The sequence below is a fragment of the Malania oleifera genome, chromosome 12 (genome assembly GCF_029873635.1).
Source record: "Malania oleifera isolate guangnan ecotype guangnan chromosome 12, ASM2987363v1, whole genome shotgun sequence".
NCBI classification, from domain to species: domain Eukaryota; kingdom Viridiplantae; phylum Streptophyta; class Magnoliopsida; order Santalales; family Ximeniaceae; genus Malania; species Malania oleifera.
Window position 1 is genome coordinate 14,523,314 of NC_080428.1, and position 144,179 is coordinate 14,667,492.

At 36.0% G+C, this 144,179-nt stretch overlaps 1 protein-coding gene across 3 annotated transcripts; it reads left to right on the forward strand.

Annotated features, from left to right (window-relative positions):
- Positions 1-4,308: 4,308 nt before the first annotated feature.
- LOC131145098 (uncharacterized) lies at positions 4,309-83,692 on the forward strand. Of its 3 annotated transcripts, none has more exons than XM_058094176.1 (14): positions 4,309-4,560; positions 11,372-11,489; positions 11,602-11,811; positions 12,192-12,242; positions 40,467-40,597; positions 40,740-40,856; positions 41,032-41,151; positions 49,696-49,775; positions 51,858-52,039; positions 79,614-79,667; positions 82,615-82,724; positions 82,928-83,041; positions 83,144-83,269; positions 83,357-83,692. In XM_058094176.1, the coding sequence occupies exons 3-14, from the start codon at positions 11,635-11,637 to the stop codon at positions 83,382-83,384; spliced, it is 1,290 nt and encodes a 429-aa protein (XP_057950159.1). In that variant the 5' UTR covers positions 4,309-4,560; positions 11,372-11,489; positions 11,602-11,634; the 3' UTR covers positions 83,385-83,692. The 3 variants fall into 3 exon arrangements, with proteins under 3 accessions (XP_057950159.1, XP_057950160.1, XP_057950162.1); XM_058094177.1 differs by having other exon boundaries at positions 11,372-11,432; positions 11,604-11,811; XM_058094179.1 differs by lacking the exons at positions 4,309-4,560; positions 11,372-11,489; positions 11,602-11,811; positions 12,192-12,242 and adding an exon at positions 37,264-37,414.
- Positions 83,693-144,179: the final 60,487 nt, after the last annotated feature.

The window sequence follows — 144,179 nt, forward strand, 5'->3', positions numbered from 1 at the left end:
TCGCGCAATTGTTAGTATACCCTTTGAAACTTTCCATTTGTTGCCAATGAATTTCTTCGTGTATCCCTCATCTGCCTACTGACCAACTGAGATCAAATTCTTTCTCAGGTATGGAATGAATCTGATATCCTTTAGCTTCCATACTAACCCGTTTATATTGATATTCACAACTCCCTTGCTAGTTACGTTGCAAGGTTGATCATTGCTAAGGTACACCTTACAAAATTACCTGGGGTGTGCTCCTCTAGGCAATCTCTACAACAAGTGGCATAAAATGAGGTTCCGGAGTCTAGGGCCCAAGACTCCTGCTTGCTTTCCAAAGAGTAGATCAATAAATCATCATTTTTGGATGCAATATTTGCTTCTGTCTTTGCCCTTGTCTCGTATTATTTCTTCTGACTCCTGCACTAGTTCTTGTAATGACCAGTTTTTCCACAGTTCCAGCACTCAATAACTTCTGTGTCTTAAGTACCTCTGGGATTTTTGGATTTAGACCGCCTGGGCTTAGATCTGCCATGATTGTTTGATCGTCCATGCCTGTTTCCTCTGCCTCGACTCTCTATGTTCAAGATTGAACTCAAAGTGGAGCCATGGTTCGACTGCATTCTGATTTCCTCCATTAAAATCATGCTCATGACCTCATCATATACAAGTTTCAATTTTCCTGCAGAGCTACTGATGGCAGTAACGACACCATTCCAACTTTCGGGCAATCGACTGAGAATCAGTAGGGTCTGAATCTCATTATCAAATGTTATCTCGAGTGAGGCGAGTTGATTCGACAACTCGTTGAAATTATTTAAATGCCTGTTGAAACTTTCACCTGCAGACATGCTTATCGTAAATAGTCTTTTCATGAGATGTACCTTGTTTTCGGCTGAAGGCTGCTCATACATATTAGAGAGCGCATCCATCAAAGACTTGGTAGGTGTTATGTGCTTGATATTGAACTCCAAAGATTTCGACAACGCCATTTTGATAGCTTCGAGGGATTTTTGATCAAGCAACTCCCACTCGTCTTCGTTCATGGATGCTGGCTTACCCTTCAATGGTAAATGTAATTTCTTCCCAAACAAATAATCTTCTATCTACATCTTCTAGAAATCGAAATTGTTGCCATTGAACATTTCGATTTTTATGCTCTTTCATTTGATATCTTGATTTGCTGATCTAGAGATGGAATTAGATCAAATGGATAGCACGGTTGGATCCAGAATGATCAAAAACCCTAAAAAAGGTTCAGGTCGCTCGAAAAACAAACCCAAAACGACTCCGAAAAGTTTAGTCAAAGTTTTAGGTCAAACCTGGTTAATGCTGACATGGCACCTGATGACGTGGCAAGGCTGATGTGGCACTTGATGACGTGTCTATGGGGTCCACCTACTGATGTGGCAGTGGGGACCACCTCCTGACATGGCAACTGACGTGTCATCGTGTCTGATGTGGCACTCCGTTAATGTGGCTGCTAGCGTGGCAGTGGGGCTTGGCTGACTTAGCAGCACTGACGTGGTCGGGTTCTAAGATTGTGGGTCGGATCTGGGTCAGGGACCTGTTCTCGGGTTGACCCGGTCTGAGGGTGTATTCGGGTCAGGTCGGGTTATCCCCGGGTCGGGTCGAGGCTGTCTGGGTGAGGAAGACACGTGCAGCGCATGCGGCGCGTGAGAAGCTGGTCACCGGCGCATGGCAAAGCATCTTGCTCCGCGCGAGGCGTGTGAGGGCACGTGAGGTTTCGTTTGGACTTCGTTTGAGCTTCGGCTTGCACCGTTCTCTTCATCTCGGTGAGCTGAATGTGATGGTGGCCTCAAATCTCAGTTTCGAGCCACTAAATAGAGCTCTGATTTCGGGATCACTTCCGATCTGGCTTTCCTGCTCCAACCGGGCTCTGATACCACTTGTTAAGAACCTGTGAGCAACCAGAAAGATGTAACACCAAAAATTTAACGTGGTTTGGTCAATATCGACCTACGTCCACGAAACACACACTACAAATTCACTATTCACCGAAAAATTACAATTCTCACTCTCTTTCCCTCTCTTCCTCCTCTTTTTCTCCTCTCTACTCTCTGAGCTTCTCACTTGTGTATAGTACATTCCTCAGCTCTCTATTTATAGGGCTGATATTTAAATCAATATTTAATTTCAATTAAATATAATCAATCACAAATGGGAGGTTTACAATCATAAGATAAATGAAGATTAATTGCAAACCGCGTTACAACTCTTCACGCATCTCCGGCTTCTGGCTCTCCTGTCTCTAGTTACAACACAAATTTCCTTTAGAACTCCCTCATTTTCAAATTCACTCTCTTTAAATACCGGTAACGCAAATCCAACCTCTTTTTCTTAAACTTTGGTTTCCCAAACCGGTAATACAAGCTTGGTATTTTTCAAACCGATAATTTTTCTTCTTTCATGAATCATTATTATATTACTAAGGCCAACCCCTTTCTAGGACAATACTCCAGGCTTCTCGAATCGATGTTGAAGTGCTCAAATAGCAATTCTATCACTAAATGACCAAAAGAGGTATTTTTTTGTTCTCTTATCTTCTTTTTCTTTCTATTTGACGGCAACACATACATAATAGTAGTAGCCGTTCTGTGAACAAATGTCGTTAAAGATGTTGAGAGGCTGATCATCACTGAAATGATTGGTTAATCACCTTCCACATGCATAAGTGTACTCCCGAACTCTAAATGTGGTTTTTTGCAGGCTTTTTGCTGAATTTTTCTTTAGATTGGATTGGCGACCCCCAATTATTACAACCTATTGATTGTAACATTTACATATCGGAGTTTGAGCATTTCAGTTTCAGGTGAGCTTATGAATTGTGACTGCTTGAGAATTCCAAAGACGGGTCTGCGAGCCACATGATGTTTTGGTCTCTCTCAGACTTGGTTGACAGTGCCAAGTTGAGCAAAGGCCTTTTTGTATTATGTGGGGATACTTTGGCAATGGGAGGGATCTCTATCAATGGGGAGGTGGGCTCCATAACGGTATATTATGGTGGAAGGGAATTGAAAAAATAATTATTTATTCTAATTTTAATGTATATAATACATGTAAACATGAATATAATATGGTATATATATTTTTATATTTTTAAATAATATTAATTAAATTAATTTTATAATTTTAGTGGAGAAAAATTATATTATACTCTATATATTATATTGAATATTTTAAAAATATTTCTAATTATTTATGCTAATTTTAATATATATAAACAGAAATGTAATACGATATACATACTTTTATATTTTTGAACAGTATAAATGAAAAATAATTATACACTTTTAGTAGATGTAAATATAAACAAATAATAAAGAAACTAGAAACTAATAATTTCAATTAATTTTATTATATAAAAGTATTGAAAAAGAAAGTAATGAAAAGTTGTTGAGTTGAGATTATTTTTCAAAAAATTATTTAGTACTAAAATTTATTAATGCTGAAATTTTTAAATTTTGTCTAATAAAAAGGGAAAATATAATTTTAAAAAAAGATTAATGAATCAATATAGATAGAGGAATTTAGTGAGACCCGTGTGGATTAAAGAAAAAAGGAAATAGTTCAAAAAAATAAATTAAAAAAGTATTTAAAAAAATAGTGGAACCTATATGGGCTCTGAGAGAGAAAGGAGGGAAAAAGAAATATGTGGGGCCTGGGGCCTACATTTTGCAAAAGGAATTTTTTTAAAAAATAGTGCGGCTTACATGGATCCCTATGAAATAAAAGACCGATGTTAAAAAAAAAAAAAAAAAAACCAACATCACATATTAGCGCTGGATTGAAAAATCTGGATTCAAAAATCATTTTTTGTAAATAATGGAGCCTACGTAGGCTCTTCTGATGTAAATAATAGATGTAGAAAAAAAGATTAATACCACGTGCCAGCATTGGATTGAAATTATGGATTTAGAAATTATGTGTGTATATATATATTATTGTAAAATATATATATTATACATGTAGATGACTATCTTGAGAATATATTATAACTTTTGGTATGCTCACATAATGATTCATTATGTAATTAATTTTTGGTATGTTAATACAATCTTTGTTTATATAAGGACATATTTTACAATCAAAATTGAGAAAAAAAGATGATTAGCAACATCTAATTCTTGAAGAATTAGATTGGTGAATTTTTATAGATATAAATTTATTTACTTTAAATTTTTTTTTTTATAATTCTCTCTTTATTTCATTTACAACACACACATATATATATATATATATATATATATATATATATATTTTTTTTTTGTGTTTTTGAAAAGTTGTGCTTGAGCTTCATCCAGCGGGACTAGGATGGTCGCGGGCTGAGAACAGGTGGCGCGAGGGAGGCAAATGCTATTTTGGGATCGCAATCTCTCCGGCAACGATGCTTTACCCTTTAAAAGCCTTCCTGTTACGCAACTCCACGTACATACTTCCTCCACGCTCTCATGCCCTTCTCTTTACTCTTCCCCTTTCTTCTCCGATCTCCATTTCCATATCCGCCCCTCGGTTTCATGTCCTTTTTACTTCCTGGAGGACCCTGCACCTCTTCCGGTACTCCCACCCCTCTCTCTCTCTCTCTCTCTCTCTCTCACGTTGTTGAATGATTTAGAGTTGATTCATGCTGAGGGTGACGTTGAATGTATCTGTTTTTTTCTCTTTTAAATTCCGGTAGTTGAAATTCAGAGTACTTTGAACTTGGGTTGATTTATTTATTTATTTATTTTTTCGTAAATTCAAATGTTTGTGGGGGGTTTTTTTTTTAAAGAATTTTATGCGTGGATTTTTAAGTGCTGTTGTTAAGTTGTTTGCATTGAGTCGCACAATTTACTATTTGCACGAGGGAATTTGATGCATGTTAAGTGATGTTTAACAAATGTTTATGTACAACTGTCATTGCATCTTAGAAATATTTCTGTTTTTGCTGCAAGTTTGTATTTCAATAGGGGTTCTTTTGGCTGTCTCACGGAAATGGACCGGGAGGATTTGATTTATGAATTTTTTTAGCAACAACAAACAATTATCTTTTAATAAATGCATGGTTTTAACAACACATAATAAGGTTTCCTTTGCAACGAGCCATTCCATTGAGGATTTTAGATGAACTTCCCAGGCCTCAGCAGCATCAGTTGTTGATTCTCTCAAAGTAGTACGAAAAGCAAACTGAGTCATTTTGAAGACCAAGTTTCATTTATAAATGACTTCAATGATTTTTAAATTCTTCTTAGTTGCTTCTTTTTTTGTAGATGGATTTTTTTTATATTATTTATTAGCCACGGCCATAAATTTAATAGATTTGTGAGGTTGCACACTGCGATGTTACTTACTAATGTGCTTGCGGATGGTTTTTAATTTGTTGTTGCAATTCTTATTGTCAATGTGCCACTCTACTATTTTTATGATTGATGTCCTCCAATAAAGCTGGCTTGTAGCATTATCAATTCTTAGAAATCATTGTAGAAATATTATTCTTTCATCTTAATTATAGTCACTGAAGAAAATTGATTTTTTAATTTTATGATTTTATGATTATTGTTGGTTATTTTAACATTGCATCTGCCCCTGGTTTTAGGTTTTCTTTTAGGGGAGTTGGGGAGGTAGTGTAAGGTTTAGTTTCAAGAAAATTTTCTATCATAATATAGATTTGTGAACAATAATGTTTCTATTGTTAACTTAAACTTCAAGTCTAAAAACTGAAGCTGTTGATAATTTTTCTTTGCAGAATCTATTGATGATTTTGTTCTTGTATTATCATTAAATAAGGGGGATTTAAGGTTTCTAAAAAAATGACTAATTTCTGCGTTACTGTTAGAGATAATTAGAATCTAAAGCTTCTCTTGTTTACATACATACATACATGTATGAATGTATGTATGCATGTGTGTGTATATGTTTATTTATATGTATGTATGCATGCATATATATATTTTTTCAAAGCCTTTATGGGTTCAAGGCCTCAACTCCATGAAAATAGTTGTGATGTCTATACCATAGGAGAAGCTATGTCATAAAATAATGAGCTCATGTTTAGAGTGGGTGAGGTTTAAAGGTTTGGGGCACAAATGGAGACATTGGATGTACATGCTTGTATTTATGCCCACATGCATGTTCACACATAGGATGGATTGGAAATTCCTAGAAAGCTTTAAATGGTGTATTTATTATCAAAATTATTATTGGAGAGGAATAGTTAAAATTTGTATGAAGACTTTTAGTAGTTACAATTTATTTTTTAGAACTTTGTATGCTTTTGCCAGTAGGCATGGCTTCCCAATTTTCTTTGAACTTGTTTGCCAGACGAAATGAATGATGTATATATAATTCATTGTAATTTGAAGTTATTTTTAATTTTTATGTTGACAAACTTGAGATTTGTCCTAAGAAAAAATGCGAACCTTATAGGTTTGGACAGATGAATGAGTAATGACAGTTTTAGAGTGTAAGCATAGCTTAATAGATGTACTAAGGGATTTGAAAGGAAAAGTTTGGAATTTTTAAAAAATTTTTCATTAAAAAAATCTTCAATGTTCCCTATGTCATTATGTCTCATGTGCTAATTCAAATCCTCTTCTCAAGAGCTAATGTTGCGGAACATTTTCCAAACCTTTCCATTTCTGGCCTTCATCTAGTTATAGTTTTCCTGTCTTTCTACTATACATGCACTACAATAGCATTTCTAAACATGAAAGGCCTTGGATTTGAAATTGCGTGGGGAATTGAGCAAAACTCCACACAGTTTCCAAATTCAAGGTGTCCCAATTCTGTGTTTTCTAATGCAACACAAGTATACCATTAACTTCCACTAAAACTTGCCGATGGGCCTTGGCTTAAGTGATTAAGGGGTTGGGCGGATTTAGGGTGTTTTAGAGTTCAAATCTTGTCTATAGTCTGTAAAAAATCATAGAAAAATCTTTTGAAACAAAATTTAATAAGATTATTGTAAATCTTATTATCTATATGTGCACTTTATCCTGAAGACTTCTATCAATAATAACCAATTTGTATGTTAATAGTTTTACTCATCTATCACCTAGGTTTTTTTTTTGTTTGTTCTTTTGGGGCTATTTTCCAACCTCTTTTTCATTCTTTCTCATTTGATTTTTGTAAAGATGCTAGATTACAGTTTGTCAACCATCACTATTCTCGTAGAGTTCCTACGTTTCTGTTGGCTTACCTAGAAACCTCAAGGAGGGTGGGGAAAGATGAATTGGGTTGACACCAATTCCAATTAAAAGAAAATTCGTCTCTACTCTCAAATATATCACATAAATTCAATTAAATAAAGCATGCAATGTATACGCGCTAGAAAATAAAAGTGCAAGGGTCAGAAGAACACGACCACTTATAATGGTTCAGCCCCAAAAACTGGTGCCTACATCCACTTCATAAAAGCAGTTCTTGAGATTTTCACGATTCTGTTTCTTCTGTATGATCCAAACTAAGCTACAGCCACATTAGTTAAAGTCTCAAGGCACACCAAGGAACAAAATGTACTTAAGTATAGGTGCAAAGTGAAGGTGTGGGCTACACATTTAGTAAAATTGTATGTAAAATCCCTGTAATATAGTTTGAGGGGGAGTTCACATTACAGAGTGTTAGTATCAGAAATGGAAAGAAAAAAAAACAGCAAAAAATTCAGAAAATGCACCAGAGTTTCTAAAAGAAAAAGAACAGTAAAGAGGGGAAAAAATATCAAGGGGGTTGGGGTCACAGCAGCTCTGTTTGTGAGCAGTAGAGCAGACTCACCCTTTTTTCGCCATAGCCATATTCACAATGAAACAAATTGGAAGGCTTAGATTAAAGAGGGAAAAGAAAAAAAAACTAAGGACAAGTGAAAAATAAAATGAGGTGCGCCTTGAAGTGCTTTGTGCATCACTGTACCTCATGCATGTCATCTGGGCCCATGCTCTCTGGGGCACAAGAGCCACTACCTTGCTGCACCTTGCACCTTTAATGACTATTGCTACGGCCTACAGCAAAGGTACCACTGAGGCAGCACTCTCTCATAAGGTTCCTAACATTGCACGATACACCAACTACCTGCACCCACTTCTCTCACACCCAATTATGGGATATGTTCAAATCACTAAGGTCCTAACTCCTAAACAATCTCTCAAAATCTAGGTTACAGTGAGAAAGCTCAAATGCATAAACAATTGATCAAGCTCAATGCCATTGAATTGCTCTGTATGCACAGCTGACTTGCCATCTCTATCCAATTTGAAACATGTGAGCACGTGCGTGCGTGTATAGTATCTATTAGGACTTTAACAAACTGAGAAAGTATAAAGATGTTCCAGTATTCTGATTAAAGTTCAACTTCCGAAAATATGTTAAGTTAAATAAAAAATTTAGGCCAAATAAAAAATGTTTCCAAACAGAGAAGGAGTATTAATGGCATTTAAATCTTCTTCTTGCTTTGGGCTAGGATAAGCCAATTAATAATTATCTCAATTATTAAATCATTAATAGTAAGGTCATTGGCCAATCAAAATGAGTCAACCCAAGGATCAAACAAACGTCACAGCGTCTGTTGGTCAATTGACCATATAATTGCAAAACAGAGCTTGGCCAAGATCATTTCTTTTAATGATCCCAAAGATAAAGTTCGTTAAAAGGTACCAATGGGGTGCCACCCATTTACAAAACATGGCCAGGAAAATCACCTGTAATAAAAGGTGTAAAAATGTCAAGAATTGTATGTGTTCATCATGTTGAAGCCACTATAACAACTAGTTAAAGTCGTCTTTGATAACAACATGCAGGTTACTCTGTTTCTTTCTATATATGATAACAAAAACCGATAAGGGAAATAAGTGTTAAATCTTTCCTTCTTTCCTTACTATAAGTGAATGCCTTTCCTTGTAAAATTTATTAGGTTAGGTTGCCTAATCATGTTAGATTTAAACAACCAATCATATATCTGCATTTTGAATGTTTTTGAAGTAAAAATTATCAGTTTAAGTCAGGCTTTCCTAACTCAAAATCATTCAAAATCCAAGAATATGATTGGTTGTCTAAAATGTGACGTGGTTAGGCAGTTAGGTTAATGATTTCTCATTTCTTTGACCAAGATCCTTTTAACTTCAGATTGCTTAATAGATATTAACTTCATTAAATGCAAAACTTTTCAAGGCTACTGACTTCCAACTCTAATAAATGTAGCTAAGCTATATTTAAGAATAAGTTACATACTAATAAGTTTAACTAAAATGTAATACAGCCACCACATGAATGGCATTCTTTATTCAATTATTATTATCTTTTTCCAATAATGAAATTCCTTACAAATAGCAAACGAAAATAATATTTGAAAATCCATAACAATTTAATATTTTAGCAATGAAATATTTTGAAGATAATAATTTTTATTTTTATTTTTGGTAAACAAAGAGTAGAACCCTGAAAACTCAACATTACTTTCCAACAAAATACACTGAATCACTGCAAGCAACATATTTCTCCATAACACCTTCCTTGCCTTCCCTTACCAAAACCCCTTACACAGATTAGATACAAACTCTCTAGAGATGGAGGACTAACCCACTGTTCCCCAGAAACATCAAACAACTTATTCCAAATTCGCCAAGAGAAAGAGTAGATTATAAGGTTAAGTTTGGTTCATGGAATGTCTATTCCTAGCAATAGAATTGTAATAATTGCAGAATTTGATAGTTTACGCAAAAAATGTGTTATTACCACAAAACAAATAACAATGCAAAAAATTATATGAATCGACAACGAGGAACAAGCAAGGAATAAATATTGCAGAATTTCACCATGGATTGTCTATCCCTTTCTTATTCCACATAAACTTTTGCATGAGTGACTTCTTTTTAAATTATTACATCCCTATAAAATTTGTATTACATTCTCATCATATTCCATCATATTCCTAGGTATTCCGTGGACTAAATGTTACCTAATTTTAATTATGAACACTTATGTTTTTGTGTCATCAAAACCATACAAAACTTTGGGGTTAGTGGTTTCAAATTGATATGCACAACCTATCATCTCGTAGTTCTTTTCATGCACTTACATGTTGTGTAGGAGCGCTTGTTCTTGCATTTATCAACACTTTGTTGCATCATTTTATTAGAACGCGCAAGCTAATCCTTTTGTTTTTCAATGTATTGTATTTTCTTTCCAAATTCCAACACAATGTGCTACAAAGAATGGTACTGAATAAGATAAATACTATTTGCTTTGCCTATTGACCTAATGAAATCCCCAGGATTCAATGTTTTGGACCCGTTTTATAAAAGGACGGGTCCCTGTATGACATGCGCCTCAAATGCAGTGTAAATGGAGTCAAAATGGAAGTATAAGAAGAAAAGAAAACAGACCATATGGTTAGCCTTGAACCAAGCATGTGTCATGAACAAAAAGATCAAAGTGTAATACAGCAAATTTTTTTTTGGGCAAAATCTCAAAGACATCAGGCAGTGATGGGAAGAAAACAATTAAAAAAGTAACAATAATCCAAAGATATGTTGATCTCATGAACTATATATGATGCCAAAGATTTCAAACTCATCAACTGTTGTCATGAACTAAATATATATGTATTAAGCGGATGAAAACAAGTGATTAGTGGTGAATTTTTATTATCGAATGGGTAAAATCCAAACAAGCAAAATAATTTTGAATGAAAGGTCTAAATTGACCAAAGAGGTATGATTTGGCTTCAGTTGTTATTATTTTAGGAGCTCAAATAATAATGAGTACAGATTTTGGTTTGGTCATGTGGAAAAAACAAGAAGCTAAAAAAAAATATGAATTTTTTTTTAGAGTATCACAGTTGTCTGGTGCACACGACACAGTACAGTTTCTTGTGGTAGTATGAAGGCCAATTGCTTGTGTGTTGTGACACTATGCTGCAGTACAAGGGTTAGCTAGCAAATTAGTTACTTTTATTTGTATTGAGGCAGACTGACTAGTATCACTTCTTTATTTAAATCTGTGCGACTTGTTATATTTCTCCATGTAAATTCTTCTTTTTATGCTCACTTGAACATGGTTATTCTGTGTGTGTGTGTGTGTGTGTGTGTTTCATTTAATGATAGCTCTAGTTTAGTTTGTGTTGTTGCTTATTAATCTTGGAAATTGAAATATACTTGAGTTTTTAGGGTCATGTCATAAAAACTTTTTTTCAAACGTGATTAGGAACTACTGAGAATGATGTCTGCTGGTGCTTAGCAGAAAGCAAAAAATAATTAAATAAAGGATTTAAAAATGATCTATTGGCATTATACTGTGTTCTATTCATTTTCCTTTAACTACAGCTGTGCTTAATTCTTTATATTTCATTGTTTTTCCTGTATCTTATATGTTCTGTTATGTTTCTTTGTGACTGTGTTAGGTCGGAAGCAATCTTAGAGACCTTTTGTCTGTTGAGTTCCTAACATGAAACTGTAACTCTGGTGAGGCACTTATACATTTGATCGGATTATTTTGAAGTTGGCATTTCAGGATCTGAGGTTTTCAAGTCTTCTCATGGTTTTCTTTTGCTTGCTGCATCGATGTATACTTATGCTATACCGTAAACTGAATCTATTCTTTATTTCTTTACTTTTTTAAATTTCTATTTAGAGACCAAAAGAAACATCCAGCAATCCTACTAGAATGGCTGTCAGCTTCAAATATTGGGATGATTGTGTTGATCCACCAGACATGGATGCCATGTGGATGAATGCTGAAGTGAGCACTGAATGGAATGATGCTGGAGAGAATAGAGGACAGAAAGTTCACCTCTCTCGGGATCCAGATGGACAGCCTTTTCTCACACAAACCGAGATGAGGGTAATGCAAGATGGATACCAATCATCCATTTGGGTTATTTAAGTTACACTTATGAAATTGCACTATTTAACTTCTTTGTGAGTGTTCCTTTATTGGTTGGAAATGGGTTTGAACTTAGAAGTTTCACATTGTGAAAATTCATGATTATGGTTCCTTCGAAGTGATAGTTCTTTTGAAGTTCATGGTTCTTAAACAAGTTTTTATTAGTTGAGCATTCATTTTCTTTATGATGTGATCATACCTTGATATAAAAAAAAGTGAAATGACAAAAAATTTAAAACTTCTTTAGTTGGATATATATATATATATATATATTTAGATACTATCTGCTTCTGAATTCCTAATTTCATTGTACATTGTGTCATATAATATTTTTTCAGGCTGTGGCTGGGATTATTGTCTCAAGGCATTTTGATTCACAGATAGATCCGGTATGTATAGAATATGTGACTTTTTTGTACTTTGTTACGTAGCTTTTGCTTTTTTGGAGCTTAGTATAAGAATCTTAAGTGACCTTCCTCCTAAGGAAGTGAGACGAAAAAACAAATGTAGTTGAGAGAAAATTGAAAGAAATGCTTTGTAGTCTCTCTGCATATCAATTAAAGATGCTCCTTCAAAAGCATCCAAGGCAGAGCACTGCAATGAGGCTACAAACAGTGTCTGACATTATGAAAGATCTGAGGGAATCACTTGGCTCTTGAAGATCCTTCCATTCCAATCCATAATTTTTTTTTTAAAGAATCTTGTCTACTTCCTTCAAGAGCCCCAAAATTTGAAAAAAGAAGCCTCTGCATAGGGAGGAAAACTATCATGCAAATATGTGAAATAAATTGTTCCAGATGTTCCAAGAACTGCACAATGCAAAAAATAAAAAAAAAATAAAAAAATAAAAAAATAGAGCATTTGTAGCACCATTATAATAACAAAAAACACTAATGCCTAATGTGGAGATTGGCTGTGGAGAAAGAGGGAAGGAGAAGAAAGAAGAGAGGGATAGGGGAAACACACAATTCAGTTTCATTAATCTGAAGCCCCCCCAAACCCTATTACCATGATTATTTGCAAGAAAATAAGAAATTCGAAAATTACGGTTAAACCCTTACATTTAAAATCCCTAAGACTACATAATTAAAACGATCCCAGGGATAATCACAAAAGGTAAAATACCTTATCATATATCTACTAAACTGGCTCAATTATGGTTCTTGCCTCGGGAGGCTTCCAGATAAGCTTAAACCTATCTAACCAAGTTGTGGTTGTCTGTTGCACATTAACTGTCCTCCATTGAGAACTTGACCTGTTGGGGTGGGAAAATGACCAAGAATACAGTCACCACAATAATAGTCAACAGGCTGCATAAAGGGCTTCAACTTTGCATTGGAAGATCACGAGAAGGCATTAGTTAGTACTTCTTGTTGTTGTTGGGGAGAGGATAAGAATTTTCCCGAGCATTGTGGAAGACATCTGTCGTACAACCATGGGCGCCCTAAAAGAAAGTGATAAATCTTGAGAGGAAAAATGTCTCACAGCATAGTTTCCACCAGCGACCCAATCTTGAAACTTGAAAGTGAGCAAGCAACAATCATCCATCTTCAGAGTGGTATTGTTGACCCAAGTTATCTTGTAAGGGTGATGATGGGGCTCAACCTTCAAATGCAGCTTCTTTTGAAACTGCATTAGTGCAGCTACTAGCATCAATAATTAAATAACCCAACTACTTCTGACAGATTAGCTGAATCTGCAAAAATATTGATGAAGCACTAGACGGGTACTATAGGCAGAATGATACCATTCATCTTCACTAATGACACTAGTCTCAGTTTCAGCAATAATAGTATCATCTTCCACCTTCTTGTTGGCAAGTGCTATTACAAATTAAAGATGCCAGATATCCAACTCCAGCTCAGCATGCCCATTCTGCAACTCCAGCTCAGCTCCCTAGCTCCCACCAGAAATCTGAAGAAAGAGCACCCACGTGAATGGCTCCAACAGATAGTTGTTTCTTTTTTTATTTCTGTTTTGGGCAGTTATTTTCCCTGCTCTGCTCAAGATTCCCTTTTTTCTGTTATCTTTTCCTTCTCCCTATTTATCTTCCCCCGAGTGTACAGTTCTATAAGTGAAAAAATAAGGAAGACAGAATTCTTCTTTCCCATCTTCATCTCTCTCTGTTCTGTGCTGAATTTTTCTTCTTGCAGAGTAGTTCATTTCAATTTGTTTCATGGTATCAGAGCCAAGTTAGTCTCAATGGCTCGAACTGACTCTACCAATTCCAATCAAGACACCAATCAAAACCAAAACCAAAACACCAATTCAACAGCCTCAAACCATCACTCAATCCATCTTTATCCATCACAGCCCAGCAGCCCATACTTCATCAGCACCAACGACCACTCTGGAGCTTTACTCGTCACGCAAGTATTGGATTCCAGCAATTATCATCCCTGGGCAAGATCAATGAAGTGTGCCTTGCGTATTAAGAACAAGCTGGGTTTCATCGATGGCAGCATTCGTGAGCCAATTGATCCTGACAGTCCCTTGATGGATCATTGGCTTCGTTGCAATGACATTGTTATTACTTGGCTGCAAAACTCCATGTCGGTTGACAACAAATGCAGCACCCTGTATGCAGAAACGGCACACCAGCTGTGGGTTGAGCTCGAGCATCGTCTTGCACAGAAAAATGCCCCAAGGATTTATGAAATCAAACAAGGAATTGCTGCCCTGATGCAGCAACAAGATTCGGTGAGTTGTTACTTCTCCAAGCTGAAAACACTTCTTGATGAACTGATGAACTATGAATCCATCCCTAGCTGTAGTTGTGGTGGCTTGAAAACAGTGATCGAAAATCAACAAAGGGACTGGGTAATGAAATTCCTAATGGGACTCAATGACTCCTACAAAGGTTTGAAGGCACGGATATTGCTCATTAAACCTTTCCCCAATTTGAATGAGGTTTATTCAATCATCCAACAGGAAGAGAAGCGTAGAGAGATATCTTCTGACCCTTCTCCCACGGAACCTCTTGCTCTCCTGGTCAAGGATAACACCAGACAGCTCACACCTTAAAACAGCTCTCAGAGACGTGACAAATACTATTGTTCTCATTGCAAAATTCATGGTCACTCTTTGGAGAGGTGTTTCAAGGCCAATCCTAGCAAACTAGTGTGCAATCACTGCCATATTCCTGGACATACTATAGAAAAATGTTACAAACTTCATGGCTATCCTCCAGGGCACAGACTTCATGGTAGAACTCCACCTATTGGCTCGTATGCTCATCAGGTTTCAGCATCTCCTCTACCTGTTCCAGAACAAGGAACTCATGGAGGTCAAAGCACTATAACTCAAGAGCAATACCAGGAACTAATGGCCATGCTCAGGCAGACCAGTCAAGCCTCGGTGCATTCTGTTCAAACTGCCATAGCTTCTCCTCCTGATGCACACATTCCTCAGTTCTCTGGTATACCTCTCTGTCTCTCAGCTTACACAAGCAAACCCAAAGACATTTCAGCTGTTCCCTCGATAATTGACACGGGTGCAACAGATCATATGGTCTATGCGACCTGTTTCTTCACTTCCATAACAGCTGAAGTCTCCTACTCTGTAACCTTGCCTAATGGAGAAGCTGTCGCTGTGACCCACATTGGCACAGTGAGACCAACAAAAGACCTTATTCTTCACAATGTCCTGTGTGTTCCATCCTTTTCTTTCAATCTCATCTCTGCCAGAAAATTGGCTCACACCTTGAAGTGTTGTCTTATTTTCTTATCTAAAAATTGTTTTATTCAGACCTTTTGACTTGGCGCACGATTGGAATGGGTGAGGTGAAGAATGGGTTATACCATTTGCTGCAGAATGAAGTTCCTCTAGCATCTTTGACTCAAGCTCTATCCAAAGCCACCAACATATCACCACAAACAGCTGCAATTACCAACAGCCAGAACATGGACCTTTGGCACTACTGCCTAGGACACCCTTCATCAGTAAAATTAGATTTTGTCAATCTTGAACCTATATGCAAAACTTCACTAACTACTAAGCCTTGTTTTGTTTGTCCCTTAGCCAAGCTTCACAAGCTTCCTTTTCCTTGTAGTCAACACAAATCTGAACATTGTTTTGAACTCATTCATTGTGATCTCTGGGGGCCATGTAATGAAGCTTCTTATGATGGTTTCCGATATTTTCTTACCATTGTCGATGACTTCAGTAGGTGCACTTGAATGTATCTTTTGAAATTTAAATCTGATGCAAGTTCTACCTTAAAAGGATTTTGTGCCCTGATAGAAACTCAATTTGCAACCAAAATCAAAACCATTCGGAGTGACAATGGAGGGGAATTTGATCTGAAACAATTTTATCATGAGAAGGGAATCATTCACCAAAGAACTTGTGTGGAGACCCCTGAACAAAACGCTAGAGTTGAAAGAAAACACCAGCACATCTTAAATGTTGTAAGAGCCTTGAGATTCCAAAGTGGGCTTGCTGTCAGATATTGGAGTGACTGTGTGCTGACAGCAGTCTACCTCATTAACCGAACTCCATCTGCCATCTTAAAATCCAAAAGTCCTTTTGAGCTCCTTTTTAAAGCCAAGCCTGCATATGCCCACATCAGACTCTTCGGTTGCTTAGCTTTTGCCTCAACTCTCTCAAATAATAGGCACAAATTTGACGCAAGAGCAAGAAAGTGTATTTTCTTGGGATACTCCTTTGGGGTGAAAGGATACAAACTAATGGACTTGCAAACTAAAAAAATATTTATCTCAAGGAATGTCGTTTTTCATGAAGACATTTTCCCCTTGCAATCTGAAGAAGCCACCGCTGTCCTAACTACTCAGCTTCCTTTTCCTCAGCCTACCATCATGGATTTTTCCTATGAAGACTCTTATACACCAGCTAATGCCATTGAACATGACAGCCCACAAAACACACCAAGTCAGCCTTCAACATCACCTCAATCTCCTGGTGAAACCCTAGACCACATTATAAACAGTCCTCATCTCCCAAGGAGATCTACTAGAACCAAGAAGCCACCACCTCACCTTGAACACTTTATCTGTCAGCAAGCTAGCTCTACTGGCTTTCTCACCCATTCACAGGAGTCCAACAAGAAACGAGGTCCTGCAGCTCCAGGTAGTCCTTTTCCACTTTGTGCCTCTTTATCCTATCATAACATTACACCTAAACACAAGGCCTTTGTCACCACAATCACTAAAAACACTGAACCCTATTTATATCATGATGCTGTTAAGGATCCTAATTGGGAGAAAGCTATGGTGACTGAAATTGCAGCTCTTGAACAGAATAAAACCTGGACTATCACAGAGCTTCCTCCTAGTAAGAAAGCCATCGGATGCAAATGGGTTTACAAGATAAAATACAATGCCAATGGGACCATTGAACGATACAAGGCCAGATTGGTCTGCAAAGGATACACATAGGAAGAGGGCATAGACTATCATGAAACTTTCTCCCCAGTAGCTAAGATGGTATCTGTCAGAGCTTTACTAGCATTGGCAGCAGTCAAAGGTCTGCATCTACATCAATTCGATGTCAACAATGCCTTCCTTCATGGGGATCTTGATGAAGAAGTGTACATGAAGCTGCCACCTGGCTATTGCACAGCAGATGAAACAAAGGTTTGCAGGCTGCTTAGAAGTTTGTATGGCCTTAAACAAGCCTCGAGGCAATGGTATGCTAAACTCTCCTCCTTCATCATCCAGCATGGCTACACCCAATCTAAAGGAGATTACAGCTTGTTTACCCGAATGCATAATGGTTCCTTCACAGCCATCCTAGTTTATGTTGATGACATAATTATGGCCAGCAATGACATGAGATCTATTGAAAAACTTAAGGGAGCTTTGGATGAAAAGTTTAAAATCAAAGATCTCGGGCAACTCAAATACTTTCTTGGCATTGAAGTTGCACGATCAGCAAAGGGAATCCATCTTTGTCAACGAAAGTATGCATTGGACATTCTATCAGATACGGGAACCATTGGGTCTACACTTGCTAAAATTCCCTTGGATCAAAATCTCAAGTTGTCGAGAGATGAAGGAGAACCTATTGGAGATCCCACCATTTACAGAAGACTCATTGGCCGCTTGATGTACCTGACCATCACTCGACCAGACCTCTCTTATTCTGTTCAACTCCTCAGCCAGTTCATGGGAACTCCACGAGTCCCTCATTTAAATGCAGCACACAAGGTTCTTAGATATATAAAGATGGCGCCAGGTCAAGGACTTTTTTATCCTTCAGATTCCAGTTTACAGTTAAAGGCAAATAGTGACAGTGATTGGGGTTCATGTCCTGATAGCCGAAAATCCATAACCGGCTACTGTGTTTTCCTTGGTTCCTCTCTGATCTCTTGGCTATCCAAAAAACAAAACACCGTCTCCAGGTCTTCTGCAGAGGCAGAGTACAGAGCCATGGCAATGGTTTGCTGCGAATTGACTTGGATCCGTTACCTCTTGAATGATCTCCAAGTGACTCATCCCCAACCTGCCACACTTTTCTGTGACAACCAAGTTGCCTTACACATTGCTGCAAACCCAGTTTTCCATGAACGCACAAAGCACATTGAGCTAGATTGTCATCTCATTCGTGAAAAAATTCAAGACGGTAGTCTCATTACTCACCATGTCAACAACCACTAGCAAATGGCAGATATGTTCACCAAACCTATAGCCTCTTCTCTCTTTTATTCTCACTTGTCCAAGATGGGAGTAGAAAACATCTACTCTCCATCTTGCGGGGGGCTATTACAAATTAAAGATGCCAGATATCCAACTCCAGCTCAGCATGCCCATTCTGCAACTCCAGCTCAGCTCCCTCGCTCCCACCAGAAATCTGAAGAAAGAGCACCCATGTGAATGGCTCCAACAGATAGTTGTTTCTTTTTTTATTTCTGTTTTGGGCAGTTATTTTCCCTACTCTGTTCGAGGTTCCCTTTTTCTGTTATCTTTTCCTTCTCCCTATTTATCTTCCCCCGAGTGTACAGTTCTATAAGTGAAAAAATAAGGAAGACAAAATTCTTCTTTCCCATCTTCATCTCTCTCTGTTCTGTGCTGAATTTTTCTTCTTGTAGAGTAGTTCCTTTCAATTTGTTTCAAGTGCAATGACATTGATAGTGCACTGAGTGGTACAGGACTGTAGGCCTGGCACTAGAAGCAACAAGTTCCAGTCTGAACTTTAGAACCCATATGAGTAGGATCCGGATCCTTTAAAGGAGCTGGGAAAACACCCTTAACTGGTTGGTCAACTGGTTTGTGAAGTACAAGAGGCATTATCAAACCGAGGCAGAGCTTTGGAAACATGAAACCGCATATTCTCTTCTACCTGAGTTGCAATCTGAGTTGCATCACCAACTGTACGGAGGCAACATGCTTCAAGGTTGGATGCAATCCTAGGCCTCAACCCTTGGTGGTCTAGTTGAAGACAGTCATGTGATTTTCTTGTTTCACAATAAAAAAAAAGTTGTAGGTGAATGTGTTGCTGATGGTTTGGAGGAACAAATTGATCCAGCATAATGAGCTTCATCTCATCCCATGTTTGAATGGCCACGTGCTTGAGCCACCAAATGCCAGTGTTGCCTTAAGAGTCTAGATACAGTTTCTCAGGTTTCCCTAAGGTTATACATGTCGACTCAGCCCATGCCAATGAAAGTAATTTTCTAATGTTTATATCCAATCTTCAAACTCATTGGGAGGACTATCACCATGAAAATCAAAGACTTCTAATCTAGCACCTTGAAAACTAGACTGGTCTTCTCTACGCATAATTACAAGGGTGGCAGTTATGGTAACATTTCCCCGACAAGATGGAGAGTAAACTGGTGCTTTCCCAGAAAGCTGAGAGTATACTTGCATCAAAGCCTTAGGCTCACGTCCCTATTTTTGGCACGTGACCGGCCATGACTCCATCTAAAATCCAATTGGAGTCACTAGGCCTAGGCAAATATTTGTTTTACTAATCGTCATTTGGAAACAAGTTAAAAACCAATTAGAAGTGAACATTTATTGAAAACACAAGACTTTTATATATATATATATATATATATATATATATATCATAAAAAAACAAAAAAACGTTTTTCATTCAGTGACAAGCTCTTTAAATTGAGCTGTCCTTTACATTTTTCACACTCCCTAGTCTACATGCATAACCGCCAAAAACCAAACAGATGCCAAGTATCCTTATTGTCTTCTTGCCAACCTGTAATACATGTCAAAATGGGAGTATCTTGGAGAACTAAGCAGGTGGAGCTCTCCTTTAGTTTGAACCTGAAATTATTAAGGAATAGGGTGAGCAACCACAAACTCAGTAGGCATTCTTAATTCCCCCATTATTCAAATAACGATTCCAATATTTAACATATGATTTCTTGCACACATTCATTATCATAAGGTGCATGAATACACTCTTTATTTAAAGTAGTATGCATGAACACACTCTTAATTCAAAACAATCTGTTCATCTAAAGTTATTATTGCAAAACATCCAAACAGCATGCATTTACACAATATTTTTTTTTCCCACATAGCACTGTTGTCCCAATTAAGTGCACAGTTTATCTCAAACAAGTGCCAAATTCCAGCTTGGTCAACCACCGCTTAACGCGGAAATACCTCTCCAGAGGTTTAGGGCCTTTAACCCAAGGGAGACACAATCCCTACTTGCAAATTCCACAATATCACAGCCACAACAGCACATGGTGCCATCTATTTCACACAATAGCAATTCAACATATGCACACACAGGCTTTGCCAAAGCAAGTAAAACCATCATCCTTACAAGATGAATATCTATCACATGAAAATTTCCCAACTAAACAAGATATGCAACCATGATAACCAAATAAACATATATGTATTATGCAGCCATATAAAGTAATTAGAGATAACAAGCTTAAATCTTATTAGGATTCAACTTTATACAAGTTTCTACCCTTGTTTCCTTTAAATGCCCAAAATCCTAGGTGAGTGAATAAATGAAAATTTAGAATACCTACCTGATTTTGAGCTTCTTCTAACCCAGTTTAAGTCTCCCTCTGAATTTCCTATATTTTCTCTGAATTTCCCTGATTTTCTGCAGAGTTATCTTTCTCTCTCTCTCTCTCTCTAGAACTAGGGTTTACAACAAGAGTTGTGATATTCTATTCTGTGTTCAGGCTGCTTTGTAGGGCTGGAAAGGTCAAGACAACAGCTGGACGCATGGTAGGACCGTAGCAGCTGGTGGCAACAGGGGTCCTGCAGTGTTGACATCTGTGTGCTAGGTGTCGGCTGCTGGGTTTTCAGAGCTGCTAGGTGGCTGCTGCTGGTTTGCAGTGCTGCCAGGTGTCACACCTGGTTTCAGCATGTCCCATCTTTTCTTTTTCTTTTATTTTTTCTCTCTCCCTGCCCCAACTCTTATGCTATTTATGTTTTAGCATGACCCTTGTAATTTACTTTCATTTAAGCCCGTCCTACCACTAATAAGTCAAATGGAATTTCCAGTCTCAGTTAATACAACTCTAAATGAATTACATGACTAGTATGAACTTGTTTATTGCAAAACAAAGCAAGTCATGCTAATTTATCAAAGTATTTTAAATTTACCATGGCCTAAAGGGTATGGTTATCACACCTCTCTCACCCTTAAGAAATTTCATCCGACCTTGGTTGCAAACAAATGAGGATATCTTTCAGCCATGTTGATTTCTGATTTCCAGGTTGCTTCTTTGATGCCATGGTGTTGCCTTAGTACCTTGACCAAAGGAATTACCTTTTCCCTTAAGACCCTTTCCTTCTTTTCAAGAATCTAGATATGATTTTATTGATAGCTGACATCCTCCCTCATCAAAATATTGGACCATTCAAGAATATGACTCGAATTTGGTTCATAGTGTTAGGGTGTGGCTTGTATTGGTGTTGGCAGCCGCACTACCCAGCCGCAATTGTTGACGCTGGAAACCAACGGCCACCAAACAGCTGCCTACCATGTTGACTTTGCAGCTGCCTTGTATGACTTTCCCCCTTCCTGTGTATGTATATATATGAGATGTATGTGTGTGGCAAGGTGGTGAGTTGTCTGGCTGTGTGTGTGTGCAGCAGAGAGCTGTGAGGTGTGTGTGCTGAGAGAGGGAGTTGCAGAGTGCGGTGTGCTGTGTGAGGCAAAGTGTGTTGTAGAGAGAGAGAAAGAGAGAGTAGAGTTGAGGGCAGTAGCCTCCTCCTCTTTGTAATTCTCCCCTTTTATAGTGATTGTGTACTCTACCGTGGACATAGGTCAGAGTGGACCGAACCACGTAAATCTGGTCTTGTATTTTTGGTTGCGTAATTTTGCTTGTGCGATTGTTGCTCGTAGATCACTTCCCAACAAATGGTATTAGAGAGAGGTTGGAGCAAAATCGCTGGATTGGAGCAAAATTCCTAGATTTGAGCCTTTGCCTAGTAGCTCGAAACTTGGTTTTGAGACCACCAAACATTCCTCTTGTCGAGACGAAGCCAACGGTGGTAACCGGAGCTTGAACGGAGCTCAGCAGACCCCGTACGCGCCGCTGACGAAGAGACGACGCTGCCACGCACCCCGACGCGGCCTTATGCGCCCACCGGTGATCGGAAGGTGTCCTCACGCATGCCCACGCGCCGGAAAATGTCCGGCGAGTGTCTGGAGGTTGAAGACGCTGACATCAACGCCATGTCAGCAGCTCCACGACTACATCAGTGTTGAGTCAGTTGCACAGTCCGTAGCCACGTCAGCGGGGGACCTACGCCATCTTAGCAGTCGAGACCGTGCCACGTCAGCAACGGGGACCCATGGTGGGTGCTGAGTCAGCAGACACGTCAGTAGATCCATGGCCACATCAGCGCTGAGTCAGCTATACAGTCAGCAGCCACGTCAGTGGGGGACCTACGCCATCAGCAGCCGGGATCGTGCCACGTCAGCTGCCACGTTATTAGTTGGGACCCACGGTGGGCCTGGTGCCACGTCAACAAGTGGGCCCCATAGGAAGTGGGCCCTGGTGCCACATTAGTAGGGGGACCCCAGGACACGTTAGCAGGTGAGCCCCGTGACACCACATCAGCAGATAGCGTTAGTAACAGCGTCAGCGGCCGTTAATGCCGCGAGGGATATTCCGATAAGGGAAGGAATATTCCGTTAAAGTTAACGGAGAGTTGATTGTTTTTGACTGGTTTGACCTGAAGTTTGAATGGGCTTTTCACAGCCATTTCGGGTTGGTTTTTCGAACTGCTTGAACCATTTCTAAGGTTTTTGGTTGTTCTGGAGCCATTGGCGGTGTCCATTTTGTGAGATTTGGAGCAAAATGGCAGGTGTTGGCACTTCAAAGTTTGAGGTGGAGAAGCTTGATGGGCGGAACAACTTCAGTTTGTGGTAGAGCACAGTGAAGGATATTTTGGTTCATCAAGGCTTGATCATGCCTTTGATCAGGAAGAAGCCAGATGATTTCAAAGATGATGATTGGACCGAATTGGAGATGAAGATGGTCAGCACAATCCGATTGTGTTTGGCAAATGAAGTTAAATATTCGGTGTTAGACGAAACCTCACCAATGGAGCTTTAGAAGAAATTGCAGCAAAGGTATATGTCGAAGTCCCTTACCAATAAGTTGTTTCTGAAGAAGAAACTTTATCAATTTCGAATGAACGAGGGAAGTAGTTTTTTTATCATATAAATGATTACAACAAGATTTTGACCCAGGTGTTGAGTCTCGGTATAAAAATTGATGAAGAGGATAAGGCGCTTCAACTTTTGTCGTCTCTACTAGCTTCATTAGATGGTCTGGTAACTGCATTGCTCGTGGGGAAGGATACCTTGAAGTTGGATGATGTGATGACATCACTTCAAGATTCTGAGACGTTAAGAATGTTGTGCCAGGCACCCCACTTGTGCCAAACACCAATACTACAACTATTGCTATTGAAAATAAAAGAAATTAAAGCAATGCAGAAACTAATAATAAAGCAATAAAAAGAACAAGATAAGAAATTTACGAGGTTCGGTATAGAATTACCTACGTCCTCGGGCGCCGATGATCAATCCACTACTTCTTGACAAAGTACAACTTTGAGGTGTTTTTACAAATGAAGAGTTGAGCTCTTTATATAGCTTCAACTTCAAGTCTAAAAAACACTTCTCTCCAATGTGGGACAAATCATATAAAAAATTTAAAACAACCTTTTATACTAAGGTGGAAGTATTCTACCAATGTGGGACAAAAACAACAAATCTCTACCTTGACGATAAATTCAACAAATTTTTCTGTCACCAACATTTTCTGGAGTTCCACATCATCAGCGCCTTCCAAAATTATTCAGACTTGCAGGATATTGATCAAGTCCAAACAATGTTTGAACTTGATTGTTGTCACAATCTTGGTCAACATATCTGCGGGATTTTCAGTTGTAGCAATCTTCTGAAGAAGTATCTTCCCTCCATCAAAAATATCCCGCAAAATGAAACCGAACGTCTATGTGCTTCGTTTGTGCATGGTAGATTTGGTTCTTTGCCAAGTGAATAGCACTCTGGCTATCACAGAATACAACCACGTGCTTCTAAACAACTCCCAAATTTTCAAGTAAACCTTGCAACCAAATAGCTTCCTTAACAGCCTCTGAAGCTGCCATGTACTCTGCTTCTGTTGTAGATAAAGCAATGGTAGACTGTAAGGTAGACCTCCAACTCACTGGACCATTAGCAAATGTAAAAACATATCCAGTAGTTGATCGACGTTTATCCAAATCACCTGCAAAATCCGAATCCACATATCCAACAACACGTTGATCAATAGTATTATTTTTCTCAAATACTATACCAATATCAATCGTATTCATAATATATCTCAAAATCCATTTCACAGCTTGCCAATGTCCTTTATCCGGATCATTCATATACCTGCTCACCATACTAACAACTTGTGAAATATCGTTTCTAGTACAAACCATTGCATACATCAGACTACCAACAGCACTTGCATAAGGAACCTGTGACATATACTTACGTTCCTCATCTGATTTAGGAGATAAAGCAGCACTAAGTTTGAAATGAGGAGTAAGAGGAGTGCTTATTGGTTTTGACTGCTCAGACATGCCAAAACTCTGTACTACCTTCTTCAAATACTGTTTTTGAGACAAACTAACTCTTCCTCTCATTCTCTCTCTGCGAATCTCCATGCCAAGTATCTTCTTTGCTTCACCAAGATCTTTCATCTCAAACTCTTGATTTAACTGACTTTTCAACTTGTTGATTTCTTCCCTATTCTTTGAAGCTATCAACATATCATCAACATACAAGAGTAAATATATAAAAGATCCATTTTGTAGTCTGCGAAAATAAACATAATGATCCTGTTTATTTCTGATGTACTTCTGACCCATCATAAACTGATGAAATCGTTTGTACCACTGTCTTGGAGACTGTTTTAAACCATACAATGATTTACCGAGTTTACATACCCAATTTTCTTTTCCAGCAACCTGAAATCCATCTGGCTGAGTCATATAGATTTCCTCTTCCAAATCACCATGTAAAAATGTAGTTTTTACATCGAGTTGAACTAGTTCAAGATCAAATTGTGCTACCAAAGCCAACAAAATTCTAATGGAAGAATGTTTAACAACTGGAGAAAATACCTCATTATAATCAATGCCTTCCTTCTGTGCGTAGCCCTTAGCTACCAATCTAGCTTTGAAGCGAACATTATTTGCATCTGGAAATCCTTCTTTCTTTACATAAACCCATTTACAACCAATTGCTTTCTTACCCTTGGGCAGCTGGGCTAGCTCCTAAGTCTGATTCTGATGAAGAGACTGCATTTCTTCATCCATTGCTTTTTTCCACTTGTCTGATTCAGAGTTCCTCATTGCTTCTTTGAAAGTGTAAGGAACATTATCATCCACAACTGGAAGTGCATAGGCCACCATATTAGTATACCGAGCAGGTTTTCGAATTTCTCGTCTTGGCCTTTGAGAAACAATTGATTCTTGTTGCTGTGAAGATTCTCGAATTGAAATCTCCTCTTCTTGTACACTGTTCTCCACCGTAACTGGAGAGTTACCTTGTGTAGTCTCATTCCTCACTGGGTTTCCTAAAATTGTCTCAACCTCCACCTGTTGTTGAGTACCACTGGTATTCTCTTCAACTCGTGACTCCTTGTGTATTGTTTTCTTCATCATCGCAAGTTCATCAAAAGTTACATCTCTACTTAAAATCATTTTTTTCATCTCTAGACACCAAAGACGGTATCCTTTGACTCCTGCTCTTATCCCCAAGAATATTGCTTTCTTGGCTCTTGGATCCAACTTAGATTCTTTAACATGATAATAAGCCATAGTACCAAATACATGTAAAGAATCATAATCACTAACTAACTTTCCAGACCATACCTCATAGGGTGTTTTTCCCCCTATTGCAGATGATGGTAGACGATTGATGAGATGACACGCATACCTAACAGCCTCAGCCCAAAACCTTTTGTTTAACCCAGCATTAGACAACATACATCGAACTTTCTCCAGCAATGTCCGATTCATGCGCTCTGCAACCCCATTTTGCTATGGTGTATTTTGAACTGTGAAGTGTCGAGCAATACCTTCATCCTGACATACCTTCATAAACGGGTCACTCGTGTATTCACCACCATTATCTGATCTGAGCCGTTTAATCTTTTTGCCAGTTTGAGTTTCAACTAATTTTTTCCACTTAAGGAAAATATCACACACTTCATTTTTATGCTTCATAGAATACACCCAAACTCTTCTGGAAAAATCATCAACAAAAGTGACAAAATAATGCATACCACCCAACGAAGCCGTTTTTGTGGGCCCCCATACATCTGTATGGATGTAGTCTAAAATACCTTCAGTCTGGTGGATTGCTATGCCAAATTTCACTCTAGTTTGTTTTCCCAGAATGTAATGCTCACAAAATTCAAGTTTGCACACCTTTGCACCCTTTAACAAACCTCGCTTAGCCAATTGTTGCAAAGATTTTTCTCCTGCATGTGCTAATCGCATATGCCATAACCTGGTTGTATCTGAACCTTCATCTTTCTCAGAAACAACAACTGCTAAGCCAATAACTGTACTACCTTGTAAATAATACAAGTTATTTTTCCTTAATCCTTTCATCACCACCAGCGCACCTGATTTAATCTTTAAGGTTCCATCTTTCAAAGTGACAGTGAATCCTTTAGATTCCAAGGCACCCAATGAAATCAGATTCTTCTTTAGGCTTGGAACATACCTAACATCAGTCAAGGTCTTAATAGTTCCATCTTGAAATTTCAACTGTATTGATCCTATTCCAGTTGTTTTACAAGTATTATCATTTCCCATAAAAACAACCCCACCATCTAATTCTTCAAAATTAGAAAACCATTCCCTATTGGGACACATGTGATAGGAACAACCAGAATCCAAAATCCACTTACCAAAATAATGTGACGAAGATGTTCCAACAAGAGAAAAATCTGACTTACTTCCATCATCATTGGCTATATTGGCATTATAATGTGCTTTTCCCTTATTCTTCTGCTGTAATTTAGGGCAATCTTTCTTCCAATGCCCTTTCTCACGACAAAAGGCGCATTCATCTTTAGCAGGTCTCTCACGAGATTTACTCCTCCCATGAGATTTACTCTTCCTTCCAGGCATACGACTCTGAGAACGTCCCCTTATTGTTAGTGCTTCTGCTGTTTCCTTATGGACCCTCTGATCCTTCTTTCTGCATTCAGTACTAATCAATGCAGTACAAACAGCATCATAAGTAACTTTATCTTTCCCATACAATAAAGTGGTGGTCAAATGTTCATACTCATCAGGGAGAGAATTCAGTAACAATATGGCTTTATCCTCATCTTTCACCTTTTCATCCAAATTTAACAAATCGGCCAAAATTTTATTGAAAGCATTTATGTGGTCATTAATCGAAATACTTGGTTGATACTGGAAGCGAAACAATTTCTTTTTCAAATGGAGCCGATTTTCCAGACTCTTGGTCATAAATGTATCTTTCAATGTCTTACACAATTTCTTTGCAGATGTCTCCCTCATAACACAATATTTCTGATTTTTGGTGAGACACAGATGAATCGTACCACATGCCTGACGATTGATCTTTTCCCAATCTCTGTCACCCATATATACTGGTTTATCATCCAAAGCAATATCTAGTTCTTGTTGATACAAGATGTCCATCACCTCACATTGCCACATACCAAAATTATTGGTACCATCAAATTTCTCCACCTCAAACCGAGCATTAGCTATCGTCTTCGATGATGATGTTGAAGCTGAAGGGGTTGGAGTTCGTGTGGACAGAGTTTCTTTTACTGCTGCACTAGTTTCTGCCATCTTCTATATATTCAATAGCAACCAACAAAGCAAAAGGCCTAAGATGAATAGTACGTACCAACTGTGTCTACTCTGTTTTATCCTATGAAATTCCACTTTGACCAGGCTGACCTCCAGGGAGCGACTGAGCCGCAATGGTCTCTGAGCACTCGCTTAGATAAGGTCTTTCTTAGGCATCAAACGTGGAATCAAGGATCCTAACAGAGGAACACCTCCGTATCAACACTATTCAACCTAGCTCTGATACCAATTGTTGTGCCAGGCACCCCACTTGTGCCAAACACCAATACTACAACTATTGCTTTTGAAAATAAAAGAAATTAAAGCAATGCTTAAACTAATAATAAAGCAATAAAAAGAACAAGATAAGAAATTTACGAGGTTCGGTATAGAATTACCTACGTCCTCGGGCGCCGATGATCAATCCACTACTTCTTGACAAAGTACAACTTTGAGGTGTTTTTACAAATGAAGAGTTGAGCTCTTTATATAGCTTCAACTTCAAGTCTAAAAAACACTTCTCTCCAATGTGGGACAAATCATATAAAAAATTCAAAACAACCTTTTATACTAAGGTGGAAGTATTCTACCAATATGGGACAAAAACAACAAAGAAAGCCGATTGTGACGTCTCGTGAGCAAGCTTTGGTGGCTAATAGTGAGAGACAAGGAAGAAGCAAAGATCGAAAGCTCGGAGGTAAACAATGGCGTTCAAAATCAAGAGGACGAGATACGAGCGAGGTCGTATGTTACTGGTGTGATAAAAAGGGGCACTTGAAGAGGGATTGTGAAGATCGAAAACGATACGAAGAAGAAAAGAAGACACGGGACGGTGTCAATGTATCGGAACATGCCACATGGCATGGTAATGATGAGGTCCTTGTAAAGGCGAGCAGCTTACATCGACAAAATCAAAGAAATGTGCAGTGTCGATATTGCAAAAAGTACGGCCATATGAAGAGGGAGTGCCGGAAGTTGATGAGAAAGAACATGAATGTTCATGGCAGTCCAAACGATGATGGATGGATTTTGGACTCTGGGAGTTCAATTCATGTTTGTTTTAAGAAAGAATTTTTCCATTCTTTCAAAGAAGTTCGCGGTACGGTATCACTTGGTGATGGGTCTTCATGGCATGCCAGAGGTATTGGATCTGTGAAGCTGAAGCCGCCTGTTGGAGCAGTCTGTATTTTGGATGATGTAAACTTCGTTCCAAGGATGCGAAGAAATTTGATCTCCCTTAGTCGGTTGGATTCTAAGGGTTGTCAAATCTCTATCGCAGGTGAAGCTATGGAGGTGACCCAATGTGACTCAATGGTGTTTACTGGGAAGGAGTCTTGTGGGCTGTATCAGTTGATGGGAACCACATTGGTTGGTGGTTTGACCTTAGATGATGATAGCGGCACGTCGTCAGAAATGAACAGATGAGTTCGGTTTGCTGATGAAGAAGGCGGTACTCTTTGTATGGTTCAGACGTTTGAATCAAGCTATGATGATTTGCCTTGATCAAGTTCGTATCAAGGTGGAGCTGTGGACTTGGGAGTTGATACTCGCCAAGGTGTAGATTGTTAGGTTGTGGCTCATATTGGTGTCGGCAGCTGGACCACCTAGCCGCAATTGTTGACGCTAGAAACTGACAGCCACCAAACAGCTGCCTACCATGTTGACTTTGCAGCTGCCTTGTATGACTTTCCCCCTTCCTGTGTATGTATATATATGAGATGTATGTGTGTGGCAAGGTGGTGAGTTGTGTGGCTGTGTGTGTGTGCAGCAGAGACCTGTGAGGTGTGTGTGCAGAGAGAGGGAGTTGCAGAGTGCGGTGTGCTGTGTGAGGCAGAGTGTGTTGTAGAGAGAGAGAGAGAGAGAGAGAGAGAGAGTAGAGTTGAGGGTAGTAGCCTCCTCGTAATTCTTCCCTTTTATAGTGATTGTGTGCTCTCCCGTGGATGTGGGTCAGAATGGACCAAACCACGTAAATCTGGTCTCGTATTTTTGGTTGCGTAATTTTTCTTGTGCGATTGTTGCTCGTAGATCACTTCCCAACACATAGTTTGGAAGCATCAAGACATGGACAATATCGTGGATATGAGCTAATTTAGAAGGCTACCTCAATTTATATGCTGCTTTCCCAACTCGTTTGAAAATTTGAAATGGCCCAACATAACAAGGTTGTGGTTTCCCCTTCTTCCCAAATCTAAATATCCCCTTTCGAGGTGACACCCTTAGAAATATGAAATGTCTGACTTCAAATCCCAGTGGCCGTCTTCTTTTATCAGCATAACTCTTTTGTCTGCTTTGGGTTGTGAGGAGATGATTTCTTACTTGCTTAACCCTCTCAGTAGCTTCTTGAATTAAATTTGGACCAAACATTTGATTTTCCCCTATCTCTACCCAACACACTAGTGATCTACAAGGTCTCCCATTTAGAGCTTTATAAGGTGCCATATTTATACTCGATTGGAAACTGTTGTTGTAGGCAAATTCCACTAAGGGTAGATGCTCACTCCAAATCCCTTTGAAGTCTGGAATGCAAGCTGTTGATTAAGGTGTAATCCCAAGAAGGGGGGGGGGGGGTGAATTGGGTATTTTAAAAAATTCTTTGAACCTATTTACCACTTAATCCCTATTTGTATTTTTAACAAATCAATTGCTGGGATTTATGATTGAATTAAATTTACTTTTTTTAATGAGTTACTTTTACCCAATTAATTGCATGTAAAGTAATTCAACATCCACATGCAATGCAAATAATATAATGTAATGCGGAAAGTAAAAAGTTAAGGGAAGAGAGAAGACAAACGCAATTTTTATGAGGTTCAGCCAACTCGGCGTACGTCCTCGCCTTGAGCAACCCACTCAGGGATTTCACTAAAATCCCTGCACCTTAAATTGGGACGGAGCTTCCCTTACAATCCGTTGCTTATAAGAGGTACAACTCCCTCTTACTCCGCTGCTTACAAGAGGTATAACTTCCTCCTAATCCGCTGCTTACAAGAGGTACAACTTCCTCTTCACACCTGGTTCACAAACCGAACCGTGAATACAATGAATTCTGTAAAACACTCAAAATTACTTTCAACAAAAGCTCGTGAGTACAATTCAAATTCCTAATACATTAACATATGATGAAACTTGAAGCCCAGAATGTATGAAACGATACAATCTTTTATGAATGATATGCTTTAACACACAAATTCCTTTTCATTAAAAATTCCCAAGTAAAGATATATTTGAAACACTTTGGAGTATATTAGGGTTCTAGTTCACTTTGTAAAGATGCACAAATATATCTAATGTGAACTTATTAAAAGCTTTATCTTGAATATTATATTAATAAAAATCAAAAAGCTTTCTTTCAAATATTTAATCACAACCCGATCTTTGTAATGTGCAAATATATACACGATATGTAATTCAAAGATCAAAATCCCAATGTCGCATCTTTTAGTAAAATATCCCTCAATAATAAATCGTTATGAACACTAGGGATATTCAAATAAGTAGATTTGTTATGTTGAAAATATCAACTCTTTGAATGGAAAAATTCACTTGAACCTAAAATATGTAATAAATAGCTAAAACTCTTTTCAAGTGGTAATCTTATCAAATGATTTACTATATGCACACTCAAGATCAACTTCTTAACTAATATTCAAAAGTAGATTTTTCAATGATAAGCTCTATAAAAAATAGATATTCTCTTGAATCAAACTATTCAACCAATAGCTAAAACCTTTCTCAAGTAATGATCTTGTCAAAAATAATATTTATATGTATATGCACACTCAAGATCAATCTATTTAATGATATTCAATAACAAGTGATGAGATGAGAAACTCTTGAAAATATTAACTTGAATTACCAAACCTCAATACCACGTTGAAATCAAGATATATAAGTGATATCCCTTTTGGTTTTCTGAGTTGATTTGCCCAAGGAAGATGAATATAGATTGGAGCGCAGGCAATCGTATAGCAATCAGCTCAAGTTTCTCTATTCTGTTTCAATAAGATGTGTTCTTCTCTTCTTGTGTGTCTTAGCTCACGTACTAGGGTTTAGATATTCAATATATATAGTGTCTTACCCTTAGAATTGATCTCAACTGTTGGATCAAAGAAATAGCTTGTGAGTCCTTTTAATAAAAATTATATTTTTAAGTTTTCCCGCGAGTTCAGGCAACCGAAGTGGGGTTTAGGCTCCTAAAGTGGCGAGTTCAAGCGCATGAAGTACAAGTTCAGGCAACCGAAGTGTCTCGGCCTGATTTTGTGTTTCACCATTAAATCTTCAGGCTACTGAACTTAATCTTCAGGCTCCTAAAGAAATTCTTCAAGCGGTTGAGGTTGACTTTAGGCTACCGAAGTGCCATTTTTCTGAATTTTTCTTTTTTAATTTAAAAATCTGCTTTGCTCTCTTTCTTGGCTCTTTTATAAAAACATTTTCCAAGGTTTTAACAATATTTCTAAGTCCATGAATGTCCCCTAATGATGTTCATGAAATGCATGAATCCTAAAGTCAGTCTAAGGTATATGTTGAGCCTCAAATTAAATCATACGAAAATGTAAATACATGAGTTCTAAGTACCCATTCCCATGACGTTCTTGAACTTTGCAGCTTGCATTTTGATTCTCGTATTCTTTGAGTTCCATGGATCTTGCCAAGATATGTATGCTTTACTTGATGGCTTCCATGACTCGTTATCCTTCTGTGCATGCTTAATATAGTTCCTGTTCACAAACTCAATGCACAGATCAAATACCAAGTGATTTGTCATTATCAAAACCGGATTGGACTTGTAGAGTCAACACAAGCCCTCGACATATCCTCTAAGATTTGAATTACCCTTTCGGATCGACCATCTGTTTCAGGATGATAGGTAGTGCTAAATTTAATTTTGTGCCCATGGCATTATGGAAACTTTGCCAAAATTGAGCGGTAAATCTTGGATCTCTATCTGATATGATTCTAACGGAATCCCATGTAGCCATACAATTTCTTTTATATACGAATGACTTAGCCTTCCGAGTGAATATAAAATCTTGATGGGTAAAAAATGAGCTGATTTTGTTAACCTATCCACAATAACCCACAAGGTATCATGACCAAGTGTAGTCCTTGGCAACCTTGAAACAAAATCCATTGTTACTTCATCTCGCTATTATTGTGCAACTAGTAATGGCTGTAATAAACCTGTAGGCTTTTGATGTTCAGCTTTTGCTTGCCTTTTCAGATCTTTATACATCTTAGTGCTATCGGTATGGATTCTGTATTTAGAACAATGTGCTTACCGCAAGAATTCCTTTTTCAAATCATGTGGAACACAAAGCCTACACAAATAACGAAATCCTCCATCAGAAGATTTTGCCCATCCTTCTAGGTGTATACCCTCTTCTATGCCTCTCAATATTTTTTGAAATTGAGGGTCTTGCTCTTATCCTCTAATAATTTGCTCCAATAGAGTTGTTTGTGCCCTTAAGTTATATATATAAACCTTATCTCCTTGAATGGTTGTTTGCAAGTTAAAAGAATGTATTATCTCCAGCATTTTCCACCTTTGAATTTTCAAGTTTGCCAATTTATGTCGGGACTTCCTGCTTAGTGCATCTGCCACAACATTTGCCTAACCTAGATGATAATCGAGTTTGAAGTCATAGTCTTCCAAATACTCCACCCACCGCCTTTGACTTAAAGTTCAATTCCTTTTGAGTAAAGAGATATTTAAGGCTTTTATGGTCTGAATACACTTCAAATTTGTTTTCATACAAGTATGAACTCCATAATTTTAATGCAAACACAAAAGTGGCTAATTCCAAGTCATGCATTGGATAATTGCGCTCATGTAGCTTTAATTGTTGTGATCCATACGCAACCATCTTTTTCTATTGCATCAACACACATCCCAGTCCATTCAAGGAAGCATCTGTATATTCTACATAGCAATCCTTGTTTGGAAGAGCTAGTATTGGGGTTGTTGTCAATCGATGCTTTAATTCTTGAAATGCTCTTTCACATTCTTCACTCCACACAAATTTAAGTCAACTTAATCAATGGCATAGCTATTTTGGAAAAATTTTGCACAAACTTGCAATAATACCCTGCCAAACCCAGGAAACTATGAATTTTTGGCCACATTTTTAGTGGTTTTCAACTCAGTACAACCTCAACTTTAGAAGGATCGATAAATAACCCATTCTTGGTTATGACATGACCTAAAAATGTCACACTAGTTGTCCAGAACTTGTATTTCTCATGTTTAGCATATAATTGATGCTCCCGTAATGTTTGTAAAGCCAATTGCAAGTGCTGTTCATGCTTTTCCTAAGTCTTTAAATATATCAAAATATCATCGATAAAAAACATAATAAATTGATCTAGGTATGGTTGAAAAAACCCCAAATGGTAACACAAGAAGCTCATAATGACCATACTGTGTACGAAATGCTGTCTTTGGGATATCTGATTCCTGAATTCTTAGTTGATGATAACCGGATCGTAAGTTAATCTTCGAAAAATATTAGGATCCTGCCAATTGATCAAATAGTTCATCAATTCTTGGAAGTGGATACCGATTCTTGATAGTAACCCAATTCAACTTCCTATAATCAATGCATAGCCTCAAGGACCCATCATGCTTCTTATGAATAAAACAAGTGCACCCTATGGTGATACACTAGGTCGAATAAATCCCTTGTCAAGGAGATCTTGTAGTTGCGCCTTAAGTTTCCTTAGTTTAGCTGGAGCCATTCTATATGGGACAGTCGATATAGGTTCCGTCCCCGACACTAAATCAATAGTAAACTCAATCTCTTGCTTTGGAGGCACTCCTAGTAAATCATCTGGAAAAATATTTGGAAATTCATCAACTATGGTCTTATGGGTAAAGAAGCTCGGGTTTCATTAACTTGTTTGCTTTCTTTCATTGTTGCTATAAACCCTAGACATTAGCCAAAATTCCATCCTTTCACAAGCGACCCAGATACCAAACATGAGAGCTTCTTTGTTTAGTCTCCATGGAAGGAAACTATTGATCCATTTGGGTCTCATAGTACTACTTTCTTTTGGAAACAATCAACAAGTGCATGATAAATGGATAACCCCTCCATTCCTAGGGGATTACATCATAATCCATAATATCCATGATTAATAAGTCAATTGGGAAGTCATGTTCATCAATATGTAAAATGCAATTTCTGCATATTTTGTTCACATTTATAGTTTTCCACACAGGTGAAGCAACACATAGGACACTACACAAATGTTCATATTCTAAACACAACATATTAGTAAAGGATGTAGCAATGTAGGAGTCGGTAGAACTAGAATCAAATAAAACTATTGCCCAAGTGTTGTGTAAAAGAATCATACCTTCCACCATAGCATTACTTGCCTCCTCATTTGGTTGCTCTCCATGATGCCCATGCTGGGACATTGCAATGGCATAAAATCTTTCTTGCACCTTTTTCTCTAACTCCTTCCCCTTTCCCTTATATGAAGCTTCAACCTTAGATGGATTTGTAGGACTAGGAACTTTCAGCTGGGTTGGTTTCACTGAATTTCGAGGAGAACTCAAACCTGGGGAAGGATATGGTTGATAAGGTCGAGGACTAGAAAACTGAGTTGCTGGTTGTTGTTGTCTTTGTGGTATCATAGGAGATTGAGAGGTAGGACACTCCCTCCTTATATTCTCCTCTTGTCCACACTCATAACACTTTATAACCCTAAGGAAAGGGCCACTGATTTGAGCATGTTGGCCTTACAAGGCTTAAAATCTTGTTTTGATGATAACAAATCAGAGGAACTTAACATATTTGGTAAAGTGATGATATTTCAGGACTCAAGAATGAGAATATAAGGTCAAGTGCTCACAAAGATCAATGAAAGCTTATATTCCAAAGAAAGATGATCAATGCAGCTTGAAGAGTCAAGGCATGGATTCAAAGATGATTTAATAAAGTTTGAAAATCATGAGAGCATGAATGAGAATTTGCTAAAGAATATTAAAGTTTGAAGATCATGAGAGCATGAAAGAGAACGTGCTAAAAGCTCAAAGTATGTTTAAAGCTCAAAGAAAGGACTCAAAGCAAGGACATCCATGAAGACTCCATGAGTTGAAGAATATAGAGTCTTAAGGAAGTTTTTATGTAAGTACTTCAAGTAAAGCTCAATATAAAATGAATTGAAGCTCTTTAGGATAAATTAAAATCTTAAGAAACCATTTTTCAAAGACCTTGAAATATATTTTCTAAAGTTAAAAATAATTAAGATCTCAAATGAAAAGAGTTTTCAAAATCAAAACCTTAAAAAACAATGTTTTTGAAAGCCCAAGCGCCTGCCCAAAAATCCTAGGCGATTGCCTATATTTGTTTTTTAAGAATTGGCAGACAAAAAGGTGCCAGGGGCCTGATAGGTGCCTGACAGGCGCTTGCCTGGTCATCCCAAGCGCTTGCCTGTGTTTTGATAGGCGACTGCCAGTGTTCTGACTTTTGAATTTGAACTAAGACAGGCGCCTGCCTTGTCGTGATAGGCGACTGCCACTTGAACAGTATTTTAAAATACCAACGGGAATTATTTTTAAATTGGTTTCTTGGGCTCCAATTCTTTTACAAACTTGATCAACACTCCAAGTAAATTTGGGGAGCAAGGATTTAACTTTTTAAATTCTATAAATAGCCCCCAAGACATGGATTTTAATCACTAAGAAATACTTACAGCAATCAAAGAAATCTCAAGTGCTCTCAATTCACTAAAGCTCTCTTGCTAACATCTTGTTGCACACTCAACTGAGTTCTTGCTGATTCTCACACTGAAATTGTGTTTTCAAAGTCTGAATCTTTCAATCAAAGGAAGATTAATTCAGTGATATAATTTCATTGAGCTTCAATTACTTTATGTTGAATTTACTTTGAAGTATATTGTGTTGATTGTTGTACTATCTACTTTATCTGAGAGTGTCTCTTGTACACAAGTTCTCTTTCTTGTTTCTTGTCTTGTAGACGATTCAGGGCTGTTGGATCGTTGTTATCAAGCGTAGGGTTATCGCTTGGAGAGGCATTGCTCTAGCCTATTGAAGGGGTGACCGAGTGTGGGGTATCACTTGGAGAGGCGTTGCTCTAGTCTACTTAAGGAGTGTTTGAGTGTGGGGTAGCTTGTAAAATGTTTGTTCCGCCCGGAAAGGAACGGTATAGTGGAATCCTTTGGTGGTATTGGCCAAAGGCGAGGACGTAGGCTGGGGATAAGCCGAATCTCGTAAAAAACGTGGGGTCATTCTCTTTCCCTATTCTTTTTAATTTCCAGTATATATCAACTGCGTGGATGATTTAAATTTCCTAATCATAAAAACTACGTGGATTGAATTTTAAATAAACTAAAGATTAATTTGTTTTTAGGACTTGCGGAAACCGAAAGGAAGTACGTTGATTGATCAATATTAATTGCAGAAACCATAAGGGAGTACATTGATTGATTCAACACCCAAAACCTATTAACTGAAGGTTTATTTGAAATATGAATTTTGGGAAGAGTGTGGATGTTATATTGCTTATCATCTTGAACGATAAATTTCATTCTCTACAGGGCTTGAATCAAATTCATATATACAGGGCTACAAAAACTGAAACTTGTATAAGAGCTGGTTTTCATATCTTGATTGAATATTTTTGTGATTGGTTACTTTGAGTTATTAAAGTGCTGAATCTTGAAAGCATTGCTAGAATCAATCTAACTTGTGTATATTGTTTTGATCATTTTGGTTGAATTGAATTGTTGGAAGAATATATGAAAATCTACAAAGTATTCTAGTGACCATACTTACACCTATTTATAAAGGTTTATAACTTAATTAATTTTCCGCTGACCTTGTGATTATAAACCAATTTGTTTATGTTGTGTTGAAGTATTGGTTTTTGGATTGATTGTCCAAATAAGGTTTGGTTGTGTGATTGTTAGATTAACGAGAAGTTAAGAATTCACGAAAGGAATTAAAATAAATTTTAATAATCCAATTCACCCCCCCTCTTGGGACAACTCCTTAACTTTCAGAGCACTTTGCTGTGGTGCTGGAGAGACTTTTGGCTTCTTTCCAACTGATCAGGATTGGCTAAATGAAGGCTTCTTCTTCTGGTCATAAATTTTATGAGTGTCTTCAATGTCTTGCTGTACCACGGCAGCTCTTTCTAGTATTTCTCCAAAACTTTCAATCCTTAGGGCCACAAGTTTAGACCTAATAGTAGGTCTTAGTTCCCTTTCAACTTTCAATTCCTTAGTATTGACAAGTTCAGGTCCAAGCCGTGATAATTCAGCGAATTTGCTTTCATATTGGCTAACAGACAAGTTCCTTTGAGTCAACTGCATAAATTCCTGTAATTTGGCTTCTCGGAATGCCTTTCGGAAATATTTCTCATTGAAAATTGTTTCAAAGTTATCCCAGCTCATAGCCTCAACATCTCTCACCCGTCGCACAGATTCCCACCAATGGCTAACCTCATTCTCGAATAGGGAACTTGCAATGATGACTCTATACTCATCTGGCATTCTAAGCATATAAAAGAGTTTTCAGACCTTCCACAGCCAATTCTTTGACTCCAAAGGTTCTAAGTTTTCTGCAAAGCTGGGAGGGTTTTTAATTTCTTAAACTCCTTCAACATATGCATTTGTTTTTTGATAATTGTCTCTTCTAGCACTTGCTCCACTATTGGCTGTTGATTCATCTGAGTTTAATGGTTATTTTGCTGAGTTAGCTAATTATTTTGAGTCATTGTAGCTAATGCTTGATTAATAATCTGTAAGGCTGCGTAAATGTCTTCTAAACCTTCAGATTCTCTTGGAACATTCTGCCCCGAATTGACACACTGCTGTTGTGGGGTTGAAGAAGTTGGACCACCCCTTTGTCTCATTCTCCTTGAAGAAAAGAAAAATATCAAGTGTTCTTCTGCATAGAGGAGGCAGGTGTGGTATTTTAGTAATTTATGTTGGCAGTGACTAGAGTGGGAGATGTTAAGCAGTGGTTTCAAGCTAAATATCAAATCGAAGACTTGGGTACTCTGCACTAATTTCTTGGTATTGAGATTGTATGGTGTAGGAAAGAGTTAAGTCTATCTCAGCAAAAATATACTTTGGACTTGCTAGGTGTGACTAACTTGTTGGGAGCTAAACCAGTTGATGCTCCAATGGATTCTAAGATGAAGTTGTCTTGGACCGGACTTTGAAGACAAATGTCAATATAGGTAGTTGGTTGGCAAGTTGATCTACTTGATTGTCACGGGACCTAATATATCTTTTGTAGTGGGGCTGGTGAGTTAGTTTATGGAAAAATCCAAAAGCAAAACCATATTGGGATGCTGTTTGTAGGATTTTGCACCATCTTAAAGGCTTTCGCGGAAAAGGTCTAATATATAAGTACAATTAAAACTATGAAATCATGGGATACTCTGATGCACATTAGGTTGGCTTTGTTGACGATTTGGATAGTGTACATTTGTAGGAGGTAACCTTGTTACCTAGTGTAGCAAGAAACAAACTACTGCAGCTAAATCTAGTGCTGAAGCAGAATATCAAGCTATAGCTCATGCTGTAAGAGAGCTTAAGTGGTTGAAGTCTCTTATGTCAGAGATGGGATTTTGGTAATGAAGACAATAAATATGTTTGTTATAATCAAGAAGTCGTTTATATCACTAGTAATCCAGTATCTCATGAGAGAACAAAGCACATTGAAGTTAACTGTCATTTTGTGAGGGATGTTGTGTTGAAGCAGGTCATGATGACTCTTTTTGTGAAATCTGTGAATCAGTTGGCCAATGTTTTCACACACAGCCTTTATTCAAGTCTGCGTTGTCTAGTGGTTGTAACAATCTAGGATTAGGTTATATTTATACACCTCCAGCTTGAGGGGGAATTTTAGAGGAGAATATATTATTTCACTAATTAGGTTGTGTGAGTGGCTTAATTTTTGTCCTTAAAGTTTTTATTAATTTTATTATTATAGGGCTCTAGGAAACTGCCGCTTCTTTCCTTCTCTTGCTTTCAACTTCTTTTCTTCTCTTTTTCCTTGCTTTCTACTTCTCCTTTTCTCTTATTCTCTTCTTCTCTGCTTTATCTCTAGCTTTACAACAAAAACTTAAAACTCCTTTACTCTCAGAAACATTGCAATGTGCTATGAAAAAAATCTTTAAATTGATGAGTCTAGTTCTGACACTAATTTGTGGGTTCTAGCCTCTAGGGTAGTTGCTGTACTTTGTTTCTGCAATTTGGTAAAGGTATTGGATGAAAATTTGTCTTGACTTTTTGAAATTTGGCATTCTTTTATTTGTTCTTCAGGACATGATTTGCGCTGTAGCTGAACTTGAAAGTGACAGACAGCCCCTTGCTGAACGGTATAACCGCAAAACTAAGGAGACCACTATGGGAATCATGCAACTTTTACCAAAAACCGTGGATTGGATGGTGAGGTACTAATTAAATTTTAATTGGAGATTTTTTTGTTGTTATGGTGATCTCTCTCTCTCTCTCTCTCTCTCTTTCTCATGTGTGCATGTGCAATTATCCGTTATTCTTGATTTGATGAAGTTAAAAACTTGAGCTTGCTTGCAGTGAATTGGGTTACCGGACATACGAAGTGGAAGGAAATCCAACACTGTTGTACAGGCCTTTTGTAAATGTATACCTTGGCTCTGCCTACCTCAAGTGGCTATCAAACTATGAACAAAAGTAGGTCAATGATTATAACTTGTGATTCCTTTCATGTGTTCCTTTCTTTTTTTAAAAGATTTTTATGGATCCATAGGCTTCCCTTTACCAGAAATATTTTATTGCCATGGTGATTCATAAGGAATTTTGAGTTTTGTTTGCCCTGAATAATTACTATTAGGGATTTTCTTTGCAGAGAAAGAAGCGAAGAGTTTGTAGTTAGGTCTTATAAAGGTGGTGCAAAAAAAGCAACTCACAAATCAACTTTGCCATATTGGAGACGGTATCTTTCTGTCAAAGAAAGTCTTCCTTCAAGGTGGTGGTTCTTGCCATGCAATGTTAACTTGGAAGCTAGATTATACATTAAGATTAACAATTTCATAATTATATCTTTTATTTTTAACATTCTAGAGCATTTGATTGGGGCACAAGAATCTATGATATGCGTTTGGACATTTTAGAACTTGGTGTCTTTACTGTAGTGAAGTTCCATTGTGGGATTGTTTGAAGATGTGCATTTCTTTCTTTTCCTTTTCTTCAAATCTCAAAATTTTGAAGGCAGAATGTTATTGAATGAAACTTCGTAATTGTTGATTTTCCATTAAAAATGTTGGAAAAAGAAATTTCTTATTAAGGGGTGTTCGATAAAATTTTATGCTGTTATGCTGAATACTTTTGTTTCTTGTGGAAAATTTTGTTCATATTTTCTTCCATTAAGCAATAGTGTACAATATTCACAAACTTTGTGTGGGGATAATAGTCTTCACTATGGACTATGCAATTACATTGTCTTACTTTGTTTAAAATTTTCTTTGGGAGTATGGCACCGATTGTTTGGCTTTTTTGCTGAGAATTTCGTTTCCCCTGAATGGGTGGAAGATATCCTGTCTATTTCCTTTAGAGGCTTAAGATGCAGGTAAATTGAGGAGAATTGAAGTTTTGCTGTTTTTTTGGGCATCTCTGGGATTTTGATGACGATTTTTGGTTTAGAAATGCATTTAACGAAGCAAATATATAATCCTTGTGCTTATTTTTGCCAAATCTTAATTACTGATTTTCCATTAAAAATGGTGAAATATGAAAATTTTTTAGTTAGCAATATTATAAGAAATATTATGCTGTTTTGCTGAATACCTGTTCTGTTTTTTGTGGAAAATGAAGTTCATCCATGTTCCATCAAACAGTAGCGGTGGCAAAGAACTGAGAATTTATATTGACTATTACTTTTAACAACAACAAACCAAGCCTTAAGTACCACTAGGTGGGCTCGGATCATGTATCCTTTCATGCCAATTTACACAACCTTTGGCAATTTCCTCCAACAATTTGATAGTTGTTAAATCCTTGCTGGCTGCCTCATTCCAAGTTATTTTAGGTTTACCTTACTCCTTCCCCGTCTAATACCTCTAACAGTAACTAGCGCACTCCTTACGCATCGTTTGGCAGTTTGGCCTATGTTGCAGTTGCACAAACCATCTCAGCACCCCACTCTTATCTTCTCTACAGCTGCTATGCGTAACTCACCGCGAATATATTGATTCCAGAGTTTTTCTTTTAACATTATACCACTCATCTCAACCAGTTTGTTCTTCCCCCTTCCAACAGCCCCCCCCTGCGCGTTTGTATGCCCCAAATATCATTTATAATCCTGCATAACATGTGCATATATATTTCCTTTTTATTAAAATTCAATTATTATGATATTAAAAACCTTCACGCCGTGTTGGGATTTTGCCAGTCATTAACATGGTCAAGATGCGACAACATAAGTGTGATCAAACAGTTAGGCAAGTGGCTGAAAAATTATGACCGTGATTGGTGGTCTATAGAAAAGCATTCAATAAAGAAACTGTATAATCCTTGTGCCTACTACTATTACTACTACCCGCTATTATTATTATTGCCAAATCTCTGTGTCACTGTGATTGGAGCGCTGAAATTTGTCCAAGATATTTCTTCCATTTTACTTAATCATATTTACATGTCTTTGTACTGTAAAATTCCAACATCATTAATATGAACTTCTGTTTGGATGGTTTATTTATCTGCCACTGAAGGCACAATGATGGGGATCAACATGCACCTTGAGTATCTTTCGTGGATATTGTGACATGTGGACGACCACCCGAAGTCCACTATTGAGGTGAACTTTATTTGCAGCAATTGAAGCTTCTCTTAGAAGCTAGCTTGGACAGAGGATGACAGCTTGCAAGTCAAAGAGTCTTGGGTTTTCAAGAAGCATTTATTTCATTTTAAGTTCCTAGACTCCATTATCATAATTTTTCTAGTTCCTAGGCACCTATTTCCTATGACAAACTATTTCCTAGGAACCTCATTACATATGTTTTAAATGTTTTATTTTAATTTTTGTATTTTCTTTAATCTTTTAATAGGCCATCACCTATTTCCTATGACAAACTATTTCCGAGGAACCTCATTACCTATGTTTTAAATGTTTTATTTTACTTTTGTATTTTCTTTAATCTTTTAAAAAGCCATGTGCAAGTCATGTGCATGTAAGGCTATAAATATGCCATCACTTGTATTGTAAAATGCATCTTGCATTATCAATTAAAAAAAAGAAGCTTTTTCTTGAACTTGTGAATCTTGTTCCTCTCCTTGTGAGTGAGTAGTGTGAGGCTACGCTTTGTCGCCCCAGAGATTGGGTGGTGAGAGACCACGATAATATCAATGTCATCATCAACACTACACACTCACACCTCTTTCACAGCTCACAGCCACAACCACCTCAAGCTTCATTCTTGTCTCAAGATTCCTAAGGATCAACAAGCTTGTTCGTGGTGTGATCGAGTATTCGTGTGTCTTGGTGTTTGACATTCCAAACCTTTTGGTAAGCTCGTTTCAATTCCTTGTTTGTGACCATCTAAAACAGCCACTAAAAGTACCTTGTAAGTCTTGAAACTCTATCCGAAGCCTTGATTGAAAAACTTTGTTCATTCTCTTTGAATCTTCCTAGATTTTCAACATGAACATGCTTGCTAGTACCATGCTTAGGGATATTTGATTTGTACATTAGGACTTGTGATCTAAGACTTCTAATATTACATCTTTTAAAGTGAACTTGATTACTTGAATGAAATGATCAATTAAGGGTTTTGAACCAAATCATATATGTTTTCAAAATCTCAACAACTTGTGATCATTAGAATATGTTTGTGATGTTCATGCTTTGTTAATTCAATTCTTCTCATAGATAGTGATATTGTGTGTGCGCTACAAAGAGGGTCAACCATAGGACTAGGGCTACTTAGAACTGTCCTACATCATATAGGTATTAGAGCCTAGGTTAGGTTCACATTTAACCCTACTTTGTGTGACCAAACACCATTCCATAGGGCTGCCCTAGCGTTGGCCGAATCCTTCCCCAACCCCTAGGATATCTACTCGAGCTGGGAATCCTTACCGAGGTTGTAGGACTGATGTTGAGAGATGCCTCAATTGATGAGCTTCAAGATCAAGTCCGTAACTTGAATCAAAAGCTAGTTGAGACCTGCCAAAGACTAGATAGGTTGGAAGTCCAACTAGTCCATAACCCACCCCAAGACAATTTAGAGCCACACATTAAGCGAGGCAATGATGATGAACAGCCTAGAGAGCCACCTATGCCTCCTAGAGAAAGACCTCCTTTTCCTCCACAAAGGCGAGTGAATTGCCAAGATGACTTTGTTAGGAGACCCCCATGTCATGAGCCCTATGCCCAACATTGGGGTGATAAGGACTATGACGTTGATGACTTTCAAGGTAGGAGACCTTACCGTAGGGACCATCGTGATCCTTACAAGGATGTGATGAGGCAAGTGAAGATAGAGGCCCCCGCCTATGATGGACAGATGGACCCTTAAGTCTTCCAAGATTGGTTGACTGAGATGGATTCCTATTTTGACTTGTATAGGATGACTGACCCTCACCGGGTTGTGTTTGCAAAAATGAGGTTGACGGGGCAAGCCAAACTCCATTGGTTGAATGTCAAGAGGCAAGAGACAAGGTTAGATTGTAGGCCCATTGAGCAGTGGCACCTAATGAAGGATAGGTTGAGGGAGAAGTATGTACCCCTTAGCTATAGAGAGCGCCTCATGGATCAACGCTATAGTTTGCGTCAGGGTAGCATGACTATGTCAGAATACATGAGTCAATTCGATGAGTTGTCTATAAGATGTGGTGTCTATGAGATTGTTAGTCAGCAAATCTCCCGATTTCGCATAGGATTAAAGCCTGAACTGAGGAGAGAACTGTTTCCCCATCACATTGAGTCCCTTGAACAGGCCTATAATTTAGCTCATGACTTTGAGCAAATGAATAAAGGGCCCATGGGAAAACGGTTTGGTGCCTCTTCAAATGAGTCATACTCTCGAAAGGTACAGAGTTATGAAAAGTCCCGACCAGCGCAATCAGGTCAAGTCACCACCCGAGGGAGCAATCCCACAATCCAGCAGCCTATGGACAAGGGAAAAGCACCCATGATTGGATCCTCTCGCCAAAGTTCTAGCAATGCAGTGTGTTTCAGTTGCCATAAATAAGGACACTTTGCCAAACAATGTCCCACCAGGAACTTGGCATTTGATAGGGAAGATTGGGAGGATGAGCCTGAGGAGGATCAAGTATATGTTCCTGAAGATGTACCTAGTGAGGATGAGTTGTCAAGTGAGCCAGATGAGAGTGCCCAGTTGAGTGTGATGAGATGCATTATGATCATTCCCAAGGATCAGAAGGACTGGCGTCGCACTTCTATTTTCCATACTTACATCAAGTGTGGGAGTAAAAGTTGTAAGATGATCATAGATGGTGGTAGTTGTATGAATGTTGTGTCTAAATTCGCAGTAGAGAAGTTGGGATTGAAAGTTGAGCCACACCCACAACCATATAAGGTGGCTTGGGTTGATGCCACTATCATGCTCGTGAGCCATAGATGCCTAGTCCCCATTAAGATTGGTGATTATGAGGACGAGATTTGGTGTGATGTCCTTCCCATGGACGTTGCCCATATTTTGTTAGGACGGCTTTGGTTGTATGATTTGGATGTCTCACATAATGGGCGTGCCAACACTTATTCCGTTAGGTGTAATGGCAAGAGAACTGTTTTGAGTCCACTAGAGCCGAAAGGTGAGAAAAGAAGGAAAAGAAAAAAACTAGTGGAAAATCATTGAATATCATGAGTAAAAAACAATTTGAGCTGGAGAGTCGAGATACACAACTAGTGTATGTGGTTGTTACTAGGGAGACTGAGGCGCCCCTTCCTGAGCATGAAACACCACTGGAAGTATCACCCATACTTTCCGAGTTTGAGGATGTCATCTCTCAGCCACCTTGTGAGTTACCTCCCATGAGAGACATTCAACATGTCATTGACCTTATTCTTGGTTCATCTCTGCCTAATTTACCACATTATCAAATGAACCCGAGAGAACATGAGGAGTTGATGAAACAAGTGAAAAACTGAGAGAAGAGCTTTATTCAGGAGAGCATGAGTCCATGTGCCTGCCCTGCTCTCCTCACTTGGAGGATGTGCATCGATAGTAGAGCAATCAACAAGATCACCGTCAAGTATAGGTTTCCCATACCTAGACTAGATGATATGCTTTATCAGATGGTAGGATCCAAGATTTTTTCAAAGATAGACCTTAAAAGTGGATACCATTAGATTAGGATCAAACCGGGAGATGAGTGGAAAACTTCCTTCAAGATGACGGATGGGTTATATGAGTGGTTAGTCATGCCATTTGGGCTAACTAACGCCCTTAACACTTTCATGAGAGTTATGACTTAGGTATTAAGGCCTTTCATTGGACACTTCCTTGTAGTCTAATTTGATGATATATTGATCTATAGCCAGACTAAGAAGGTGCACCTTGTCCATTTGAGGAGAGTGTTTGAGGTTTTGAGGGAGCAGAAGTTGTATGCAAATTTAAAGAAGTGTACTTTCATGACTACACATGTCATCTTCCTTGGTTTTTGATGGGGATCAACATGCACCTCAAGTATCTTTCATGTATATTGTGACACGTGGACGACCACCCGAAGTCCACCATTGAGGTGAACTTTTTTTGCCGCAATTGAACCTTCTCTTAGAAGCTAGCTTGGAAAGAGGATGACAGCTTGCAAGTTAAGGAGTCTTGGGTTTTCAAGAAGCATTTATTTCATTTTAAGTTCCTAGACTCCACTATCATAATTATTAAGGTTCCTAGGCACCTATTTCCTATAACAAAATATTTCCTAGGAACCTTATTACCTATGTTTTAAATGTTTTATTTTACTTTTGTATTTTCTTTAATCTTTTAAGTAGCCATGTGCAAGTCATGTGCATGTAATGCTATAAATATGCTATCACTTGTATTCATGGTTTTAAATAACGGCCGTTACGTAGTGTAATGGACGATATGTAATGGAAATTGAAGGCTCCGAAACCGATATGGGCTGATAATGCGGTTCGGAAAAAATTCACAGCTATAATGGCCATTACGAAGATGTAACGGCCCGTAACGGCCGTTACCCCAACGTTACACTTCGTAACGGACCGTTACATGGCCGACAGCTTGCAGAAATCTGAATCCCTAAAGGCTTTCTGCTACAGCGTTGCTTTCCCCCTCTCCCAACCACCCATCTGCCATTCAATCTAAGTCTAACATTCAAAGAGCAAACTGGAAAGTAAAAAACTTACCTTGAAATTTTGTTGGCCGAAGCAATAAGAAGGCTTCACTTCTTCGAAGCTTGAGAGTGACTCATCTTCGCAGCCTTCCAAGACTCAGGAATTGCAGACTTGCAGTTGCAGCAGCTTGGTGAGTCACCGGCGACAGGTCTGCAGCAGCTTTGCCGCCTCTGTGAGTCGCCGATATCCCATCGGCAGCTTCCTCTGCTAGTTGTTGCACTCGCCACCAGCCAGCCCTTCGATTTCGGCTTCGGAGCTTAGAGTCATCGCTCATCGGCCGTTCGTGCTTCGCAGCCTTCGCTCCTTCGAGGCCCCTCTAAGTCCCCTCCCCTCTCTCGGTCTCACTTAGTCTCCCCAGCGTATGAGATAAGCTTTAAAAATTCACTCAACACTCAACACCCACAGCCCTAAGTCTTCAACTTTTCATTATGTTTTTTTTTTTTTTTTTTAAATTATATTTTTTGGTAAATTATGTTTGTTAAATTGAATTAAAAAAGAGAGTAATTTAATAGAGTAAAAAAATTAGAAATCAATAATAATTATGTAAAATAAAATTTTCTTAATTTATAAATATTTTAGTTATCTTATATTTTTTGAAAGGTAATTATGAAAATCTAGTTCCATCACATATTTCCTGCTTATTAATATTTTTTAAGTTTTAAAACATCATTTTAACCTTAAATTTAAAATTAGGTAAAATAAATCTTTACATGATCTATTTTTTGTTTTTAGTTATCAAATAAAGTAAATTATGAAGACCCTTTACGTCATTCTTTTTGGTGGTGACATATGTTATGTTATAAATTTGTAATATTGTATTCATGTATTTTCAACTATTTATTAATATTTGATATTAATCACTTTTTAAATTCATGTATGTGTAATGTGTATATTGAGTATTGAGTCTATTGATTCATTTTTAGTAACTTTATGACTTTAATTAATTGATTCTTACATTTCTACACCTTTTTACTCATTAAAGTAATGTAAACTATAAAAAAAATATGTTTTTTTTTGTAAATAGCGCGCTAAAATTAATATAAAAATCATAATGTCTATTAAAAAGCATTTGTAGGTTGAATGAAAGCCTTCAAAATTCATTAAAAATCATGTATTAATGGATTTCATGCTTATTTTTCGATTTTGGCATGGTTGTGCATGCGTGAAAAAAATTCACAACCGTTACGCCCGCTTCCCGTTACATAACACCCCCGTCTCCTGCGACCCGCGACCGTTACGCAATGTTACCCGCGACCGTGATTTCGAACCATGCTTGTATTGTAAAAGGCATCTTGCATTATCAATTAAAAAAAAGAAGCTTTTGCTTGAATTTGTGAATCTTGTTCCTCTCCTTGTGAGTGAGTAGTGCGAGGCTATGTTCTGTCTCTCCAGAGATTGGGTGGTGAGAGACCACAACAACATCAACGTCATCATCAACACTACACACCCACACCTTTTTCACAGCTCACAGCCACAACCACCTCAAGCTTCATTCTTTTCTCAAGATTCCTAAGGATCAACAAGCTTGTTCGTGGTGCGAACCGTGCGATCGAGTACTCGTGTGTCTTGGTGTTTGACATTTCGAACCTTTTGGTACGCTCGTTTCAATTCCTTGTTTGTGACCATCTAAAAAAGCCCCTAAAAGTACCTTTTAAGTCTTGAAACTCTACCCGAAGCCTTGATTGAAAAACTTTGTTCATTCTCTTTGAATCTTCCTAGATTTTCAACATGAACATGCTTGCTAGTACCATGCTTAGGGATATTTGATTTGTATGCTAGGACTTGTGATCTAAAACTTCTAATATAACATCTTTTAAAGTGAACTTGATTACTTGAATGAAATGATCAACTAAGGGCTTTGAACCAAATCATATATGTTTTCAAAATCTCAACAACTTGTGATCATTAGAATATGTTTGTGATGTTCATGCTTGTTTAATTCAATTCTTCTCATAGATTGTGATACTGTGTGTGTGCTACAAAGAGGGTCAACCAGAGGACTAGGGCTACTTAGAACCATCCTACATCACACAAGGTTTTTAATTCATTGGTGTTCTAGCATGTGAATTTGTTTCATTAACTATGCATATAACTGATAGGTGATAACCTTGTCTGTTGCTTGCCAGAACAAGATGCAGCAGGTATTGAGAATGATAACTTTTCTTGAAAAGTGATAACAACTTCATTTTTCTGCAGGAAAGTTTTTGAAGATGGTCCTGTGCTGAACAATTCTTCTGCATCTTCTGCACAGCCTGCACCAGTTTCACGAAATGAAGGTATACTCGCCCCTTACCCTGTCCCTGCCTGTGGGGACTGTCACAAACAGAAAAATGTAGAAGTTAGTAATGCTTGTTTTCATTTCATCCATGTGCTACCTTCTGCTTATGGATCATATCTGATGTCAAAGAAAATTTTGCACTCAAGTCATACAGAAGGTTCCTCTGTCAGTTTGTTACAAATTCAGGTTGACCAGAATGACAAGGTCAAAATTTTCTAGTATCTTTTTTCTTGTCTTATTGAGCAATGACAATCACGACGTTTAATTAATCTCTTTATGAACTCAATATATTGAAGCCTTCAATAACAATAGTAGCTGTGTAGCACTACCAGAACCTAATTTTCAATTCCTCATCTTTTTTAATAGGAGTTGGTAGGTCCTAGGCAATAACAATAGTTGCACAACCAGCTAATTTTCAATTCCTCATCTTTTTTAACAGGAGTTGGTAGCCACCTTACTTCTTTTTGATGGATAAAAATAATAGTATTTTGCATTGTCCATTCTATTTTTCAAATTAAATATTACAAAAATAAAAAAAAAGGAATATTTTTAATACAAGCATAGTTTTAAAAATCAGGGTGTTCACGTTACAGCTGTTATGGACCTTATGCAATGGTATTAGTGGCTTCCGAGACTGTTACAGGATGATATCTTGGAGGTACTTCGTCTCACAATCGTTACAGCCATTATAGACAGTTATGGGCCATTACAGCTGTTTTGTTTTTTGTTTTTGTTTTGTTTTTTTTTTTGTTTTTTTTTTGTTTTTGTTTTTGTTTTTGTTTTTGTTTTTGTTTTTTTGCTTTTTCCCATCTCTTTTATTCTTTATTGAAGCTTAGAAACTCAATTTTAAGCTGGTTTATCTAGTTATATATTTTTTTATAAAAAAAAATCAGTTTTTGGATTTATTTTCCTTGACATTTAGTATGCATTTTTTATAATAGCTACCGTTTGGATAAACCCAAAATTTTTTTTCTCACTAAGTTATAGTTGTTCGTATTCTAAGTTCTTTCAATTTTATTTTTTTACGTCTTTCCTACTCCTAGTTTGGTTGTATGCATTTTTGTTCTTGTTTAGCATATGGACATTTTATATCTTATTTTTCGGATAACAAAACTTCCATCAAAGACTAAAAAAGTACAAAAGATGGATTTTTTTTTTTAAATTTCTTTATTTTTATTATTTCTTAGTTTGTGTTTCACTTATAATCAATAAAGTAGTGAAAATTAGCAAATGCATGCTTCTTCTAGCCAATAGCAACTAAAGTGGCCAAGATGACATCCAATACTTGTAGTATATATTATATTTATAGTGATTAAAATTGACTATAATCATTTAAAACATTGGTATACAGGATTCTGGATGAAAACATGTGAAAAATCTATATATTTTAATGAAGTTTTCTAATGCAAAAAATGAATTCACAGATGCGATGTCCATTACCCATTACGTAATGTTCGTGACGGCCGCGACCGTTACACTGTGATTTTGACTATTATGTAGACCATTATTGTTATTTAAAACCATGAACACAAGAACTGAGTGGATGCTGGTTCATGGAATCTTTCAACATTCCCCTTGGGAATGCAATGTCAAAGGCATCCTATCCCATGTTTGGTTTGGGGTCAAAAAATGATGCGGCGGTAATTTCACATTCTTAAACATGGGAATCCCTTTTGGTTAGGGTTTTAGGGTTTAGGAGGCTCACCCATGAGAATCTTACATGCAAAATCCATTCCCATGGGCATCCTTTTTTATGGGATTAATTTTGCCTCACTATTTTGGCCAGTCGGGCATTAATCCCTGTTATAATATAGTGTATTTGTAATAATAAATTACTATAATATTGAAAATAGTAAGCAATAAATAATGAATTTAATATTATTTGTATGTTATTATTATATACTGTACCACTAATTATACTTTTTTGTTGTTATATTCATAAAAAGATAAAATAGTATACTGTATCTTGTAATATATTATCGCCCCTTGCCTTTGTTAAGTGTAATAGTATACTGTATCTTGTAATATATTATTGCCCCTTGCCTTTGGATAGTTGGATGATTTGTTTTACTTCCATTAGGCGAGGGAGCTGGTGTTGTTTACACATACTGGGACTCTAGAGCTTCCCCTGAAGACATGGAAGAGATGTGGAATAATCCTGATGTTACGAGAGAGTGGACCAAATCTGGAGAGAGACGGGGAAAAGTACGATTTTCTCATGATGCAAAGAAGAGGCCCTATCTATCCCGGGTAGAGGTGAAGGTAATTATACAATTTTACCTGTTTTGCTACATTCATTGGACACGTTACTGTTGTTTTTTTAAGGTGTTTTTACATATTTGGGATCGATAATTTTTGGCTAGTGAATAAACTTTATTTACTACATAATTATTTATGTATAATGCTAGAATTTGAACCTAATATATAATTTTAATGAATAATTAGTATTTGGAAATAATATACATTATCATGTGGGTACAAAAGCAATTTAAGTATGCTGAGAAGTGCAGGTTTCCAGAATCTGGTGCACATATCTTTGTTATGATTTTGCAATGTAAGTTTTTTGTTCTTTCGAATTTCACATTCCATTATCAGAAGCTTTGCATTTATTATTTTCCATATAACACTCCTGCAAGGTGTATCGTGGACTCAAGAATTGTTAATATTTTGGAAATGCAGCGTATCACGAACCAATAATTTGATTGGTTTCTTTTATGAAGAAACAAGATGATGCAGACAATAAAATGATCAAGAAACAGTAAAAAGTTCAGTGCTACAATTTTTGTAATTTATATTTTAGTTTTATTTTTTTGAAGTTGATATATGGGATTTGGGTTATTAGTTTAGTTTTGTTTAGAATAAACATTATCATAGTCTAGCTTTGTTTAGATTAAGCATTATTTGGGGTCCTAGTTGGTTTAGGAAGTGTCGTAGTAGCCTTCCCTCCAATGTGAAGGCTTTTCTTTGTCAGCATCATTAATGATGTTGACATAAACAATTTGCTGCTGGAGACAAATGCACATAATTTTCAAGACGGCATGATGTAGACATGAATCAAGACCTTGGGAAGATCCTTGTTGGAGAATAATTAAGAAGAATTGGGTCAAGGGATTGTTGGGTATAGTTAGTAGTTAATTGTATGTCTAGTTTAATTAATCTAGTAGTATGTGTATTTGGGAGCTTGTTTGTAATATTTGTGTTTTTTAGGGGTATGCTTGCAAATTAATGTAGTTTTTGGAGTATGTGTAATTTCATGTGTTAGAGGATTGCTTATAAATAGTGTGAAAGTCATGTTGTAGGTAGTTGTCGATGAATTTAAATTGAATGGAACGTGTGTTTCCCCCTTGTATCTCTTCTCTTCTTTCCTCCCTCTTCCTTTTTCTTCTTCCCTTCTCCTCGCCTACATTCTCTCATGGTTGCAGATCCTTGATGCTGCCCGTGCATCAAGGCACTTCATCTATTGATTTGATTTGAGACATAATTGTTTTCTAACTTTGATGTGGGCTTTCTCCACAGGGTGTTTTAGCAATGTCAATTTCTCTGTATTTGGTGCAATTGGTTGACCTTGTTAGCATAATTTTTTTCCCTTGATGTATTTGATTCTTTTTGTTTTTTTTGTTTTTCCTTTTAATTTGTTTGACTAGAAGATTTCTCATCCTCCATGTTTATTCTTTCACCTTAATAAAATTATTTTTTATCACAAAAACCTATGAAAATTTGTTATAGATTAGGAAGCCATACAAGGTATTATCTCCTGACGTGTGTGTGATGTGTTTTAGTGGAGATGAATCACATTCTCATCTATTCTTGCATTGGCAGTTGCTTGGAGCCCATGCAATAAGATGTTTCGGTTTACTAGTGAGTGTTGGACATGCTTGAGCCTGTTGCAGACTTTCTTGTTTTCTTACAGAGGCTTTGGGAGGCAAAAAGATGATAGCTGATTGTGGTTTTGTGCAGTCTATGCAGTTTTTTGGGGTATATGGTTGGATAGGAATGCTCGTATTTTCAGTTGTTTCTCTGTCACTTAATTTGCTTTGATATATATATATATATATTAACCTTTCTCTATGGAGCTAATTCATCTGGTGGTTTTAATGGGATTTGCTTCTCAGACTTTTGGTGGGACTAGATGACTTTGTTGGCTTGAGCTTCTTGTTCTATTTTTGGGTTTTCCCTCCTTGTTTTAATTCTCTTTTGCTCCTTTTTGGAGGATCTCTTGTCCTGCTTGTTGTGTGTTTACTGTTTTTTCCTGCTTCATGTATGTTTACTGTTTCTTTCTTTATCTTGATATACATTTTTTGTAAATAACAAATACAAGTCATGACAGTTCCTCTCACATGTGGTCCAATCACACATCAAGATCTACGAAAATTGTGAAATGCAACTGTTAAAGGGACTAAGATACATAACAAGCAGGTGATAAATGAGGCAACAAGACTTGAACCATGTACCACTGATATAATGTTAAACAACCAGTTGACCTAAAATCTTAAGCTGTTAGGTTGCGAGTTATCAAATTATCTTAATTTAAGTGTTTGACTAATTTTAGTGTGACGAAAAGTAACAAATTATTACTGATGCAATGGTTCAACAGTATGATAGGTAGCTGGTATGGTTCTGTTCATGCTTTAATAATTCTTGAAGCCAGGCCAGCATAGAACTAGACCCACAATATTAAATGGGACATGGCTCTCTATATATTGAGACTTGGTTTGGCACTTGACTTGTCGCCAACTGTATCTGGAACATGTCAAATTATTTTTGTCAGGGTGCATGAGTTGGGTTTTCTTCATTGTACAGCCCTGTAAAGTTGTTAGAGGCACTTGACTTTTCTTCATTGAGATAGTATTTGCTCCATTCTGTTATGTTTGCTTATCTTTACACTTCAACCTTGTTGAAGTACTGTTTCCTCAAGCTGAAGAGTTTCTATCCTTCTTGTTCTTTGTTTTAATAATTCTAAATCTGAAGCTCAACAAGAAGAGGTCAATTATTTATTAATAGGGTCCACGAGTTAGGTTTTATCTGTTGACAACAGTGCAGAGCATGGTAAGGTTGTTGAGGAAAATGTTTGCTCCAGGCGTCCTGTGCTGCCTTTGCTTAACTTGACACTTGAACTTTGTTGAAGTATTGTTTTCTCTAGCTGAAGAGCTTCCATCCTTGAGTTTTTTTCTCCTCCTTACTGAATCTGAAACTCAGGGGTATTGACTTCATTTTTTCTAGCATTGGATGTTCTATGAGATTATTATCTCTCTGTAGTTCAACTGCTCAATATCACATATTTGCATTTGAGGAAAACTTAGGTTTTCCTCTTGATCTTTGTTTGATCCTTTATATTATTCACACTCTATAGCTACCATCCAAATCCTCCAAAATATTCTTCCTTTGACAAGGGAACAGTCAAAAATCCCGGCTCCCACAAAGCAATGTCCCACAAACTTATCCCTCTTTTGCTGGTAGAATTTGCCCTTATTGTTATAAATTAAGCTCAATTCCTTACCGATTGTGTTTCAGCCATTTCTTGGCTCTATTGCCATGGAATCAGAAAATGCTTCTAATGTAAGCACCTGCAGCATGTAGTGGCAGCTGTTAAGTGATAATGCTACATTAGTTATGCTTCTTGACACCCTTAGCTGGCTGAACAGTATGGAGCCTGAAAAATACTGGATCTGGACTCTTTAAAGATAAGAGACACTATTCTTCAAATAGTGGACCTTGCTTATACATAGTTTATGCCTTTCAAACAATCAAACTACAGTAACCAAAATATTCCTAAAAACTCTTAGAATGTCTTCAAACACTTCTGCTTGGTCCTTCTGTTGTACAACATCATACAATTGTTTAAATTTCTGGAGATTTCTAACCATTCTGCGAAGTTGTTGGGAGTTCTATTATATGTTATGTGAGCATTCATTTACCTAAATGTGCTTGAAACATGGCGTGACTCCCATTTGAGCTAATTTTGAATAATCTTTATGATAGGATATCTTTCCATGCTCGCATACCAGGGATTCATAATCATCCTTGGAGTAAGCCTTAGATGGGAGATTCAGGTTAATCATGTCTCCAAAATAGTGTAGGATAGGGAAAACAAAGGTTCCATTTTGTGTACTTTTTGATAGAGACTAGACTGTGTTGGTGCTGAAATTTCCACAAATTCTAATTTCTAATTATAATGAAAATTAGTTGTTTTAAGACTTGAGGTACCTAATGAAACGAAATATATCTGTGAGACTGAGTTAGTGCAGTCGCTTGGAGTCCTAATTACAGATATACCAAAATGCCCAGTATGGCGCTGTCCAACATCAAATGCTTGGCCAACATTCCCTAGCTGGGAATATTAACTACGTTAAGTGAGAGGATCTTATGACTTAAAAGGGGGAAGGTAAATTGTGCATAGGGATTGTGAGCATAATTATACATGGGATGAACAAAGGCAGATGTAGGTCCAGATTGCATATGGCACACACTTGGGGATCCATATAAAGATCAAGTACATGGAACCCATTTACTCCTTCGGTTTTGGGTAATGCAGTGCACCTAAAAAAGTCACTTGAAAAGTTGCCATTATTGTATGTGTAAACTCTGAAACTCACTAAATGTGGTTCTGTAGGAAAAGAGGTACCATGTTGTCGGAGCGGAATAGAGAAGTGGCAGTTTGAATTCAAAACCAAGATGATAGTTCTCATCTTGGCATTAGACAATCAAATATGCTCATGACAAAAAGGGAGTAATTCCTAATTCCCATGACAAGCAGGGGATACATTCCCAAAGGAGGATTCCCATTGGTTGTTTTTTTATTCAACTATGCTACAACAAATATTGCTACTTTTAAAAGTTTTAGGGATTTGTCACTTTGTTTGTATCAACATCATTTAGGAACTGACGAAGACATATTGAAATACTTCATCTTATCTTTTCCATGAACTGCGATGTCGCCATGTAGGATAGGGAAGGAGAATAGAAGAAAAAGATAAAGAATAGGGAGACATTTATAAATTTGCTAGCACAAAGATAAAGAAAAGGCAAAGATTTAGGTAATATAAAATGTATACATGATGAAAATGATAATGCTTTAATCATAGAAGAAGAGATAAAAGAGAGGTAGTGGAGATACTTTAATAAGTTGTTTAATGAAAACCAAACTGAAAGATTGAGCTTGGAAGTGAAAAATGAGGAAAAGACTCAAAATAGGAGATATATTTGCAAACTTAGAGTCCTTGAAGTTAAGATGTCTTTAAAAAAGATGAAAAGTGGGAAATTTATAGGACTAGATAACAAACCAATTGAAGTATGGAAACGTCTAGGGGATAAATAATGGAAGTGACTAATCTATTCAACACTAATATAGAAACCAAGAAAATGCTGGAGGGATGGAGGAAAAATACGTTAATGCCTTTATTGAACATAGTGTATAGTTTTTAGTCCCACATCAGAATGTTAGGATAATCTCACTCTCTTGTATAGCTATATATACATCTCAAAGTTGTAAGCTAAGTACACCAACGGATATTCACTTCCTCTTGTATAGTTATCTCTCTTTTACTTTCTTCTTGGTATCGGAGCAAGGTTGGGTTCCTTGTTTAAGGTCCGGGTTCTCAATTGAGCCGTATGCTCTGCACTCGCCATGTATGTGGAGCTTATGCATCGGAAAGCTTTATTGGTTGTAGGTTGAGTCGTATGCTCTGTACTTGCCACTTTTAGTGGATCTTGTACATCAGAAAACTCAGTCTACTATTTTCCCGGTGACTCTGACGACTTCCAGCGACTTTCCCCGATGCCTTTCGGCTGCTTTTCTAGCGACTTCGGCAACTTTTCTGGCGGCTTTCCCAGTGACTTCGACAACTTCTGACGTAATTTTCTGGCGACTTCCAGCAACGTTTTTAGCGAATTTCCCGACGTTTTTTTTGGTCACTTTTCAGCATTTTTATGACCACTCTTTCGGCAACTTGCTTTGCTTTGCTTCGTTGATACTTTTGCAGCCTATTCCTCTTCTTTACAATGGCTTCCAAGGACGGTGATATTCCACATCTTGACTTATCTTTGGCTCAAATTGCTCTTGTTCAAAAGGTCACCAGCATTATTTTGAATGGCGGCAACTTTCATGCCTGGTCACAGTCCCTTCACTTATATCTTAAGGGCTGTGGCAAGGCTGAGTGGTTGTTAGGATTGGAGTTTCGCCCTGCTAATACTGACCCGGCTCATCGATAGTGGTCCATTGACAACTGTGTCATCCTGGGTTGGATATTTTCTTTTATGGAAGATCGTCTCTAAAGGATGTTCATGTTTCACGATACTGTTCATAGCCTTTGGTCTGCCTTGACCGAAATGTTCGCCCACACAAGGTGTGAGGCTCGGATTTTTGAGCTTTATCGGGAGCTTCACCAGGCGACCTAGGCTTCTTTGGGTTTATATGTGACTGACTTCTTCGGCTATCTCCAGTCTCGGTGGGAGGAGCTCGCCCAATATGAGCCTTTTTATGAGTTTCCTACTGAGGCATCAGCTATTGAGGCAAAGCGCCAGGATCGTCGGCATACCTATCAGTTCTTGATGGGTTTAAAACCTGAGTTCGAATCATTCTAAACTTAGATTTTGAACACATCCCCAGTGCCCTCTTTGTATGAGGCATTTGCAATGATTGATGGTGATGATCAGCGATGACGTCTTCTCCTTGGATTTGCTTCTTCTAGTGTGCCCGAGCAGGTTGCCCTTGCAGCCTCTACTGGTGCTAGGTCTTTTGACCGCAAGACTCGATTTTGTCAGCAGTGCCAATAGAATAAGCACACTATTGAGCGCTGCTTCATTCTCCACCTCGAAGTTTAGGAGCGTTACTTCAAATAGGCCTCTCATGGTCATGGCCGTGGCAAAGGTCGGGGACCTTCTAACATTGGAGCTGTTGCAGAATCTCTTCCTACACCTCCGAATTCTCTTACTCCTGCACCTGCTACTGCTGCTCCAAATTTCTTTTAGCTCCAGGCTCAGCTTACTCAGCTTCAGTCTCATATTAGCCTCCTTGCCTCTGCTAGACCGACTGCATCCTCCTCTACAGCCACCTTTGCTGAAGGTAACCCTACTGCCCTTTTAAGTAAGTCTGGCATGCTTGGTGGCACACCCGTTTGGATACTGGACTTAGGGGCGAACAACCATTTGACTGGTCAGACATCTTTCATTACATCCCCTGTCCCTTCGTTGGTATCCGCATTGCCAATGGTACCTCTTGTTCCTTTCATACCCAAGGCACTGCTTGTTTATCCTCGACTCTATCTTTATTCCTTGTTTATTATGTTCCACAACTTTCCTATAACTTGTTATCTGTTAGCCGTATTGCCAAACAATATAACTGTGTTGTGGTTTTCTTACCCAACTCTTGTTACTTGCAAGAGCTGAGTTCGAGGAAGATTTTTAGTAGGGGCTTTGAAAGGGACGAGCTTTACTACTTTGGCGATTCGCCTTCCTGTCCTGCATCCTCTTCTGGCTTTTAGGCATCTGTTTTACCTTCTGATGTTTCCTTTGTTTTCTCTTTAAAGACCTTGGATTTGTGGCATGCCCGTTTGGGACATGCAAATTTTAAATATTTGTGTTGGTTGTTTCCAGAATTTAATAAAACTTGCAAGAATTTTTAATTTTCAGTGGGCTACTTGCAAATTATCTAAGCATGTTCTTTCATCTTATCCGTCTCGTATGCACTGTTCTCTTGCAACTTTTGATATTGTTCATAATGATGTCTGGGGTCCCTCCGCTGTCTCCTCACTCACTCAGCATCGATATTATGTCACCTTTATTGACAATTACTCCCGTTGTACCTAGGTCGACCTTATGAAAAATAAATCCGAAGTTTTCACTCATTTTCAAGCTTTCCTATGAATGATTAAGACCAAATACAATACTGTGGTTCGTATCTTAAGGTCTGACAATGACTGTGAGTACCTCAATAATGAGTTTCGTGCTGAGTTGTGTCAACATGGTATTCTCCAACAGCTGACATGTCTTTACAGTCCTGAATAGAATGGTGTGGCTGAACGCAAAAATCATCACATCATGTCTATTGTCCATTGTCTTCTTCGGGGAATGCAAGTCCCCAAGCCGTTCTCACTGCAACCTATCTTCTCAATTGTACCCTGAATCGTGCATTTCAGAATTCTGCTCCACTTTATCTTTTGCATCCTGACAGGTCCCTTTTCTCCCTTCTCCTTAGAGTGTTTGGATGCACCTACTTTGTTCATGACCAGAGTCCTTCTCGGACCAAGCTTGATGATAAGGTCATCCAGTGCATTTTTCTAGGGTATTCCTCTATGTTTTGGGGATATCGCTGTTATGATCCTGTTGGTCGGAAAACTTATCACTCTCTCAATGTCACGTTCCATGAGTTTACCCACTTCTACACTGACTCCTCTCCTTCCATATCTCCGCCAGTGCCATCTCCACTTCCTCGACCTGAGCCTATCTTTCTCGCATATGTACTAGTGCCGTCTTCTCCTGTGTCGTCTTCATCTTCTGATCCTCCTACCTCTGCCCCCATTGGGCAGGACGATATCTCTCTCATTCCACAGGTTTACACTCGCCGACCGTGCCCTTTGGAGCCTCTGTTAGCATCTTCACCGAGCTCAGATTTGTCTCCTATAGTCCTTGATCCCCTTGCTCCCACCTCACAGTATCCTTCTCGAATCCATCATGCTCCTGATAGACTTTCTTTAGCCTGTTCTACTGACTACCCTATCTCCTAGTATCTTTCCTATTAGGATATTTCCTTGAGTTATCGAACCTTTTTGGGATAGGTTGATGCTATTATCATACCATGCTCAATTCATGAAGCCCTCCAGGACCCCATATGGGTTGCAGCCATGTGTACTGAGATGGAAGCTCTACAACAGCAGCATACTTGGGATCTTGTTTCCCTTTCTTCAGGTGCACACACGGTGGGCTGTAAATGGGTCTTCACCGTTTAGCACCTTGCAAATGGTACCGTTGATAGGTATAAATCTTGCTTGGTGGCCAAGGGTTTTACGCAGATTCCAGGTCAGGATTTTCATGCTACATTTGCTCCTGTGGCAAAGCTTACTATTGTTCACCTTTTGATCTCTTTGGCGGCTTCTTTCACTTGGTCTTTATATCAGCTTGATGTCAAGAACGCCTTCTTGAATGGTCATCTTACTGATACTATTTACATGGATCCCCCTCCCAGTTTTTCTGCTCAGGGGGAGTATTCTGGAAAGGTGTGTAAATTGTGCAAGTCCTTTTACGGGCTTAGGCAATTACCTCGTGCATGGTTCAGAAGATTCAGTGTTGTGGTTCTCTCTATGGGATTTATTCAGTGCCAGTCAGACCAGACTTGCTTTATTAGGCGTCTTTCCCATGGTCCTTGCATCATTATCTCTGTCTATGTGGATGATATTATTGTTACAGGTAATGACTTGTTTGAAATTGCTCAGATTAGAAAGAACTTGGGGGACACCTTTGACGTCAAGGATCTGGGACCCCTCAAGTATTTCTTGGGCATTGAGATAGCACGCTCCCGCAAGGGCATTTCCCTCTCTTCATTGGAAATATGCCCTAGATCTCCTTATGGACATTGGTATGTTGGGATATCGGCCTGCTTCTACGCCCCTGGATCCTAATATTTCCCTTTCTGCAGAGTCTGGTGATCTATTGACTGACCCTTCGGTGTATCAGAGACTTGTTGGTCGCCTCATTTATTTGACCAACACTCGGCCTGATTTGGCCTATGCAGTGAGCCTAGTAAGTCAGGTCATGCATTCTCCCCAGATTTCACATCTTGATGCCGTCTATCACATTTTACGGTATGTGAAGACCTCACCTAGACTAGGATTATTCTATTCATCTGGAATACAACCATGTCTTTCCGTGTTTACTGATGCTGACTATGCTGGGTCCAAGACTGATAGACAATCTACCTCGGGTATATGTACTTTCAAAGGTGATCATATTCTTTCTTGGAAGAGTAAGAAGCAGGCGGTGGTTTCATGTTCTTCTGCTGAGGCTGAGTACCGTGCTATGGCACAAGGTACCTGTGAGATCTTGTGGCTACGCTCTCTCCTATTTGAGATTGGCTTTCCCGTGACAGACTCTTCTTTGTTGTTTTGTGACAACAAGTCTGCTATATCTCTCTCCTATGATTCAGTTCTACATGAGAGGACCAAGCATATTGAGGTGGATATTCACTTCATCGGGGAAAAAGTTCGTTCTAGGATTATCTCTCCCCACTTTATCTCCCCCAAAGGCCAAGTTGTTGATCTCTTCCCCAAGTCTGTTGGCCCAAGTTTATTACAGACTGCTCTCTCCAAGCTTCGACTTGTCAACATCTTCATTTCATCTTGAGGGGGAGTATTGAACATAGTGTAAAGTTTTTAGTCCCACATCGGAATGTTAGGATAACCTCACTCTCTTGTATAGTCATATACATCTCAAAGTTGTAAGCTAAGTACACCAAGTGATATTCACTTCCTCTTGTATAGTTTTCTCTCTTTTACTTTCTTCCGCTTTTATACAAAAACAAAGGCGATATTCAAAATTGTGATAACTATCGTGGAATTAAGATTATGAGTCATGCGACTATGGGAAAGGGTAATTGAGCAAACAATAAGACTAGAAACGAGAGTTTCAAAGAATCAATTTGGTTTTTATGCCTGATAGATTGACAACAGAAGCTATTTATCTTTTAAGAAGATTTATAGAAACGTTTATGGAAAAGAAGAGGGACTTGCATATGATTTTTATTGATCTAGAGAAAGCCTATGATAAAGTACCTAGGGAAGTTTTTTGGCGGGTTTTAGAAAAGAAAGGAGTCTACAGCGGATATACTAAGCTCATTAAGGATATGTACGATAGAGTAACAACTAGTGTTAGGACTGGAGGAGGGGAATCTAGAGAATGTCTAATCATGATAGGTGTACATCAAGGCTATTTATGAGTTCTTGTTTTTTGCTTAAGTGATTGATGAACTCACTAGGAATAATAAAAAATGAGATACCTTGGTTTATGTTGTTTGCAAATGGTAATTGATGAAAGTAGGAGTGCGGAATCTAAGTTAGAACTTTGGAGAACTGTTTTAGAGTCCAAAGGTTTTAGCCTTTTAGGATAAGTAGGAATAAGAAAGAATATATGATATGTAATTTTAGTAATCTAAAGGGGAGTACTAGAGTGAAGATTAAACTTGATGATCTAGAAATTAATAGCACTAGTAGATTTCAATATTTTGGATCTATTATGCAAGAGGAAGGGGAAATTGAAGAGGATGTAATACATAGTGTTAAAGCAAGTTGAATAAAATGGAGGAGTGCATTAGGTGTGTGTGTCATTGTAGAATACCCTTAAAATAAAAAATAAAAAAAATTTATAAGATGGCTATAAGGCCAACCATGCTTTATGGATTAGAATGTTAACAAACTAAGAAATAACACGTACAAAAAGTAGAAGTTGTCGAAATGTGAATGTTAAGGTGGATGAGTGGTATAACATTAAAACATAAATTGAGGAACGAACATATACGCAATAAACTAGGCATAGCACTGGTCAAAGACAAGATAAGGGAGAGGCGGCTAAATGGCTTGGGCATTTGAAACGCTAATCTAGTAGCACATCCATGAGGAGGAGTTAGTTATTGTTTTTGGTATTAAAAGGGCTAGGGGTAGACCTAAAGTAACTTGAAATGAGGTAGTGAGGAAGGATTCAATAGCTTTTAAGCTAGACGAGGAAAATGCTCTTGATTGGGTGGATTTCCAGAAAAGGATTCATGTAGCCGACCCCTTCTAGTGGAACTTAAGGCTTCTTGTTGTTGTGGAAAGAATAGAGAGAATTTAAGTTAACATAGGGAAAATAGGGAGAGGAGAGAATAAAGAGAGAAGAACTAAAGAAAATAGGGAGAGGAGAGAATAAAGTGTGAAGAACTAGGGAAGATAGGAAGAGGAGAGAAAAAAGGAAGGAGAAAGAATGAGCATGTGTAAAGCAGAGAAAAGGAGAGAGTTGGAGGTAAGAAATTGAAAGAGATAATTAAATATAGAGAGGGAGAGGGCAGAAGTTTGATCACTGTTCCAAATCGAAATATCCTTTGCATCATAAGCCAAGAAACCTTAAAGATAAAACAGTTTATAATTAGGAAATAACCCAAACTAATAAAAATTTGTAAAATACTCCAAAAGTAATTGAACATCAAAATAAATCACAAACTAACTAAAACATAAAAAATAAACCCAAAATTGACTAAGCTTCCTGAAATATCAAATTTCCTGAATGAAGAAAATTTCATAAATCTTTTAGTAGAATATGATTGCCTAGGATTATCCATAGGTGGTTCTCTATCAAACTCCCCTCGCTTATAGAAAAATCAAGATGTTATAAATCTTTTAGTAGAATATGATTGCCTAGGATTATCCATAGGTGGTTCTCTATCAAACTCGCCTCACTTATAGAAAAATCAAGATGTTATAAATCTTTTAGTAGAATATGATTGCCTAGAATTATCCATAGGTGGTTCTCCATAAACTCCCCTTGTTATTGAAAAATTGACCTTGAGTTTTGAAATGAAGTAGCAACAATTTGACAGTTTGGAATGCTCTTTATTGGTTTGTGCAGTTCGGTATCATAAATGGGAATGGCTCGGCTATCCTGGCTGGACTAGAAAAAAAGAGATTAGATTTGAGAATGACTTCAACCAAACAACAAAATGAAGAACTAGCATGAATTGTTTTGCATCCTCAATCACTATCGGAAAGTAGCTGATTCTAGTTGGTGTAGATATTTAGTATCACTGCTTTGTGTTAATGCTGTTTTAATATGCGTGAGTTAGTGCGCAAGTTAGTAAGGGTAATGTGGTCATTGTTATGTACTTGGCATACATTATAAATAGAGGGAGAGACTTATTATTTTAATTAGCTCTTCAACATGGAATTGGAGCAAGATCTGACCTAAACCCTGAGTGCATGTCCACCGTCAAACCAAACCCTAAACCTCATAATCCAATGCAAACATGCCATTATAGAAGGATCATTCGCACCATTAGAGATCAGAAACAAGTCCAAGGTTCACTGGAAAAAACACAACAATCGTCGCAAAATTCCTTGATTTCACTACCCTTTTAGAATCTCAAAACCCCTTTAGACTTTTCAAAACCAACCCTATATACAGCCAGATAACCTGCCAATCTATAGGGCTGTGAAATTTCATCATTGGAGGAGTCCCCACGCACTGGCAGACAGCCAGCAGCATCGACCTGATGCACTGGTGTGTGAGAGATTGTTGTTTGTTGTTAGTGTTTTTGTGACTTGTTCCTGTTCACCTTGTTCATGGTTGTTCCCATTGGCCTTATTCATTGTTGGCCTCGTTTGTGTGTTAGGATGGACCACGAACCGTAAAAGTTTATTCTTCGTTGTGTGCTTTTGATTTGCTCCCGTAGTCAATGTTGTTTGTGTATTGGGATAGAGTCCAAAAATCCCAAAAATATGTTTCCCTCACCAATCACTTGTTTGCTCATTGGTGAACAACGTACTATAATTGTCTCTGAGGGGGAGTGTTCCAAGTACTGCAGTATTAGGCATCCCAACAAGCATCTCATCACGTTGCATCTTTTTCTCATAAAGGTAACCGGACAACTTGCATGTCCTATGGTATCTCTCTTGCTAGTCCTTGGGTTATTGATTCTGCCATCACTGACCATATATCAAGAATAACCAACTTCTTTTCTACCCTCTAACAACAAACAATAACAAACCAAGTCTTAAGTTCCATTAGGTGGGGTCAGCTACATGAATCCTTTTCCGCCAATATATGTGATCATGGACAATTTCCTTCGATAAATTCATGGCTATTAAATCCTTACTCACTATATCATTTCAAGTTACTTTAGGTCTATCCCTACCCCTACTACTACTCCTTACAATAACTAACTCACTCTCTCTCACTGGCGCACTATGTGACCTACATTGCTAGTGTCCAAACGATTTGAGTCGTCCCTCCCTTTCTATAGGAGTTACGCCTAACTTACCGCGAATATGTTCATTTCTTAATTTATCTTTTAATGTTACACCCTTAAATCCATCTAAGCATTCTCATATTGACAACTTTTACTTTTTAGATATGTTGTTTCTTAGTCGCCCAACATTCTAATCCATATAGCATAGCTGGTCTTACAGTCATCCTATAAAATTTCTTTTTTAATTTTAAGGGTATTCTACGATCACAAAGCACACTTGAAGCACTTCTCCATTTTACCCAGCTTGCTTTACTCTACATATTCTCCAATTTCTCCCTCAGCTTGCATAATAGATCCAAGGTGTTGAAATCTACTAGTCTATTGATTTCTTCATCATCAAGTTTAGCTTTGTCTCCAATATTCCTCCTACTATTATTGAAATTGCATTTCATATATTCTTATCCTAAAGTCTCTAGGTTCTAAAGCTTCTCTCCATATTCTATTTTAGACTTTACTCCACCCCTAGTTTCATCAATGAAGATAATATCATTTGCAAACAACATACACCTTGGAACGTCATTTTGGATACTCCTAGTCAATTCATCCATCACTAAGGAAAAAAGATAAGAGCTCAAAGCAGATCCTCGATGCACACCTATTGTGATTGGAAATTCTCTAGTCTGTCCACTTATAGTCCTAGCACTAGTCATTACTCCATTGTACGTATCCTTAATAACATTAGTATACCTACTACATACACCTTTTTTTTCTAAAACCCACCATAGAACTTCCCTAGGTACCGTATCATACGCTTCTTCTAAGTTAATAAATGCCATATGCAAGTCCATCTTCTTTTTCCTAAACTTTTCCATTAATCTTCCTAAAAGATATATAGTTTATGTGATTGATCTCCTTGGCATAAAACCAAATTTATTTTTTGAATAGCTTTAATTCCACGATAGTAATTACAATTTTGAATATCTCCTTTGTTTTTGTACATAGGTATGAAAGTGTTTTTCCTCCATTCTTTTGGCATTTTATTAGTTTTTATATTTGTGTTAAATAAATTGGTTAACCATAAAGTCCGTTATCACCTAAGCATTTCCAACTTCAATTCGGATGTTATTCGGTCCTATAGCTTTTCCATTCATCTGTTTTAATGCAAACTTAACTTCAGTAAGTCAAATTTGCATATAAATCTCATTTTTTTTTAGCCTATTTCTCATTTGCCAATTATAAGTTTTAAGTCTTCTACTTGGTTTTCATTAAATAGGTTACCAAAGTAACCTCACCAACTTTCTTTTATGTCTTCTTCCTTAACCAAAACAATATCATCCTCACTTTTTATACATTTTATATTACCTAAATCCTTACTCTTTCTTTCTTTAACTCTAGCAAGTCTAAATATATATCTTTTCCCTTCTTTTGCATCTAATCTAGCATATAAATTATTAAATGATCTATGTTTAGCTTCATTAACAACCTTTTTTGCATCTTTTCTTGCCTCTTTATACTTTTCAAAGTTATCCATGTTTCTACATCTTTGGCATGTTTTATACCAAATTCTTTTTATCTTTACGGATTTTTGGACATTTTGATCCCACCACCAACTTTCTTTGTTATTCGAAAATTTTCTTCTTAATTCACCTAAAATCTCTTTTGCTATCTTTTTAATAGAGCTAGCTATCCTACTTCAAAGAGTGTTTGTGTCTACACCATCTTCTATAATCCAATCACCATCTTTGATCACTTTATCTTCAAATTTTATTATATTTTCTCCCTTTAGGTTCCACCACCTAGTTCTCTTACATTGGTTTATTTTATCCTTTCTCTTCCATTTTTTAATACATATATCTAATACTAAAACTCTACGTTGTGTAGTTAAGCATTTACCTGGGATAACTTTACAATCCTTACACGATAAATGATCTACCCTCTTAGTTAAGAAAAAATCTAGTTGACTTCTCTATTCTTAAAGTATTCATTGTAATGAAATCATATGACATAGCAAAGTCTAAGATCATCTCCCCAGACTCATTTTTGTCTCCATACCCATATCCTTCTCATAACCTTTATTATCCCTTCCAACGTGTCCATTTAGATCTGCTCCTATGAATATTTTCTCAGTCCTTGATATGCCTTGCATAATACTATCCATATCTTCCCAAAGTTATCTCTTAAGGTTTTCTGCTAAGCCTACTTGAGGAGCATAAGCACTAATGATATTTATTATCTCTTGGCCTAAAATCATCTTGATTTTTATAATTCTATTCCCTATTCTTTTGGCATCTACAATACTATATTTTAAGTTTTTGTCTCCAATAATTCTTGCCCCATTCTTATGTTTTTCTTTTCCAGTGTTCTAAAGTTTAAATCCTAATTTATCAATTTCTCTAGCTTTATACCCCACCCATTTAGTTTCTTGAAGGCAGATAGAATAATTTTTCATTTAATCATTGTGTCCAAAATTTCCATGTTTTTACCCATGAGTTTCCCTATATTTCAAGTTGTTAATCTAATCCTAGTCTCCTGAACTAACTTTTTTACCTGCCTATGTCTAGAATGATGTAGAAACCCTCACATATTTGACACCTTACTCAGGTGCCGACGGTGCGTCGCTTCGGGACGATGACCTAGCCCACCCTTGCCCACTTTTCACTACACTTGGGTGGTATAAGTGCAACGTGTCACTCATAGGGATGCCCTAGTGAATAATTGGTAAGGATTCATATCATAATAATCTAACAAGTTTTACGCCAGATGTTAGCTACCTAACACAATCCTCCTCCTTTACCCGAACTTGGGACCGACTGTATGTGAAAAGATTAGGACATTAAGTGCATCATAGGTGAAGTTAAAATCCACATTGGGTTACCTCACTAATGGGTCCACTACTATAGAAAAGTAAATCCTACTCCCTCATTTTGTCTTTCTTTTGTTTTGTACATTCCTAAATCCTCTTTCTTTCATGTTTGTTAGTAAGATTACGAAGTCACTAAATTGTTCTATGACTTTCTTTCCTAATTCCTTTGTTCAAGATTTGAAGACAAGGAAGACAAGTGGCATAGGATGTGAGGCTATTGAAACTTTACTACTTTGAGTCGCTCTCTCCTCCTATTGCCTACAATGTTGCTACTACACCACTTCAAATCCACTATCATCCTTCATTGGACAAGTTAAAACATCTAGTTCTGCGTTTGAGTTCTGTGTCTAATCTTGATTATTGAGTGAGTCTTGTCAATTGGGAAAACACCATTGTGTTCTCTTCACTTCCCGAGTCAATAAATGGGTGGTCAGCCCTATGTTTGGAATCTTAGTTGTGTCACATCAAAGTTGGCTTCTTGTATTTTGTTGTATTTGTCAATGACTACTGTAGGATGGATGACTTGGTTGAATTTAATGAAAGAAATTTATTATCTTTTGTGCCTCCTATTCTCAAATAAGGACTCAGTCTGATGCATCAGTTAGGATACTTTGTTGTGATAATTCTAAGGAGTACTTCAGTACTCAATTCACTACTTACATGATTAACTTTGGTACAATCTATCAATCCTAATTATTTTTATTTTTGGACGCGTTTTGAGACATGTTCAACACGTTTGGACACGACTTCGACATGTCTTGACATAAAATACAGCGTTTTCCCATTTAATTCTGTTGTCACTTAGAACAAAAGCCCTGAAAATTTGAATGAGTTGAGTGAAGCATATGTTTTGAGGTTGAGCCCTAGTACCGTTGTTGCCTTGCATTGCTGAACTTCACACAGGCTTCCCTTGCATTGCTAAAGCAGCAACAAACCAGAGGATCGCAAGTGAGTCTCCAACTTGCTAGAGAAAGATTTTCCTTGTTTCTTTGGTTTGAGTGATGTCCATTGTTGAGCTTCTCTCTTCTCCTTGCCTCTTTTCCTCCTCTCACCCCTCTATTTATTTACTAAGTTCTTGATGAGCTATCGCTCACAAATAGCATGTGCAACAGAGGCTGGCTACCTGACTGCCCCCATCACTTTATTTTCTTTTTTATTTTTTGTTAGGCTTTTTTTTTTCTTAAATGGTGGCAGAACTTGATAGCTGATGAGTGATGGACTGCTGCTAGTCTACTCTGAGCTCTCTTACTTTTATTATTTGATAAACTGACAATAGTAAATTATTAATTTATTGTAGAATGTGCATGAATGGTGTCGATATTTCATTTAAGTTAAAATTACTTCAATATTTGTCATCTAAAAAGCAAAAAATTGCTTATATAGATATAACAAATTAACGTACCCTTGTGTCATAGCCTACTTTTTCAGAATTGCCATATTGGGTCGTATCCACATCCCGTGTTGGTATCCATACTTCTTGGACAGTTTTTCCATCTTTGGATAGTTCAATTCTGGTCCTCTGTAGGGAGCATCGCTTGGAACTGCTGCTGGGTGAGGATCACATGCTTGGATGGTACTGCTGGTGGAGGCTCCTCCTGCTGGGAATGACTGCCAAGACAGAGACATGGAAACCTGTTCTCAACTGACTTCGTGGCTGGTCTTTCCTTTCTACAATGCGTAAGAGAATACAGCATGGCTTCTAGTCTCACGTTTTTGACAAATGGCACCAAACTATTGGATGAAAATTGGTTGGGCACCGTAACTGTCTCTTCTCTACACTGGGTCTCTAGTGCCGAGGTAGTGGGTTGTCACAGTATGTTTCCTACAAGAGAAGACAAATGGGGTGATTGGAGCAGGGCTTTGGCAAAGCCTTCCAGTGCTTAAGTCAGCAGGGTAATCCAAGGTAGCAAGAAAGCATGGAGGAATTGGGGTTTCAATTACTATAGGAGAATATGCATTACTGTTTGCTTTCAATTCTGCATTTTTTCTCCATTAATGGTTCAAGCAGAAATTCGAATGATTGTCAGGAAGTTGTGCCATATCTTTTCCCTGAATTTTCAGATTCATAATGGAACTGTTAGATGACCACTTTACCTAAAATCTTAAGCTGCTAGGTTGTTGGCCGATGATGTATATCAAGCTTTAATACTCCCCAGCGTGTGCAGCCCAACAGCACATGGAGAGATAAACACACAATAAATAACACCCATGATAGGGAATACAATAATTTTTTTAGAGATCACAAAATAAACGCGGGCAACAAGACTAGAACCCTAGAACCTAGGATCTCATGGTAATTAGTTCTAATACCATGTTAAATTACCACTTTACCTAAAAGCTTACGTTGTTAGGTTGTGGACCAACAATGTATATCAAGCTTTAACAGAAACCATTCGACTAGTCTTCAATTCATGATTATTGATGTAGCCAATAGTCCAAATGGACCACATCCCTTTGTTGACATTTGCTCTTCTCACATTTTAAGCCTATATCCATAGACAATCAAGAACTCTTTAAATTTAAATAATTAAAACTAAAATATAACTCTTGAGTAATTGAAAATTTTTAAAGTACTGAAAATAATTACATATCAAAATAAAATTCCAAAAAGTTGAGATATTCAAAACAAGCCAAAATTAGCTAAATTCTTTAAAATATCAAATTTTAAACAAAGATAAATCCTTTATTTCTAAATCTTTGTGTACAATATTATCATGTAGAATTGTCCATTGGTGGTCCTCCATCAATTGTATATGATGGGTTGCAGGTTTTGCAAGGAGGGATGCCATCCCTATCATACTGAAAGGAAAATAATCTATTTTGAATATTATTTTATTTTGAAAATGAATAATTAAATACTTGGAGGTTGGCTATATAAATTTCATTAATATAACAATTAGCCTAATCTAGTATATAATGCAATCTAGTGTATGAGGAACATCATCTATCCTTTGAAACAACCACTTGAATAATTATTGTATATGAATACAAGCCATTTATATATATATATATATATATATATATATATTTATATACTTTTTATCCCAAATTGTCTATTGAGGAATCAATACCATATCAATTTCTTTGAGGTTTTGAAGATGTATTCAGCATCTTCACTAGGAGAACGATGATTCGCATTGAATGTATGATATTACCACAATCCTACATGATATAAATGGTAAAATAAAATAGATTACTTGGTTTGAGTACATCAGGAATAGAGAGGTGGCATTTGAAATCTGAGCTACTGTAAATTTGTCAAATCATATAGTGAGGGGAAAAAGAAAAGACTGAAAACAAAATCACACATTTTCAAGTTGGGATATTTTTAACAGCAGAAGAAATTTATTGAAAGAGAAAGAAGTGCAAATCAGATGACAGGAAATTTTTGCTGCTAAAATGAGAAGAAAGAAAAAAAATGCGAAACAAAGATAATAATGTGTCTGTGCGCGCGCGCGCATGCACACAGACACACACAAATATATATATATATATATATATATATATTACTTGTATGTATATTTATATTTGACAAAAAGAACAGTGATCGTGATTCAATGCTTTGAGATGCAAGAATAGGGTTCCATTTGCCTATTTGTGTGCCAAAAAGCAGCCGCGAATGACACATGAGTGTGCCCGATTGGTCCAAGTGATTTAGCCATGGAAACAAAGGCAGTTCTTGAAGTGGTGGACCAGCAGGTTTTGGCCCAGTTTTGAGCCCATTTTTGAAAAGGTTCTAGAGGTTGAGATTATGCATGCTATATATGGAATTAAAGCTGAAGAAGTGCTCATTTCTATGAATTAATTAAACATTTATTGGAGTTGTCTGCAAGAAATTTGTCTGAATTTTAAGTGTTTAGCTTGCGAGTTGAAGCTTTTATGTGTTTGTTTGGATTCCCTTTGTCAAAAAACATGTTAAGCTCATCTTATGAGTCTTTTGTTTTGTTTTTTTTTTTTTTTTCGTCAATGTCAATTATATTTAGCTAGAAAACACGAAGTATCAATTTCCTAAGCTTGGAGGGTTGTTCCAAGTCTATGAAAGCATATGGGGCATGTATTAGCATATTAGAGTGTCATTTGAATGAAAATGGGGTACTTTGGTTTTGTCTTGTTTCTCTTCAGTTCTATATCTCCTTTGTGGGTGGTGAACTTTATCTTTAAACTCCATATCTCTTTTAGAGGGGTGAGTTTTCTGGCTTTTGTATCTCTTTGGTGGATTCAATTGAGTGGTGAGCAAAGCTTACCCATTTTGTGTGTGTGCGTGTGTGTGCCATCTGCTAGTTACTTATTTCTAGCAACGCGACATCAGTTTGGTATCAGAGAACATTTCTCATGGATGTTCGTGGTTGTTTTGTGCAAGAACAACATGAAAGAGATATTTGTGATCTTGAAATGGATGAGATAAGAAGACAAATCCAGGAACTCCAGCAATGTCTCGAACGTTATGACAATCATGTTGGTGATGAAAATAGTTCTAAAATGATCCTAGCAATGGTGATGGTGATGTTAATCCTTTCCATCATGTTCCAAGATCATGTCCTAAATGATGATTCTTCTTCTCATCGCCGTAGAAGGAACAATCAAAAGTTTTCAAGAGACCTGATGTGAAAGTTGATATTCCAGAATTTGAAGGAAGAATACAATCGAATGATGTCATTGATTGGCTTCAAATTGTTGAGAGGGTCTTTGATCTCAAGGAATGCTAAGTGAATAGTGGAGTTAATTGCTGTAAAACTTAGAAAAATATGCTTCCCTATGGTGGGAGAATCTTAAGAAGCAAAGATCTCGTGAAGGAAGAAGCCAAATCAAGTCATGTGAGAAAATGAAAAAAGGGAGCTAAAGAGGGGATTCTTGCTAGAACATTATAGGTAGTGAGCTTTTTGTCAAATTTCATTTTTTAAGGCAAGGATATCTATTTGTGGAGTACACAATGGAATTCAAGTAACTAGTGTTGAAGTGTGACATAGTTGAACTTGAAGAACAAACAATAGGCTGCTATTTGGGTGGGTTAAAAGAGGAGATTTGCAAAATGGTTAGTTTATAGCCTTATTGGAGTTTTAACGATGTTAGGAAACTTGCTCTAAAAGTAGAAAAACAGCAAACTAGTGTTTGAAGGAATGGCTTCAAATCCGGAATCAAGAAAAGCTCTCCGAGCCGAGGGATTGCACCCATCTCAAAGCCTAATACAACAACCAAACGTTCTTGTAAGGCATCAGAAAGGGGTACTGTTTGGGCTCTCCCTAAGTCAGCTAGTTCGTCAAATACTAACTCACAAAAGTGTTTTAAGTGTCAAGGGGGCATGGACATATTGCTTCTGATTGTCCAATTTGAAATTTTTTCTCTATTATAGAGTAAGAGATAGAAAATGGAGATGGCTCACTGATTTTCTTAGACAAGGGAGAAGTAACTTATGCTGATCAAGGAGAATTTTTTGTCATTTGAAGGAGTTTTGAGTGCTGCCCGTGAAGAAGATGAAGATTGGGTTTGCTGCAAGATTTTCCACAGCAGATGTAGTTTTGTGGGAAGGTTTGTGATGTTATTGATAATGGAGCTTGCGCGAACATTATGTCCACAGAAATGATAGACAAGTTACAGCTTGAAATGACGATGCATCCTCATCCTTACAAATTAAGGTGGCTGGATAAAGAGCACAAACTAAAGGTAAACAGGAGGTGCCTTCTTTCATCTTCAACTGGTAAGAAGTACAATGACCAGATTTGGTGTGGTGTTTTACCTATGGATGCATGTCATTTGTTTCTTGGCTGTCCATGGCAATATGATAGAAAAGTTTATCATGGTGGTTACAAAAATTCTTACTTTTTTTTGTTAAAGATGGTGTGAAGATTGTCTTGGGTCCTCCTAAACCTGAGATTATTTTCGAGGGGGAATCAAAGGAGGGGGGGGGGGGGGGGGGGGGGGGGGGGGGGGAATTAATTTGATTACCTATTCTGAACTATAAAATTTTTGGTAATTTAGAGATGGTATATGCTGTTGTTGTTTTTGAAGATAATGCAGAAGTGAGTTACCAACTCAAGTGCAACCTTTACTAGATGAGTTTAATGATGTCGTTCTTGAAGGCATACCTCCAGGTCTTCCTCCAATGCGAGACATCCAGCATTGCTTTGATTTTATTTTCTGGTTTTATGCTTCCCAACAAGACAGCTTACAAAATGAGTCCAAAGGAGCATGTAGAATTACAGAGTCAAGTGGATGAGCTTACGGCAAAGGGTTTGGTGAGAGAAAGTAAGAGCCCATGTGATGTACCAGCTGTTCTTGTGCCAAAAAAGGATGGATCATAGGCTATGTGCATGGATAGAATGGCGGTGAACAAGATTTCTACTGATTATGCTTTCCTCTTCCTCACCTTGATGATTTATTAGATCAATTACACGGTGCTACCATTTTTTCAAATGATGTCAGAAGTGGTTATCATCAAATCAGAATGAGACTAAAAGATGAATGGAATACAACTTTTAAAACAAGGTATGGTCTTTATGAATGGATGGTTAAGCTATTTTGCCTCTCTAATGCTCCTAGTACTTTTATGCGATTGATGGATGATGTATTCGAACCATTTATTGGCATATTTTTTATTGTTTATTTTGACGACATTCTTGTGTACAGTAAAGGTGAGAAGGAGCATCTTGATAATTTTTGAGTTGTATATCAGACCTTCAGAGATCAAAAGTCGTAGACCAACTTGAAGTGTCAATTCTTCACTAATATCTTGGATTTCTTAGGTTACGTAGTGTCCAGCGAAGGAGTGAAAATGGATCCTAGCAAGATTGAAGCAAGTATGAGCTGGCCTATTCCACACTACATGACATCAGGATTTTCATGGCCTTGCATCTTTTTATCACAGGTTTATCAAGGATTGCTGAACCATTATCGCTTCAATCCCTAAATGTTTGGAAGGAGCCAATTTTAAATGGACGAATGAAGCCAAGAAGAGTTTTGAACTCATTAAGCTAAAGGAAACAAATGCATATGTTCTTTTTGTACCTGATTTCAATCGAGTATTTGAAGTTGAATGTGATGCTTCTTGGAACCCCAAACTGAAATTCTGCTCAGCCTAGAATCTTCCCAGGAACCTCCTGGTGGTTCCTGATCATCAATCCGGGCTTAAACGGAGCCGGAATCAAAGGTAGAAGAGTATGTTGCAGAAAATCTTTCCAGGAACCTCGTTGCGGTTCCCGTTCGTCAATCCGAACTTTAGTGAAACCGGAAATGAAGAGAGAAGAGATCCTTTCGATGACCTATGTTGTGTTGAAAGGATATCTATATGATCTGATCGATTGCGTAAATCCCGTGGTAGCAACGGAACCGGGTGGGAATTGGTGCAGTCCTTAGCCAGGGAGGTAAACCTATTGCTTTTTATAGTGAAAAGCTTAGTGGTTCTCAGAGAAAATATCCTATTTATGACAGAATTTTATGCCATTGTTCATGCTTTAGACCATTGGAGTCAGTATTTGCGTCCTAAGCCATTTGTTCTCTATTCTAATTGTGAAGAATTAAAGTTTACTCATAGCCTGTTGAAACTTAGTAGGTTTCATGCTCTAGGGCTGAATTTCTTTAAACTTTCAGATTTTCTATTAAGCATAAATGTGGAGTTCAAAAAATGTTCTTGTTGATTCTTTAACCCATAGGCATTCTTTGCTAACAACCATGCAGGTGATACTTGGCAGGTTTTGAAGTTTGAAACATTTGTACAAGCTAGATGGTTATTTTAGTGAGATCTGGGCAGAATGTACAAATGGGCCATCTAAAAATTTTCTAGGACTGGATGGTTTTCGTTTCAGGGAGAGCCTTTTGTGCGTTCCACAAGGTTCTTTAAGGGATGCTGTTATCTTTCAATTTCACAGTGGTGGTCTTGCTAGACATTTTGGCAGAGATAGACACTTGCTCTTGTTCAAGAAAATTACTATTGGCTGAGGATGGAAAGCGATGTGACTAGGTTTAGTCAATGTTGCGGAATATGCCATATAGCCAAAATTCATGATCAAAACACAAGATTACACTCCATTGCCCGTAGCTAAAGCTCCATGAGAAGATGTTAGTATGGATTTTGTCCTTGGATTGCCTAGGAGCTCACAAGAAAAAGATTCTGTCACAGTGATGGTTGATCATTTCTCTTAAATGGTGCATTTTGTTCCATGTGGAAAGACTCTAGATGCTTACTAATATTGTTGATCTATACTATACAAAGATTTTCAAACTTGATGATATTCTGAAAATAATCACTTCAGGTCAGGATTCCAAGTTTATGAGTCATTTTTGGTGCATATTATGGAGAAAGCTTGGAACTCACCATCAATTGAGCACCACTTTCCATCCCCAAACTGATGGTCAAACATAGGTTGTAAACAAAAGTTGGGAAATTTATTTAGGATTTTGGTTGCGAAGAATATTAAGGATCGAAATCTTGTTTGCCACAAGCTGAATTTGCTTTCAGAATGCACCGAGTCCATTGGATTTGTCTCCTCTTCAAGCTACTAATAATTTTAGTGGAGAAGCAGTAGAAAGAGCTAAACAAATTTAGAAGCTTCATGAACAGATTTGTGAGAAGATTGCAAAGCAAAATGAAAAGTATTGTGGTCAAAACAAGAAGCATAGAAAATTTTATGAATACAAAGAAAGTGATCTGGTTTGGGTTCACCTTGGAAAAGGGAGATTCCCCCATTGCAAATTTGGAAAGCTCAAGCCAAGGGTTGATGGTCCATTCAAAGTTCTCAAGTGGATTGGTGAAAATGCCGACAAAATTGATTTCCAGCTAATTATGATGTTTCAGACACTTTCAATGTTGCTGATCTATCTCCTTATTATGGTGATGATAGCACATATGACTTGAGGACAATTCTATTTCAACCAGGGGAGCATGACACAGAAGTGTGTGCAACTAGTTCGAGTGAAATTGGGCTGCTGGAAGGTGACTCAATCATGCAAACAAAGGTAGTTCTTGAAGTGGTGGACCGGCAGGTTTTGGCTCAGTTTTGAGCCCATTTTTGAAAAGGTTCTGGGGGTTGAAAATATGCACATCATATATGGAATTAAAGCTAAAAAAGTGCGCCTTTCAATGGATTAAATTAAACATTAATTGGTGTAAGAAGTCATGATTGTTTGAGTTTTAGGTGTTCAGTCTGCGAGTTTAAGGTTTTTATTTGTCTGTTTGTATTCCCTATGTCAGAAAACATTTTAAGCTTGTCTTTTGTTTCATTTTTTTTTTTTGTCAAAGTCAATTATATTCAGCTAGAAAACGTGAAGTATCAATTTTCTAAGCTTGGAGAGTTGTTCTAAGTCTATAAAAGCATACAGGGCATGCATTAGCAGATTAGAGTGTTAATTGAATAAAAATGGAAGACTTTTTCTTTGCCTTGTTTCTCTTCAGTTCGTATTTTCTTTGTGAGTGGTGAACTTCATCTTTAAACTCCGTATCTCTAAAGTGGTGAGTTATCTGTATCTTAGAGTGGTGAGTTTTCTTGCTTTTGTATCTCTTTGGTGGATTCCATTAAGTGGTTAGCAAAGCTTCCTATTTTTTGTGTGTGTGATCTGCTAGTTCCTTATTTCTAGCAATCTAGCATCAGGAAAAGTTTGGATATAGGCTTAATTATTGTTGTTGTCATTGTTATATCTCTATTACCATTCATGGTATGATATTATCAGCATTTATGATTTGTAAATTATATATTTCTAATTATTATGCAATAATATTGGATATACTGGTTTCTTGAGGCATCTAGTCAATATTAGTACGAGGAGATCTCTTACCTGCTAGACCAACACTAGTTATAGGTTTTCATTTTGACACTGTTCAGTATTTGTAATATATCTCAACAATATTGTTGAGATTTAAGACCATATAGAGGGTTTTGATATGTAATTTATTGACGATATTCTAATGACTTCAAGCCAAACCCCCCTAGTGGAACTTAGGTTTGGTTTGATGTTGGTGTTGCTGTTTTATATTAAAGAATTCAACAATGTTTGTATGAAAAAATAATGCTAATTTTTAAATAATTTTTTTTATTATCGACTATCAGCTCATTTTTCTTAAGAAATTTGAAGAAGTCTACTTCATAGTACTATGAATCTCAATCCGTAGGACTTTACCTATCAAAAGAAAATTTTAATGGTATCAATAAATTTTCAGTCTATCATCATTCACCAAATACATTGATAGTTGATACAATTATTTGCATATCTATAATTTCAAGATTTGATATTGTTCTGATAGATGATTTGATATGTTGATTGATGAACAAAACTTTGAAATATTGTTGATGGAGATGTCAATGGAGATATTGATATATCTTTATATAATTCTGTCAATGAATGCAATCCATATTTATTTTTTACTTTTTTTAAAAAAATTATAGAGAACGGCATAGAATTGAAATGTAATATATAAGTACATTACAAAATAAAAATAAGTCTATAATTAAAATTGTCAGTTTCCTGGATAACTAATAGATATTTTGAACACACCAAAATTTTACTTTAAAAATGAGAGAAAATATTAAAAACAAAAGTAGGATTTGCTTATTAATGCATGACGGATTGAGGCTTGTAGTTATGACCCTAATGCTGCTAGTTATATTAACTCACTCTAACAGCTATATAAGAGAATCAGTGGTCATGGTTGGCTGTGTATTACTATTACATTACATAGGCATTTTTGTCCCTTTATTCCTTTGATGATATTTTTTTATATTTTTGAAGCTACTTTTCTTGATCACTTCTATGGCGAAGGGTGTGTAATATTTAGGACATTTTTTTTTTCTGTATCAATGTTTTTTAGCAAAGCAAATCTGGGAATGATTAAGAAACTCTCTGCCCCAATTGTGTTCAATAAACATAAAAATATGCCACTTTGTGGAAATGAGTTCTATACTTTTCCGAAATGGAGGAAAATAAATTCAATTACATTCGATTAGTTATTTCCTTTCAATAAACTAGCTGCATTTTCATCTCTGGGATCACCTAAATAATTGCTGCAATGTAGGTCTTATCCAATAGCTTAAGGTTACTCCTTTAATATTTCTTTTTTCTTGCAGGCAGTTGCAGAAATCATTCTTTCGAAACATTTTAGCACAAGAGGAGTTAAACCTGTGAGTGTATAGTTTCATTGGTGAGGAACTGTGGTAAAATATCACTATGTGGTTATTATTTATTTATTTATTGTATGTACAGATATAATTGAAAGGGATTGTGGCCATGGCAGATGCATGTCTACTGTAGATAGGGATGAACATCTTGTGGGCACTGTCTAAATTGTGAAGAAAAATATAGAACTGCCACCAATTGAAGAAAAATAAAAATTGGCACTTTTATGTTTGGAAAATTATTCATTGTTGAAAATAAGGTTTTTCTCTTGTTTGAGTTATAGTAGTAAGCCTTGATGCAAGAGTATGCTGATAAACATCCTACTTAGGAGATATCTTGAAAATATTAGTGAGAAAGAACCTAGACTATCCATGCATTTGTACATAGAGACAATTTGCTTTCATGTGCAGGAGCATGGGTTTGCAAATATGCTCATGTTTTTTTTTGCCCTGCTTCCTTTTTGCTTTTAGTGAATGAATTCTTTGGTTGTCTTAAGGAACTCCTGGTGTTGGAATGTTGTGTCAAACTAATACATTCCATGTGCTTGTGAGAAAAAGAGGTTCCATCAAGTTTTGTAAGTCGTATTTAAGCAGAATCCAGAAATTCAATCTAAGCTTAAGTTTTGTAAGTCCTATTTAAGCAGAATCCAGAAATTCAATCTAAGCTTAGTGCTTTTGGGAAAAATATTATTTTCTCTTGTTGATCCTTTAAAAAATTAAATACGCTTTATGCACTTGCGGTTTGGACAGTTTTTATATTGTTCACTTGTGGTTTGAAACTTCGCACTTAACCTACTTGTCATTATCGTTAGGTCCATTAAATTCATTACAAACATGTGGCTTTATAAGTGCCCTCAATCATGTGAATTGGCATAAAAGAATTCTTATAGCCAAACCCACATTGTGGGACTTAAGGCTTGTAATTGTTGTTGTTTTTATTGTTGTTCTTATTGTTATGTGGTTTTATAATTGCCCACTTATGGTTAAAAAGTTTGTATGCTACATACCTGACGTTCAGTTTGTTGGAAATGTTCCTAACCTGTGGTTTTTCAAAATTTGCACTTAACCCTAATGAGGTTTGGTCGATTTAACATTTTACCCACTGGTGATTTTCAAAAGTCATGTGGCCAAAAAACAGGTATGGACACTTGCAACGTAGGCCATATAGTGCACCTGTGAGGAAGAGTGACTTAGTTATTGTGGGGGGTAGTAGAAGGGGTAGGGGTAGACCTAAAATAACTTGGGAGGAGATAGTGAGTAGAGATTTAATATCCTTGAATCTATAAAAAAAAATGGTTCATGATCGCTTAAATTAGTGGAAAAGGATTCATATAACCGACCCCACCTAGTGGGACTAAGGTGTGGTTTTGTTGTTGTTGTCGTTGTTATGTGGCCAAAAAACAGCGCAAATAATGAATTGGTTCCAAGATGAATGACTTTCGTCTTTCAATTTTAAATTATACCATATTTATTGGTGGGAAATGTGCAAATTACGAAAACCACTAGTTGGTGAAATATTTAATAAACCTAACCTCAAATGGGTTAAATGCAAATTTTTGTACTTGCGGTGGGCAATATGGAATGGCTGGGTGGTAGCCGATTTAACGGACCCAACCTCAAGTGAGTCAAGTGCAAATTTTTTAGCCACGAGTGGGCAATGTAAATCTTCAGTCATTTTGTGTGTGTGCGGTTGGTGCTAACATGGTTGACTGATTATCTTCAAGCCAAAAACTTGTTTCATTATAAATTCTCTGTTGTGTGATGATACTGATTTATTATCTCTATTTTCTGTGTTCCTTCTCATTGCCTATATGGCTGACGAAAAGAATAGAAACATGGAATTATAATTTTGTCTTTGCTAGGAGTGTTCATGTCCAAATCACCCCTCCTAGTATCGTAGGGTCTGTTTGGTATCATATGTGTTTTCTATTTTCTATTTACTTCTATACAGTAGAGAAACAGATCATGAACAAACGTTTGCTTACATTGTCAGTTTTGTTTTTCTTGTCAATTTTTAGCTATTTGAAAAAAATGAAAATCAGATTATATGGCTTTCAGTTGTCTTGGTAGCTTGTTGCTAAAATATTTTAATATCCAAAATTAACTTTTACTTTGGATTAAATCATTCAGTTTATAAATAATTTTTAAATAAAATTAAAATTAAAGGATCATAGGAATTTAAAATATTATTAAAATAAAAATGTCCAACAATTTTAAAAAAAAATATATATAAAAGCCAATTTTCAAAATATTTTCACTATTTTTCAATTGCCATGTACAATAAGATTGTTCTTGTAAAGCGAAATTTGAAATATAACAACTAAGTAAAATAATTAGAATATTTTTTATTTTAATCATAATATTTTCAATACGTATTATATTGTATTTTTATTATTTGAACCATATTTTTTTAATTTTTATTTGATTCAAGGACAAAAATGAGCTCTTGTTTAATTAAGTTTTTAATTTTTCTACTTTTAGGAATATTAACCAAACAGGTTGCCTTTTTTTTTTTTTCTCAGTTTTTGTTTCTGGTTTTCACAATTTTTTATAGTGATGCCAAAAGTCCCTTAAGTCCCAGGGCAGCAACTTCTGAGGAAAAAAAATTGTGGTTCATAGCAACCAAATAATGCATAATGTAGCAAAATTAGTGCTATGAATGTTACTCTTTTTGCCTTTTTGCTTGCAAGTGGCATTTATATAGCCGAGGTCATTGATTCTTTTAGAGTTGCACTCTGAGCATATAGACGTAATATGAAACCAGTCACGGTTCTAAAAGGATTTGGTAGTTTTGCAAATTTGTAATACTGCAAGGCAAAAGGCTTTTGGCATTTTTTTAGCAGAGAAATCTTGGATTATTTTCAGTCTCTTTTATGCTTATGCCCTTGCCAATTTTTCATGTTGAAAGTCCTATTCTTTATTCTTTTTCCCCCTAACACCATTTGGTGTGCAGACAGTTCTATGCGCTCTTGCTGAGATTGTTAGCATGCGCTTTATTAATGGGGCTGGACCACGTATTGGTGTAATGGGAATTGACTACTCCACTGCTCTCTGGCTTTACAAGTATGTGAATGTCATGTTATTTGGTGGAATACGCACAAAGAATTCAACATTACTTATTGACTTTGGCAAATTTTCGGTCAGCAATTTGGTTTTTTTAGTTCTTCGCAGGGAGCTAGGACACAGCAATCTCATGTGGTGTTCCATCAACCTCTTTTAATCTATCACAAATGGTTAATTGTGCATATTCTTTTTGTGATGTCTAGGGATTTGGGCTACAATGCTTACCGCATCGAGTCTGTCGATGATCTGGGCAAGCCATTCATTTCCATGTACTTTGGTGCTGCCTATATGGCTTGGTTATCAGAATATGAAGGGAGGTAGGTTGGTTTGCTAAGAAAATGTAAATTGAGATTCTGCCAGTTTTCTTAACTAAAGTTATTTGCCCTCACTAAATCAATTGTTTGCATGGCTGCACTCAGAGAAAGAACTCCTGAGTTTGTTGTGCAGGCTTACCTTGGAGGGCCAGAAAATGTTAGTCTGCAGGAAACGGGTCCGCTCTGGCTCAAATTTGAGGAAGCGTTACTCGGTTATGAAGAGATAAAGAGGTTGGTATTTTCCCACTTATAATCGACTTGAGGGTTTTCTGTTGGTCTTTTCAAGTTCTGACTTTTGAATTGATCTTAAATCTACAGGGAACAAGGAAGCTGCTCCATTTTATAAACCAACTGGTTGTACCTTAGCATTTCTTTTCCTTTCTGGATCTACTCTTAAGCGTGGCACTGAATTATACTGTTTGGAATGACTGGAGTGAATGTTTTCATTTAACGGAAATGAAGTAGTTCATATTTCTGAGCAACTTCTGCATTGTTATCTTCTTGCCAATGAGAGCTTTTGTATTTGCAAGTACCTCTGGAGCCCTTCCCCCTTCTTATTCTGTAATTAGTGAGCTGTTTTTTTTTTTTTTTTTTTTTTTTTTTTTTTTTTTTGTGGTTCATTATGAGAAAAATGAAATTCAATATTTTTCATCATCGTATTTTTTCATTTATTATGTTTGTAATTATTTCTCAAACTTGTTTTTTGAAAAATTGTTGAGACGCTTATTAGCAAAGAAATGTAAAGAGAAAATAAATAAAATTGAATAATATTTTATTCATGCTTGATTTTTTATTTAATTTGAGTGAGAAAACAGAGACTTGATAATTTGGATTAATGTATATTTTTTATTATTATAATTGTGATTACAAGTCAAGACTCTATGCTATGCACAAATTTAAAAAACTTATATGTTAAAATTAAAATTTCATTATTTAATATTAAATAAAAAATTGAATATAATTTTTTGAATTAATTATTTTAAAGGAGATACAGAATGATGCTAATAATATTTTTTATGGATTATGTTAATAAATAATATTTGAATAACTAATATGCCTTTTTATTGTTCGATATTATTAGGTAAATTAATTAGTGTTAGTAGTTACAAATTTTATTAATCAATTTATTAAATTTAATTATTAGTAGTGATTAAAAAATATTATCTCAAATTATAATTAATTAAAAACTGAATTATAAAATTAAGGAGGTTTTAATAGTAATAAGTTAATTATTGACACAATTTTAAAATTTTAATTATTATTTTAATTATATATTAAAAAATAATACTTATAAAATATAAGATAAAATATAATATAAATAATATAATTAAAACAAAATAATAATAAAAAATATAATATACAAATTATAGTCAAGTATATAATTATCAAAATTATTTTATAGTAAAAAAAATAGTTATTATATAGCTTAATAAAATAATGGTATGTAATAATTACATTTATCATTCCACATTAAATAAATTTTTATACTATAATGACATAATTATTAAATTAAACTCATTTCGATTATTATGTTTATGTATACCAAACGCTATAAGAAAATTTCAATTTTGACTCCTTGTCAAATCAAACATAAGAGAGGAATGTGACATTCCGTTTTCAATTCACGTGAATTTCGGTTCTGATTCAAACTGGGAACCAAATGTTACCTAAGAATCGTAAGGATGAATTAAAAATAATAGTATATTTTTTACAATCACCATATGATTTGTTCTTCTTGTTGAAACCAATTACAAGATCTCTAGACCTTGGATTGGGCATCCACATATGTGGTTCATAATTTTATCAGCTTTAACCCCATCTTACTTCTTAATTTGACTCATTTGCCTCTCATCTTTTCTCCTCTCCACCAAAGACAATTTTTTTACTAGTTGGGTAAGATTTTTTATCTTTCTTTTTATGCAATATATAGGAATTATTTGGTTTTTCTATATATACGTAAAAATTACATACACTTGTTTTTTATTTATAATTAAATACTTTTATATTTTTCAGTTCTCATTAAAATATTTAAGCATTAAAAAAGTTAAAAAAATATTCATATTTAATTTTTTGTCAAATGACTCACTATTTAGTACTCCGGAGTTCACTTCAACTCTAATTCTGGATTCAACACTTAATGCTTAATTTTGTCAAACGCCCCCCTAAATCTGCAAGATTCTCAAAAGATCTTATATATCTTACAACAATAAAACCACCCAAGGGTGGTTCAGGTGGTATATTCAAGGTTGTCCTAGTTAAATGACTCGAGTTCAAGTCTTGGAGGCTGCAACTTTTCATTTGAGAAAATATCTTGGTAATTTAAGTTAAGAAAGTTAAGGGGGTGGGACCATTATCTCGGTGGATTAGTCGAGTATCCAAATGGTCTCAGACTCCATCCTTTCAAAATAATAATAATAATAATAATGTCATTACTTAAACAAAATCTCACATCACTAAATTTCTTCTTATGGCTCTAAATTTGCATGACAAAGTATTCCAGTTGCATTACAAAAATCTTCAAGCACTTAACATGATATCTTTATAAAACAACCCAATTGGTGCCAAGTAAATATTTTATTATCAACTCAAGGGCATGCCAATGCTCTCTACTCAGTCAGAAAATTTTCAAAGTACTCCTTCTATATATGCAATGTTAGGTCTAGTCAAACCAATTGCATATCATTCACTACTGATAATGTGATTGTATATTTTTTTTTTATAGTTATTGCATCATTTTCACTTTAAATAGTAAATAAATGATTATACAAATTAAAAGAAATATAGGCATGCTTTTAATTATAATAGTCATATTTGATAAAAAAAAAAATGCAATGCAATGCAACTGATCAAGAAAAATGCTATCGAGTGATCTTGTAACTTACATGCCTAAAGCCACATTAGCTTCACTTAAATCTTTTATATGAAAAAAATGCTTTTAAAGCATATTTTTCTCTTTTATTTATGGCATGCAATTTTGAACTACAAGTTAGCCAGTTATTCACATTGAGGCTAATAATAACATATGGATTTTCTCAAGATTTATAATAAATACAATTGTCAGACTTATTTGTCTTATATCCATTTTCGATCACGAAGAAATCAAAATTTTCATGTCACAATATTCGGGTGTGCTTTAAACCATAAAATGACTTATTTAACTTGTAAATTTTGTTTTCTTCATCAAACTCTTTAAAGCTTTTGGGTTGTTCCATGTAAATTTCTTCATCTAGGTTCCCATATAAAAAGCAAATTTTACGTTCACTTGATTAACTTGTAGATTATACGTAGTAGCAATTGTACTAATTGTATTTTATAATCTAATGGATGTACAAAGTAGAGAAAAAGTATAAAAATACATCAAGGTCTTCTTTCTATTTAAAACCTTGAGTACAAGATGAGTCTTATACTTGTCTTCTGATCTGGCTTAAATTTCTTTTTAAGGACTAATTTACACCCCATAGCTTTACAACCATGGTAATTCTATTGGAAATTTGACATTTCATCTCATGATTTACAACCTTTTTCTTAAAAAGAACTTGCATTAATTGATAAAAATGCATTTTGCAAAAAGTAATTTTATGTTGGTCTTGATCGGTGCCCAAGAGGGCGGTGCATTATGAGGGTCTAAAAACATTTATGACTTATTTAAAATCTTTTCATTTCGAAATGAAGATTGAAATTGCATAATAGATGTACAAAGGAAAGAAAAAAATATTTAAAAAAAAAATATCAAGGTTCTCTTTCTATTTAAAACCTTTGCCTACAAGACGAGTCTTATGCTTATCTACCTTTTTGGTTCTTTTTAAGGACCCATGCTTACGCCCTATAGTTATACAACCTAGTGGCAAGTCTAAATATTTTCAAGTTCTATTGGAAATTAGAGATTTCATCTCACCATTTATAATCATTTAAAAAAAAAAAATTACATTAAGTGATAAAAACAATGTATCTTGCAAAGTAATTTGATGTTGGTCCGAATAGGTACCCGTGCTTTACGTGGTCTAAAAATTTTAAACTTATTTAAAGTCTTTTCAATTTAAAATGAAGATTAAGGTAAACTCAATTAATAACAGTAAATAAGTGATGTATTTAAGAATACAACTAAACAATAATATCCAAGACAAAGACACACACAAGAAGGGCAAGGAAGATTAGAAAAGCAAGAAGAAATGGGGCTTGAGGATCACAATCTCAGTTTTCACTAGGAGTCTTTTGAACCTACCCACAAATGAATGGACATTCAATAATATCAAGATAAGCTACTAAACAAACCGCACAATCAAGAGAGGGAGGAGGACCACCAGATTTACAGTGGTTTGCTCACAAGACCTATATCCACTCCCCAAGCAACACAATTTGAGTTTTTTTACTTTAATCAAATACCAATTACACTTAAGTATCACTTAAGTGTATCACTTAGTCATGAAAATCGCCTTTTGGTTCTCACACACTCTCTAAGAACAAAGGCCAATTGTCAGCACACTTGCATTTAGGACACATAGTCCCCTCAAGATAACTTCCCAATTACAAAATAATAGAACAATATAGTCCAAAGATTCTTTTCTAGCTCACTTGAGATTAGTATTTTTCAGAATAGGTGAGACTAATCAACCTATTTGGATGAATTTACAACAAGTGCACTTTTATCGGAAATACAATGTGAAATTATGCTCTTTTCAAAAATGTATACAATTGTGAATTACGACGTTATCCCATGAGGGGGTTGAATAGGGTATTTCAAAAATATTTAAGTTTATTTTACCACTTAATCCCTATTTCAATATTTAACAAAATATTTGTAGGGGTTTGAAATTAATTCAAATTATTATCTCAATAAATTCAATTATACCCAATTAATTATCAAATGCATGTAATATTAATCAACATACAAACATTCAAAAGCTGATAATGAAATGCAAGTGAAAATTAAAAAGTTAAGGGGAGAGAGAAGGCAAACACGATTTTACGAGGTTCAGCCAACTCGACCTACGTCCTCGCCTTGAGCAACCCACTCAATGATTCCACTAAATCCCTACTCCTTTAACCGGGACAGAGTTTCCCTTAAAATCTACTGCTTACAAAAGGCACAGCTTCCTCCTCACTTGGTTCATAACTTGAACCGTGATTATAATATAGAATTACAATTTCTGCACATACACTCAAATGCTTCTACACAAAACTAGTGAGTACAATAGAAATCCTAACACATATTCATATGATAAAACTTGAAACTCAGTATGTATGTAATGATGATATCATTATATGAATGATATGCTTCACAAATCAATCCTTTAAATCAATGTCTCCCAAAAATGATTTTATAAATAAATGCTTTGGAGAAACTTAGGGTTTATTTTCAAATAACTTTAAGCAAGATTCAAAAATAAGATCCTTTAAAAAATAATTTTTAATAATGCGCAGATTTATGTTCTTGCTATCAATAATCTGTAAAGTTGAATCTTTAAAAGAGGGAAGAATGTGGTAACCTAGAAAATAAATAAATAAAAAAATAATAATAATAAAAAAAAAATAAATATATATTATTCATCAATTAAATTAATTAATTAGGCATTATTAAATTAATTAATGAAATAAACAAATAAAAGGAATAGTAAAAAAATTAAATTAAATTAAAATTATTCATTGTTAATTAATTATTTAATTAATTACTTATCAAATTGAATTAATTAAGTTAAGTTATATGATGGTTAAATTTATATGTCTAAATGTATAAGGATAGATGATATATATATATATATATATATATAGGTATATAATATGATATTGTTATAATATATAATAAAGTAAAAAGAAAAAAAAAAAGGAAAAGGAAGCTAGAAGCTTCTTGGCGGATTTCAAATTGAAATCCACATCTTTATTTTGAAACAGACAGAGGAGCGAGCTTCTCTAGTTCTCTCTCTCTCTCTCTCACTTTTCGTCTCTCTTCTCGTCTCTTTTCTCTCTCTCCTTAATTTCTCAACAGATATTTAGTCGATCGAAAAATCAAAAATATTGCTGGATTCTTAACTACGCCACCGATATTTTTATCGGAGCGGATTTGTCGTAAAAGCGGCGTAGGCACCATTCCTGGGGTAAGGTAATATTTTCCTATTTTCTCAATTTCTCCTTAGATCTTTTGCCAAATTGATGATCGGACACGACCGTGGGGTTCTAGTCGCGATCGTCGTCATTTTGGCCGAAGTAAATTTCTAATTTGGGTTTCCTAGGCCCCACTCCAAAGCGAGAGTGAGATTTGAAAAAATAAGTAAATTGGTTATATTTGAGGGTATAATTATTAATTTAAAATTTATGGGTCTAGGAAATATTAAAATAGTATTTTATTTAGGATTGATTTAATGGAACTAGGATTTTTAATTTAGGACTCGGGTGAGAGCCGTAGGTATCTTTTCGGGGTCCCTGTTGGCGTAGTTCAAGAAACCAGGTAAGGGGAAAATTTATATATTAAATCAGGTTTTTATGAATTAAATAAAAATGAACTATGTTATATATGTATGTATGTTTTTCTGTGGGTATAAAATGCCAACCATGTAAATTATGTTTTCTGAGCTTAGGGTTGCCTATTTAGCTACGTATATGTGAAAATGAATGATGAAAGTGGGAAGTATTTCAGGATAATTATGTAAGAAATGAAGGTATATTTTCAGTAAATAAATGTTAAGTATTGGTTGACTTATTTTACAGGCAATGTATGAACTTTTCTACTAAAATGTGTGGTATGAGTGGATAGTAATGTTGTTTGAACATATGTTATTTGTATGAGATACAGACTATGTAAGAAATGTACTGTTAATGAAATGTTATAAGGACCATGTTGCTTGTGTTTGATAATGCAACCATGTATGCAATGACAGCTAAAAGGAGTTGTAGACTAATTGATGACAGCTAAAAGGAGTTGTGTTAGTAGATTCTAGCGCATATTTGTGTGGACTAACTGATGTACAGCTAAAAGGAGCTGTAGTATGAATGAATGAAATGGAAATGTGAATGAAATGGATGTGAAATATGAAATGTGAACGATATAAAAGGTGAAAAGTTACGTAAAGTGAAATGCTATAAAATGCTAAAGTTATGAACATGAAAAGTTATGGATGTTTAAATAATGACAAATAGAATAATGTATTATGGTATTATCAGGTATTTATGCTAATAGAATGTGTTACGTTAGGGCGGGGCAAACTCTTTGTTTGAAGGCTTGCTGAGATAAGCGAGTACACTAGTAGTATCAGATGTAGCAATAGACTGCATAACGTGCTAGGGCAGAGGGAAACAACTTGTATGGGCACGTAGATTTTCCTATTCTTAGGAGCCTTCACCGGTAAAATTTTGTATGAATTGTGTGAGTACGAGATTAATCTATCACTTGAGAGCTTATTGAGTAAGGTGAGTGCCCTGGTATACTTCAGTCGTGACCCTTGGGTTTCCTAATGTATCAGAGCAGAGGGGTGCTACTTGTATGGGCAGGTAATCACCCCTAACCTTAGGCAATCTCGTGGGTAAAATACCTTACATGTGTTTGAATAGGATCAGAAAATGATTTCAGAAATTATGTTAATGATTTGCAAATGATGAATGATATGTTATGTACAAACCTCATGTTGGCCACACACTATTTTAATATATTGTTTCTTCCCTTACTGAGATGTGTCTCACCCAAATATGAACTTATCTTTTTCAGGACCTCCAAGAGATCGAGCTAAGAGAGCTCAAGGTTATTACAACATTTGTTTTGGATTATAGAAGGGAAAAGGGTATAATTTTGATGATATTTTTGGGATATATATTAAGTTATTCTTTACGTTTTATGTTTTAAGTTTTCTGAGATATGGATGATTGTGAATACTAGATGTGTATATATGAGAATACAGGTGATGAATAGTTATTTTGGATTATAGATAGAAATAGTAAACTCTAGTATTATATTTGTGGAGATTACATTTATGTTTTCTGTTGCGTACATGATATTAGAATGTAGATTATTAGGTACATGAATGGTTTAGTAGCACTCTGGGCCTATGTAAAGGGTTGGGGCGTTACACCAAAAGTGAGGCACTAGGGTTTAGAGGTTGTTTATATAAGTAATCTCAGCCTTAGGATAAGTCCTAACCGCTGGATCAATTTGATCAAGTGAATAACCTGTGTGTTTTCTTGCTAAAGTTCAGATTTTTAAAGTTCCCGAAAGTTCAGACGACTGAGCATTCGGGTTCAGACGTCTGATGTTCATTAAAGTACTGAAAAATATAGTCTGGACACATGGTCAGACGACTGAACTGAAAGTTCATACGTCTGAAGGTGTTCTGCTTGTTCTGTGTTTCAAAAATTAATTCTTCAGATGACTGAACTAATTCTTCAGTCTTCTAAGGAAATTCTTCAGACGTCTGAAGGAAAACTTCAGTCGTCTGAGGTTGTATCTTCAAACTTCTGAGAGTACTCCTCAGTCGCTTGGGCGGACCAACTTCAAAACTTTCAGTTTAGTTTTCAAAATCATTTGAGTTCTCTTACTTTAATCTCTTATAAAATATTTTTCGGGGTTAAAAATAAGTTCTCTAAGTCCATGTTTGACCCTAGAAGGTTTTCATGAGATGCATGTGTAGGGTATATTTTGAGCTTCTAGCTATATCATATAAAATATGCACATACATCAATTCTAAATACTCATTCCCATGACGATCTTGAACTTGATGCTTGCATTTTCATTCTTCTACTCTTTTAGTTCCATATATAGTGTCAGGTTATATATATATATATATATATATATATATATATATATATATATATATATATATGCTTTAATCCTCATGGCTTCCATGACTTCATCACCTTCTGTGCATGCTAAGTAACGTTCCTACTCACATTCTCAATGTACAGATCAAATATCAAGTGATTTGTCATTATCAAAACTAAATTGGACTCATAAAGTCAACAATCTCTCCCTTTTTGATAATGACAAATACACAAGAAAAAATATAAAATGGGCTATGCCTAACAAGGCTCCCTCTCAAATAATGCACAATATAAAATTTAACATGCAATCACTATACTTTGAGTTCAATACCAAATGTGAACAACTGAAACAAATTTGAAAATTCTAACCAATTATGAATATTAATTGATGTTGCTCCCCTTGAATTATGTAATCTAATATAATTCTAGGCAACTTCTCGACTATGCATCAGGCCTAATTCACGTCTAATTTGGATAAACCTATCCTCCACAAGTGGTTTCATGAATATGTCTGCCCATTATTCATTTGTGCATATAAACTCAAGTGTCACATCTCCTTTTTGCACATGGTCACGAAGAAAATGATGTCTAATTTCTATGTGTTTAGTTTGTGAATGTGATATAAGATTCTTTGAGACGTTTATTGCACTAGTATTGTCGCACCTTATAGGAACTGTATCATAGCTTAATCCAAAATCCATAAGTTGTTACTTCATGTATAGCGTTTGAGCACAACAACTACCAGCCGCTATGTATTCAGCCTCGGTTGTGGACAGAGCAATTGAATTTTGCTTCTTTGAAAACCAAGATACTAACGAATGTCCTTGGAAATGACATGTGCCACTAGTACTTTTTCTATCTACTTAACTTTCGGTAAAATCAACTTTTGAATAACTAACAATCTAAAACGATGTATACTTAGGATACCATAATCCAAGTTCCATGGTTCCTATCAGGTATCTAAGTATTCGTTTGACAACTAATAAATGTGACTCTTTAGGCGCAGCCTGAATTCTTGCACACAAACATACACTAAACATTATGTCAGGCCTGCTAACAGTCAGATATAGTAAATTGCCAATCATCCCGCGATAGAGCTTGACCTCTATTGGTATACCTTGTTCGTCTTTGTATAATTTCAAAGAAAAGCTCATAGGTGTTCCTAGTATTTTTCCATCTTCCATATTAAACCTTTTGAGTAAGTCTCTAATGTACTTCGATTAATTTATAAAAATTCCATGTTTTACTTGTTTGATTTGAAGTCTTAGGAAGAAATTTAGTTCACCTATCATGCTCATCTCAAATTCATTTTTCATAGTACTTGCAAACTCATTGCACAATCCTTCATTTGTGCTCCAAAAATGATATCATCTACGTATACTTGAACTAGAAGCGTATTATCGTTCTTTGATTTTATGAATAGTGTTGTGTCTATGTTTCATCTGATAAATCCATTATCTAGTAAAAAAATCGCTTAGCCTTTAATACCAAGCTCTAGGAGCTTGCTTTAAACCGTACAAGGCTTTAGTTAGTCTATAAACATGTTTTGGATACTTATGGTTTTCAAAACCTAGGGGTTGTTCTGCATATATTTCTTCACTTATGTAGCCATTTAAAAATGTGCTTTTGACATCCATTTGATATACTTTGAAATTCTTAAAAGTAGGATAAGCTAACAACATACGAATGACTTCCATTCTAGCTACAGGAGCAAAGGTTTCCTCAAAGTCTATTCCTTCTTCCTGGTTATATCCCTGAGCTACTAGTCTTGCCTTATTTCTAACAACTATCCCATGTTCATCTTTCTTATTCTTATATATCCATTTTGTTCCAATAACTGTTTTATCCTCAGGTCTAGGAACTAATGTCCATACTTTATATCTCTCAAATTGGTTTAACACTTCTTGCATGGACATCACCCATGATTCATCCTCAATTGCTTCACTCACATTCTCATGTTCTTCTTGAGATAGAAATACACAATGACTCATCATATTTTAAAGTGAGGATCGTGTGGCTACTCCACGAGATGGTTCATCTATTATTTGATCAATGGGGTGATTCTTTATGTACTTCCATTCTTTAGGTAGTTCATTAACTTCATTTTCAATTCATTGTTTTTAGAAGATGGTTCCTTAATTTCATTTCTCTTATCTGAATCATTTTTAGTAGATAGTTTTTTCAAAAATCCTTATTAATCTGAATTTAATCCTCATCAATCTTTTGAGTAAATGGATTGGATTCATCAAATACAACGTGAATGGATTCTACAACTGTTAATGTTCGTTTATTATATACCCTGTAGGCTTTACTATCTAAGGCATATCCTAGAAAAATACTTTCATCCGATTTCACATCAAACTTTCCTAAGTGTTCATTGTCTCTAAGTACAAAGCATTTACAGCCAAAGACATGAAAATTCGAGATATTTGGTCTATAACCATTCCATAATTTGCAAGGAGTCTTATTTAGAGATGGTCTAATCAAAACTCTATTTAGAACATAGTAGGCGGTATTCACTGCCTCAGCCCAGAAGTACTTAGGTAACTTATGTTTTTTAAGCATAGTTTTTGCCATTTCTTGTATAGACCTATTCTTTCTTTCAACTACTCCGTTCTATTGGGGTGTTCTAGGAGCTGAAAAGTTATGAGATATTCCTAATGAATCACAATATTCTTCTATATCTTGATTTTTAAATTATCTACCCCTATCACTCCGAATATTTTTGATTGTATATCCTTTTGCATTTTGAATTTTCATGCATAGTTTAATGAATTGTTCACACACTTCATCTTTGTGACCTAAAAATAGCGCCCATGTATATCTAGAGTAATCATCAACTATAACAAATGCGTATGATTTTCCTTATAAACTCTGAATTGGGTTTGGACCAAATAAATCTAAATGTAACATTTGAAGTGGCCTAGTAGTAGAGATGACTTTCTTCTTCTTAAAACTAGTTCGTGCTTGTTTTCCTAGTTGACATGCATAACAGATTTTATCTTTCGTGAGGCAGACCCTTAACTAAGTCTCCCTTAACTAGTTTAGATTTTAAGTCCATGTTTGCGTGTCCTAGTCTCCTATGCCGAATCCAACTAATCTCATTCATAGCAGAAAAACAAGTTATGTGTTAAGAAGCAAGATTGTTAAAGCTAGTGGTATATACATTTTCATGACGCTCAGCAGTGAATAGAATTTTGTTATCAGTTTTATGTTCAACAACGCACTTGTCATGTTCAAAAGATACCTTATAACCTTTATCGCACAGTTGACTTATACTTAATAAGTTATGCTTTAAACCATCAACTAGTAAAACATCTTCTATAATAGGTGATGAATTGTTACCAACTTTACCTACGCATGTGATCCTTCCTTTTGCATTGTCCCCAAAAGTAACAAATCCTCCATCCTTTAGTGTGATGGATGCGAATTTAGCTTTATCCCCGGTCATATGATGTGAACATCCGCTGTCCATAAACCATCTATCTTTCGAAGTAGACAGTCTCAAGCACATCTGCAAGACATAATCAGATAACTACTTTTGGTACCCAAATTTTCTTGCGTCCGTGGGGGTTAGTGTTTGACTCTCCTTTAATTCTTCATACCTTTTTCATTTTAACATCTCTGTTCTTAAAAGGACAATCAAATTTTATATGACCCATCCTTTTACATTTAAAGCATGTGGTATATTTATAAGAATCTTTTGATGGAACATAAGTCTTTGATTCTTTCACAAAATAACCCATGTAAAGATGTTTTTGTTTCAAATTTTCTTTTCCATTTAAACCAAGTCCTTCTTTATCTAGGGAATTTCTTTGAGCTCCAAGGAGTTTTTCAAAATTCATTTGACCTTCTATAAATTTACAAATAATCTTAGATTTATCTTTCAAATTCTTTTCTTTTTCAAATCCTTATCTCTCATTAAGGATGCATGAGATTCATTTTGACTTTCTACTGACTTTGAAAGTTTCTTCAATTTTAACTTCAAAATAGAGTTTTTCTTATTCATTTTCTCAAGCATTTTAAGTGTATACAAATATTCCTATTGCATTTCATCATAAGAGAGCATGCTATTTTCATTTTCTGAATCATTGGAATAACAGGATGAAGTAGAACAAAAAGATTGTACCTTGTGGTCTTCATGAGCCACGAGACACAGATTTGCAATCTCATCATCACTAGATTTCAATTCTGAACTACTGGTACTGTGAGTATCCCAACTAACTTTTAGTGCCTTCTTCTTCTTCTTCTTAGATGCTTTCTTCAGCAGGGGGCAGTCTGTATTGATATGCCCAACTTCTTTATAGTTATAACACATAGGAAGATCCTCCTTTTGCTTCTTTCTGCTTGTCTCCCCCTTTTCTGTTTTTGAGCCCTTGAATTTTCTAGTATATTTCTTGTTCTTTCTCATGAACTTTCCAAATTTCTTAGTGAGAAGAGCCACGTTATCGTCTGATTCTGAATCACTTCCTTCACCAAAGTTGTTAGATGATGCCTTAAGTGCCGTAACTTTCTTTGCTTTATTTTACTCATTTTTCCTCTCATTTATCGCTAGCTCATAAGTGATGAGTGATCTGATTAGTTCATCAACTGACATCTCCTTCAGATTCCTTCCTGAAAACTAAGGTATAGTCCCAAGAGGGGGGTGAATTGGATTTAACAATTACTTTTAATTCTTTTCAAGAATCCTTAACCTCTTTTAATTCTTTTTAATTAATTCTTGACTTCTTATTGATTTATCAAATACTTAAAAAAAATATTCAATCCACAACCATATACCAACAAAGTAAATCAAAACTTAAACATTCAGCTAAACAACCAATCTAAAGTGTTCAACCCAAAAAATTCAATATTCAACACTTCACCGATTCTCAACTTTTGTAGCCCTGTGTATGTGAAATTTATTTAAGACCTGTAGTTAATGCAAGCCCTGTGGATAATTGATTACTTAAGATGAAGCAAAATGCTCTTTGGGTGTTTCACCAATCAACGTACTTCCTTACGGTTTCCACAAAGTATGGACCAACCAATGTACTCCCTTTCGGTTTCCGCAATCCCAAAAACAAATTAAGCTTAAGTTTATTTAATATCTAATCCACGTAGTGTATATGATTAAAGAATTTAAAACATCCACGCAGTTTATATATGTTGAAAGTAAAGAGAGTAAGGGAAAGAGAGTGACTGGGTTTTTATGAGGTTTGGCTTATCCCCAGCCTATGTCCTCGCCTTTGGAAAACCACTAAAGGATTCACTAAACCAATTCCTTTTCCGAGTGGAACAACACCGTTACACACTCCTTCAGTAGGCGAAAGCCCACCTCTCAAAGTGATACCCCTCACTTGGTCACTCCATCAATTAGGCTAGAGTTGCACCTCTCTAAGTGATACCCCATGCTTAGCCAATGATCCAAACACCTTGGAATCATAAAAAATACTGCAAGAATAAAAAAGAGTAGCTGCGTACAAGAACACTCTCAAACAGAGTAGATTAGTACAAATTCAATCTATATACTTCAAAGTAATTCAAATATGAAACTTAGATTGAAGCTCAAGAGAGTGTATCACCGAATAGTTCTTTCAATGATTGAAAGAATTCATAATTGTAGCACAAGATTGGTGATTTAAATCAGCAAAGCCTCAGAAAATTTCATGCGCAAGATGAGAATGAGAGAGCCTTTGAGTGTTGAGAGCAATTGAGAGAGTTTGAATGCTGAATTTGATTCTTGGTGTGTAAATTCATTGGTCTTGAGGGTATTTATAGATTTAGAAAAGTGTCTAACTTGATCCCCAAGTTTACTTGGAGTAGTGTCCAAGTTTTGAATAGGTTTAAGCCCCAAGCAATCTATATTTCAAAAATATGTATGTTATAAAATTTAAAATCTACTTGTGACAGTAGCCTGAGAGCTTTTAGTCAGGCGCCTGTCAATAAATTACACAATTAATTTTCACAGGCAGTAGGGTGGTAGTGACCTGTCACCTTGTGGTCAGGCGCCTGTCACTGAAATTCCCTGTTTTAAAAAAATAGGTAGAAGAGTGCTAGAAGCCTGATGAAAACCTAGACAGGCTTCTCAGTTTGCACTGTCAGGCACCTGTCAAGGTCTATACAGTAGCCTGACAACCTTCTATCTGTGTATTTTAAAAACCTTTAAAGTGTCAACCTACTGACAATATTGAGTCAGGCTCATGTTAGATAAACAATCTGGTTTTTAAAATATTTTTGTATTCACTCTCTTTGCTTCTCAATTCTTGGAATATCAATTTGTTCTCTTTGAAAAACATGTTCCAAGTTTTAAAATTAAGGTCTCTAAGTTTCTTTATGCCTAATGAGCTTCAAAAAAAAAAAAATTCATACTTGAAATATACTTGAAGTACTTACAAAGCATTTCCTAATGACACATTTGACTCTTCATTGCTGCTTTGAGTTCTCTTTGTTTCTGAGCTTCAATGATCCTTGATCTTTCAATATTGAATTTGATATGAGTTTTCAAATCTTTATTGTTTTAAATTCTGAGCTTCATTGATTCTTGAGCTTTCCATATTGATCACTTTGTTATCATTAAAATTTGATATGAGCTTTCAAATCTTTATTGTTTTAAATTCTGAGTTTCATTGATCCTTGAGCTTTCCATATTGATCACTTGAATTTGATATGAGCTTTCAAATGGTTCCTTGTGAAGTATGCTAGGCTTCAAATTATGTTTTTCCTAAAACACCACAACTTTGAAGCAAATTAAATAACCTTTCTTTGTTATCATCAAAATTAAGAGTTGTAAGCCGTGTTTAGGCCAACACTTCCTTTAGCTATTGCAGTAGCCTTAGCTTCCCAAATTGACGGTAGTCCCCTGATTATTATCCTGATCAACTCATAAGTAGGGTAAGATTTACCAAGAGCATTTAAAGAATTCGTGATGTGAGTGAATCTAGTGTACATGGATTGAATAGATCCATCAGCAGTCATTTTAAATGCCTCATATTCACTAGTAAGCTTGTCTATCCTACTATATTTTACTTCCTTAGTACCTTCATATGTAACTTCTAATTTTTCCCAAATCTCTTTAACAGTATTATAGGTCATCACCCTATTAAACTTATTTACATCTAGTGCACAGAATAGCAAGTTCATTGCAGTGGCATTTATTTAAACAGATTTCCAATCATCTTCAGTATATTCATCTTCAATCTTAGGTACATTTACTTTATCAACTACTTCCATAGGAACATGGTTTCCCTTAGAAACTATTTTTCATACTTTCCAATCCACATTTAAAAGATATATACTCATCCTTCATTTCCAGTAGGTGTAATTTACACCGCAGAAGATAGGTGGTCTAGTGGACAAGTGTCCCTCACTGAATGGGGTTATACCGATGTGAATTACGGTGTTATCCCAAGAGGCAGGTGAATTGGGTATTTCAAAAATATTTAAGTTTATTTTAGCACTTAATCCCTATTTCATTATTTAATAAAATAATTGTAGGGGTTTGAAATTAATTCAAATTATTATCTCAGTAAATTCAATTATACCCAATTAATTATTAAGTGCATGTAATATTAATCAACATACAAACATGCAAAAGCTGATAATAAAATGCAAGAAAAAATTAAAAAGTTAAGGGAAGAGAGAAGGCAAACACGATTTTTCAAGGTTCAACCAACCCGATCTACTTCCTCGCTTTGAACAACCCACTCAATGATTCTACTAAATCCTTACTCCTTTAATCGGGATGGAGCTTCCCTTACAATCTGCTGCTTACAAAAGGCACAACTTCCTCTTACTCCACTGCTTGCAAGAGGCATAGCTTCCTCCTCACCCGGTTCACAACCTGAACCGTGATTGCAATATAGAATTACAATTTTTGCATATACACTCAAATGCTTCTACACAAAGCTAGTGAGTGCAATAGAAATCCTAACACATATTCATATGATAAAACTTGAAGCTCAGTATGTATGTAACGATGATATCGTTATATAAATGATATGCTTCATAAATCAATCATTTAAATCAATATCTCCCAAAAATGATTTTATAAATAAATGCTTTGGAGAAACTTAGGGTTTATATTCAAATAACTTTAAGCAAGATTCGAAAATAAGATCCTTTCAAAAATAATCTTTAATAATGCGCAGATCTATGTGTTTGCTAGTAATAATCTGTAAATTTGAATCTTTGAATAAATATACGATTTTGAATATTGCAAAGATTTAAACACTATGTTTCAAAACTAATATCCCTTAAGAATATGTATTTAGAGGCTCTTAGTATGTGCAATCAAATAATTCTTATACTAATCAAATAGAAAATCTTTGAATGAAGATATATTTTAAAATTTCTTCAAGATTTTAGCTTTAAACAAAAACTTTTCTTAAGTAGTGATTTTTCACAAAAGAATATATAATTGATAACTCAAGATCAATATCTCAAAATGAATATTCAAGAATAAGTTTGTGAGATGAAAAAATATTTGAGAATAAACAAACAATTAGTTTGATCACCAAACCTCAATACCCAAGTTGTTTGCACAATATTTGCTAGAACTCCTTTTGAAAATCAACGCAGCCCAAGCTTAGATATGTAGTAAATGCTTTGAAATCGTAGACAAGAGCTTAGCAGTGTGTTCATTGCTTTCCAAAGTTGTGTATACGTTCAAGGCTCCCAATCATATGCCAAAAGTGAGGCACTAGGGTTTAGAGGTTTTTTATATAAGTAATCTCGGCCTTAGAATAAGTCCTGACCGCTGGATCAATTTGATCAAGTGAATAACCCATGTGTTTTCTTGCTAAAGTCCAGATTTTTAAAGTTCCCATAGGTTCAAATGACTAAGCATTTGGGTTCAGACGTCTGATGTTCCTTAAAGCACTGAAAAATATAGTCTGGACACAGGGTCAGACGACTGAATTGAAAGTTCAGACGTCTGAAGGTGTTCTGTCTATTCTGTGTTTCAAAAATTAATTCTTCAAATGACTGAACTAATTCTTTAGTCTTATGAGGAAATTCTTCAGATGTCTGAAGGAAAACTTTAGTTGTCCGAGGTTGTATCTTCAGACTTCTAAGGGTACTCCTCAATTGTCTGGGCAGACCAACTTTAGAATTTTCAGTTTAGTTTTCAAAATCATTTGAGCTCTCTTACTTTAATCTCTTATAAAACATTTTTTGGGGTTCGAAATAAGTTCTCTAAGTCCATGTTTGACCCTAGAAGGTTTTCATGAGATGCATGTGTAGGGTATATTTTGAGCTTTTAGCTATATCATATAAAATATGCACATACATCAATTCTAAATACTCATTCCCATGACGATCTTGATCTTGACGCTTGCATCTTCATTCTTCTACTCTTTTAATTCTATAGATTGTGTTAGGTTATATATATATATATATGCGTTAATCCTCATGGCTTCCATGACTTCATCACCTTCCATGCATGCTAAGTAATGTTCTTGCTCACATTCTCAATTCATAGATCAAATACTAAGTGATTTGTTATTATCAAAACAGGATTGGACTCATAGAGTCAACAACAATGCTAACTCATATAATATTTTGTTGTGCAAATTAATGCGCAAAAAATTGGTAACAAAGCATTATGTTATAATGGCTTCTGTAGTTTCTTCTGCAAAGTTTGTTGTGGTTAAGTTTGATTGAACAGGAAATTTCAGACTATGGTAGAGGAGGGTTAAAGATCTGTTAGTACAGCAAGGTATGGTGAAGACATTATACCGAGGTCAATCAGAAAGCCTAGATGAAAAAAGTTCGAAGTAATTGGAAGTGAAGGCTATGGTGACTATTAGACTTTGTCTGGCTAATGATGTGGATGAGGAATCTCTTGCGGTTGTTTGGCAAAAACTGGAAAGTCAGTATATATCTAAGTCTTTAATGAACAAGTTGTATCTTAAGCAGAAGTTATATTGGCTTAAGATGGCAGAAGGCTCAGATTTGAACCGACACATCAATATATTCAATCAAATTATAAGTGATTTGATGTGGCTTGATGTGAAGTTCTAGGAAGAAGACAAGGCGTTGATGCAATTGAATTCCCTTCCTGCATCTCATACGTATGAAAATCTGGTTACTACTCTAACATAGGGTAAAGAAACCTTGAATTTGGAAGAGGTTTCAAGTGCTCTGCTGGATTTTCATCAAAAAAAGAAGGCCAGAGATGAGATTTCACAAGGTGAAGGGTAACGAGGAACGTGGGAGAAGCAAGTTCCAAAACGGATGGAATAGTAATACATCTCGGTCATAATCTAAGAAAAAGGACATAAGCTATTTTAAGTGCGGGAAAAAGGGGCACATAAAATCTGAGTGTCTGGAAAGGAAGAAGGGGAATGCTGAAAGTCAAGAGGGTTCTTCAAAATTGGCGAATGTAGTAGAAGAAGGAGACTCGGAGAGTGGTGATGGTGATATGCTTTCTGTTTTATTAAGGTCAGATCGCCTTACAGATTCTTGGATCCTATATTTGGCGTGCTCTTATCACATGACACCAAATAAAGATTGGTTCAACACCTACAGATCAGTTAATTTTGGTTCTATTCTGATGGGAAATGATGATTCATGCAAAATTGTTTGAATAGGAAACATATGAATTAAAATGTATGAAGGTGTTGTGAGAACATTATGTGATGTAAGGCACATACCGTATCTACGAAAGAATTTAATTTCATTGGGTACTTTGGATTATAATAGATTTAGTTACATGTATAAAAGTGGGGTAATGAAGGTGCGTAAAGGCGTTCTAATGGTGATGAAAGGGCAAAAGTTAGTGGGAAATATCTATGCACTACTAGGTACTACAGTTGTAGGTGGAGCTGCAGCTGCAGATTCTGAGTTAGATAATACTTTTTTGTGGCATATGCGGTTTGGGCATAAGGGTGAGCATGGGATAAAGGAACTTTATAAGAGGAATCTTTTGAAGGGTGTCAAAACATGCAGGCTGAATTTCTGCAAGTATTGTGTTCTTGGGAAACAAAACAGGGTGTTATTCAAGACAGATGGTATTCTTGACTACATTCATTTAGGTGTTTAGGGGTAGTGAGAGTAGCATCGCGGGGTGGACATATGTACTTCATGAGTTTTTTCGATGATTACTCACGAAATTTCTGGGTGTATTTCACGCGAAACAAGTTAGAGACGTTTGTTAGGTTTAAATTATGGAAAGCTAAGGTGGAAAACTAGACTAGGAGGAGAATTAAATGTCTCAGGTCAAACAATGGAATCGAGTACGCTGATTCAAGATTCATGAATTTTTGTTAGCAGCATGGCATAAAGAGACATTTCACAATTTACCGGACACCACAACAGAGTGGTTTGGCAGAAAGGATGAATCGAACTATAGTTGAAAGAGCTCGGTGTCTCAAGTTGAATGTAGGGCTTACAAAAAAAACTTTGGGCTGAGGCAGAGAGTATGACGTGTTTCTTGGTTAATAGATCACCAAGGGCATCACTAGAGGGAAAAGTTGCAGAGGAGGTGTGGATAAGTAATGCGGTAGACTACTACGATTTGAGATTATTTGGTTGTCCAACCTATGTGCACATTTCTAGTGAGGAGAGATCAAAGTTTGATGCAAAGTCTAGGTGTTGCATTTTTATAGGGTATCTGAAAGATGTGAAAGGGTTCAAGTTGTGGGATCTAATAGCAAACAAGGTGGTGATAAGTAGAGATATGGTTTTCGATGAGAAAGCCATGTTGCAACGTACTTAGGAGGAAGATGAAGAGAAACAGGTGCCAGAAAACTAGAGCAGAGGTGAGCATGTGGTGGTAGAGTTAGAGACTTAGGGCAATGATGATAGTGTTCAAAATGCAAGGAGCTATATCTTGGGAAACCAGCAGGATCACAGTATCGCTATACACAGACCCAGATGCACTATTAGGCCATCACCTAAGTATGGATTTGATGATCTAGTGTCTTATGCTCTTATTACTAGTTGCAGGGATCTTACTACTTCTCAAGAGGTGGTGCACAACTAGGATAGAAGTAAATGGATGGGTGCAATGGTGAAGGAAATTGAGTCATTGAATAAGAACCAAACGTGGGAGTTGGTGGAGCTTCTAGAAGGGAAGAAGGCGATAGGATACAAGTGGGTGTATAAGAAGAAAGAAGTGGTATCAGAAAAGGAAGGAGAGAAGTTCAAGGCTCAATTAGTAGCAAAGGGTTACGTACAAAAGAAAGGAGTTGGTTATGATGAAATCTTCTCCCCTATGGTCAGACACACTTCCATTAGGGTAGTGTTGGGATTGGTGGCGCATTATGATATGCATTTAAAGCAAGTGGATGTAAAGACAACGTTTCTCCATGGTTATTTGGAGGAGCTAATTCACATGGTACAGCTAGAAGGGTTTAGTCAACTTGGATAGGAGCCCTTGGTTTGTAAACTAAAGAAGTCACTTTACGAGCTGAAGTAGTCTCTGAGGCAGTGATACAAATGTTTTGACTCCTACATGATTTGGATAGGCTACAAGAGGTGTGAGTATGATTTCTGCATATGTTAAGAGTCTTGATGATGATTCTCTCATTTTTTTTGTTACTTTATGTTGATGACATGTTGATTTCTATGAAAGATATGACTGAGGTAAATTAGTTGAAGACTCTATTGAGTAAAGAGTTTGACATGAAAGATTTGGGTGCAGCTAAAAAGATTCTTGGGATAGAGATTCATAGGGACAGAGCTACAGGGATATTATGATTATCTCAGGGTAGTTATGTGGAGAAGGTGTTGGAGAGGTTTAGCATGGTTAATGCAAAACTAGTATGTACACCGTTGGTGAATCATTTTAAATTGTTTACCAGCCAGTGCCCAAAGATGAATGATGATGTCCATGACATGTCAAAGGTCCCCTATGCTGGTGCAGTGGGGTGTTTAATGTATGCCATGGTATGTACAAGACCAGACTTGGCACAAGTTGTCAGTGTGGTGAGTAAGTTTCTTTCAAATTCAGGTAGACAACATTGAGATGTCGTCAAGTGGATTTTCAGATACTTACGGGGTTTTTCTCACTATGGCATCATATTCGATAGGCAATGGAGTGACCCTTCAGTTTTGGGATATGTGGATGTAGATTATGCAGGAGATCTAGATGATAAGAGGTCTACAACAAGGTATGTGTCCACCCTTGTGGGAGAGCCTATTTGTTGGAGGTCTATGGTACAATCTCTAGTTGCATTATCGATGACTGAGTTAGAGTATATAACAGTCGTCGAAGCTGCCAAGGAAGCATTATGGCTTACAGGTTTAGTCAAGGAGCTGGGTATACAACAAGGTGGAGTTCAATTGCATTGTGATAGTCAAAATGTCATCTATTTGGCGAAAAACCAAGTGTATCATGTGAGAACCAAGCATATAGATGTGAGGTTTCACAGGATCCGAGAGTTGGTTTCTTTAGGTGAACTTATGCTTGAGAAAGTTCACACTTTTGCGAATGCAGCAAATGTATTGACGAAGCATGTTACCACGAAGAAGTTCAAGCATTGCTTGGACTTAATTAATGTCTCTAGTTGTTAGACAGGAGGTGGTCCCAACCTATTATCCCAAGTGGAGTAGCGGGTCATGCTTTCGGTTTTCTTCTAAGGGGGGTATATTCACCAAGGTGGAGAATGTTGTAATATGTGGCTTATATATTAAGTGAAATGTATGTACAAAGAGAAAGCATGGTAGAAAACAATGAAGCTGGTTTGCAAGAGAAAACCAGTGGCGGTTTGCTGAAACCATCAACGGTTTTGTCCAGGAATAGAGAAACAATCAATGGTTTTCTTGTGTTACATCGACTATTTGGTCTCGGCTTCAAACCGTTAACGGCTTGTCTGAAATTGTTGACGATTTTGCTCAGTTACTCAGCGCTGGTTTTTGAATTTTGAATTGGGAAGTTGTATAGGTTGAGTTTCGGGGGGAAAACCTCTGAGAGGTTTATGTATACATGTTGTATGTTGTAATCTATATGTATTTTTATAGAAGATAGTGAAAAATCATTTCTGTTTGCTCCCATGGATGTAGGCATTGTCGAACCTCCTAATTCTTCATGTCATTGTTTTATTGCTTTCATATAATCTATGTGATTGTTTTTTCTATATATTTCATTGTTGGTTGATGCGTTGTAAGATCATTTGTTTTCACTATGCATTCATTTGCACAACATCTTTGTATTTGATTTTTTTTCTAGTTGGTTAAACACAACAACATACAGTAATTAGCAAGCTCATTCAAATAGCAACTGGCTTCAACATTCAAACAATATCAACTTGAAATAAATGTACAGTTGATATTTTATGTTAACAGATGAAATGCTAGAGCAACAGTTGATTGTCAAGAGCTAAACTTCCAAGAATAATTTGATTTCCAAGAACTTAAAGTCAAACAACCAAGTAAGTTGATATTATTTAATCAAAATTTTTGGTAAAAAGTAAGCAACTTATACTACCCAAAAAGGAAAAAATAGACTTAGACAAGAACTTTGATAACAGAATATCAGCTAACTAAAGCTAAGTTTTGCATTCAATACAATCTTCTAAATATTAGAGTTTATGTTTAGGGTAACTAGTTTCTGCATAGAGCGTGTCATTTCTTATCTTCCATATGTAATTTATTGTTGCAGTCTATATTAGAATTTCCATTTTCCCTTTCTTCTCATTCAACAGAGACTACAGGCAATTTAGGTTTGGATTCCAATGAGATATAGCTCCCATAATGTTCATTTCACAATTTTCTCTTGAATAAATTTAATTAGATATAAAACAGTTGAAAAATAGATGAGTTTTGACTTCACTTGTGTCAGATAATCTGCAAGGATGGTTATCAATTTTCCCCATTTGAAAAATGTTTCTAAAGTTGGAAGTCTATTAAGAGTTGTTAACTAGTTGATGAAATTAAACGTCAAAGTCTTTGCTTTAGCCTTAATGATGGCATCCTAATCAACTTTAGGATTTCTAATTTTGACAAAGTTATATGTAGAGGTTGAAGTGAATCTTCCATTATTTGTTGAATTCCATTTAACTTTATCCCCTATAAAAGAGTTTGGACAAAATCTAATATTGTTATTATCATGTCTTGAACATTTATGGATATCCTTCTTTGCCATTTCAAAAGACTATCTTGAATAAAGTTCCAAGAGATTCAAATTTCATTATGGCAAAATCATATTGAATTTAAGTAACATAATAACTTATAATGTGGCTAAAAACACGTTGAATATCATATAATAGACTGACATCAACACCAGAACCAACATTGTATTGTAAAAAAAATAAAAAAAAATCATAGGCCTTATTTTTAGTATCTTTAATCAAATATTAATCTCAAAAGATATATAAATGTAGTCCAAAATAATAAGAAATCAAGGAAATAATCATGATTAATCATTTGAGAAATAATTAGAACAAATGATATACAATACTCAAGTAGATTCAATAGACGTCTCGTGTGTTGTCTTATCACCAATTTTTTAATGCACATAATAAAGTATCTGTGAATGCATCTATTAAAACATTTGTAAATACATTTGTTAAAGCATCTATTAACATATTTGTCAATGCATTTGTTAAAGCTTATGTTGAAGCATCCAATGCTTATTCACAATATCATTTTCACACACATTTTGTTACACATATCAAGTTATTTAAGTCTTGTTAAACATCAAGCCTAGTTCCAACATTCATACCTTTTTTATTATGACAAGAAATTTTAAAATAAATATTATGCTTTCTCTTAATATGTGCCAAAGTATATACAGTTAGCTCCCACTACAAAAAAAATGATTTTTAGTAACGAAAGTATTAGTGACGGTTTTAATTTCGTCACCAAAAGTGTCTTATTAGTGATGGTTTATAGAAATCGTCACTACTAGTGTAAGTATTAGTGATAGTTTTGAAAATTGTCACTAATACGACATTTTTAGTAACAAAATTCAAAGTGTCACTAAAGGAACTTATTAGTGACGGTTCTATAAGTCGTTATTAATAATGCATGTTGACTATGAAAACATCAACAATATTAGTGACGGTTCCTAAAAATCATCACTAATAATGCATTATTAGTAATGGTTCTTCTAAACCGTCACTAATAGTATTGTATTAGTAACGGTTTATATAACCGTCACTAATAATGCTTTTGTTTATTGGGAAAAAGTCAACAATATTAGTGACGATTTATTATAACCATTACTAATAGCCTATTATTAGTGACGAATTTGATAAACCGTCACTAATAGTGTTTTTATTTAAAAAATATAAAAATTATTTATTTAACTATATTAGTGAAAGTTTAGAAAAATCGTCACTAATAGTTTGTTTTTAGTAACGGTTTATTAAAACCGTCACTAATATGCTAGTATTAGTAATGATTTGTGTAACCGTGACTAATAATGCAGTGGTTGACCGAGAAAAGTCAACTATATTAGTGACGGTTTATGAGAACAGTTACTAATGACCTATTATTAGCGACGAATTTATTAAACCGTCACTAATAGTCTTGTATTAGTAATGGTTTATGGAACCGTCACTAATAATTAAAACAAGTAATTTAACTTACAAATAATCCAAACCTAAAGGTTAGGCCTTCCTACAGAGACAGAGATGGCCAAGGAATCACCTCGTCGTGCCTAACAAACATGTCAGCCCCATTAGTATTCTAGGTCACCTAAGTGGCCAAGATGCATGCACAACAAACCCAATGCTATCCAAAATCATGTACATTTTGAATGAGCAATTTAATAAATAGACAATACATGATTCAAACCAGGATTTGGTCATTTATCCAAACAAATTCAAAAATATATCTGGGTGTCATCCCCCAAAATCATTCTACTTTCCAAAGTAGTGCCCTAAGACCAAAGTTGCTAGCTAGCGAGGCAAGAAAATACACACTTGGTCAGTACTAGGGGAGGTAAAGCTCTGACTTCCTGAAATTTTCAAATTAAACCAAAGAAAACAATTGGTAATGATGTTGGATCAAGCTCCCAGAAGCCTCTCAAGCTGCCACCTTTCTCTTTGGTCAGTAGAAATGCAGGAATTTGATGTGAAAATCTAAGCAGCTTAGTCTCGGGGATTTCCATTACCACTGGTGATTCATCTTTTACTTGAGCCTTAAAAACCGAGTTAAAACTAGAGACATGCTCTAGCACAGAGAATTTTCTCCAAAGATCTTTTTCTTCGATGACTTCAATTATGTCATATTCACATTTTTTTTTTTTTTCAAATCAGAATGTGACATTTTAGAATTCTAGTGCTTGTATAATGCCCAAACTTCACCTTTCCTAGGAAGGATGGTATATTCACCCTTATTATCAATGGATTCCACTTTTACTTCATGGGAGAAGTGAACAGATAAAAATAGTAGTTGATATTGTTAAGTAAGCAACTTGACACCACAAATGAGAATTTGGATGAGTTGAAGATAAAATACAAAGAGAAGAGCATGTCAATCCTAGGTTTAATGGGACTAGAGCCCTTACACATCATATTATATAACTTTCCCCCAAGGAAGTCCCACTTTCATCATCTGTAGAAGATTTTTCTAATTTCTTTGAGACAAATTTTGTAGTATTAATGTGCAAAGGCTTCACGGAAGCATTACTCATTTTTACCTTTTGAATGAATCAATTCCTGAAGATCTTTTCTCACTTTTCATGATAGAAGCAACCTCTTTCAAATTTGAAGGAAAGATCTATATGTCTGGCCATGGACAGTGATTGTTCTTAACATAGTAGACGAAAAAAAAATGGAAGAGTTGTCATTGATAGTGAATATTGGTTGAAAAGATTCTCTAAATTTTAACCTTTTCAAGTTCATGCCTTTTAGAATTATCGTGTACAAACCAGGGTTGGTGTGGTGAAGTTATGCAATGATTGGACTGATTTTTTTAAATGCAATAGAGTTTGAGAGATCTTTCGAAGCTGCTCATTACGTATAGTGAAAAGGAATAGGATGCATGAAAGAGAAACAACACGCTTTGTTCAAATGTCTATGCATATATGGGTGGGTTCCTCGTGAAGATGATTACAATTAAGCGGGGTTAGTAAGCTAAGAGGCTATCTTCGTAGCAGTGGACAGATAAAAAGAGTTGCTAATATTGTCTAGTAAGCAAAACTTGACACCACAAATGAGAATCTGGATGAGTTGAAGATAAAATACAATGAGAAGAGCATGTCCTAGGTTTAATGGGACTAGAGCCCTTGCATATCATATTATATAGCTTTCCCCCCCCCCCCCCCCCAAGGAAGTCCCACTTTAATCATCTGCAGAAGATTTTTCTAGTTTCTTTGAGATAGACTTTGTAGTATTAATGTGCAAAGGCTTCATGGAAGCAATACTCATTTTTAGCTTCTTGAATGAATTAGGTCTTGAAGATCTTTTCTCACTTTTCCTAATAGAAGCAACCTCTTTCAAATATAAAGGAAAGATCTATATGTTTGGCCATGGATTGGGATTGTTCTTAACATAGTGGACAAAAAAAAAAATAAAAAAAATGGAAGAATTGTCATTTATAGTGAACCAGGCATATATATGGAGTACCAAGAGCCATCTGAGTGGAGGAATTCGAGGTCGGTATCGACCACAGCTAAGCCGAAATGAGATTCTGCAGCAGCCATGTCGGTGGAGAAGGGTCATCCTCTTAAATCCGCAGTCAGTGCTACCGCTACACTACCGTAATGACCGCATACAGACCAGGGAAGATGTGGTGAAGTTCTGCAATGATTGGACTGGTTTTTGAAATGCAATAGAGTTTGAGAGATCTTTTGAAGTTGTTCATTATCACAGTACATACTAAAAAGGAATGGGATGCACAAAATTAAGAAATAACTTCATTCAAATATCTACGCATGGGTGGGGTGCTCGTTAGATGATTACAATTCAGAGAAACAACAAGTAGCCATAGCTTGAATTTTATGAGTTTGAAGATGTCGGCAAGCCATTGATGGCAACAATATGTGGAGAAAGCATAGAGGATTATTGTCAGTTTTGTTCTTCTGTCATTAGCAAGTACTGCAGTTCTAAAATTCGTTCTCGATCTCAAAACACTCCAGGGTAGCTTTAATTTATATTTAATTTTTTAATTAATTATTAATTTGGTTAACTGAATTAAAATACCTATTAACCGAACCAAAAACCGATTAATCAAAAATTAGTAAAATCATAAACAAACCGAACCGACTGAAATTGGTCGCTTAATTCAGTGAATTCGGGTTTCCTAAATTATGCTCTTCCCTAATTGGTACAACATTTTCAGTTCAATCTAAAATGACAGAGTACTAATATTCTGTTATTAGTGACAGTTTAGCAAAACCATCACTAATAGTTGTTATTAGTGGCATTGTATGAAAATTATTACTAATAGTTTTTTTTATTTAAAATATGTGAAAAGAGTTTATTTAACTATTAGTAATGGTTTTTAAGAGTCGTAGTGACGGTTTTAAAACTATCACTGATACTCGAACTTATTAAAACCTCGTTTCCCATTTTCCCCAATTCCCTCCTTTCCCTCATTTCTTTCCTGCGCACGTCCTCTCTCCGAGCCTCCCTCCTTTCCCTCCTTTCTTCCTCTCCAGGCATCCCTACCACCGTCCTTGCTCGCATGAGCTCCTTCCATCGCTGTTGCCACCACAGCCGCTCGCCTGAGGCCATGCCACCGCCATTGCCGCCGCTGCTCACTTGAGTTGCTCCCTATCTTGCCGCCGCTGCTCACCTAAGGTTAGAAGCTCCTCTCAGGTTCCTCTTCTTCTTCTTCTTCTCATTCTTCATCTCCATTTTCTCCTTCTTCTTCTTCTTCTTCTTCTTCTCCATTTGCAAACTATGGGTTGTCTGTGTGTGTGCATGCATGGTGTGTGTGTGTGTGTTCGTGTGTGTGTGTGTGTGTATGTGTGTGTGAGTATTGATTTTTATTTTCTATATTTGATTTTTATTTTCTATACTTTTTAGATTCAACCTTCTTTCTTTCCTATTTTTTACCTTGTTCAAGTTGTTAGTACATGATTTATTTAATGATGAATTTTATGATTATATATTATGATGTTAAAGAGATAGTTACACAATATAACTTGTTAGTCCAAAATTTTTACTTTAACAAATAAAATAATTGATTAGTGGAGTGTATAATAAATTTTATTTTTTTAGTTAATTTATGAAGTATTGATTCATGAAAATATGAAAAAATTATATATAAATAATTTTTTTTTATTAGTAGCGGTTTAAAATCAATGTAAAATTTGTTCCCCTTACTATAGAATGTTAGTAAGTTGTACTAAAGGATCCAAAATACACTAAAACTACATTGGTTGATGGAATGTGGGCAATTAAAAGGTCACTAATGGTCTTATCAAATGTGATGAGGATGTGCTTGAAGCTGAGTAGGGGTTAATGAAGTCTTGAAATTTGTGATAATAATTCCATCAATTAATATCTTAATTTGATTAATTGCTTTTGTGAATAATTTTATCTTTTCAACACATCTTGTTAACAGAAAATAATGGAATTAATATTTTGCATAGTCTTGTAAAGCAGGTTTAGTGGTCAAAATGAAACTAAATATTAACTCCTTATTGTTGTGTATGGTATTATAGCTTCTTTTTTCAGTTTATGAACTAATGTACTTTACTCTGTTCAAAGCTGGACACATTTTGCTTAGACACAATTTAATAGTGGAGAAGATGAAAACCGCCCTACTAACTTCTAGTTCAGAATCAAAAGAAAATGGTGATTTTATGGCCAAGCAAGCTATTTTATGTCTAATTTCAAGTGTTTTGCGTATATGCTCAAAGAACTTCTTAGTTAATATCTTAGTGAGATAACCTATGCTTTTGTGGTGTTTTAATAATTGGTATTTTGTATTCCTCTTTGTAGGAAATAGCCTATGCTTTTGTGGTGTTTTAATAATTGGTATTTTGTATTCCTCTTTGTAGGAAATAGGGTCCTATGACAATGGGGACTTGAGGAGTACAACACAGACATTTGAAGGTTTGTTCCCACTCACCATGGATGTTGTGCTATAATGTGATGAGGTCTAATGATCTAGTTTCCTTTCTGTTTTTGTCTTGGAATACAAAGACTATTAACAATAAATGGACAAAAATAGAGCAAGATGGGGAAACTTTACTTATGAATAGAATCACTAGCTATCACCATTTAGTGTTAGTTGACAATTTGAAGAAATACTTGTCCCCAAGAATAGTTGTGGAATTCATACATAAACAGACTACCATATCAACACAAGTGTGCATTTTCCCAAGCTTGTCTTTAGAGGCATACACGAGGGGAACCATGGTGTTGGATTGTAAAGAGAACCTGGAGAAATTATGGAAATTTTTGGAGAATCCAAATCACATTATAACATCTTCAACAGGAAGGTATCTATTCTTGTTGCGCATTGGTGGTTTGGTAACTTGGTCCCAGTTAGTGTTGCTTGCTTTCTAATTTTTTACTTTTTTGGTTTCCTTTGTTTCATCAGTATAATGTGAATAAAGTGTAGCTTTGAAATGTTAGATTCAAGAATTTTTTTTCCCTGATTTTACAGTATTTTGTCTTTTTGTCAGATGGATTTTTATACAAATTTGATGATTATCAATATTTTCGTATATATTTGGTGAATTGAAGTGGAGTATACAACAACTTCCTTGTATCCATATGTGATATGACCATAACCTGGAATTTTTTTTATTGCTATTTTGCATTACCTTGTATTCCATTAATGACCTGTTTTGTTAAGTTTAATATGTCATGCCATCAATGCATTATGAGTTCATCGTTCACAATTTAGCATCATTGATTGTTTGGTGGAATTAGCTTGTCAAACATCATTGTTGCATGTGGAATGCATTTCAGAAAAAAGTCATTCTTTATGGAGCACATTTTTTGTTGCATTTGCTTACTTCTCAAATACAAGGACTAGAGCATCTAATTTCTAGTGTTGAACCTTTTCAATGTTGTTACTTGCATATTTTTTTTTGCAGTTAATTAGTCCATTTCTTTATTTATTATTTATATATTCTTGAACAGTTTCTTCCATGTAGTAAACATACAAGCATATGAGTGGGCAAACCGCACACACTTGCTCTCACCATCATTGCTATCCCACTAAAACACACAGAGAGATTACTATTGCTATTTCCTTACATAATATGAGCTATTCTACAATATACTTGATTCATTGTTGATTGTACAATGTCCGTGTAACGACCTGCTTAATTTACCATATATATATTTTTTCCACAATAATAACATACATAATATTCAGCTAAACCGTCATAGTCATAGTCAACTTGGACCCATGGGTACCAGGTATATATCTGTCATAAAATTCTTATACCTAAGCAGCGAAAAACATAAAATCATATACATGCCATAACACCAGAAACCATACCAGAGTTCTACTAAATCTGTTATATACATATACATACAGTCATCCACTAAAAAGACCGAAAGTACTCCTAGGGTCTCCACCTAAAAATACATCTGACCCTATCTCATCCACTTACCCTATAGATAGGGTAGCTCAAACCACTTCTACTGCTGCAGGGCTCTATTCGCCCTCATACCTGAATTTCCTGAAATATTTGTATTGCTGGGGGTGAGACACCTCTTAGTAAAGGAGACAAATTAATATCAATGTGTGGCAACATGAGTATTTTTCCTGATATACATATAAACAGTATATATTTCATAACTGGTATAAACGGATGTATCATATCTGAATAAAACATGATTTATCATAACGTACTAAATTTATGTACTGAAAAATCATCATATATAAACATATCATACTTAAATTATTACCCAGGATAGATAGATAGTTAGCTATCATCATGTCTTGCCCCCTACATAACAGGGTTGTGTGGCCCAAAGGTTGGACCTAGCAATGGCTGGCCAACCATGCTAAGTCAATATCAGTTATAGTGTAAGTATAATGGGCCTGTTCCACCTGTGCCAGACTACCATGGGAACTACGACACTCCCATGAAGCGACATCGACTTCCATCTCCCACACTCTACATAAGATGTGTGGTAGTACTAATATAAATGTAAACGTAAACATACAGTTACGATACTGTGCTTTGTGAAACAAAACTAAGCTATTCGAGTTGTGATAACATATAATACATTTCATGATATTAAACATTGTAGTTTCATATTTTAGGGTAAAACATGACATGGTAATATTTTCTTGAATCTTGACATAACATGCATAATTATGGCATTTTATGTCGTTATATCATAACATAAAAACCAAAATACCGACGTCGGCATAACATGACGTACTGGTGCATGAAAATCTTGCACTTGTTATCATAATATTCTTAAACCATAGTTTTTGTACTGTTTTTATAGTTTCCTTGAAAACTGCTAAAACATGCTTATCTTGGAAAAATCATAATATTTCAAATAGCATAATTTTCATGAAAATAATATACTCATACCACACATATATAAATAATCTTCTAAACTCATAATTTGTTCTGAAATCATAGTTTCTTATAAAAATGTATTCAAATCATTTTCACGTTCAACAGCAATATTCCTAAATATAATTCTATATCATACATATTTTCCTGAAAGTAAATGCTGTTTAATTCAAAATAATTTCATGAAAAATACAAACTTAATTTATCCCCTTACCTGACTTACTGAGAAACCCACAAAATATTCCAAACTTACCCTTGTGGCCCAGCTCAACACCCTGCAATTTACATTTCCCCGCAAAAAAACTTCAGTATATTCCATCTACTACACTTTTCTCAGTCTAGAAATACCAAATACCTTATAAAATATTAAAATAACCAACTTACCCAGATTTTGGGATGGTGCCCAAATTGGCCTAACCAACAAGCTATTCCAACAGATTTGAAGAGAATCTTCCCAAGAGTAGCGTCGTAGCTTCCGATCATCGAACCAGCGAAGGATGAAGCCATAAACTTAGAGAGAAGGAGGGGGAGACGTTTTAGAGAGAGAGAGAGAGAGAGAGAGAGAGAGAGAGAGAGAGAGAGAGAGAGAGAGAGAATCTCGTGAACAATTTTCACACTAAAATCCCAAGGCTTACATACTCTTCCTAGGAGTAGCGTGGCGGCTTCCGATCGTCAAACCGGCAAAGGACGAAGCCATAAACTTAGAGAGAAGGAGGGGGAGACGTTTTAGAGAGAGAGAGAGAGAGAAAGAGAGAGAGAGAGAGAGAGAGAGAGAGAGAGAGAGAGAATGTGTGTGTGTGTGTTTCATGAAGAATTTTCACACTGAAATCCCAAGGTTTGCATACTTATACAACTCAGATTCGTCGATGAGACACGTCACCTCTTTGATGAGTCCATGAAGGTAGTTCATCGACGAGCACTCACTCCACGTCAATGAGTTTCAGGCCCTAAAAAAGCCCACTCGATAATTTCTTGTCGACAAGACACGCATCCACGTTGATGAGCCCAAGCGGCCGATTCGTCAACGACCACCCTACACTCGTCGACGAGACCTTGCTTAAACCCCTTTAAAAATTTCCTTTTCTCTTCTCCTTTTATTATTTAATTACTATAATTCTTTGGGTCTCTACAGTCTGCCTTTTTCCTCTATCTTTATATCGGATCATATTGGATTTGGAGTAATTGCTTTCATTAGAACTTATATTTCCCTTGTTATATTGAACCAAATGTAAATTGACCTTTTGACTGAATATTGCACTTTTGTTTGAAAACTCAAGATATGTCAATGACTTGGGATTTGTTGAATAATTGAATTATTTAATGGTCCTGTAACTTCCCCAATCCAATGCCAAGTGATGTCGGTGATTTTGATCATTTTATGGTAAGTTAGCTTTCATTGCTTTGTTCCTTTTCTACAGGTCATGGGTGATAACTGAAAAGATTCCAAGGTATGGATTGTTTAAACCATTAATTGGGAACCTGAAAGAGAAGTCCTTGGCAAGTTCTTAGCTTACTATATTATGCATATTTAAGGGAAAAAGAGATAAAAGGGCTTGTGTCTTGTAATATTAAAAAGGTTATATGTTTTGGTGTGCCATGACACTACACCTCAGTACTGTTGACCAGAACAATTTGCTTTGGAAAACATGTGTTTTTCTTGTGTAGCATGGGTTGGACATAAATAAAGACATGCTTTTTGTTGATTTTCTGCATTTCTCTAGTGTTTTTGTCCTATTGTTATTCTCGCAACAACTTTTCGTAAGGGCTATTAAATAAATCTTTCATTTTTATTTTTATTATTTTTTAGGAAATATCATCAAGTGAGATTTTGTGCTAGTGTTGGAGTTCTATTGTGGAATTGCAAAATTGATTTTATGATTCTCATCTTGCGGAAAAAATTACATAGCACAAATGCTAGAATTGGCAAAGAATTAATGCTCTATCAGTTAGGAACTGAAGAATACAGGATAGCTAAGCGGCTAAGGGATTTATTGATAGAGTTTACAGATCATTAGAAGTGACTGCACAAGAAGCTTGCATTGGAAGAGAGAAAAATCTTGCACCCGTCTCACCCAATTTCGTTGATTCAAGAAAATGATTAACTGTCCTAAGTTCTTGTGGATGTGTTATCTATACCTATATTATGGTAATGATCAATGTCCCAATTTTTTTTTCTATACTTTTGTACTTGTTGTACATGGATTTTTGGTTCATAACACGCACAATGATCTTCCTAGCAAATTTTTGTAGCAAGATGAGAACAATTTGTATTTTAAATTTTAATAATTTATGAATGTTTTTTGTAAATTTGGTTTAATTTTATGTATTCTAAAATGTAATTACGGGTTTTTACAGGAATTTTCAAAAAAAATAATTATTTCAAAGTATTAGTGATGGTTTGAAAAACCGTTACTAATAAAAGCAGGATGAAGTATTAGTGACGGTTTTTAAACTGTCACTAAAATACTAACGCTGTCACTATAGAATCAACATTTTGTCGACTCAATTCATCACTAAAGGCCAAATATTAGTAACGATTTTATAACCATTACAAATAGGATATTACTAGTGACGTTTTTAATAACCGTCACTAAAAGCGTAACATTAGTGACGGTTTATTGACCATTAGCATCATATACTGACGGTTATTAAAACCATCACTAATACCTTGGCCTTAGTGATGAATTTGAGCCGATGATATGTATATTTATAATGACGGTCGTAATCTATTAGTGATGGTTTTTTTTTTGTCTTTAATACTCCACTATTAGTGACAGTTTGTAGAATTCGCCACTAATAAGTATTTGTCGCCGCAGATATGGCGTGTAATTTTAAATCGTTGCTAATACTAATTAAACTGTGACTAATACTATTAGTGATCCAGTGCCAACCCTAGTAGCAGATCCATGGTAAATTCAATTTCTCGGTATAGTGGTAAGCCAGACAATTCTTCTAGAAAAACATCTGAAAATTCTCTAACTACTGAAATATCAACTTGTTTTAGTTCTTCTTTTGACAATTTCTTTATGTAGGCAACATACCCCTAGCAACTATCCTGTAGCAGTCTCCTCACTTAAATAGCTGATACTAGCTGTGGCGAGGCACACACACGTGAACCCACAAATCTATATTCTTGCTCACCCTGGGGTCTGAAAATCACTTCTTTTTTATGGCAATCTATGCTAGCGTGAACAGCCAATCCATACCTAGTATTACGTCAAACCCCTGCAAATCTAGTACCACGAGATTAGCTGGTAGTACTTTCTCCTGAATGCTTACTGGGAAGTTTCGAAGTTCCTTCCTACATCTCACCATAGATCTTGTCGGCGTTACTATAGGCAGCTCTACATCCATTAGTTGTGCCTCTACCCCAGTTACTTTAACATACCCCGCCGGTATAAAGGAATGGGTGGCACCTATGTCAAAAAAAACAATAACTTCATATGATAATATAGTAAGTGTACCTATGACTACATCTCTAGCAGTCTCAACATCTCCCAACGTCAATGTATAGCTCCTGTCAGCGCCGTATTCCTCTGCTAGCCTCCACGGGGCACCTAATGACCACCCTGGTTTGGTAAGGGAGCTAGTGCATAAACCGGTGATCCCTAACATGATTGAGCCATATAGCCAGGCCTCCCATAATGGTAGCAGACATTCTCCCCCAGCTGGTACTCACCTGGATGTCTCCGTCCACATCTAGGGAAGATGGGATAAGATTGCCCACCTTGAAATCCACTGTGCTCTATTGTGTGCCTCTGACCCCCACCGAATCTACCTCCTCTCCAAGGGCCTCAGTTGGAACCCATCTGAAAACTTAAGGGTGTGGACCTCTTCTTTTGGCTCTATATCTCAGTCTCTCTCGGGAAACCGTCCTCTGTTATTATGGCCTTGTCAACTAGCTCTGAAAAATCCTGTATCCTCAGCACTGCCACCTATCTATAAATGTCTCACTTCAATTTCCTCTCAAACATCCTGCCTTCTTAGCTTCATCTGGAACAATGTAAGGACAGAAACGCGACAACTAAATTAATTTCTTCGTGTACTGTTGTACTGTCATCGATCCCTGGGACAAGCTTAGAAACTCTTGTACTCTAGCCTCTCTAACCGAGGCAAGATAGTATCTATCAAATAATATATCCATGAATCAAGCCCGGGTCATCGGTGCTGGAATTTTTCTTTGCTCCTCCAGTAATCTAGTGGCCGTCCACCATCTCTCAGCCTCCCCTGTCAGCTTATACGTGGCATAAAAGACCCTCTGCTCAACGGTGCAATGAAGTACCATAAGAATTTTCTCTATCTCCTGCATCCAATTCTCCATAACTGCAAGATCAACCACTCCTAAAAACGTTGGTGGGTTCATTTTTGTAGATTTTTCTATCGTACACCCCTGAACTGTAGATGGACCTCCCTGCTCTCTGGAGCTCTAAGCAATCTTAGCCATAACCTGCTGAGCCATACTGTGTAACACAGCATCTGAATCCCCGCCTCTTGCACCAAAAGGTCCTACTCCGTCGTCGCCACTAGCGTGAGCGCTACTACCTCCTGGGTCCATCCTGCAATATTACCAAATTATTCTGAAAATTCAAGCCTTACAATACTATACTAATTAAAATACCCGTTACCTCTTATCACTAATTTAGGGTCTGGCCCTACAATATGGAAATAGAAATCGTCGATAGTTTACTATGGTTTTCCTAAAATTGTCACCCTAGGAAAAACACATAAACCATCCCGAAACTCTATCTCTAAAACGCAGAACAGAACCATAAATTCTCACCCTAATTCCCCAACTTAACTCACGAATACTCTGTTCTATCTTTCTCTAAACTCTATTCCTATAATCTGGTATTGTTTTCCGCTGTACTCTCGAGTCTACAGAACCTAACAACTTAGGCTCTGATACAAAAATGTAATGACCCAAAAATTACACCATTTTTTTTCATATAAAATATAAATTACTCTGAAACCCCCGTATTACCTACTATAACATCTCACGGCCCAAATGGCATTAAGGTATCCCTATATAAAAACCAACACACCTATGCAGTAGAAAACATAAAGTCATACATCCATATTTACAATACCAGAATTTAGTATTTCCAAACCATACATACATATCTAAACATCATCCCAGTATCAACTACTGAAAAATGCAACCCCCTGAATACACTTAACCTATAACAGGGCTGTACAAAAGATCTCTCTATCTACAAGCCTGATCTGCTTGCCTAGCTGGATCACCTAAAAAATGTTAAATCACTGGGATGAGACAACGCTCAGTAAGTGGAAATATGCTATTACTAGTGTGTGGCAACCGAGTTGTATAATAATTATAATGACAATATCTGAAACGTAAATCGCTGGGATCAATATATGGTATAACTCACATTTATAATAGTTTAAAGTATAACTGTAACATCTGAGTTTTCTACTTTTCATAGTTCTAGTATCATACTATATTTTCTGAAATTCTGTAAATCTGTATACATATACATGACTGAGATTTTACCTTGGGAAACTGTACGTCGTGATTTAAACCCTCATGACAGGATTGTGCGGCCCATAGGCGAGACTTAATCCTGGTTGGCCCACCAGGTAAATCAACTGTAACTCTACCAATCCTCAGCCCGGCCAAATTGCGTCCTCTCCTAGGCATGGAATTGGAAACTACCTTGTCAAACCGGCCTCCTCAACCCAAAGTACCGGAGAGACTGCATACTCTCCATAGGCACGGTTGACGGAATTCACATACTATCTAAGATATATGGTTGTACTATAATATAAAAATAGCAATGGTGCTGTGCTCTGCTAACTGAACATAACTTGATTCATTAGGGTCTGATACTGTATATACTATTTACTAGACAAATTTTTATCAGATAGATTTTATAGATATTCTATAGACCAGTTTTTTATAGTAATTACAGAATACCATGCTTTCCAAAACCATAACACTCAGACATTACAAATTATTCAGTTAGATATTACAGTCAGACATACAGTTATAACAGTCAGATACTACAGTTATTTTATTCATATATTATAGTATTTTCAGTTCAGATTTATAGTCTTATGGTTATTTCCCCGAACCTATCTACTCATAAATTTTCTGGATTATAATTTACCTGGGCTCTTGAAAATATTCACTGGGTTCCCCAACCCATGTCTGCTGGGTCCCCAAAACACCCTATTCCTGAAAATATAATACTCAAATTTTACTTCACAAAACTCTAGTATATTCGCATATAATACTAAATATGACCTCAAATGAACTGGATAACACTGAAAATGCTCAAATAATCCACTCACCCTAGTTTTGGGATGGTTCCTAAACTTCTCAAATCGACATTTCACTCTGGCTATGTTATAGAGAATCTCGTCAGGATCACCGTGATAGCTTCTGATCGTCGAATCGGGGAGATACGGAGCAAAAAATTTAGAAAGAAGTGAGATAATCTCATTTTTAGAGAGAGAGAAAATCAGTGTGTGTGTGTGTGTGTGTGTGTGAGAGAGAGAGAGAGAGAGAGAGAGAGAGAGAGAGAGAGAATTTCCTTCGCTGATAACCCGTTTTCTGCATATTTATAGATGTCTTGACACGTGACCTCATTGACGAGCCACATCACCCCGTCGACAAGTCCAAGAGGAGTTTCATCGACAAACCCTTACTCCTCGTCGACGAAATTTAGGTCCTGAAAATTATCTTCTCAGTATCTTCTCATTGATGAGGCACGTGTCCCCGTCGACGATCCCAAGAAGCCTGTTCGTTGAAGAACGTGGGCCTTCTTAAACTTTTCCTTTACTTCCTCCTTTCTTATTATTTAATATAAATTCTCTAGGTCTCTACATTCTCTTCTCCTTATAAAATTGTCCTCGAAATTTACTATCTGTTCCATGCACCACTCTCTGGAGAAAATTGGCTACTTATTTTATTAATTACCCTCACTTGTGACGGAGGAATCCCGTGATTACATTAAAGGTCTTGAGAGATTGCAAATATACTCATAAAGGAAAATTCTCTCAAAACCAAAACATTACCTATCCTATAATCGAAAATACAACCACATATGTATCACTCTACACTAAACAAACTTTGTCTTTATCTAAACAACACTAACTAATACTATAATTCATTAAATAAGTGTGGGTACTTCTATTTAATTTCTTCCTCAAACTCCCACGAAGCTTCTTTTATAGCATGGTTTCTCCACAAAACTTTCACTAGCTGAATTTCCTTGGTGCACAATTCATGTGTCTTTCGGTCTAAGATCTGTACTGGTACTTTGTTGACTTGATTGGTCACACCCAGTTTTGATTATGACAAATACTCTTGGTACTAATGGTTGTACTGAGAATTGTATGCAGGATCACCTTGTGCGCGCTTCGGGACTAAAAGACTTATTATGATGGCGTGCGGTGTTCGTGCCGATGAATGAATAATCTTGTGCTACATTTGTATTTATTTTTCAGTTTCTTCATTCTAGGATGTAATTTTATTATGGACTGTGCACTCATATGGCTTGTAATAATTTGCATCATGCATGATAGGTAGGTATGCTCAAACTGACCTTAGATTGACCATAGGACCTCCAAATAACATGAAAAACTTTTGTCATAAAATGCCTAACTTATACAAAGGTTTTTAAATGGTTTTAAAGTTAAAAGAAGGCAAAAACTAAAATTTTCAAAGGGGTCGGTCAACCGGCTAGTCGACCAAATGTTAGAAATGAACAATTTTCTTACTCAATTGGATGTCATATCAAATCATGTTCAACATGAAAATTGTGGCATTTTACCATATATTGAGTTTGATATCAAGAACGTCCAAATTGGAGTTACATAGAAAAAGTTATGGCCAAAACACTGAAACGTGTCCGTAAGAGAAAAACTCCCTTCATGTTTCTTCCGTCTCATTGATGGACATTTTTCTCAGTCCAAAAGTCATTATCTTAAAATGTGTTCAACATGAAAGTTGTGGAATTTTCTCTTACCTTTCTATGGTATCAAGAAAATCCAATTTGGAGTTGTATAACAAAAGTTATGGCCAAAACACTGAATAGTGTCTGTGCAGAAAAGTAGGGGGCCGGTCGACCGAGCCCTTTTAGTTCATTTGACCCCGGTCGACCGAACCACGTGGGAGTCAACTTTTTGACCTCCCGGTCGACCGAGCCTTCACCACGGTCGACCGAAACTCGCCCTGGTCGACCGAAACATGTAGTTCAAGAAGCCCTGGTCGACCGAAACCTCCCTGGGTCAAATTTTGACCACTTGGTCGACCAAAACTTATAGTTCAAAATGCCCTGGTCGACCGAAACCCTCCTGAGTCAACATTTGACCATTCGGTCGACCGAGAGCTTTTATACTACAACTACCTGGTCGACCGGAAGGTCCTCGGGTGAATTTTCAGCGGTCTGGTCGACCGAACCAGGTAGTTCAAAATGCCCTGGTCGACCGAAACTCGGAAAATTGGCAAATCGCCCTCTCCGGTCGACCGAGCCTTTCAGTTCAAAAGTCCCCTGGTCGACCGAGCCAATTGAGTCCTGGTCGACCGAAACATTTTTGGTCGACCGGACCTCTCGGGTTGCCCTGATTTTTTACCACACTTAATATTTTTTAAACAGGGTTAATTATTTTAAAATGATTTAAAACTTTCCTAATAATGCCCAATAGGTCCCCAACGGTCAAAAATACCTCCTTGCCTATATATACCCATTCATTTATCATTATTAGCAAGGATTAGCAAACTTGATTAGGGCAAAACTCTCTCAACTCTTAAAACCCTATATTAGCCAAAAACTTCTTGCAAACACTCACATACTCTTCAATCTTTATTTCTCTAAGCATTGTGAGTATTTCTATAAGGCTGTTGTGCGTAATCTTTCTAGCTAATACTCTCTTTTGGTATAAAGGTTGATTGATTTTATTTGAGAGTATAGCCTAAAGTTCTTCCACGGATTTCATTTGATAAATCTTGTGTGGGAAGACTTTGAGGGTTGTGGTTCTTGCATTGTTGTTGCAAGATACCTAAACCTAGATTTTGTGTGCAAAATCCTTTTGTGAAAAGCTAATCTTTCAAACAACTCCATTGTTCTTTAGAAATTGAAATATCATATTGAGTTTGTTTGATCTATCTTGCTTAGCATATTTGAAACCCTAATATGATTTTGTGATATTCGAATATTGAGTTTCAAATCTTGCTTAGATACACACTCTAGATCTTGATTGATTATCATACTTGATTGAGTGTTTAGCACACATTAGAGCACTGAGCATATCTACATATCATTCGTGCTTGCTTTATTGATTGAGCTGTATTGGTGCACACATCTGCTTTTCTAGAAGCATATTTCCGTGTACAAATTTTATACACTTTGGTTGTATTTCCAGGCACGGGCCTGAAGAGGGAGACTAGCCCTGGAATAGTCCCGGATTGGCTTAGACCCGGTTATGAAAGCTAGGTGCGTCGTCCTGTTAAGGCGTGTAGGTTGAGGTCAGCCCCGCTAATTGACCTGGTTAAGGTTGAGGTCAGCCCTGTGTTAATTTGACCTGGTTGTAAACGGTGCCGCTCCACCCTTAAGTGAGCTGTTAGTGGAATCCTCTTACTTGCGAGCTAGAGGCGGGGACGTAGGCACAGTTGGCCGAACCCCGATAACATATCGTGCGTGTTCTTTACATTTCCGCAATTTACTTACTGCACGTGTATGTTATATTGTAAATGATTAGATTTACATTTGCATAGACAGACCCTAGGTTAAGTAATACTGCTTATCTGGTTTAACCTAGATGATAATTTTTAAATACCCAATTCACCCCCCCTCTTGGGATTGCACCAAAGCTAACAATTGGTATCAGAGCCTCGTAACTTAGACTTTGGCGTTATTTAGTAAAAAGATCATGATGGCTCATGTTAGTGCATCCCCTTCATGTGAGGGAAGATTGGTCACACACCCACCTATATTCTATGGTAATGATTATGCTATATGGAAATTTAGAGTGACTGTGTATGTGAAAGCTTTAAATTGGAAATTTTGGAGAGTCATTGACCAGGGTGATTGTGTGCCTATGAAATCTATTGGGTGTACTGATGTTCCTAAATCTGAGTGTGAAATGAATGACCATGATAGGAACTTAGTACAAGTAAATTTTGATGCCATGAATACCTTACTGCATGCTTTAGATTCTAATGTTTTATGTGAGGTTATGGCTTGTAGTAGTGCTAAGCAGATATGGGAAGAACTTGAGAGGAGATATGGAGCACCCATGCAAAACATTGTGATCTCTCCATGTGACTCAAGTCCTTCTAATCTTGAAGGAGGTAACCAGTGCTTTGCTGCCTTAATAGATACTGAGGTTATCTCTGTTCCTTCTGCTTTAGTAGATAAATCTGATTATGATTCATGTGATGAATTGAATGATGCATCTGATACTGAATCATGTGATAGTACTGATAGTGAAAGCATGCCTACTTATAAGGAATTGCAAGTTGAATATGTTAGAACTCATAAGTCACTTGTTAAAGCTAATAAAAGATATACAGCTTTGAAAAACAAGTATGAGGCATGTGAGAAAGAATGTGACTCAAAAATTCTTGCTGAAAGAGAAAACAATTTGAAAATTAAAAGATTGGAAAGCAAGAATATATCATTAGAAAAGGAATTGACTATTTTGAAATCTAAAGTTTCTAATGATGATAAAAAGGATCTTCATATCCATGATCTTGAGAATAAAGAAAACAATATGTCAAAAGAACTTATGAAACTTCAAAGTGTTTGCAAAGATATGAAAAACTCAAAAATTCAAGATCTAGAGAAGAAAATAGAAGACCAATCTAAGATCATCCACACGTTCACTAGAGGCAAAGAAAATTTTGATAAATTGCTTGGCTCACAAAAGATGACTTTAGATAAGGAGGGTATAGGTTTTAATGGAATTGAAAATAAGAAAAAGAAGAACCTATACATGGGGTACTTTGTAAAAGAATCAAAACATTATGTTAGTACCTCCTCCGGTCCATACACTCACACCATATGCATTCTATGTAAAAAGAAGGGGCACACAAAATTTGATTGCCCATTTAAAAGAAAAGGTGTGAAACCTAAACAAGTCTGGAGAGTCAAAGTACCACCTAGTCCTAACCCATCGAGAATAAAAGGTAGAAAATGGATATAGGTTGTTAAGAAAGAAAACCCCTTGATATTCAAGGAAGAATTTGCTCAAACAGGAATTACATGATCACATAATTCTTCCTTATTGTTTAGGATTAGCCATAGGGGGTAGTGTCTTCTAAAAGCTTAGGAAATGGTTCGGGACTGAAAATGTAAAATCTTAGTATATGCCAACTATTTAAAATCTTACATACTAAGTATTTTGAAAAATCAAGCCAATCTGCAAATCCAAGCATACAACCAATCTGAACTTAATGCATACATTCCTTCGTTGAAATATGAAATTATTGGCTACTTGAATGAAAATTCACTTCCAAATGGACATGACATTTTTGCCTTGTATTAAAATTTCAAATTGCTTAGCTCATGTGTAAATATGAATATCTAAAGTTAAGCATACATTTTGTCCATTACCTAGCTTGTGGTTTAGGGAATCCATCTCACACTATATATCATTTAATCCTAAACCCGTCATTGAACTTAAAAGCCTAATAAAATGTTTAGTCATCACTCTAGGCTTGAAGCACTATTAATCATCAACTCCAAATATTTATAGTGCTTATTAAAAGATATCCTTCCATAATTAAAATTAGAGGCAATCACTAAGGGATCCAAGTTTCACTGTTAAATCAAAAATTCCCTTTGAGCTTATATTATAAATCCTCTAATTTTGGTTTATGTCCTCCATAGGAAATCTTTACCTTACCACGATCATATTAGGTAAGGATCCATCCTTCTCATTGGTTTGTATCCTTACTCTAAAATTATGATCATATCTAAAGGATACATTCCAATCACCAAAGAGCGTCAGTTCCTAGTTATTCATATCCTCCACAATGCTCTTTGCCAGAATAAGTTAGGACATACTCTTTAAAATGCTTATCTTGTACAATGTCCTACTTTTGAATATTCTATTAAACCTAAATAAAATGCTTAATCTTTAAGAGTATTCAATTCTCTTCCAAGCTCTCAAACTTTATATAAAATCAATTAAAGAGCTTCATTCTCATGAATTAAGTTAAAATGGCTAATTTAATTGATATAGGTTTCAATCTATATAATGGAACAAATATTCAAAGAAACCTATGCATGAACCTTAAAATGAAAAGTCATTTGAACTTAGGCCTCTCATGTATTGTAAATCATAAGAATAGAGGCAAATATTGGCTTAGCTTATTTAAAGACATATGTCTTTTGACCTTTTGGTCCTCTGAGCCTATTCATCCAAAGTCAAGCATATAACACTGAAAATCTTAATATACTTGACCTAAAGAACCTGAAAAATAAGGAAAGGCATAAAATGAATTAGCACATAATTAAGGGGGAGCATATATTCTTTCATGATTATATAAATTAAAATGCTCTCATATATTTATTTCATGCATAAATGTCCATATGGGTATTGCACTGAATTTCTAACTATCCACGGTTATTTATTGTTCATAATATCTAGTTGGATGGTTTACATGTTATATGGACAGTTGATTATACTATCTGATTGCATGCTTAGTTTAGAATGCCTCCTGCATGGCGGATGCAGTTGATGTGAATTGCATGCTGGTAGTGGATTATAGGTTCTCGTATGCCTTGAACTGAAATATAAATTGCTTGTTTGAACCTATTAGGTACAATTTGTATGGGAAAATGTCCTATATACAAATGGCATGCTGCCGAAATTTTGCTAGGACTTTCACATATAAAACCTTGTGTTTAAGGATGACTATAATAAAATTAAAGTTAAATATTTTTGAAAGGATGAGTGAAAACTAATTGAAAATTAAATGTCATCCTCATATAATCATCAAACACTTAAAGAGCTGAGCACTTACTCTATAGAAAGAATTTATAGGTATCACATGCATCACTATTGTTTATTGAAATATTGAGGCTCTTCCTATATCCTTGAACATTATATCTTGCACATAAAGTCCCATGTTTTGATATGAAATGTTTTTGGATCATGAGTTGCATTGCATTCCTTAATATCTATTTTTGATGCACTTGTTGTCTATAGGTGTGACTATACTAATTTGAGATAAATGTTGTTAATAGACATCAAGTATAGTTGTTGAAGAATGGTTTGTGTGCTCACTTATACTTTGGCATATTCAATGAAATCAATCCCTTTCAAAGTATAAGTAATTTTCAGTATCTAAGCAATAATTCAAATTGATAGGGGGAGCATCTAAAATTGAAATGACTATCACATTATGCTCACCATCTTTTTAGCTTAGATATGGTGTCGAATCAAATGTGGCGTGTGCTTAACTGATATGTTGTTGGTAAAAATCTTACATTGACTTATAGTCCTTTGCCACATGCTGTTTGTGTTTGCCATATGATCCCGCATGTGAATTATTAAATCTTTAGGATCATCATGGTTGTGATTTTCTGGATATACTATTGTATGTACTTAATTGACAAACCAGAAAATTTATGCTTGCTTGTTTTAAATTAAAACTTCCTTTCTGCAAGCTACCCCCAGCACCATCTTGCAAACATCATAAGGGGGATATATATTCATACATATATATATTTATTACTTTATGGCAAGAACTAATTTCAAAACTTAAACTTTTTCTCTTGCTTCATTATTATTATTATTATATACATATATTGTTTTAAAGTCGCATAACTGGTTCTATACCTACACATTAAAATGCATGCGAACTAGTTAGATTGTGTTCATGCTCAAACTTCCTGTTTGGTATCATATGTCATGTGCTTAAATGTTTATTTGAGTCCCTTTTTGTTGTTGCCAAAAGGGGGAGAAGTAGGCAAGTATTTGTCATCATCAAAAAGGGGGAGAATGTTGACTTGATTGGTCACACCCAGTTTTGATTATGACAAATACTCTTGGTACTAATGGTTGTACTGAGAATTGTATGCAGGATCACCTTGTGCGCGCTTCGGGACTAAAAGACTTATTATGATGGCGTGCGGTGTTCGTGCCGATGAATGAAGAATCTTGTGCTACATTTGTATTTATTTTTCAGTTTCTTCATTCTAGGATGTAATTTTATTATGGACTGTGCACTCATATGGCTTGTAATAATTTGCATCATGCATGATAGGTAGGTATGCTCAAACTGACCTTAGATTGACCATAGGACCTCCAAATAACATGAAAAACTTTTGTCATAAAATGCCTAACTTATACAAAGGTTTTTAAATGGTTTTAAAGTTAAAAGAAGGCAAAAACTAAAATTTTCAAAGGGGTCGGTCAACCGGCTAGTCGACCAAATGTTAGAAATGAACAATTTTCTTACTCAATTGGATGTCATATCAAATCATGTTCAACATGAAAATTGTGGCATTTTACCATATATTGAGTTTGATATCAAGAATGTCCAAATTGGAGTTACATAGAAAAAGTTATGGCCAAAACACTGAAACGTGTCCGTAAGAGAAAAACTCCCTTCATGTTTCTTCCGTCTCATTGATGGACATTTTTCTCAGTCCAAAAGTCATTATCTTAAAATGTGTTCAACATGAAAGTTGTGGAATTTTCTCTTACCTTTCTATTGGTATCAATAAAATCCAATTTGGAGTTGTATAACAAAAGTTATGGCCAAAACACTGAATAGTGTCTGTGCAGAAAAGTAGGGGGCCGGTCGACCGAGCCCTTTCAGTTCATTTGACCCCGGTCGACCGAACCACGTGGGAGTCAACTTTTTGACCTCCCGGTCGATCGAGCCTTCACCACGGTCGACCAAAACTCGCCCTGGTCGACCGAAACATGTAGTTCAAGAAGCCCTGGTCGACCGAAACCTCCTTGGGTCAAATTTTGACCACTTGGTCGACCGAAACTTATAGTTCAAAATGCCCTGGTCGACCGAAACCCTCCTGAGTCAACATTTGACCATTCGGTCGACCGAGAGCTTTTATAGTTCCTTGTGAGTCGTGTTAGTGGACCCGATAATCTAGAGAAACCATCTACGAAGCACTGGTAGTGGCCTGCCAAACCCAGAAAACTCCTTACCTCCTGAACATTTCCTGACCTTACCCAATTCACCACTGTTTCTATCTTACTTGGGTCAACCGATATACCATCTTTGAAGATCACATACCCAAGGAAAGTATTCTGCCTTAACCAGAATTCACATTTCTTGAATTTTATGTACAACTTCCTTTCTCTCAATGTCTGCAACGCCAGCTTCAGATGATGCTCATACTCCTCAAAACTTTTTGAGTAGACCAGTATATCATCAATGAAAACCACAACAAACTGATCTATGTACTGATGGAACACCCGATTCATTAGATCCATAAATATTGTTGATGCATTAGTCAACCCAAACGACATCACCAAAAATTCGTAATGCCTATATCTGCTTCAAAATGATGTTTTCGGAATATCCTCCGCTCTAACTTTCACCTGATGATAACCAAACCACAGATCAATTTTGGAGTAGATCTAGGTCCCCTGGAGCTGATCAAATAAATCGTCAATACTAGGAAGAGCATATTTATTCTTGACTATCAGTTTTTTTATCTTCCTATAATCTATGCACAACCTCATGGTCCCATATTTCTTATTCACAAATAGAACTGGTGCTCACCAGGGTGACACACTGGGCCTGATAAATCTTTTATCCAGCAACTCCTGCAACTGATCTTTGAATTCCTTCAATTCAAATGGAGTCATACGGTATGGTACTTTAGATACCGGTGCCGACAATGGTAGTATATCCAAAGTAAATTCAACTTCACGGTCTAGTGGTAAACCAGGTAATTATTCTGAAAAAACGTCGAAAAATTCTTTAACCACAAGAATATCTACTTGTTTCAGTTCTTTTTTTGGCAATTCTTTTATACAGGCAACATACCCCTGGCAACCACCCTGTAGCAATCTCCTCACCTGTATAGCTAACACTAGCTGTGGCGAGGCACGCACACGTGAACCCACAAATTTGTATGCTTGCTTACCTGAGGGTCTAAAAATCACTTCTTTTTTTTTTTATGGCAATCTATGCTGGCATGATTAGATGCTAGCCAATCCATACCTAGTATTACATCAAACCCCTCTCAATGTCTCCTAATGTCAATGCATATACCCTCATCGGTGTTGTGTTCCTCTGCTAGCTTCCACGAGGCGCCTGATAACCACCTCGGTTTGGCCTGGGAGTTGGTGCATAACTCGGAGACATCTGACATGATCGAGCCATATGGCCGAGTCTCCCACAATGGTAGCAGACATTCTCCCCCAATCGGCATTCACCTGGATGTCTTCGTCCACATATGGGGCAAGTGGGATAAGACTGCCCACCCTGAAACCCACTGTGTTCTACCGTCTACCTCTAACCCCCACTAGATCTACCTCCTATCCAAGGGCCTCGACTAGAACCCTCCAGAAAACTCGAAGCCGTGGCCCTCTTCCTCTAGCTCTGTATCTCAGTCTCTCTCGGTAAACCCTCCTCTACTATTATGGCCCTGTCAACCAGTTCTGAAAAATTCTATATCCTCAATACTGCCACCTATCTATAAATATCCCGCTTTAGATTCCTCTCGAACATCCTAGCCTTCTTAGCTTCATTTGGAACAATATAAGGGCAGAAATGCGACAACTCAATAAATTTCGCCGCGTACTGCTGGAGTGTCATCAATCCCTGGGACAAGCTCAGAAACTCCTGTACTCTAGCCTCTCTGATCGAGGCAAGATAGTACCTATCAAATAATATGTCCCTGAATCGAGCCCAAGTCATCGGTACGGGAATTGTTCTCTACTCCTCTAGTAATCTGGTGGTCGTCGAGCATCTCTCGGCCTCCCTTGTCAACTTATATGGGGCATAAAGGACCCTCTGCTCATCGGTAAAATGAAGTACCGCCAGAATTTTCTTTATCTCCTCCATCTAGTTCTCTGCAACTGCAAGATCAGTCGCCCCTGAAAATGTTGGTGGGTTCATATTTGTAAATTTTTCCATCGTACACCCTTGAGTTGTAGATGGACCTCCTGCTCCCTAGAGCTCCGAGCAATCTCAGTTATAACCTACTAAGCCACACTGCGTAACACAGCATCTAAATCCCCGCCTCCTGCACCAGAAGGCCCTGCTCCGTCGTCACCACTAGCGTGAGCACTACTACCTCCTGGGTCCATCCATCAATATTACCAAATTATTCTGAGAATCCGAACCTTACAATACTATACTAACTAAAATACCCCTTACCTCTTATCACTAATTTATGGTTTGGCCCTACTTTAACATCCCGAAAAATAATATGAATTGGAGTAATTCTATATATATATATTTTTAAAAATAATTATTATTATGAATTAATTAAGTATTATTAAATCTGATTTATTAAATAAATAATATGATATATATATATATATATATATATATATATATATATATATATAGACACACACACTATGTATTCCTGAGGAAGATTTCTTCCTCAGGACATCCAACTCAGCCGCCCTCTCTCCTTCTCTCTCCGTCACTCTCTTCGTCTCCTCTCCCTTTCTCCTCAATTTCTAGGTGGATATTCGGCCGATCAGAAAACGGAAGGTACCGTTGGGTTCCTAACTCCGTCACTGACGTTTCTACTAAAGCGGATTTATCATGGGAGCGGTGTAGGCACCACTCCTTGGAAAAGGTATAATCCTTAATTTCTCCTTAAATCTGCCATTAAATCGACGATCAAGCACCACCATGGGGTCCTAGTCGTGATCGTCGTCATTTTGGCGTGAGTAAATTTTCAATTGGGGTTTTCTAGGCTCCATTCCAAAGTGAGAGTGGGATTTGGAAAATTAGATAAATTGGTTATATTTGAGGGTATAATTATTTATTTGGAATTTTTGACCCTAGGAAATATTAAAATAATATTTTATTTAGGGTTGATATAATAGAATTAGGATTTTTGATTTAGGGTCCGGGTGAGCGTCGCAGGTATTTTTCGGGGTCCCTGTTAGCGTAGTTCAAGAAACCAGGTAAGGAGAAAATATATATTAAACCAAATTTTTTATGAATTTAATGGAAAATGAATTGTGTTATATATACGAGTATATGTTTTTGTATGGGTTTAAAATGTCAACCCTTTAAATTATGCTTTCTGAACCTAGGGCTATTTTATTAGATACGTATATGTGAAATTGAACTGATGATAGTGAAATATTTTTTAAAATAATTATGTAATAAATTAAAGGTATTTTTTCAGTATGTGAATGTTAAATGTGGGTTGACTTATTTTATAGGAAATATATTCGAATTTTACTGCTAAATAATGTGGCATGAGTAAATAGGAATGCTGTGTGGAAATATGTTATTTGTACAAGATGTATGATATACAAGAAATGAACTGAGTATGAAAATGCTATATGAAATATGGTGCATGTGAGTGTTAATGCAACTATGTAAAACAGTTGAAAAATACTGGGTAAAACAGTTAAAAGATGTTGGGTAAAACAGTTGAAAGATGTTGGGTAAAACAGCCAAAAGATGCTGGGTAAAACAGCTGAAAGATGTTGGGTATGAAATGAAGTGAAATTAAAATGGAAATAAATGAAACGAAAATGAAATGTAAAATGTGAACAATGTAAAATGGGAACAATGTAAAATGGGAAAGAGCCACGTAAAGTGAAATGAAATGAAAATTAAAAGATGAAAACATGAAAAGTTGAGAAATGCAGAATAATGGCAAACAAAATAATGTATTATGGTATTATCAGTATTTATGCTAGTAGAACATGTTACGTTTGGGCGAGGCAAACTCTTCGCCCAAGGGCTTGCTGAGAAAGGCGAGTGGCCTGGTTGTATCAGGTGTAGTAGTAGGTTGCATAATGTGCTAAGGCAGAGAGAAACTACTTGTATAGGCGGGTAGAAATCCCTATTCTTGGGAGCCTTCGCCGGTAAACTTTTGTATAAATTGTGTGGGTACGAGATTAATCTATCACTTGAGGGCTTACTGAGTAAGGTAAGTGCCTTGGTATGCTTCTGCTGTGACCTTTGAGTTGCCTAATGTATCAGGGCAGAGGGGTGCTACTTGTATGGGCGGGTAATCACCCTTATGCTTAGGTAATCTCGTGGGTAAAATATCTTACACATGTTTGAATAGGATCAGAAAATGATTTCAGAAATTATGTTAATGATTTGCAAATGATAAATAATATGTTATATACAAACCTCATGTTGGCCATATACTATTTTAATATATTTTTCTTCACTTATTGTGATATGTCTCACTCAAATATGAATTTATCTTTTTCATGATTTCCTCGAGATTGAGCTTTGAGAGCTCGAGGTTTTATAGCATTTTTGGGAAATAGAAAGAGAAAAGGGTATATTTTTATGTTAATTTTGAGATGTATATTTTATGTTTTATGTTTTATGTATTAAAGTCTTTCGATAGATGAATAGTTGTGAATATTGATACTTGTGGATAATGTTTTGGAGCCATGTATATATGTGAGTACAAGTGGTGAATAGTTAATTTGGAATATGGATAAGAATAATAAACTCTGATATTGAGATTATATTTATGTTTTCCGTTGCGTACATGATATTAGTATGTGGATTATCAGGTAAATGAATGGATTAGTAGCAATCCAGACCCAACTCTAAAAAATATATGTATATATAAATAAATAAAATTAAAAAATAATAATTACTATGAATTAATTAATTAATTAAGTATTATTAAATCTAATTTATTAAATAAATAATATGATATATATATAAGATTTAATAATAATATAATAATATAACTCAGCCGCCCTCTCTCCTTCTCTCTCTGTCACTCTCTTCATCTCCTCTCCCTTTCTCCTCAATTTCTCGTTGGATATTCGGTTGATTGGAAAACGGAAGGTACCATTGGGTTTCTAACTCCGTCACCGACATTTCTACTGGAGCAGATTTATCGTGGGAGCGGCGTAGGCACCACTCTTGGGGAAAGGTATATTTCCTCTAAATCCTTAATTTCTCCTTAAATCTGTCGTTAAATCGACGATCAGGCACCACCATGGGGTCCTAGTCGTGATCATCGTCATTTGGCATGAGTAAATTTTCAATTGGAGTTTTTTAGGCCCCACTCCAAAGCGAAAGTGGGATTTGGGAAATTAGGTAAATTGGTTATATTTAAGGGTATAATTGTTTATTTGGAATTTATAGCCCTAGGAAATATTAAAATAGTATTTTATTTAGGGTTGATTTAATGGAATTAGGATTTTTTATTTAGGGTCCAGGTGAGCGTCGCAGGTATTTTTCGGGGTCCCTGTTGGCGTAGTTCAAGAAACCAAGTAAGAGGAAAAATATATATTAAACCAGAATTTTTATGAATTTAATGGAAAATAAATTGTGTTATATATACGTGTATATGTTTTTGTATGGATTTAAAATGTCAACCCTTTAAATTATGCTTTCTGAGCCTAGGGTTGTTTTATTAGATACGTATATGTGAAATTGAATTGATGAAAGTGAAATATTTTTCAAAATAATTATGTAAGAAATTAAAGGTATTTTTTTTCAATATGTGAATGTTAAATGTGGGTTGGCTTATTTTATAGGAAATATATTTGAAATTTACTGCTAAATAGTGTGGCATGAGTAAATAGGAATGCTGTGTAGAAATATGTTATATGTATGAGATGCATGATATACAGGAAATGAATTGAGTATGAAAATGTTATATGAAATATATTGCATGTGAGTGTTAATGCAACCATGTAAAATAGCTGAAAAATGTTAGGTAAAATAGTTGAAAGATGTTTGGTAAAATAGCTGAAAGATACTGGGTAAAACAGCTGAAAGATGCTGAGTAAAACAACTAAAGATGCTAGGTATGAAATGAAATGAAATTAAAATGGAAATGAATGAAATGGAAATAAAATGTGAAATGTGAACAATGTAAAATGGGAAAGAGTCATGTAAAGTGAAATGAAATGAAAACTAAAAGATGAAAACATGAAAAGTTGAGAAATGCAGAATAATGACAAACAAAATAATGTATTGTGGTATTATCAGTATTTATGCTAGTAGAACATGTTACGTTTGGGCGAGACAAACTCTTTGCCCGAGGGCTTGCTGAGAAAGGTAAGTGCTCTGGTTGTATCAGGTGTAGCAATAGGCTGCATAACATGTTAGGGCAAAAGGAAACTACTTGTATGGGCGGGTAGATTTCCCTATTCTTGGGAGCCTTCGCCGGTAAACTTTTGTATGAACTGTGTGAGTACGAGATTAATTTATCACTTGAGGGCTTACTGAGTAAGATGAGTGCCTTGGTATGCTTTTGTTGTGACCTTTGGGTTGCCTAATGTATCAGGGCAGAGGGGTGCTACTTGTATGGGCGGGTAATCACCCCTATCCTTAGGTAATCTCGTGGGTAAAATACCTTACATGTGTTTGAATAGGATCAGAAAATGATTTTAGAAATTATGTTAATGATTTGCAAATGATAAATAATATGTTATATACAAACCTCATGTTGGCCACACATTGTTTTAATATATTGTTTCTTCCCTTACTAAGATGTGTCTCACCCGAATATGAATTTATCTTTTTCAGGATTTCCTTGAGATCAAGCTTAGAGAGCTCGAGGTTTTATAGCATTTTTGGGAAATAGAAAGAGAAAAGTATATATTTTTATGTTAATTTTGAGATGTATATTTTATGTTTTATGTTTTATGTATTGAAGTATTTGGATAGAGGAATAGTTGTGAATACTGGTATTTGTGGATAATGTTTTGGAGAGATGCATATATGTGAGTACAGGTGGTGAATAGTTAATTTGGAACATGAATAGGAATACTAAACTCTGGTGTTATATAAATGGAGATTATATTTATGTTTTGCGCTGCGTACATGATATTAGTATGTGGATTATCAAGTAAATGAATGGATTAGAAGCACTCCGAGCCCACGTAGAGGGTCGAGGCGTTACACCTACCATATGGAAATTGAAATCGTCGATAGTTTACTATGGTTTTGCTGAAATCGTCATTCGAAAAAATACAGAAACCACCCCGAAACTCTATCTCTAAACCGCAGAACAAAACCTAAATTCTCATCCTAATTCCCCAGCTTAACTCACTGATACTCTGTTCTATCTTTCTCCAAACTCTATCCCTATATTCTGGTATTATTTTTCGCTGTACTTTGGAGCCTACAGAACCTAGCAACCTAGGCTCTGATACCAAATTGTAATGACCCAAAACTTACACCATTTTTTTTTTCATATAAAATATAAATTATTTTGATACCCCTGTATTACCTGCTATAACATCTCAGGGCCCATATGACACTGAGGTATCCCTGTACAAAACCAACACACCTATGCAGCGAAAAACATAAAGTCATACATCCATATTTATAATACTAGAATTCAGTATTTCCAAACTATACATACATATCTACACATCATCCCAGTCAAAAATGCAACCCCTTGAATACACTTACCCTATAACAGGGTTGTACAAAAGATCTCTCTATCTGTCTGCTCACCTACCTAGATCAGCTAAAAAATGTTAAATCATTCGGATGAGACAACGCTCAGTAAGTGGAAATATGTTATTACTAGTGTGTGGCGACTAAGTTGTATAAATATTATAATGACAATATTTGAAACGTAAATCGCTGGGATCAATATATGGTATAACTGTAATGACCCGAAAATTACACCATTTTTTCATATAAAATATAAATCACTCTGATACCTCTGTATTACCTACTATAACATCTTAGGGCCTAGATGACACAGAGGTATCCATGTACAAAAACCAACACACCTATGCAGCGGAAAACATAAAGTCATAAATCTATATTTACAATACTAGAATTCAGTGTTTCCAAACCATATATATGTATATATAATTACACATCACCCCAGTATCATCTACTCAAAAATGTAATCTCCTAAACACATTTACCCTATAAACAGAGCAAAACAAAAGATCTCTCTATCTGCGAGCCTGATCTGCTCACCTAGCTGGTTCACCTAAAAAATGTTAAATTGCTGGGATGAGACGACGCTCGGTAAGTGGAAATATGCTATTACCAGTGTGTGGCGACTGAGTTGCATAAATACAATAATGACAAAATCTGAAATTGTATAAGTTGGCAAATCAATATAAAGTATAACTCACATTTATCATAATTTAAAATATAATTGTATCATCTGAGTTTTCTACTTTTCATACTTTTAATATCATACTATATTTGCTGAAAATTCTGTAATTCTATATACATATACATAACTGAGATTTTTCCCCTGAAAAAATGTATGTCATGATTTAACCCTTCATGACAGGGTTGTGTGGCCCGTAGGCGGGATTTAATTTTGGTTGGCCTACTAGGTAAATCAACTGTACACTACCAGTCCTCAGCCCGGCCAAACTACGTCCTCTCCTAGGAACGGAACTTGTAACTACCTCATCAAACCGAGCCCCCTCAACCCAAAGTATTGGGGAGATTGTAAACTCTACAGGCACGGTTGACGGAATCCACATACTATCTGAGATATGTGGTCGCACTTTGATCTAAAAATTGCAACCATACCGTGCTCTACTGATTCAATATGTCTGAAATAATTCATCAGGGATCTAATACTGTATATACTATTACTATAATTACCCTACTGTTTTTATCATGTTTCCAAAACAACCATAACACTATAAATCTGATCTGTAAATACTGTAATAACTGAATAAAATAACTGTATGTCTCATTATAATATCTGACTGAATAGTCTATAATTTCTGAGTGTTATGGTTTTGGAAAATATGACATTCTGTTATTACTGTAAAATACTGGTTTGTAAAATATTTGTAACATTTGTCTAAAAAAAATCTATCTGGTAAATATATCTTTCTATATATATATATATACACACTATATATCATGATATTCTAAAAAACTATGTAGATTCTGTATCAGGCAAATATCTACTCAAGCCACACAAATAACACAACTTATATTTTGAAAAAATGAACAATAAACTGATATATATAGACACACACACACACACATAATTTTCGGGTAAACTTGCTAAAATTCCTAACAAAACATATTTCCCTTACCTAACTGATTAGAAGGCTCGCCTCCAACTTAATCCTCATGCTTACGGCGTACTATTCCCAAAATCCTGAAATAATACACATGCATATTTCCAATAAATCAACTATATTTCCCCGAGCCTACATACCTGTAAATTTCTGAATTATAATTTACCTGGGCTTCTAAAAATACTCACTGGGGTCCCAAACCCATATCTGCAATGTCCCGAAACACCCTGAAATTGTAGTGAATGAGAATTTATGCTTGCCGATGTAAAGCCCTGTATAAATGAATCTAATCACTCTTTCCAAATATTTAGAAATCAAACAAACTTAAGGTTTAATTTTGATTTGGGTTGCGGAAACCGAAAGGGAGTACGTTGGTTACACCATATCTTGCAGAAACCATACGGGAGTACGTTACTTGGTTAACATCCCAAAGATAAATTTACCAAGAGTTTATTTGAGTTCTAAATATTTGGAAAGAGTGATTGAATTCATTTATACAGGGCTTTACATCAGCAAGCATAAATTCTCATTCATTACAGGGTTTGGTTCAAATTTGGGTAATATCAACAAACAACCATTTTGAGTTTTTATATTAAATAAGTACTGAATACTTTATATCTTGGTTTGGTTGTTTGTTGTTTAACTTGTACTTGGCAAATAAATTGATTGTTTGGCTTGAAGATATTGTTTAATTGATTGGTTGTTTAATTGTGTTATTTATTGGATAAAAGAACTAAGTTCTTGATTGATTAAAGAATTAAACAAACAAGTCAAGAATTGGTTAAAAGAAATAAAGGAAGTTTAAGGTATTTTAAAAGGAATTAAAAGAAATTTTTAGAATCCAATTCACCCCCCCCCCGGTCTTGGGAAGCTATTCCTAATTTCAATTGGTATCAGAGCGGGGTTATAGTAAATCTTAACAAGTAAATATAGAAAGATCCTAATGGCTAACTTAGGCGTAGCTCCCTTTGGAGAGTGACAATCTTCAACTAGGCCTCCTATCTTTTGTGGTTTGAACTACACTTTTTGGAAAAAGAGAATGCAAATCTATCTCCAAATGATGAATTGGAAAGTATGGGAAGTTGTTATAGATGGAGATCAAATTCCCACTAGGATAGTAGATGGCAAACAAATCCCAAAAGAGTAGAAAGATATGACCGATCAAGATTATAAAATGCTTCAAACAAATTCAAGTGCTATAAATGCTTTATATTGTGCCTTTGATGCTAATGAATTTAATCGAGTAATGGCTTGTAAATCAGCTAAGGAAATATGGGATAAGTTAGAAGTTACTTATGAAGGAACAACGGATGTTAGGGATAATAGGGTTGATATGCTCACAAGCGAGTATGAAGCCTTTAAGATGAACCCGGATGAATCAATTACAAATATGTTTACTAGGTTCACTCACATAATCAATTCCCTAAATGCACTAGGAAAAACCTACACTACTTATGAAATGATAAGGAAAATTCTTAAAGGGCTAATAACCGTATGGGAACCAAAAGCCACTGCCATAACCGAAGGAAGAAATTTGAAAAACACTTCCTTAGATGAACTTATAGGTTCTCTCCTTACATATGAAATAACAATGAATGAAAAGAATGGAAAAACCAAAGCCCAAGAATCAATAGCTTTTAAAGCCTTAAAAGAAAACTCAAGTAGTGAAATGGATGAAGATGAAGAAGCCTTCATATCTAAAAAGCTTGCAAGGATACTAAGAAGGAGAAACAAATTCAAGAGAAGAAATCAAAAATCTGAATCAGATGAATCAGAAGAAGAAATCAGCAAAAAGAAATCAAAGAATAAAACTCCTAAATGCTACAATTGTAATAAAGCTGGACATTTAAAACCGGAATGTCCACTATTAAAGAAAGAGTCTAAAAAGAAAAACAAGAAGGCCATGAAAGCCACTACTTGGGATAGTAAAAGTAGTTTGGAGAATGAAATAAGTGACCAAGAGGTTGCTTACACATGCTTTATGGCATGGGATAACGAAGAAAGCTCCTCAACTAAATCTTCAAATAATTCTTGTAGTGATGAATCAAGTGATGAGGGTATGCCATCTTATGATGAACTTCAAAATGATCTATTCAAAGTACATAAGATGCTGATGAAAGAAAATAAACAAAACACCTCATTGAAGAATAAGAATGAAAGTTTAATGAAAGAGTTAGAATTCCTAAAGAATGCTGAAAGAGATAAAGACTCAAAACTCGAGCAATTAGAACATAAGTATGAATCGGAAATGAAAGAAATAGAATCCAAAAATCTTGCTGAACAAGAAAACAACTTGAAAATTGAGAAACTAGAAAGCAAGAATGACCAAATGATAGAAGACCTTCGTTCCCTATCCTCTACGGTATATGAGAAAGATATGTATATTTATGGATTAGAGGATAGAATAAGAAAATTATTTCTAGAGCTAGAGAAATCATTAAAGAAGGTTGATAACAAGAAAGACATAGAGTTAAATGATCTCAAGAATTAAATCAAAGATAAGGATAAAATTATTTACAACTTCACAAAAGGAAAGGAAAACCTTGATAAGATGATTGGCTTACAAAGAATGTCTCTAAATAAAGAAGGCATTGGTTTCAATGGAATTGAAAATAAAAAGAAAAATAATTCTTACATGGGATATTTCTCGAAAGAATCCAAAGACTATACTTGCACATCTTCTAATGCCTATACAAACACCATATGCTATCAATGCAAGAAAAATGGGCATATAATGTTTGAATGTCCGTTTAAGAGGAAAGGTGTTAAAACTAAATAAGTATGGAAAATAAAAGAAACCCTCCCTTGAAAAATCCTCCGGACCCAAGAAAATATGGGTACCAAAAATGAAATAATGACTTCATACATAAATAAAATAGAAAATGGCATTGTTGGCCAAAATCATAGGATGACTTTTTACAAGGCTTAACTTAAGAAAATATAAAGAAAATATCAAATCTGAGCTTATTATATAAGTGCCTTGATGTTACATGCTACAAGCTTACTTGCTTACATGTGACATGTTGATATGTTATATGCTACATATGTATTAATTAACTTGACTTGATTTATATTGAAAAGTATGGCTCACTGTGTTGAAAATTGAGAATGAGAATACTGAGCTTAAGCATAAATTTTTTGATATAAGGATAATTCTTGAACATGCATGATTTTAAATGAATCACATGGATAAACATACTGCTCTTTATCTATGAGCTATGAAAGATATAGTAGTTCTATTGGTATCCATGAACTAAACATTATGTGATATTAAGCTTTGGTATCTATAAAGTATTTTTGGTTTCACATGTTAAAATTTTCAATGGATATCAAATCTAAAAGCTCACTTGGTATCACAAAGTCAAATTATTTATGAGCATGATTATGTCTATGAGCATGATGTGACATTGATGATCTTAGCATGATATTGATATTTGATACATGATATGATTCAATATTTTACATGGGATGATAAAAGCAAAATTAATAACAAAACTGAAGGTATTGAATTCAGGGAGAGTGTCATGAATCATTAATCAATTGAATCATGAATTAAATTTTAAATTTTAAATTAGTATCATAAAAACCATCAAATTAATATCAGTTGGTATCTTGAATCAATACTGTGAGCTACACACTACCCATGCTATATTGAAAAACAATAACGTGAGTGTGTACATATGTTTGGAATACATGGTTATTGATATGATTAAAATGATTTGTATTTGAATTTAAATCATTTCTTTTCTTTTTGATTGATGTCAAAAGGGGGAGAAGTTGTGAAGCAAAAATTGAGCATGAATATAATATCTATTCAAAAGAAGTATTTAAGTATTTAATATTGATTGAAAAAGCTTGTAAAACCAAAAGAAAGTGATGAGCATGATTGATAAAATTAATATTGATCTTATTAAGATGAAACTTATTGAAAGGGGGAGCCTTTTTAAGACTTACTCACATTTTTGCTCCTTATTTGTCATCATCAAAAAGGGGGAGATTGTTGGCCTTACAAGGCAAATATACGTAGTTTCTATGATTTTCAAATTTAAACCATCCACGCAATTTAAATATGCACTAAAAATAAAGAATAGGGAAAGAGAGAGTGAGACGGGGATTTTTACGAGGTTCGGCTTATACCCAGCCTACGTCCTTGCCTTTGGCAAACCACCAAAGGATTCACTAAACCTATTTCATTGCCGGGTGGAACAAAACCTGATTACAAGCGATACCCTACGCTTAAACACTCCTTCACTAGGCTAGAGCCCGCCTCTCCAAACGATGTCCCCTCGTTCGGTCACTCCTTAATTAGGCTAGAGCCCGCCTCACTAAGCAATATCCCCTTGCTTAGCCAACGATCCAAACAATCCTTGGAACATCAAAGAACTACAAGAAACACAAGATTAGATCTGCGTACAAGTATACTCTCTCAAAGAGCAAGTTAGTACAATTTCACCACTATATACTTGAATGTAAAATATCAATATGAAATAGAATGAAACTCAAGTGTAGAATTCATCAATATCCTTCTTAAATGAGGATTAGCAGTAGGAATTCAGAGAAGGAAGGATTAGCACTTCAAAATATCTCAGCAAAAGAGTTTTGCAATGAGTGAGCAAGAGAACTTTGGAAGAACAAGACTGCTTTCAGCTTCTCAAAACAGATTTTTCAATTCATGGTGTGTATTGATTTGCAAAACTAGAACAACGCATGTTTACAATCATGCCTGTTAACCTAAGAGCTTCAAAATATTTCAAACGATATTTTAAACATTAAAGAACTTATATGAGACTTCTAAGACATTAACATTCTAGGTTCTTGAGTCTCCATGCTTTGTCCTTGGATTGAGTCCATCTTTTCTTC

Coding starts and splice junctions, on each gene's coding strand:
- LOC131145098 (XM_058094176.1), top strand. CDS start 11,635: ATGGCTGTCAGCTTCAAATATTGGGATGATTGTGTTGATCCACCAGAC. Junction 82,725..82,927: donor ACTGCTCTCTGGCTTTACAA/GTATGTGAATGT, acceptor TGTGATGTCTAG/GGATTTGGGCTACAATGCTT. Junction 83,270..83,356: donor GGTTATGAAGAGATAAAGAG/GTTGGTATTTTC, acceptor TTAAATCTACAG/GGAACAAGGAAGCTGCTCCA.